The 144,179-nt window shown below is 42.5% G+C and overlaps 2 protein-coding genes and 1 long non-coding RNA gene across 5 annotated transcripts; 1 reads left to right on the top strand and 2 right to left on the bottom strand.

Annotated features, from left to right (window-relative positions):
* Nucleotides 1-12,334: 12,334 nt before the first annotated feature.
* SNCA (synuclein alpha) lies at nt 12,335-114,674 on the bottom strand. The gene is made up of 6 exons (XM_048847457.2): nt 114,416-114,674; nt 111,388-111,533; nt 104,327-104,368; nt 95,989-96,134; nt 17,980-18,069; nt 12,335-12,962 (listed from the first exon to the last, which is right to left on the bottom strand). The coding sequence occupies exons 2-6, from the start codon at nt 111,506-111,508 to the stop codon at nt 12,930-12,932; spliced, it is 432 nt and encodes a 143-aa protein (XP_048703414.1). The 5' UTR covers nt 111,509-111,533; nt 114,416-114,674; the 3' UTR covers nt 12,335-12,929.
* LOC125635595 (uncharacterized) lies at nt 58,286-97,822 on the top strand. 3 transcript variants are annotated; one of them, XR_012668034.1, is made up of 5 exons: nt 58,286-58,454; nt 63,096-63,224; nt 63,348-63,480; nt 95,109-95,199; nt 97,583-97,822. It is a non-coding gene; the product is annotated as an uncharacterized LOC125635595 (long non-coding RNA). The 3 variants fall into 3 exon arrangements; XR_007356312.2 differs by lacking the exon at nt 95,109-95,199; XR_012668035.1 differs by lacking the exons at nt 95,109-95,199; nt 97,583-97,822 and adding an exon at nt 65,078-65,248.
* On the bottom strand, nt 91,845-95,982 carry LOC125635593 (uncharacterized). Its single transcript, XM_048847456.2, has 2 exons — nt 93,045-95,982; nt 91,845-92,456 (listed from the first exon to the last, which is right to left on the bottom strand). Exons 1-2 carry the CDS (start codon nt 93,628-93,630, stop codon nt 92,305-92,307), a joined length of 738 nt encoding a protein of 245 aa, XP_048703413.2. The 5' UTR covers nt 93,631-95,982; the 3' UTR covers nt 91,845-92,304.
* Nucleotides 114,675-144,179: the final 29,505 nt, after the last annotated feature.

A 144,179-nucleotide genomic window follows, 5' to 3' on the forward strand; every position in this document is an offset into this window, starting at 1 on the left:
AGCTCTATTGATTTTGTCAGCAAGATCTAAAAGGCTGAGGTAAGATGAGGCGATAAGCCTGAAGAGAAAAATGGTATGGTTACTGAACCAGGAGCTCGAAGAGTGAGACTACTTGCCAGTAATGGGAGCCCTTGTTGTATTGTCATTCTAGATCCAATTTGGAAGGCTGTCACCATGAATGTGAGCCATGGAATAATTCAAGGGAGTGGGGGGATACCCACAGTATTCTCTAACATCCAAACATACCCTGACAGTCTCTGGTGCCAGGATGTCTACACTGCAATTCAATACCACAATTGGTCTGTGTCAGTTGACTTGGACTTATGGGGCTCACGCTGCAGGGCTGTTTGTAGATGTTGGGGCTCAGGGTAGTTCCTGGGCTCTGGGACCCTCCAGAGCTTTGTGGAGTCCCAGAGTCAGGCTCCAGCCTGAGCCTGAGCATCTACCCTGCAATTAAACAGACCTGTAACCTGAGCCCCGCGAGCCCAAGCCAGCTGACACAGACCAGCCATAGGTGTCTAATTGCAGTGTAGACAGACCTTAAAAGGCCCAGCCCCTATGCCCAACTTCACTTATTGTTTTTTCCATTTGCAAAAAGGTTGTGTAACCACCACTCTCTCTTAGCTAGCAATAGTAAAAGTTAATATGAGTTGCAGTACGAGTTTTAGTGCAGTTATGTGCCTGGATCCCTGAGAGGATGGTTCAAAGACGTGCATCTCTGCGAACAGGAGTCATTGGTTTCTTTGAGAGTCAGTCAGTCAATCAAGTTGTACATTGGACCAACTGTAACAAAGTGAACCAGCCAAGCCTCTTTATTACAACAGATCAAAATTAAAACAGTAATGCTTGACAATAGAATAGCCAGTCAGCCCTCTTGCGTGAAATTACATTAAAGAATTGAGAGATTAATTTAATGAACAACTTATTCACTGAATTTCACCTTTTGTGTGTTGATGTGGCCATGAACAGTCTGATTTTTCTCATGTGCATTCACTTTTCAAAGCTATTCACCAAATAATTCTTGCCCTGTCGTTGGTTTGCAAGTATTCATTGTGAGTATTCAGTATACAAATGAGCTGATTTGAATGGCTGCACAATGGATGACATGTTTCATTTCCTTAATTGCATGAACATAACTCTTAGAACCATGCTTCCTTGGCGATCACTTGTAATTAAAAAAACCCAAACATTTACCTTCAGCAAATGTTCTGGAATCTGCACTTAAATTCAGTGCTTGGATTAACATTCCTGCCCCAGTAAACTCAAAAGTGAATTAAAAGGGCATGAAAAGAGCCAAATGATTTTGTATTGCACAAATTAACGTTTGTATTTTATAAAAAAAAAAATTCCAGGAAAATATTTTTGCTCTATTTGCACAGCTCAAATTATTAGTCTGTCTCCACCCAGCGTAACTGGGGCCTTGTCCTCTGTTCTATTTGCCTCAAGTAGAATGACAAATGGGGATCTCAGAAACCTTGAGGTTATGATTTTTTTAAAGTCAGCCTTCCATGAGAGGATATAGATAGAACTCCATCAACAAAACACCTACATAACATAGCTCAGCGTGTTGTCTCGCTCTTTAAATTTGGCAGTTGCAAGCTCAGTTGACTTTACTTAGTCCTCTTCTTTCATTCCACATATTTTTTGTGCTTTCCTTAAGGAGTATAGCCATTCAACTTTAGTTTTAAAAAAGTATGAAAAGTGTGAACGGATTTTTAAAAAAAGGCAAACCATGGAAACAGCAAAACATCTGTATCCAGTTCTTTATTGCTCCCTTCCTCCCAAGTGCAAAGAGTCTAGGAATGCGAATAGGCACATCGGCCTAAACACCCACTTAGGTCCTGCTTCAATACCAACAAAAACGATACTTTTATTTGTTGATGTCAGAGCACTTAACGAGTGTTACCATCCCCGTTTTACAGGGGGAAAACAGTCAGAGGTGAGATGACTTGTCCATAGTGACACTGAGTAAATGATAGATTCTGGAATTGTCCAGCTCCAGATTCAGCAAACAAGGTTGTACAAGGCTGTTTGTCATCTAACAAAGCTATGTTGGAGCAGAAGCTGAACTTACCAATTGTTTTAAAATGTCCTATAGCTGCCACCAGTCCCTTGACCTAAAGCCCACTAAGGAGTCAACCTATCCAGGCCAGTCCTGCCTTGGGGGCAATGCATGGGTATACCACTACTGCAGGCACTGAAGGAAACACAATGCCTCCCAGAGCTCTAGAATCCACGGCAGCTCTGCAACCCTTTGTAACAATGCAGCATGTATTCTCCTCTGTCCACCTCATTTTATTGGCCAAAGGAGTCTGTGCAGGCCTCACACAGACTTCGGTTCAGGGCTGTCATTGTTCCAGCCCATGCAGAGGAGTGTGTCTGAGAGAGAGTTCATTGTGCCCTCTTCCCATCTTTGCACACCTGATCAGGGCCGGGAACAACCTTGTGGTATGTCAGCATGTTTTCTGGAGGATGAGCCTCTGCTAGTCAGTAGAGGAAAGCTGCCTCTGGAAATGCAGCAATGAAAGGGAGGCATTTCAGGTAACTTGCCTTCAGTGATGCTAAACGTTTCTGCAATTAAGTAAATTTACATCTTATGTAGGGTTGCAACACCTGCTTTTTGTTTACAGACACAGTAATTAGGAGCCTGGAGGCACATGAGACAAATAACAGTTTAAGAATTGCTTACCCGCACTGCAGGAGCTGGAGAGAGAGTTCTGGTCCCCTACAAAACTCCATCCACAACATCCTCCAGCAGGGTATCTAGTGACAATACACTTACCTGGTGAAACTCCACCTGAGAACCACCATGTATCATTCTCATTATTTATCATTTATATTCCAGCCATGCCTAAACGCCCCATAGTGCTAAGTATTACATAGTCACAGAATTGAAGATAGTTCCTGCCTAGCACTTACAATCTAAAAGATAAGACAACCAGCTAACGACAGACCACAAACAAAGCAAGTTGCCAAAAGTGAGGTACACTTTCTCCCTGCTTTCCACACATCACAACCCCCTCACCCTTCCTCCTCTCTGTTCAGCCAACCCCAAGTTCCCTTCTTCAGCTTTACCCATCTCCCATAGGGGAGCAATCCGCCTCACTCTGGTTTCATCAGCACTAACTTGCACTGGCTGGTTGATTAGGGTACAATGCTGTATCAAACGACTTCAAAGAGCTGTCTTTCGCAAGTTAATCCTTTCATGGCTGTCACAAATAGGAACTTCAGGAGCAGCTATAATATGAAAAAGCGTGTGAATATTTTGCAAAAGGGACTCAGGCTATAGTTGCACTGCAATCAGGGGCTGTAATTGCAGCACGTGGAGACATAGCTGAGGTAGCTTATTCTAGCTAGCCCAGATACTAATATAGCAGTGAAGTCACAGCAGCACATACTTCAGCATGGGCTAGCTGCCCAGGTAATTACCCAAGATTCTAGGCAGACTTCTACAGCCCACGCCCAAGCCCATGCTGCCACGGGTGCACTGCGATCCATACCCAAGCTAGCTATACTAAATCTAGGTTGAGTGTGTCTACATGTACTGCAATCACCTGATTGCAGTGTAGACATACCCTAAACGCTAACTGTGCTAGCCCAACATTTCCACACGAAAGATAGCAGTGCAGATGCCATGGCATGGGCTTCAGCGTGAACTAGCCATGCATGACCATACCTGGGATCCTTGCTGTGCTTATACAGGCCGTGCTGCTGTGTCTATGTTTCTATTTTAGCTGTGCTGCAATCACACCTCAACCTGAAGGGTAAACATACACCTAGAGATTTGGTACCTTCAGTCCCATTGAAAGTCATGCTCAAAAAGTCAAAGCCTCATGAAAGTCAAAGGCTACTCTGTGCACAAAGCCATATCTACACTGCAAACTTTTGCTGTCATCACTGTCAGTCAGGGATGGGAAGAGAGGTGATCTCTGACCATCATAGCCATGCACCGACTGTCGGTGCAGTTATATTGGCAAAACACTCCCAGTATAAACCTAGCCTAAATGGTTTTTGAGACTAGGACTGAGGCTCCTAAGTCCCTTTTGAATATGTCATGCTACATGTACATTGAATGCCCTTAAAATGCATTTATTGCGTTAAATATTTGTGACAATTCCACATTCTAAGAAATACCACAATTACTATCATTACTGCAAACATCATACATAATGGTAGTTGATGTCCACTGGGTTGAACGTATCTGTAAACACACACACAAGTATGTCACTACAGAAATGTTTAGGACCTGACCTACCTGTAAAAATAGAGTGCTCTGAAAAGCATGCAACAATCTCATGGGAAAAGATAAAAGAAGGACAATTAGGAAGACAGACAACTTTTCCAGAGGGTTTGTCCTCATGAAGATATTTAAAACTGTGTGTGTTACTGGACACATACACACTAACATATAGAACATTTCTGAAAATCAGAGAAGTAATACTTCCAGACTTCATGAACTCTGCACAACTATGTTTTCAAAAAGTTCCTGCAACTCTCCAGCTGGTGCACCCAACAATAAACCAAAATTATAAACATGTAGACACTAAAGAACTCAAATATAATGGGAGTCGGGTGGGGGAGGAAACCAGGTGTCTGCAGTGAAGAAACCCATCTGTCCAAGAAATGCATTAATATATTGGAAAAGGAACTCTTTCCATTTTCTGCACTGCAAGATCATCACCTATCTCACACACATAACAGCCTGAGATTTTGCTGGGTTTTCATAAGACTGAGAATGAAAAAGAAAATTAAAGGTTGTTGAATTTATCTTCATTTCATTCACACCTAAGAACATCCAGTTATTCAGATGAAATGTGTTGCTTTTTGTGCAATACTTGATCAGGGTGTTTTTAGGTGATAAATGAAAAGTTGAGCTTTTTTTTATTTCGGTTTTGTTACATAGCCCCAGTGCAAACTGAGTAGCGGGTCTTCAAGATGCAAAAGTGCCTCGAAGAAATTGCCACATCTCCCCTGCCAGTTAAAATTGCCACTTAGTTAGGGAAGTGAGATAAGATTTTATTTTGACCTCATTACATAGCATTTATAAATGACTGTTCTTTACACTTGCACCATAAACAAACAAAATTTATCCCCAGCAGTTCAACATAAAGATTTTGTCTTTTGAGTTAGGGTTGCTACTTGCAAGTATTTGTCTAACACTGATCATCAGGATGACTTAAGGGTGGCTTCACTGGATGGTAGATTAAATCTTACCAAATGCTAACATTTGCTGACCATCCATTTTGGTTTTTAAATATTTTAGGTGGTTTATCATTTCATTGTGTATGAATAAAAACAAGTTGGACAATACAGCATTGTATTCATATTTGCATTATACAGTCCTCTTCAGTGCTACTGATATAGAGTGTGTATATGTAACCTGTCATATTCTCTCAAATATACTTTTGCGGTCTGTTCATGTTGTGCAGAGAGCTGGTGGGGAGAGGGAAAATAGAGAAAGAAACGGAAAATAATAGAGCAAATACTCTGGTATACAAAGGCTACTTTGCAGTGCTCTGGTTGAGCAAACATCCCTACATTGAGTTTAAGTGGCTGCTTGGGGATTACATGTGTCTAGAGGAATTGCTAAGTGGTATAGAGCCATGTGCCTCCCCCAGGTAATGGACACAGGGAGTTAGTGCAGTGTAAGGAGGGGGGCACCTATCCTTTTTTCCCTGCCCTGACAGAGATCTTGCCCAGGCTCTTATCTCCAATCTTGGACACTCTAACCTCCTCCTTTGCCTTCCTAATACCCATATTGACCCCACTCAAATCCTTGTAAAATACAGCTTCTGCGATGCAATTGTGCTGTGTAGTTCTCAGATCCTACCACCCCACGTATAGCATTTGAGCAGCCATGGGATCCTCTGTGGTTTTGGAGGAGGGCATGAGCTGTGGTCTTTGCTTTGCTCTGCTCAGAGAGATAGCTGTCTCCTTGCCTGTTCCCTCATGGGCTCTCTAGACCCTGCTACAGCCTCCTCACAATATTTTAGAGCACTTCACCTGGAACAATGCATTCCAGTGAAAAGGAAACTGGGCAGTGAGGAGAGGGAAAAGAATGGAAGAGAAATTGAGGGCAGAAGTGTCAGAATATTCCAACATTATTAATGAGGTCAGTACTGCCAATCGACAACATATCCTTTAGCAAAGATCTTACGCAAATAATGGAAATGAGTAGATGCCATGCTCTTTTTCAAATAAATCTCCTATGGATAAGACAGACCAAACAAACCAGGCATCATTCTCACTCCCTTTCCAGAGAAATATACTGCACAGATACTGGCTGTTTCTAGAGTCTGGCATATAGATAGATTTTAACGTTAATGGAAAGGACAAAGTCCACCTTTGTGTTTCCTCTGAAGAATACGTTTCTAAAGAACCTCCCTTAACACGATAGGAAACTGGGTCTGCTGATACCTATCTCGTTAATTACCTTCTGGCAATCTCTTCTGTGGCTCCACCTGCTGCTTCTCCATCTGCTAGATTTTTTTTAGATCAAAGAAGCCCTTTTGTATGATACAACGAATGTCAGGCTTGTTGCAAAAAGGCTTATGGCTGATTTTAAGCAGTTTAAAAATGCTCATTATGAGTGTGTGATGGTTGCACCCCTTCTTTATATTGAAGTAACTAAATTTTAAAAAAAGTGAACCATCAAATACAGATTAAGAATATGACAAACACTGCGAAGAAACAAACATGGAGCTATTAAAGGCTAAATCTTCTCTATTGCACTGGTAATTCAGGAGTGACTGTTGAAATTAATGTACTTAGGCCTGATTCACAGCAGTATAAATGAGAGCAGCATTCAATCTTTTCACATGTGACTCACATCTTGGGCATATATTTATTTTTTATTTGTATGACAGTAGCATAGAGAGCTCCATTTGAGATCAGAGCTCTATCGAGCTAGACATTTGACAAACCGACACAGAGTGAAATTGTCCTTGCCCTGGAGAACTTAGACTCTAATTAGACAAGATACACAAAGGAAGTATTAACTCCATATTATAGATGGAAACTGAGGGCCAGAGGACTTGCCCAAGGTCACACAGCAGTCTGGCAGAGCCGGCAATCAAACCCAGATTTCCTGAGTCCCAGTTCAGTGCTTTAACCAAAAGATGACCCTTCATCTTACATTATATTTTAGAGTGGAAGAAAAAGAAAAGGAGTGGATTATTGAAAATTCACCCAATGATATCCATTTTCTTAAGCAGCCACTTAGGGCTGCCTTCTTTGGGGATGAAGCTGTTCTCTTCAGGCACATAAAGCAGTATAGGGCAAAAAGTTCCTTGCTGTGCTTTCCAGCTCTCCATCTGAATTATGGTACATCTGGGAATGACATTTACAGTGCTGAAAGGATTGATCCTCCCACGTTCTAGCAGCAACAGGTTCCATGCAGATGGAAGAGGTTTTGTCATGCTAAACGTAGCTCACACTGAGCCTTAGCTGGTGTAAATGGGTGCAGGTCAACTGAAGTCCATGATGTTGTGCCAATGTGCATCAGCTGAAGAGCTGGCCCCACCATCAGGGCTGGCTCTCTTTAAGGAGCCTGATGTACTGAACTTCTACCATCCACACTTTCCCTCTGCATTCTAAAGGGGGAAGAATTTGGGTCTGATCCAAAGCCCACTGAATTCAATGGAAAACCTCCCATTGACTTTGAATCAGGTCCCTGGCATATTCCCTCAGCAGTGGGCCAACTGGTCAATATAAAAGAGGCTGGAACGATGACTCATCCCACACATTTTGACTTAAAATTCCCTAAAGTCATAGGCTTCAGTCTCAGCCCTGCCAAAACATTCCACGATTGATGAAGATACGACCTAGACAAATGGTATCTAAAAAACAAAACAAAAAAAATCCCCCCCAACAGTTCCTGCCTTACCAGAATGGAGAGAAGACCAGGAAAACTCTTTGAAATCCACTGGGACCTCACCATGTTGATTTGCTTTGCCTGAGAAGAGCTTAGGTATCATGTTATGGGTGCTATAGAAGTCACTCAGATGAGGCCCATTTCAAAGGCCGTTGAAGTCCACGGGAGTTTTGACTGTAACTGGGCTTTGGATCAGGTCCCAGAGTACCCAGATAACATTGTGTGATGCATAAATATTTTATGGATACCTGTCGGCAAGACCAAGATACTGTCCACAACTGCACTTCAAGATGGGCTCCAGCAACTCAGCAAGTAGCACTTAGCAAAGCCTTTGGCGGCAGTAGCCTCCATTCTTGATGCTCTGTATTTGAGAATTACACTTTGATATCCAAGTCATTGGGCTCCATTCATCGCTGTGGTTAAGCCAGGGATGAACATAACCCAAAGTGTTTCCCTGCTTGTCAGGAAACTTCTGGGTTTGCTATCAGGTTTGCCAGAGCGAAAGAGTGAAAGATAGGAAAATGCAATGTGGAGGTGAGTCAAGGAGCAAAGAACCCCAGGAAAGCACATGCATGTCCCAGTGAGGAAAACAAGTTGTCATAAATATAAAGGGAAGGGTAAACCCCTTTGAAATCCCTCCTGGCCAGGGGAAAGCTCCTCTCACCTGTAAAGGGTTAAGAAGCTAAAGGTAACCTCGCTGGCACCTGACCAAAATGACCAATGAGGAGACAAGATACTTTCAAAAGCTGGGAGGAGGGAGAGAAACAAAGGTCTGTGTGTCTGTCTATATGCTGGTTTCTGCCGGAGATAGACCAGGAATGGAGTCTTAGAACTTTTAGTAAGTAATCTAGCTAGGTATATGTTAGATTATGATTTCTTTAAATGGCTGAGAAAAGAATTGTGCTGAATAGAATAACTATTTCTGTCTGTGTGTCTTTTTTGTAACTTAAGGTTTTGCCTAGAGGGGTTCTCTATGTTTTTGAATCTAATTACCCTGTAAGATATCTACCATCCTGATTTTACAGGGGGGATTTCTTTATTTCTATTTACTTCTATTTTTATTAAAAGTCTTCTTGTAAGAAACTGAATGCTTTTTCATTGTTCTCAGATCCAAGGGTTTGGGTCTGTGGTCACCTATGCAAATTGGTGAGGCTTTTTATCCAACATTTCCCAGGAAAGGGGGGGTGCAAGTGTTGGGAGGATTGTTCATTGTTCTTAAGATCCAAGGGTCTGGGTCTGTAGTCACCTAGGCAAATTGGTGAGGCTTTTTACCAAACCTTGTCCAGGAAGTGGGGTGCAAGGTTTTGGGAAGTATTTTGGGGGGAAAGACGCGTCCAAACAGCTCTTCCCCAGTAACCAGTATTAGTTTGGTGGTGGTAGCGGCCAATCCAAGGACGACGGGTGGAATATTTTGTACCTTGGGGAAGTTTTGACCTAAGCTGGTAAAGATAAGCTTAGGAGGTTTTTCATGCAGGTCCCCACATCTGTACCCTAGAGTTCAGAGTGGGGGAGGAACCTTGACACAAGTACATCCTGAGGAGTGTTAATCCTATGCAAGTTATTTTTCCAGATAGCGTACAATTTACTCTAACCTCATATTAATGTCTAGAGGGAATGTTCTGGCTGAAGTCTCAGTTGGTTATTTTGCGATGGTCATTTCTTGCATTTTTCCCTTTGGCAAATACAGTTTTCTCAAAACCATTGCATCAAAAGCATGTAGAGCAAATCTTAATGACGCCATGATTTACAGATATAAAAGCAATTAATGAGTCTATTTTGGAGTCATTAAAACAGCAATTAAGGCGGTCAAAATAGGGAAAAAGCATCACACTGTTTTCCCTAGAAAAATGGAATATGGAGAGATTAGTTATTGATTATTTAATCGGAGGATAGAGTATTGCTTTCAGTTCCCTTGATAACCTGGAAACCAGACTCCTAAGTCAAGGAAAAGAGCTTTTACTTTCTACTCATTTTAAACTGTACACTGTTCGCCAGCAGACATCGCTTAAGCAAACAGTATCACAATTGTACTGCCTTTTTTTAAAATATACGGGGCAGACTGTTTTTAAGATGATGTTACAGTAATATTTGTTTAGATCTCGCTTTACCAGGGTCTAACTCAGTTCTGACATTTGCAGCCCACACATTTGTTTTCATTGCACTGCAGGAAATAAGACAAATTGGCATTTAGCGTACCTGAAAAAGACGGTAAGGCAGCCCGAGAGGAAGCTAATTAAAATGCAGCACAGTGCTATATGACTGGATCACACTGTGTTGCCATCGCAACAGTGAGAACTTATGGGCCTTTCAGGCCATCTGAGAGCATGTTTTCAAGAGGTACATGAACCAAAGATATCCCCTGTAGTACATTAAAAATGTTGTTATACCATGAATGATTTGCTGACGTTACCCTAGAAAGAAAAGAATTAACTCTGAGAGGCACCGAGGTCTGGCCCATCTCAGGGATGAATTTATATAGTTCGTATTTTTCACGATCCTGTCCCGTGGCTCCCAACAGCTGGGCATATCTTCCCTCAATAATTCACTTTGATTTCCTGACTCAGAAAAACTAAGACTACCCCATATCTGAGGTGCAGGGAAGAGAAGACACTCAGAAATGTATGACATTTTCAAAGCTTTCTACGGAATTAGGCATCAGATTCCCCAAGGTAGCTTTGTCAATCTCAGCCCAAGTGCAACCGTTCTCAAACTGTTGCCCATTGGTGGGCCATGGAGTATGTGTTTGTCGGCATGGCTCCATGGTGCTGGATCTTCTCATTCGCTTCCATCTGCCAAACCACAATTAAAGGAGCTTAAATCGACATTCATAATTATAAAATTTACATTAAACATTCTTCTGATATCAATTTTCCATTGACGCAATTGCTGTAGTTGCCCTACCGATGTTATGCAATGGCTAATGGGAAGGAAAAAGGACTTTCAATGGGAATGTAGGTGTCTAGTCTAAGATACTCTATTGTGTTGCAGTTCATACTATGAATATGTCTGGGAATCCCTGATCCAGTGGATAAATAAGAGATTTTATTAAACATTTTGAGTATGATTTAGGTCCTGAGCCAAAGCCCAGTGAAGACAGTTGAGTAAACCCCATCCCACAAATTGACATTCGTGAGCTGCAGACCAGGAGCTAAATTATTACTTTTTCTGACTTTTAAATTCTGAGGTTTCAGTAAAGAATATTACTGTAGATGAAAAATGATTGAGAAAAAATTTTAATGCCATTTTAAAAAAAGTTCTCTATTCCAGCGCTCTCTCTCATTTCAAACATTTATTTAGCAATGCAGCACTGGTAAAAGAGATCTAGGAGTGATAGCAGAGAGGAAATTAAATGTGAGGTTGCAATGCAAAATGAAACCAAAATGCCTGTGTTGTTTTTTTTTTTGTTGGGGTTTTGTTGTTTTTTTTTTGACTGCAGAGACCTCACATCAAGTCTCCCTGCACACAATTCTAGTGAGACCATGCCGGGAATTTTACGTTCAATTCTGGGCATGCCAATGCCAGAGAAATGATTAGTGTTGCCTGGCAGATAGGACACTGGATCAGGACTCAGGAGACTTGGGTTCTATTTTTAACTCTGCTACTGACCTACTCTGTGACCTTGAGCAAGTCACATCACCTCTCTGTGCCAGTCTCCTCATCTGCAAAATGGGGATAATGATATTTACCTGCATTAAGATCTACACATGAAAAGCATTATATACGAGCAAGGTTTTATTGAAAAGAGAGGGTCTGAGGAAAGGTAAAAATCCTACTTGTGACAATATGCATCATAAAAATGTAGATTAAAAAAATAATGTCGTGCAGGTTAGAGGTGAAACTTGAATCCAAGGATAAAAGAGTAGCCTGAATAACAAGGGAAAGAATTGAAATGTCTCTTTATATCTACATATCCCACTCCAGAGAAATGTATCCAGTCAGCACAGTGAATAGAGAGATACTTAGCTTTAATAAAGAACTAAAATTCAGTGCTGTAAAACAGTAACCACACAATGGGTCTATTTTTGGGAAAACAAATTATAGTCAAATTTTACCTGACACAAATACAGTGCAACCAATCCATCACTCAGCTGGTTTCTCCATATCTTGGTATTTTAACTACCTCGAGATGATGATTCTTCATAGGTTCTTACAATTTCCTGATAAACTGCTGCATTTCATTGTTGACGACCTCTTTTGTTTCTTGATTCTTTATGACTGAATTTATTGTCGCTGTCAAAACATCTATTTTGTAAACTTTTATTGAATAAACCACACCCACAAACATAGAGGGCCATATCTTCAGCTGGTGTATAATTCATCCTCCCATCTTTTATACTGCTCCGAGTGTAATTTTTTTTTCGCCGCAACTCCTTCACAATGAGATACTTATCCTGAATTATTTAACATATACTCTTAGAAAGGAAAGAGTGTGCTGTAAATCACCACCAATATGAAAGTTCATTTTTTAGTGAATTACATTTTATTTGCTGCAGTTGAACACCGTTATTTACAGACATACATTAATAAAACACATCACAAAACAATAAAAATGTTGTTAATATTTATAGGTGCATAGTTCATGCTCAATTACTTTATATATATATAATATGTATAAACAATTCTCACAATAAGTTAACCCCGAGACAGAGCAATAATATGAAACAAAAAAAATCCTTGTATCAGAAACAATACCAAGTTACTGACAATCTAGCAAGAAAACATGTACAGCTTTAGAAATAAGTAATAGACACTTAGGTGGTTTTTTAATGTTTTTTTATACTTTTAAAACTTGAAGCCACAATATCCACAGCACGACAATGCCCCTGCCACCCCGTTGTTTCATTTCAGTGGGAGGGAATCACTGAAATGAAAGCTGGGTGCAGACCCAGACACTCAAATCATTGCTGATAGAAGACTTCAGAATACACTGTTAAAAACTGTAATAAAAATAATAATAAAAAAAAATTTACAACTGGGCACATTGGAACTCAGCACTTGTACAGGACAGGACATCTTTGTTAGTAGATTTCAGAAGATAGAAAGAGGGAAGACATTTTCATGCTTCAGGTTCATAATCTTGATACTCTTCCTATTGAGGAGAGCAAAAATCAAAATTGGAAACATTAAGGGAAAAATCTCATTTTAGGCCCAATTCTATTCCCATTGGAGTCCATAGAGAAAAGGCCACTGATTTTATTTAGAACACAATCTGGCTATTTATCTTTATTTGGTTGGCATTACTTTAACATGTTTTCCAAATACTTAATTTACAAGAGAAAGGTATTTACAGATTAATTAGACTTCCCGTGAGATTAATTTGCCATTCACCTTCCATATCAATGGCTAAGATTACTTACGGCTTTTGATATCTAGAGAATTCCCAAGAGAACTAATGGGCAAAGAGAAAAATCACATTTCTGTGTATAACATGCGCATAAGCCATCCTTATGTATTCCTGTAATTTATTGAAGGAAAAGCTTCATTGAAGCTCATTTCAGTGGCAACATATCATCAATCTTAATCCTTGATCTAGGAAAGCATTTAGGTATGCACTTTACTTTAAATTAATGGAGTAGTCTCACTGAAATCAATGGAATAATTCATATGCTTACAAATTACGTACATGAGTTTGTATTGGAAGGATCAGTACCTAGGACAGAAAACTGCTTTAAAAAAGTTTACTGTGAAAAGCTATACGCCTGAAATGTCATGGCAGCTAAACAGACTGTACGCTTAAAATATTTTCACAATCAATAGTGAATTAACTGTTTTCAGCCATATCTTTTGTATTCATTTGGGACCTGATCCAATTTGTACTGAGCTAAATGGGAGACTTTCCACTGACTTCAGTGGGAATTGGATCAGGCTCTTAGTGGCAATTACTACATTTGTGGACTTAAAATTATTATTCCTTTACCAAGATATATCCAGTTACAGTAATTGGGCATGACACAGGATGTTCAGGATCCTGACACAGAGAAGAAAGGAGAGCAGCAGAATACAGACCCTGGACTTCAGAAAAGCAGACTTTGACTCCCTCAGGGAACTGATGGGCAGGATCCCCTGGGAGAATAACATGAGGGGGGAAAAGAAAAGGAGTACTTGTGGCACAGAAGTACTCCTTTTCTTTTTGCGAATATAGACTAACACGGCTGTTACTATGAGGGAGAAAGGAGTCCAAGAGAGTTGGCTGTATTTTAAAGAATCCTTTTTGAGGTTACAGGGACAAACCATCCTGATGTGTAGAAAAAATAGTAAATATGGCAGGCGACCAGCTTGGCTTAACAGTGAAATCCTTGCTGATCTTAAACACAAAAAAAAAGCTTACAAGAAGTGGAAGATTGGACAAATGACCAGGGATGAGTATAAAAATATTGCTTGGGCATGCAGGAGTGAAATCAGGAAGGCCAAATCACATCTGGAGTTGCAGCTAGCAAGAGATGTTAAGAGTAACAAGAAGTGTTAGCAACAAGAAGAAAGTCAAGGAAAGTGTGAGCCTCTTACTGAATTAGGGAGGCAACCTAGTGACAGAGGATGTGGAAAAAGCTAATGTACTCAATGCTTTTTTTGCCTCTGGCTTCACGAACAAGGTCAGCTCCCAGACTACTGCACTGGGCAGCACAGCATGGGGACGAGGTGACCAGCCCTCTGTGGAGAAAGAAGTGGTTCGGGACTATTTAGAAAAGCTGGACGAGCACAAATCTATGGGGCTGGATGTGCTGCATCCGAGAGTGCTAAAGGAGTTGGCGGATGTGATTGCAGAGCCATTGGCCATTATCTTTGAAAACTCATGGCGATCGGGGGAAGTCCCGGACGACTGGAAAAAGGCTAACGTAGTGCCCATCTTTAAAAAAAGGAAGGAGGAGGATCCTGGGAACTACAGGCCTGCCAGAATCAATTCTGAAGCACTTAGAGGAGAGGAAAGTGATCAGGAACAGTCAGCATGGATTCACCAAGGGCAAGTCATGCCTGACTAATCTAATTGCCTTCTATGATGAGATAACTGGCTCTGTGGATGAGGGGAAAGCAGTGGACGTGTTGTTCCTTGACTTTAGCAAAGCTTTTGACACAGTCTCCCACAGTATTCTTGCCAGCAAGTTAAAGAAGTATGGGCTGGATGAATGGACTATAAGGTGGATAGAAAGCTGGCTAGATTGTCAGGATCAATGGGTAGTGATCAATGGCTCCATGTCTAGTTGACAGCCGGTATCAAGTGGAGTGCGCCAAGGGTCAGTCCTCGGGCCGGTTTTGTTCAATATCTTCATAAATGATCTGGAGAATGGTGTGGATTGCACCCTCAGCAAGTTTGCAGATGACATTAAACTGGGAGGAGAGGTAGATATGCTGGAGGGTAGGGATAGGATACAGTGGGCCCTCGACAAATTAGAGGATTGGGACAAAAGAAATCTGATGAGGTTCAACAAGGACAAGTGCAGAGTCCTGCACTTAGGACGGAAGAACCCAATGCACCGCTACAGACTAGGGACCGAATGGCTCGGCAGCAGTTCTTCAGAAAAAGACCTAGGGGTGACAGTGGATGAGAAGCTGGATATGAGTCAACAGTTTGCCCTTGTTGCCAAGAAGGCCAATGGCATTTTGGGATGTGTAAGTAGGGGCATTGCCAGCAGATCGAGGGACGTGATCGTTCCCCTCTATTTGACATTGGTGAGTCCTCATCTGGAGTACTGTGTCCAGTTTTGGGCCCCACACCACAAGAAGGATGTGGAAAAATTGGAAAGAGTCCAGCGGAGGGCAACAAAAATGATGAGGGGACTGGAACACATGACTTATGAGGAGAGGCTGAGGGAACTGGGATTGTTTAGTCTGCGGAAGAAAAGAATGAGGGGGGATTTGATAGCTGCTTTCAACTACCTGAAAGGGGGTTCCAAAGAGGATCGATCTAGACTGTTCTCAGTGGTAGCAGATGACAGAACGAGGAGTAATGGTCTCAAGTTGCAGTGGGGGAGGTTTAGGTTGGATATTAGGAAAAACTTTTTCACTAGGAGGGTGGTGAAACACTGGAATTCGTTACCTAGGGAGGTGGTGGAATCTCCTTCCTTAGAAGTTTTTAAGGTTAGGCTTGACAAAGCCCTGGCTGGGATGATTTAGTTGGGGATTGGTCCTGCTTTGAGGTCCCTTCCAACCCTGATATTCTATGACCTTTCGAGGTCCTGGGCACCTGAAATTCCTATTGCACTCTGCAATGCAGTGGGAGTTGCAGATACTCACAGTGACTCAATAAATCACTTAAGCATATGCTTAATTATAAGCATACGAGTAGCCCCATTGATTCCAATTACTCAAGTGCTTAAAGTTAATTTATATGTCTAAGTACTTTGCTGGATCAGACCCTAGATGCTCCAGGCCTTTCATGATCAAGCCCATGCATGGAAATTCTGTGAAACAACCAGTCTGATTACTCATGGTGGTACCCCATGCATGGCAGTAATATTGTATATAGTAGAACCAAAGTAATTCAGCATTAGTGGAAGGAAACGATGAGAACAAAGATTTTACTTTCTTGATTGCACTTTCTTGAGCAAAAGTGAGCAACAGTGATTTGCTGCATATTATAAAATGTTATTCACAAAACTAGGAAACTGTTGAAAGAAGACACTGAACATACATGTGGTTTTTTTTTCTTGAACTCGTACATTGACAAAGGTATAATTTCCTCCCATCTCTTATCAAATACAAGAAAAAGGGAATTTATTGTGGATTATTCTAGAATGCGTGTGTGTGTGTGTACGTGCACGCACATGCATGTGTAAGTATAATTGTTCTCTCAAATATCATTACTGCAAGAAAAATATTTAATAATGTAACACTGTGTTTTGAGAGGTTTCAGAGTAACAGTCATGTTAGTCTGTATTCGCAAAAAGAAAAGGAGGACTTGTGGCACCTTAGAGACTAGCCAATTTATTTGAGCATAAGCTTTCGTGATGCAGTGAGCTGTAGCTCACGAAAGCTTATGCTCAAATAAATTGGCTAGTCTCTACGGTGCCACAAGTCCTCTTTTTCTTTTTGTGTTTTGAGAGAAGCTGGGTGAGGGAAATCAGAAATGCAAGAGGTGGTGCTACATATGCACTGGGTTAGGGAGGTACTATTGTGGGGGAAGGAAGGGGTTCTGGCTGCATTAAAAGGGTTTGGTTAGACTGCGTGGGCTTCCCTCTTTCTTTCAGGTACCCCGCTGCCACAATACTAAAAGCCACCCTTTACCTTCCAATGAATGAGCAATTCCGGTTAATTTCATTAGGCGCTGTTTGCATGTTTCCAAGGACAACATTTGGCCCTAAAGATTTATTTATTATTTTCCAGGCATGACAGTTTCCTGCTGAAGACAGCTGGCTACACAAAACAATGGGTTGGCATTCATTCTAATGACAGGCTTTATGACACAGAAAGGGTACTGGTTTCAGAGTAGCAGCTGTGTTAGTCTGTATCCACAAAAAGAAAAGGAGGACTTGTGGCACCTTAGAGACTAACAAATTTATTTGAGCATAAGCTTTCATGATGCATCCGATGAAGTGAGCTGTAGCTCACAAAAGCTTATGCTCAGATAAATTTGTTAGTCTCTAAGGTGCCACGAGTACTCCTTTTCTTTTTGAGAAAGAGTACTGATTCACTATTACTTATTAATTACATAACAGAGCACTTATGCACAGAGTCCTACAGCCAAGCGTGAATCTGATGCAAATCTCCTCTCCTGGGGCTTGATTGTGCCATTTGGGCTCAAATCAATGGGTGGTGTGAAGCCCCAGGTGGGTGTGCTGCCTTAGGGATGCATTCAGACTTCTTGAGATCCTAGTCACAGAGGCTGCATGTCTGCTACTATACTGCAGCTTCATATACCCCTGAATGGCTGGCCAGCTCCACAGCCTGGGGTGAAGGGGGTTAGAGTCATGGATCTGCCTCATCTTTGCAACCTCTCAACCACTGGGCACCCATAGAGGGGAAGCAACCCTCTGTGCATTCATGTAAGTGTCATCATCATCATGATCATCACATTTCTGCACCTGGATCACTTTGGCATAAAGTCCCTGTGCTAAATGCTCAGATGTCCATTAGCCACATACATTCAGAGAGCACAGCAAAGGAAGAGTTACCTCAGGAGGCATTTCATAAGCCTCATTATCTGGGTCCACTGGCATATCTGTATTATCCATCATTCCTTCCTGCGAGATTCCTTCTTCATTCTAATGTTTAAAACAGGAGAGAAAAGCAACAGGCGGTCATGGGTTCCTTTACGATTCACCTTGAAAAATATGTCTATATCAGTATTATTTTTTCGAGTAGTTGGTTAGTGAAGGCAAAGGGCCATATCATCCCCTCTGCTGCTTGACAACAGGAGAACAAAAACTATGGAAATACCAAAACAGTGGATCCCAGACTGTCAGAGACTGGGGAAGAGGAGCCAGTGCAGCATCACCCTTCCATGTTAGCATCCAGCTGTCCCTTTATGAATACTGTTCAGCCTGTGGGGATATTTTGGCTAGGGTGGTGGAGCTCTAGGTGGCATCATCTCCAGGCAGCCCCATGGAGTGACCTTAGAAAATGCCCATGGGAATTAATGTTGTCCTTGTAATTCATGTCTACAAATTCTGTGCCCTCTATCCAGGTTTGGTCGTAAGTACAGAGCAGTCCAGGACCCAATGGCAGCACATCTTATTAAAGAGTCATGATGCCAAGTTAAAGGCGGCATTGACTCTCCAAACATATGACCATGGCACGCATAGGCACTGACTCTGTGGGTGCTTCGGGGCTCAAGCACCCATCGAAAAAAATATAGGGGGTACTCAGCCCCTGCAGCTCTGGATTACTTCTTTGTGGACCCTGGAGCCCGGGCCGTGCCCCCAGTCCACCTGCGCTCTGCCCCAAGGCCCCAACCCCGCTCAACCTCTTCTCCACGAGGCTCTGCCCACGCTCTGCTTCTTCCCTGAGGCCCCGCCCATGCCCTAGCCCCACTTGGCATCTTCCCCCCAAAGCCCCTAGCATCAGTGGGAGCGGGTGGAGAGACGCACCCACCAGCAAAGACAAAAGTCAGCACCTGTGATGGCAGATACCACAAGAACTGCTGAATTCCCCTGTATTGCTGGAGGGTTGCGACTTCACCCCTGCCTTCCCCAATACTCCTCCACCCGCAGGAATGTGTCCAGAAACCCCTCACCTCATGGGAATGACATCAGTGTCAGCTTCTGGAGTTACCCTGAGAAACTTTCCAGTACCATGGGGACTTACCTAGCTCAAAATTAGCAAGTAAATTAGGCTGTTTTGAGGATTACACTGGAAGGGCCCAATCCTGGAAACACTTTTGCCTATGAATAACTTTAGTCAATCGAGTAGTCCCATTGACTTCCGTGTAACTATTTGTGGGAGTAAAACTATTCATGTGCTTCAACATTTGCAGGATTGGGCCACGAGAGTAGGGGAGGCTTTAGGATAAAAATAAGGCAAATGGCTATTCCAATAAGATTATCGCCATATTTGGGGTCAGTAAGGAATTTTCCTCCAGGACAGATTGGAAGAGGCCCTGGGGTTTTTTTGCCTTCCTCTGCAGTGTGGGGCACGGGTCAGTTGCTGGAGGATTCTCTGCACCTTGAAGTCTTTAAACCACAATTTGAGGACGTCAATTGCTCAGACATAGGTGAGAGGTTTATTGCAGGAGTGGGTGGGTTAGATTCTGTGGTCTGCATTGTGCAGGAGGTCAGACTAGATGATCATAATGGTCCCTTCTGACCTTAATGTCTATGAGTCTATTATAGTGTAGACTGATGAACCAGTCCTATTTACATGAGCATCACTTAACAACAGTTCTAACATGTTCACAGTACGTGCAAACATAGAAACAATCTGGTCAGAAGGAAGACATATATCAAAGTACACAGCACTGTGGGTTTTTTTCAATTTTAGAACATGGAACAAAATTAAGGATACTATGGACCAGATTCTAATATTCTTACGCATATTAAATAGAATCTTACTCCATGAGTAGTTCCATTAGAATTAGTAGAACATAAGAATGTCCATACTGGGTCAGACCAAACGTCTATCTAGCCCAGTATCCTGTCTTCTGACAGCGACCAATGCCAGGTGCTTCAGAGGGAATGAACAGAACAGGTAATCATCAAGTGATCCATCCCCTATGGTCCATTCCCAACTTCTGGCAAACAGAGGTTAGGGACACCATCCGTGCCCATCCTGGCTAATACCCATTGATGGACCTATCCTCCATGAATGTATCTAGTTCATTTTTGAACCCTGTTAGTCTTGGCCTTCACAACATCCTCTGGCAGAGAGTTCCACAGGTTGACTTTGTGTTGTCTGAAGAAATACTTCCTTTTGCTTGTTTTAAATCTACTGCCTATTAATTTGGTGACCCCTAGTTCTTGTATTATGAGAAGGGGTAAATAACATTTCCTTATTTATTTTCTCGACCTCTGTCACATCCCCCTTTAATCATCTCTTCTCCAAGCTGAAAAGTCCCAGTCTTATTAATCTCTCCTTTTATGGATGCAACTCAATCTCAAAGACGTTGGATTCTAACCCTATAATTGAAAATATTATTATTTAGTATCTACAATAAATTAAAAGAGAGTGAATATTCCCATATTCCATATGGGCCAAATCCCATAGTTCTTGTTCAGGCAAAACTCCAAATGAAGACCAATAAGAGTTTTGCCTGAGCAAGGACTGTAGAAATTGGTCCCGATTTGAAAATACATAACAATGAGGTTGATATGAAGAGCCAGATCTTAGCTGGTGTAAAAATGACATAGTTCTTGTTAAATCAATGCAGCTATGCTGATTTACACTTGTTGATAAACCTGAAATAGATATCAAATCAGTTCACATAGACTTTAGAGGAAATTGACTTAAAAGTATTTTCAGTCAATAATTTCTAGACTTGCAGCATGGAGTTTAATGTAAAAATAAAACCCCATGGACCAATCTAAAGGGACAATTACTGATAGCCTAGGATTTATATGACAGCCATGCTAAAGCCAATACATGCTAGAGATAAAATGTGGAAAACCAATTATATTTAAAACCAAAACACAGATCTTCCCAGGCTCATACAGATTAGAGACTAACGGGCCCTGAAATGCTGCCTCTGGAACTGATGTATTAAATGGGTGGCACTATATCCCAGTATCCTATTGTCATGATTCATCTCTCTCTCTCAATGTCTTTTGATAGAGATCTTAACTCTAAATTAGCATTGGGTACCAGGAGGGTGGCACGAATACGCCGAGATCTGGATTCTGAGATTTCCCCTTCTCCCCATACCCATGTTTGTCACAGCTGCTTGGAACAGATGCATAAAGGGAACTGAAACTAGGCTTAGGACTTTAAACTTCATTGTCAGCAAAGATGAGTCTAACTGGGCACAGTAACCCAAACACCAGGAGTGAACCCAATGGGGGCATGTTACCTGGGAATTCTTTAAAGTGTAACATGAAAAATGTAAAATTCTGGTGCACTTAAGAATCCAACACACTAATTTCAAATAATCTATTATTCAATTCATAATTAATTTTCTTCCTATAATTATCTGAAATAAAGGAACACAGTATCAAAGTGCTGCGGTGCTGCATGGGGTTTAGAGAGTCACGTATCTAAAACTCTACACAACACTTCACGTATCTAAAACTCTACACAACACTTCCAAATGACACACGTTTTACAATAGAATTCTTAACGCATTTCATTGTCATACAAACTTTAGCAGCATGTATCCTTAAAATGAAACTCTGTGGGTCTTCTTTGTTCTCTCAACTTTAATTTCTCTTCCTCTTTGCACCATATTCTCACATCACTGGCTACAAGCTCAAGGGAACAGATCTCCTGTGCTCAGCATGGAGCCCTGTGTTGCAAGAACAGCATGACCAAGGCCCCCACTTTCATACCCTCTGTGTGTAAGTTATTTTCATTATTATTAATCCTGTTTACTACCCTAGTGCCTAAGGACCAACCAAGAATGGGGCAATGTACAAACAGATTAGCAGACAGTCCCTGTTTCAAAGGCCTTATGCTCGAAGGCTTTGTCTAAGCTCTCCTGCCGACAAAAATCTTCCACCCCACCACGAGCAGCAGCAGCTTTGTTGGTAGGAGAGCGCTTTTCATTGGTAAAACTTTTGTCATTCGGGGGGGCGGGGTGTGTGTGTGTGGTTTTTTTTTCATAGCCCTGAACGACAAAGGTTTTGCTAATGAAGTTCCTGTGTAGACAAAGTCTAAATAGACAAGACAGACACAGGATGGAGAAAGAGAGAAAACACAGAGAGTGAACTCTGTCATGGCAGCAAATGCACATCAGTTCCATGATATATATATTTATTTGGTGAGGGGTTTAGCTAAGAGGGGATAAGCTAAACGGAAAGAAAAGTGAAGGGAGAAAGAACACTGAAGGGAAAGGGGGTGGGCAGGACAGGGGAGAAGAGGGTAAGAGGAGCAAATATTATGGGAAGCTGAGGTGAAGAGACTATGAGGGCAGCACAGGACAGAAAAAGACCAGTCAAAACTGTAGACAGTTCTCTGAACGTCCGAAGTTCCCTGCGTTGGTTGCTTCTGATCCTACCAGCTGGAGTTTCTGGCTAGTTTCTCCCCCAAGGCCAAATGGCACAGCTGACAGAAGGCACCACCCTCATCCCAGCTTCCCCAGACTGTGAGTGTGGCGAGGGGGTCTCCCTGCACAGTTCACTGTCCTCTCCTTCCAGTTACTAAGCAGCCATCTCCATCAAATATGCCAGTTAGAAAAATCGTGCCAGGGACAAATTGCCCACCCCAGATATAAAATATTCGGTCTGAAAGTGTATGCCCCCTTCAGGACTTTTGTGATCAACCCCCCTGCTCCTACCAGCTGTTTGCAGCACAACAGATGTAGATTAATCCTGGGCACTTCTCAATGTTCCATGCAGGTCTCTAGCTGTGCCTGCCTAAACTGAAGAGAGAGTTTCTAGTGCTTCGTCTGTGTTGCCCTCCGCAACAGCACTGTATAGAGACTCCAACTGATGTGTACAACCTGGTGTATTAGAGCCACTGCACCACAATCCTAGAAACTGTTACTGGACATTTTACGAACCATATTATTGGTATCTTTATTTAGCCTGGCATTTTCAAAAGTGACTAATGATTTTGGGTTCCCAACTGACACTGATTTTCAAAGCATTGTTCTGAAAAATTGGGCCCCTTTCAGGTGTCAGTCAGGGCACCCAAAGACGGAGGCCCCCAAAATCACGCATCACTTTGAAAATTTAGACTCTAACTTTTAAACCTTTTTCAAGGTCTTTTAATTATTGTTGCTTTTCTGAGCAGGGCAATGCCCCAGCCCACAGCTACCCTGAAGGCAGAGCTGCCACTGACTGCTCCCCAGCAAGTGGCCTACGTTGAATTTGATTGAAGCAGCTCAAAGGGTGTTCTTGCAATGAATAATTTAAAAGGTGTTATTTAACGCCTCATCCAGCACTTTAGTATTTCGGGCCTATATTTCCCAACTACCGCACTCTTTTATTCAGAGTCAGAAAATTCATTTCTGCCTTCCCTATCATTAAAGGGTAGTAAAGCTCGTAATCCATCTGCCAAGTAAAATTGTGGCTGTAATTGTTCTTGAGGCTGCAGAAGAAAGGCAGCGTGCAGGCTAAAGTTATCTGTAACAGGACAACAGAAGGCAACTTAAATTGCCAACACCATTAATAAAGATGAAGTGAATGGTTTGTCAACAGAGTTTTAAGGAGGGTTTCACAGCTCATGAGCTGCTTGTCTGCTAAGTATCTTTATCACAGACCTGAAATGCCCATCTGGATTATGACAGGTTTCAGAGTAACAGCCGTGTTAGTCTGTATTCGCAAAAAGAAAAGGAGTACTTGTGGAGAGTGAATTTGTGGGGGGGCGGGGGTGGAGGGTGAGAAAACCTGGATTTGTGCTGGAAATGGCCCAACCTGATGATCACTTTAGATAAGCTATTACCAGCAGGACAGTGGGGTGGGAGGAGGTATTGTTTCATATTCTCTGTGTATATATAAAGTCTGCTGCAGTTTCCACGGTATGCATCCGATGAAGTGAGCTGTAGCTCACGAAAGCTCATGCTCAAATAAATTGGTTAGTCTCTAAGGTGCCACAAGTACTCCTTTTCTTTTTTCCATCTGGATTATGATAGACAGAATGTTTAAAAAGAGACCAAATTTCCCGCTAGCCCAGTGGGAAATTCTTTCAGAGGAAGGAAAATTCCTTTATAGCTCCCAGCCCAGGAAACCAACAGAGCTGGTGAAACCGAGCACAAAGCGGCATTCAGAACAACATTAATGCCTCATAGACTCAGACTTTAAGGCCAGACGAGACCATCTAATCCACACATCGCAGGCCACAGAACCTCTCCCACCCAATTCTCTAATTGACACACAACCTCTGGCTGGGTTACTGAAGTCCTCAAATCATGATTTAAAGACTCCAAGTTACTCTACTTTAAACCTCACACTCTCTTTAATTTACTTTTACAGAAGCAAAAACATAGCCACGATACCACACAAATGAAAGCGCTGGCTGCCTGGGAAAGGGTTATCAGTGTTGTCCGTTTGTAACCATCATCTCAAAATGCCACACGTATCCATTTTGAGGTCAAGTTGAACAGAACTGGCATTTAGTTAAAACGCTAATGGTGCTCCCCAAGGTCACATTTCTAATTGGTTACACTGAAACACTGCTCTACATGTTACCACACCTATCTTTTAATGACAGCCTTGCTGCCCAAGCCATCTCTTCCCTCTGCAATTAAGATTTTAGAAGAGAAAACAATGGCCCTGAAAACATTACAATAATTAGAGGCATGTCCAGGATCATTATTTATTTTAGTGTAATAATATAAATAAATGCACCAGCTTTACTTGGAGCGTAAAATCATTTCCCTACTATCTGCATGATGAAGCTAATACTTTAATATCCCCATTCATTTATCAAAGGGAATCGCTTCTGGTATTTCAGTTCTCTTATCAGCAACTTCCTCACAGAACATTTTCCAATAAAAATCAACATTCTTCTGTTTTGAAAACACACAGAAAGTTGAATCCTTAGGGAAACCTTTGCATCACAAGCCTTAAAAAGCTCACATACGTGGATTCTTGAGGACAATCTATTTTTAATACAAAAGCTTGCTCTTTTGCACAGAAACAATTTTTTAAAATTAGGGTATTTTACAGAAAAGTAAAGCTGTGATAAGCATGCTGTTAAAGGCAGAGCACGAGGACTCAGTCTTGCCCTGTAGCACCAGCTCTAAGTAACCAGAAATGTGAGCTAACCTTGGCATTTCTACAAGGCTAAAATGTTAACAACTTGGGTGAAACGGGCATTGCCGCCTTCAAGTCTCTGTGGTCTAAAACATGAGGGGGAGGCCCAGAGTCCTAACCTAGGCATGAGGCAGAATGTAAAGTACCCACACAGACTGTCCATGGCTACTGCTAAAGCTTCCAGGTTGTAATAGTGGCTGTAGTAAGATGAGGCCCTGACAGAGGCCTGGTATGAGACCTAAGGCCTGAGCTAAAGTAATGGTCAAGACTTTGCTGACATAAAGCAAAGTTAAGCTGTGAGCCAGAGGCAGGCCCTGCTCACAGAAGCTGGCAAGGAAAGGGCTGATGTTGCATAAAGATATGCTGTTGCACAAAGGTATATCTGAAGTGTATTAGATACCAGAGCCATACACAAATGGTACAAGAACATTCTTATACCGTCCACATAGATAACAAGGACAGGGGCAAAAGGCTAGTATGATGGGTAGAGTTGTTTTGTTTGAACCATCATGTACAAGGTGAGAGGTGGCACCTAGCTGTGTAGAAGGGTGGTGCATTGTTATATAGAGGGGTTGCACCTCAGTACGTCAGGAGTGTTATGTAACTTGTTTGTTCCTGTGTATAAGAATGCATCCCTGGGGTGGTGTCTTTGTCCGGCTTAGGGGCCAGTGGAAAGTCCCACCACTGACTGAGCTGAGTCCACTGTCAGGGAGCACATAGAGACTAGCAACAAACCGTATATAAGTTATATGAATCAGGGAGTTAGAGATGGTGTTTCTCTTCGACAATAAACCTGGCTGATTTGCCTTCGTACCTTACTAGAGTCTGTGGTCATTGGGGGTTCTCTTGGGGTCTGCTGTGTTAGCAATCTGCGCAGAGCTGGGGCAGCACGCAGAGGGAACACGCACGCAGCCGATTGTTATCATCATCGAACAAGAGCAGAGCACCACACCGTGGCATCTGACAACAGTGGCCATGATGGGATATTGCCACCCCTTCCTCCTGCCTTGAGGGAATCTGTGGCTAGTGGATCTGCTCAGTTAAAAGACTCACAGGTCTTGCTCCAACCAGCCTACCTACATGCCCAGTTACACACCTCTGTGTATGGGGTTGCTACTGTGCATGGTTCTGCAGTGCAAAGGAAGCTGCATAATATTCCTTTTTAGGGTTCTCTGCTTTCTGGCCCCCTCACACAGCAGAATGGTGGCTGTTCCATTTAATTTTATCACTTCGACAATCATGCAGGTGAGTGGGCAGGGAGTCATAATTTCACCCTGTAACAGTGTAATACAGTGTATTTACATATCACTGATTCCAACTACATTCTACATCCAGTAATAGTTACAATTGTATTTGACTACAGCTGAGAAAATCTGGGTAAAGGTTTCCCAAAGTCCCCAATAGCATTATCACTATGAAGTCCACCTTGTTTTCTTGGGATGGGCAAAATGCCTGGTACCCCCTACATAACATTGTGGGGGGAGAAATCTGGCAAACTGGAAATTCTCAGTGACCACCATTTTCACAAAGTATTGGTCAACCTGGTAAAGTTAATCTAATCTTGTTAAAAATCTAATAACTATAGGAATGAAGTTCTCACTCACCTCCTATCACCATGAAGAAGCAAATGAAAGTGCTTAATGTTTACTTTCTGTTGAAAGATTTTACAGTCTTTACTAGAAAGAAAATTTTGCTTTTACCGTAGCTGTTAATATTATGTTGTTATAATTATTATCATCATCATCATCAATCATCATTGTTCTCGTGTTTTCTTGGTGAAAAGAAAGTGATTTTATTTATACTCGGCTACCAATGGAAAATAGAAGGAGCAATCTGCTTGTCCTGTCATGTTTATGACAGCACCACGTGGGTAGCTGGGTCAGCTTAATAAACGCATTCAGACGTCTCAGTGGAATGCAACTGCACTGAATGCAAGTTATTTCAGTCAGAAATAAGTTACCTCATCTCTACTCATTAACAAAAGCAGCTTACAAAATAAATGAGTTAAATTTGTAATATTAGTAACTACAGCAGCTCCCCCAAAGTTACAATTTACTAACTCTTCCAATCCTGACGCATGTTCCTTCCCATTAAGAATGATGAAAAAGTACTGTAATAGCACATATTCACAATCTGAATATGTGTGATTACAGTACTGGCTTCTATTTACAAGGTAATAGTTGTATTCTGATGCTGAAGTCTTTATTAGCCAGGGTATATTTATTAGTGAGGGAGCAAAGGGCAATGTCAAAGTCATTTTTATACCTGACATATTTAATGCTTATGAGCCATTCATGAAAAATATCTGAGACATTTATGCTGACCTTTTTTTGGAAGATTATTTTATTTTAAAAGTGCCTGTAGTCCCCTGTCAGAGAGGGGGTCCAATTGTACTAGGCACTGTACTTATACATAAGAAAAAAAAGACTGCCCTGCCCTTAAAGGGTTTACAATCTAAATATAAAACAAGGGACAACAGATAAATCACAACAAACAGATGTTATTGTTATTTACATGTTTTGTTTGTTTGTTCTTTTGGTTCAGATTGAATAGAGTATCTGATTAGTATCTCCTATGACCTGCACCCTGCACTGGAAGGGTGTAGCTTTGATAATTGAATAGTCTTTCCCAGGCTAGATTCTGATCTCAGTTACAATAGCAGAAAGTGATGCATAATTCTGCTGAGCTCAATGAACTGATTCTGGATTTATGCAAGTGTGGTCTTTGTATGAGAGGCTTTTTACACCTTTTCTGTTGTTCCCCCCCTCCAGTTTGGAGTAGGCCAAATGGCAGGTATTTTAAAAATATAAACGAGTCTTTCGTCTGAGGATAACCCAGTGCCCATGCCCTACTTCAAATTAAACAAGGCAAACACTGTGATAAGTCAGCCAGTAATAGTATTGAAAGTATCAACTACTCTGCAGTACTTAGGGATAGAAAAACGGTTTTCATCATAAACCCATTTTAGTCAATTGAGTTTTCAGAAATAAAGTAAAAGTATTCTCAAGAAGTTTACAGTATTATAGGTTTGTTTGCAAGTGCTGCTCCCTCATTCCTTGGTTATGAACAAGTATCTAGGTTTAAATGTCAGAATAAGTGATTAGATTCCCTCATCTCTGCTCTTTTGAGCACACATGGCCCCAGGTACATAATGAGCCATCACATGGAAAATTCCAGTATTTCCAGATTCATTTTTGTCCCAAATCAGGATGAAGAGTTATAATAGCCAAATTTTTCACAGAAAGTTCCTAAAAATTCCAATTCAGATAATTTTGTGCCAACATTCCTTAAATCAAAATGTTTAATTTTATCTTGGTTCAGCGTTAATCTGGGTTCCCCCAAAATGCAGTGGTGCCTCATGGAAGGTGTAGTCCGGGTGCCCTCATGCCTCCATTCTGCTTTACGGATCGTGCTCCCCAGGTGGACTATATCTCCCACGATGTACTGTGGTAATGTGACTCCTATGATGCACTGTGTCAATTCAGCCAGAGGGGAGACTATAGTGCATCATGGGATATGTACTCGAATCAGGGTTCTGTTCCATAGAAAAGGGGGCACAAGACAGCCAAACGACAACTATCATGGGTTCCCTCAGCAACTCAAGCAGACAGAGATTAATATTGAATTGACCCAGAATGAAACAAAACATTTTAACAAACTAAAGTGTTATAATTTGGGTCAACCCAACCCAAAATGGAAAATTTCTACAAAATTGAAATTTTCTCAAAGAATATTTTGATTTTGCAGAAGCTGCATTTTCCATTAAAATTTTTTTTCAATGGACAATTCCCAACCAGCTATAACCTATAATCTAATATAAGATTTATCACAGGGTCAGGGAAATATTTGTGAGAGCTCTTTGTTAAAATACAGGCAGCCCATCAATAGTTAATTACTCCCGCCAGGCTCCCCTTTATTCTAATTGTGACAGCTAATTATAAAAAGTTCTTCCTGCCCCTCCACTTGTAGGTGCCTGATGCGGTCAGAGTCAAAGAGATCAACAAAGACTTTCCATATCAAACTGTCAGAGTAAAAGGAGAGCAAGACCCAGAGGTACCGAAGCTGGGATAACAGCATAATCAACACAGTGAGAAGATCAATTTAGCCACTGAAAGGTCTTCCAAGGGAATTGTTACAGCTTGACCTTCACCAGCAAGAGCCTTCTGTTTTAAGCCCATTTAAGATTAGCATTTAGATCTGCCTCTACAGAGTCTAAGAGGAACAAATGATGGCTCATAATTAGATTAGCTAGAACAATCCTTCTCCCATCTGTTATTAACCACAACAGTATACCCAAATGGGACCATGAGGGCCAGATTCTACACCTTGCACACAAAACAGCCTTTCAGGCAGTGCAGTCATGATGCTGCAGGGAGAACGGTGCAAGAAGAATGGTGCTGCCTCAGGACATCCCACCCCTCCTTCCACAGCTCCCAGGAGCATAAAGGGTTGTACGCATGCCGTCTCCTTAGGATAATGCTGTATGTGTGCTCTCCTCTGTGTTTCTCTACGTGGAGGAAAGGAAGGGGCCATAGCCCAGCATGTACCCTACCTGCAGGTATCATGTTGACAAGGATGGTATAAGATATGCACCCCCCATATGCACTAGGAGGATGCAATCCTTGTACTCTCCTGGGTGCCAGATTGTGATTGGGCCTAGTCTTGATCAAGTAGCTCAAAAGGGAAGACTCCTTGCACCCTTGCTCAGAAAATATAAATTAGACTAAGCATTCATACCCGTTCAATCATTTAAAACACAGGACAGATATATGGGTAAGGCCAGATATTTTCTGATTAAAGGGAAAGTACTGGCCTAGGAGGTGTGCTTATCGCCTACCACATCTGAGAGACAAAAGATTTTTTTTTGTCCGATTTCATGGCATGAACCTCAATTAAAGCTAATCTACAGCAGTTGAACTGAAATTGAGCAAGAGTAACTTTCCCCATTACCATTACCACGCAATACAAGAAATTATCACAGGGTTCTATCTAGAGAGTTTATAATATGCAGTTGAAAAGTAGAGTGGAAGAGAGTATGTAGTTCATACACACAGTACTAGAAAATTGAGGCTAATAACCACACGTCTTTTTCCTACAAGTCACATTTACAGTTGACCTGATCAGACCTGACAAGCTGTCTAGAGCAATATAGTAGCTTCAGTTTTGAAGCTTTCACTGTTGCTGCTGCAGAGCCCTTTTGTAGTTTACATGTTTACACTGATATTCAGGGCTGGGGCTGGGGGACAAGAGTACCAGGATCAGGTTACCCACCATTAGAATCCAAAAGATTTCCTGTTGCAATTGACATGAGTACATCTACTTTGAAATAATACATAAAACTCTGCTTGCTTTCATTTCTTGCAACTTTAACGATCACCCTCTGCATTCGTGCTAACTGCTGATCCTTCAGATAAGAGCACAAGATCCAAATCTTCAAAATCGTGCATTCAGAAAGGAACACGCACAATTTACTTGCACGTTTGCCACAACTGGTTGCCCAAGAGGAGTAAACGCACAAGCAAAATGATGGGTTAAAGGCTCAGCTGGTTAAGTTATGTACATACGCAGGTCCGAAGATTTGGGTCTGCCTAGGCATAGATCAAGGCAGGAAGACAAGGTTACCTGGAACCTGAAGCCAAGAATAAATGTGGTGAGTGCGCATCACACAGAGTGTGCACACACAGAGAGAAATCCACTCCTAAAACGTGCTTAATCTCCTGTAAATAATCTGGCTTTAAAACAGCTCATCTTCTTTTCAGTTCAGTTGTGAAGTAACACGTCTACACCTGTTTTCTTCATGGACTACTACAACGGGTCCCACTATAATGTAATACTTTTTTGTGTTACATTTACCATGATTGCTCACAGACCAAAAATGTCTACCAAGCAACCCATTTTAGCTCATTTAAGCTCTGGTCCATCAAAGCACTTAAGTGCACACTTCACTTGAAGCAAGGAATCAGTCCCATTTAATTCAATGTATTTCCATAGGCATAATACTCAAGTAACAGAGTGGTGAATCAAGCACTATAACATTATATAGATGAAATGTTCTCTTTCGATTGTTTTGTTTGCTTGCTTGCTTGCTGCTTTAGGAAATTGCCAATGATTACTTTATAAGTCACCAATTGGTAAAAGTAAATAAAAGCAAAACCTTCACTTAATATGAGTTAAATATATGCCCATCGAAATACAAAGCAAACCCCCTTTCCACTGAAATACACAGGCTCAGCATTATCTATGTGCATTTATACATGTTAAATTACCAACAAAAGGGCTGATCTATTGTCCTTTCTATGAAATAGCAACACTGAAAATTACAAGAATAAATTAAAAATCATATATAAAGAGATGACATTCAAAGTATATTCCCTAGTTCATAACAAGACCTATGCAGATGCAAGAACTTATGCAAATCAGAGACAATCTGGTTTGATTTTTTTAATTAAAATGTGAGAAGAGAATGATTTTTTCTACATTCTAGCTGTATATTTCTCCATAAATAGGACACCTATGGAATTAACGTGATTTTTCTATGTGATGTCAATGATTAGCTCTGTGGAAAAGAAGGGGGGGGAAACAGTAATATTCCTGAGCTTTGTACTGTCAGGGAGATACCTTCATTGGTCATCTGGAATAAGTCCTTCGTAGACAGTAATGGTAGTTAACTTGTCATAAATTAATCTGTGTCACGACAATGACCCTCAGCTCATTTAAAAAGTGGGAGGACTTTAGTCTGTGACATTACATCTTATACTGCAAATGTTAGAGATTGTAAACCCATTGTATCTTGCTGCTTTAAAATCATAAAAGACTTTGATCATTAAACAGTTAGCTTAAATATTTAAAAGAAAGTCCTTTTTCTGATTGCTTAACCATTTTTAAATCCCGGACACTAGTTCTGATGAATGAACTTGAGTATTAACATAAATAACTTATAGATTTCCCCAACTAAAATGACATTAGGGTTGAGAACTGACATTATTCATCACCTTTTCTGGAAAAAAATAGAACTAAATTTAAATACAAAAGAGTTAGGGGTTATCTTGTAGCTTGTGAAGATCTCATGAGGCAGTGACTATGCCTCACAACAAACTTGTGTATCACCGTGAGTGCTAATATAATACAAGGAAGCCCTGCCCCATTATTCCTGCCCAACATCTTGCAAGTAATGGCTGGAGAGCTACTCAACTCTCATTCATCACCACAATATCCACTTTTTAATGAATGGCCTCGATTCTGTAGGGAATGCTGAACACCCTGCCCCCTCCCTCTCCAGCAAAGCACTTGAGTAACTGCTTAACTTTAACTATATGCTAAGTGCATTGAGTTGAATGTCACTGGGCTTGAGCTGAAAATTAAGCACATGCTTACGTGGTTTGCTGTGTTGGGGCCAGAACGCTCAGCACGTAGCAGGATTGAGCTCTACGGGTCTCATCCAAAGTCCAACAAAGGCAGTGGAAAGACCCCTATTGACTTCATGGGGCCCCAGATCAGGCCCTCTATACATTCTGAGAACAGGGCCTTTTCTTATAAGATGATTCACATACAGCCTCTCTATCAAAATAGTGGAGGGAGTTCTCAGGTGCTTAGCAGAGATTTGAATCTTTCCTGGCATCAACTCACAAAAGTGACATTATTAAGGGTTTGGAGCCCTGATCTCAAAGCATAGCGAGCGTGGGCCGTTCTCGTAGACTCTAACAAGAGCTACAGGTACTCGACAGCTCTCAGGACCATAATAATTTAGTTCTGCAAAAACGAACATGGATTTAATGGCCACCATTGCAGGGCTTAGAGTGGAATGAAAAACCTCATAATATCAGGCTTATACTAATATGGGGAAATGTCTTTCTATCTTAATCTTTTTTTGAGCCAAATAGTGGACAGCGCTTGGAGGCTCAGAAAAGGCCGTTTTACTTCAAAATTTTACTTTAAAAAACACTCACTTATGCATGAATAAATCCTTATGTAGCCATCTTTGTAGTGTATGTCAGTCAGTTATCCCCCATAACATGAAACAAACAAACATCTTCCTGCATTTTAGCCTCACTGAAGTTTCCTGTGGAAAAGAGTAAATAATGAATGCAGTGTTTTAAAAATGACTTTATTCTTCAGGAAAATAGCAAAAGTGTGAACTTAATCTCTCAGCACATTCTAAAACAAGGCACTATATGACTCACCAGTTTGAGAAAGGCACTGGGAAAATTCTGTTTAGATGTTTGAAGTCACCCATTCCACTTTTCTCCCACACAAAGTGGATTCTGTCTGTCTGTCCATCTATCTGGCTGGCTGGCCTCCCCACCCTCCAACCATCTTACAACAGTTGGGAATAAATTTACTGCAATAGAAGGATTTCCTTCTCTCTCTTATGAATAGGAGGAGTTGTGCGAACATGTAGAGCACCCTTAAAATAATGCTAATTCCTTTAAAAAGAAAAAGTGGCTTGCAACTGTATTTGAGATAAGACTCCAAGGTTTAAATTAAAGAACAGGGGTCCTCTTCCATCTAGCACGTGGGTACAGAAGGCTGCCATAATTTAATTGCAAATGCTCTGGCAGAAATAGGGAGGAGGCCAACCAGCAATTAACAGCACCACTCTGGCTCCCTGAAGAAATGTGTTGGGCTGGCACAGGAGTGTGGCCACGACTGACAGAGCAGCTTTGGGTACATGCTACCGGTTTAGTAACAGCCTCTCCTAAGCATGGCCTTCCCAGTACATGGGCCGCATTTGGCCGGCTCCTCCACTGTTTTAGAAAAGCTCCTCTCCATTCTGTTCCACCATGGCTGTGGCTCAGAGAGACCTTCGCCAGATGCTGGGAACCTGATAATGGTCCATGCAAGCAAAGTATTAATCACATTACTGAAATTATTAAGAGGACTCATTTTCATTTAACATAACCTACCCTCACAACAGGGTTCCGTCTTTAAATGCTGGAGCTCAGGCCTTGCAGTTTAATTCCCATGCTGATTAACCCTTTCCCATTTATTTCTGCACTTGATTGTTTCCAAGCAGAGAAATTACTTCCTTAAATTAATGAGAACCATAACTTGGTTTGGCCTCATACTCCAGATTATAATAGGTTTCTCTCACTCTGTCTCTCTCTCTCACACACACACACAGACATGAGAGCTCGATCCTCAGCTGGTATATTTTGACAAAGCCTCACTGATGTCTATGAAGTGACACCAGTTTACACCGGTTGGTCTGTGAAGTCATTTTCTGCCAAAAATTCAGAACCACTGTCAGTCATGACTGAGACCCAAGCATATCTACCACTGGGACTATGGATTAACTTTCCCTTTTAGTGTTTTTGGCAATTTATTGTTTGAGATAAGATATTAGAGAAAGGAGCTCTGGCACATGCCAGCTTGCAGGAATTAGACAGCTACGGAATTGAAACATCAGAGATTAACATCTTTTTGGCATAAGTCACTTTTCTTGTTAAAGATATTTGTTTTATTGGCATACAGGGCCAGTTCCTCAGCTGGTATAAATCTGTTTAGCTCCATCTACATCAGGGTCCAGCAAGTATTGCATATTAACTAAGGTTTTAATTTTCCCGAAACCATTATGTCCCTAATGCCTAACTTATTAACCCAGCCAATTTCTTTTGAAAAGTAAATTGTACATTGTTATAGAATTCTAATTAAACACACAGGTGTTACATTAACTAACTTGAAAGTAAGATAGTGATAAGAAAAGGAGTACTTGTGGCACCTTAGAGACTAACCAATTTATTTGAGCATGAGCTTTCGTGAGCTACAGCTCACAAGCTCATGCTCAAATAAATTGGTTAGTCTCTAAGGTGCCACAAGTACTCCTTTTCTTTTTGCGAATACAGACTAACACGGCTGTTACTCTGAAACCTAAGATAGTGATGTGGCTTTGGGGAAAGATTGGCCAACCATTCAATTGTTGGACACATTCGTTTCCCAAGCAGTTCCATTTTTACTACGCACACGATACCCGTAGTGCTGAGACTGTTCTGATTAGGCATATGAAGTTCCCCATGTCATCACATTAGGTAAGAGCAGATCTTCTAGGCCCTGATTCTCCAGGATTTCACTTGCATCAGTGGAAATAGGAGTAGCTCCACTGAAGTCAATGGAGGTATGCTGACGTAGAAGTGAGAACGGAATCTGGCCCACATGTTTAGTCATCCATTGGCTAGTTAGTAAAAGACAAAGTCAAAGTAATAAAGGAAAGGATATAAAAAAACTCAGGAAAAGTGACAAAAACAAACAAAGCAAATGAAAAATATGGTATAGACAGGAAGCCATGAAAACAACTATTAAATATTTCCTAAATACAATTACTCTGATTAACCACTGTACTACTCTAGTATTATCTAGGGGAACAACTGCATAAAGCAATAAAGTACTATACTGGTGAGACAGATCCTAGGAGAGGAACTAAACTCACTCCTTTAACCTCTCCAATATGTTAATTGCCAGACTGTCGTAGTTAATCGCTGGCCAGGATTTGCTCTGTGAAGAATTGGGGAAATATCTATTTTCTCCCTTCCGAGCATCATAGCTAATACACAAGTTATTTGGATGCCAGCTTTTTGGCATGTAAGGAATATTAGCCATTGCTTATTTTTAATGTCTTTATTGTTCCAGTATAACTGCATTTCATTGGCACAAAGCTTATAAAACATTAAAAACAATGTGTATATTAACATTTAAATAGTACTTTCGCAAGGTGTAGCCCTATTGCAAAACCTCTCTCTATGGAATGGCTACAGAGTTTATACATGATCAGACCAGATGCTCAGCTGGTGAAAACAGCATCTGGCCCAAAGCACTGAAGTGTTTTTCTTGTGCCCACAAAACTTCATTCAGCAGAGGTTTCTGACCTCCACTGCCTCACCCGACTGTGTTTTTTGTTTCCTGGAAAGAGGGAGGAGAGTTGAAATGAGAAACAAAAAATGAAAGTGGTGAAGAGTGGAAGAGAAAAGTGACTGATTTGGTTTGTAGGAAAGTGCTTCTCTCTCTCTGATCTAAGAACTGAGATTATACTCAAAAAGAAAAGGAGTCCTTGTGGCACCTTAGAGACGCACAAATTTATTTGAGCATAAGCTGTAGCTCATGAAAGCTTATGCTCAAATAAATTTGTTAGTCTCTAAGGTGTCACAAGGACTCCTTTTCTTTTTGTGGATACAGACTAACACGGCTACTACTCTGAAACCTGAGATTATACTGGCAGCACAAAATCCAAAGCAATGGGTTGATGAAATTAAAGCAAGATTGGGGGAAAGGTAATAATTCCATGGATAAACAAAACACATGAGATTAAGAGATCACTTCAAAAGAATATGACAAATCATGCATGAGTGACGTCAGGGGGTGGAAGTATTAGAGAGAGGAACACTGAGATCAGCAACTGAATTCAGCATTAAATTGCCCACTCCCTAACATGTTTGAAAAGTAAGATCCTCCACGTAGAAAGATAATGAATTTTTATGGTATAAAACTGGCATAAAGAGGTGGAGAATCAGGTCCTTCACAAATAAAACAATCTTTCTGGAATAGACCTGGGTGCTACAACATACATGGTCTCCCAGCTAATACAGAGCATGGGGAGCTGTGATGTTTTTTGACAGTTGTTTTTTCAATGCAATTATTGAAGTGCTTCCCTGTTTCTCCTGATGATTCCCTCATTTCTGCTCTTCTTACAGAATTATATTTTTCCCCAGCTACATAGGCCTATGAGTACTTCCTCCCTAACACATACACGGCACCAAAATATCTTCTAATTTGAAGGGAAGTACTGATTTCTGACTGTAATAGACACTGTTGGTGATGCAGGTTTCCTATGAGTCAGACGTTAGGCATACGGACTGCTTTTGCACTTCTTAAGATACTGGCAACAATTTATTGCAGAGGGAATCAATTGATTTCATATGGCACCACTGACTGAAATTTTGTCAAAGATATGAAAATCTTCATTTTGGAGTGATAAAGATGTTATAACTTGGTGACAAGGGACTTGCTCCCAGGCTGAGGGTCAGATTGTGGCTGGAATCCTTGTTGTTGTACAGCTAGAGGAGGACGCAAGGAGCGCACAGACTCCCACAAGTGCAAGGACTGTTCCGAGCTAACAGAGCTATCACACCTAAAATTGCAAGGTGGAGAGGAAGCAGGGCCCAGGTCAACAACTTGCTGGTTGGTTTTGGTGGAAAGCACTTGTTACATCCACCTAATGTGAGCAGCGCTGGGTGAACTTGCCCTGTGTTCCTAGTAGATGCAGGATGCATGCTGCATATTTGAGACACGTCTTCTGCACTTCCATCAGGGCAGTACAGACGTGTGCCACCCTTAATGAAACTCAGTGCCTGCCAGGCCCAGGTGAGTCATGATGGATGCTGCCCTGTACTGTGCTGTGACAGTAATTGCTATCATGTGACCATGACATAACCTCTGCTTCTAATAATTTGTTCATTTGTTTAAAAAAAAAAAGAAGTGTGAACCTGCTGAGTAGTACCAAATGCTGCAAGTTCGGCAGTTCAGACAAAACTTTCACTCCTGTTAAAGAGATGCTGATGTGGGCCATACTTGGACTAGCAAGAAATAATGTATATGAGCTGCAGGGCTTTGCATTTCACCTTCCCTGTATGGCTGCCAAACACAATGGGCCCAATTCAAACACTCTACACCAAACATAAAAATTGGAGCTTGGGACCACATTTTTACAGTGTTTGGCTTCCACAACTAGGGCCAGGTTTTCAAAAGAGGTTCAGCCCCCCAGCATGCTGAGCTGTTTTCAAAGATCTGGCCCTCTGAGGTTGGTGCCTAAACAGGAGAGGAGTGCTTTTGGAAAATCTGGCCCTTGGTGTGTATCTGTCTCCACAAGAATCAGTACTGCCAATGAAAGCATAATCCCCCAAACAACAAGGGTAGCTTAAAAAACATTTTTTTAACTTCTGGTTTATGAGCCGTTAGGGTCCTTATTTTCAAGCTTCTCTCTGTAATCCTGTGGGTTGAACTTCTTTTTTTTACATGACAATTTCAGTTTTCATTAAGCACATGATTATAGGAACTGGGGTTCTAAGAAAAACACCAAACTTAATGAGGCTTGCAATTTAAAAATGACAAGAGCTGGCCACACTGATGGAGTTAAAGTTGCATGTGAAACCATGTGGCCCTTCTGGGCTTTTGAATGCTTCTCTTACCTGGTGATCCTTACTGTAGTCTTTTAAAAATTGAATTAGTTAAAAGAAAGGGGGGGGGGGTAAAAAAATTAATAGCAAGCACTGCACACTTCAGGGCTTCTGGCTTAAAAGAAAGAATGTATGCATGCTGGTGCCAATCTTCTGGAACTATTTGGGTTGTCATCACTGGAATGCGTAGTTTCTCGCATATTTTAGGAGGCCTACAGGAAGCAGCTTGTCTCCTGAGACCCTAAGAAGCTATGCATCTGGAGAAGGCACTTGGGTCCAGATCCACTGTGATGCTAAGCATTACAACAGCTAATTTTTAAGTGCCTAGAAAATCACTGGAATAACACTGGAATCCACAAAGCCTGAGTTTGGTGCCTAGGCTTCCGAATGACAATGAATTGGGGAGAGATAGGTGCTTATGAATCAGTTCCACAAAAGCCAGCATGCTAGGCAAGGAGCTGCCTAAGCTAGCCAATGAGAGATGTCAAGGGGGTGGGTGTGTTCTAAACTCGGCCCCCTCATAGAGCTTGGCACCTAAATCCAGGCAACTGGTAGGCACCTATCTCTGCTTGCAATCCACAGCTGGGAACCCTCTCCTGGAGTGAGGTGGCTTAGGCACTTAAGTTGCTTCTTGTGAAAATGAGTTTTGCATCGGCCTCATTCCACACAAAATTGAGAGGGGGAAGGGGTAGTACCAGATCTCAAATAGTAGTTGTCAATGGAGAATCATCATTGAATGGGAATGTTTCTAGTAAGTCCCCACAGAGATCAGTTCTCAGCCTGATGCTGTTCAATATTTTGGAAGAAAATGATCTGTAAGAAAATATAATATCACTGCCAATAAAATCTCTAAAGGACACAAAGATTGTCAGAATGGTAAATAACAATGAGGACAGTTATACAGAATGATCTGAGTTGCTTGGTAAGCTGGGCCCATTCAGAATGGGGGACTGTATCCTGGAAAGCAGCCACTCCAAAATGGACTTAGATCATTGTGGCGAAGCAACAGAACATGAGCTGTCCATGCAACGCTGTTATCAAAAGGGATAATGTGATCCTTGGATGTATAATCAGGGGAGCAGTGAGTAAGAGTCGGGAGGTGATTTTACCTCTGTAGACGCTATTGACGAGGCCGATAGTGGAATTCTGGTGTCCACATTTTAAAGAGCGAATTGAAAAATTGGAGTGGGTGCAGAGAAGACACACAAAAGTGAATTAAAGGCAGGCTAAGATGCCATACAGTGAAATACTCAAACTGTTCAGCTTATAAAAAACAAGATAAAGATGTGACTTGATTATAGGATATAAGTACTTTCCTGGGGAGAAAATACTGGGTACTAAACAGCTCTTTAATCTAGCAAAGAAAGGTTTAACAAGAACCAATGGACAGAAATTAGAGACAGATCCATAAGGCATTTTTTTTTTAAACAGTAAGGGTGATTAAGCATTGGAACAATCTACCAAGGGAAATGGTGATTATCCACCTCTTGATGTCTTCAAAGAGAGACTCGATGCCTTTGAAAATACAAATTATTGGGCTCAGTACAGTAGTAATTAGATGAAAATCGACAGCTTGCATTATGCAGCAGGTCAGACAAGACATCTAATGGTCCCATCTGTCCTTAAAAAGAAAGTCTATAAAGTACAGGCTCAGAGAGTACTGTGCAGTGCTTTGAAGGGTGGGAAATTTGAACTTTTCTACACATTATAAAATATGGTGATTTCAGCCAGAAGCCAAAGAACTAGCTGAATTTTGTTCAAATCCCAAACCTGAATCTTAAGGGAAGCAAATCCCATATGAACTGTGTAGGCAGTCGAGCTTACCCCATCCCATCATCCAGACAAACATAGTTCAGTTTCCCATCTGCCCATAGTGAGATTTGACCATCTGGCTAAACGAATAAAAGTTGCCCCTTATTCATAGGGCAATGAAAAGCCAACAAAAAATTCTGTACAATTTATTCTGTACAAATAGCTCCTCAGCCCTTTCCCCAGGCTCAACTCTTTGGAGAGCCTTACTGAAGGGATCCTTCTGTGCTTCTAGCAACTGACCTCCTACACAGAGCCCACCCCTTTCTCTCAGTTGTCTCCACCCCTCTTGAGGGCCTTTGCAATCGATACAAACAGCTATGGGCCTTTCTAGGGAAAATGTGTTAATTCTTTCCCTGTCGGCCCGGGAATGGGGTGTGTGCACCCCATTACATACCTTCTCTTTCAGAGCATGGATGTCAGTACACATGGTGAAAGTTTAGCTCCCTGCAAGCCCAGGGACACCCCATCAGATGCTGGGAAAAGAAAAACAGTTTGCACACCCCCAGCACCCACAAACCAAAACCACCCAGATTCGCTCCCATGCCATCAAATACAGAATTGAATTGTATTGAATCTGGCCTTTAAATAGTGATTGTTAAAGGTCATCAGATTTATATGGCTGGTAAGTTATTGGTTTTTTGTAACCTCCCAAAAGGAAGATAACTGCGACCAACATAAAATGAAAGCCATAAATACAGTAAAATGAGGAAGACTGAAGAAGCAGCAACAAGCTGAGTGAAAAGGTTATTTTTTTTTTATCATGCTGTACTATCTTGCAGCCACTTATTTAAAAAACATCAGTATCCTACAGTCTTATATGAGGGTAACACTTATAAGACTCTGCCTTTTGTTTTATTAGCTTTCCTATCACATTGTACAAATTTGGTGCTTCTTTTTAGGGTTCCAAGAGACACCAAGGTGATTCTGGGAAAAGGACCACATTGGTGTAGCACCTTGCAGTTAGCAATGTTTTAACCAAAGGGTCAGATATTCCTGATTCAAAAATGACTCTGAAATGCAATCTTCACTCCTTAGACTGAAAGGTGAAGTATGTCTGCACTAGATCTGCAAGCTCCTTTCGTAGGGCTGCAATTCAAGAAAGCACTGAGGCATGTGCTTAAGTCCATCCTTCTTAAGCAAAGTATTCGAGTGTGTGCTTAAGTGCCCTCCCTTTGCAGGGATGCTTTTCTGAAACTGGACCTGTAAGGATGAAAAATTCTCATTTGTCCAGAGTTCTAGAGCTTAAAAAAATAAAATGATCAGAAATGGAGGAGCTGGGAGGGAAATCAGTGCAGGAATCATCCAAAAGAAATGTTTATTTCTGGTCTGGGAAAAGTATGGTAACAGATGTGCACTGAGCAGCTTGTATTGTAGCTGAGTCAGACATTAAACAGTATTATATACCATGAAAACATAGATATCATGAAAAATATAATACATTTATAACATAGGTTTAACACTATCTAATAAAAAGGCATGCTGTAGTCTAGACTGAGACAAACTGCTATGGCCTGAGCATTTTCCTGGAGGAAATACACTTATATAAGGCCTCCTCACCAGCCTAAGGGATGATGTAGCACACGTACTCCCCTTGTGTTCTAGGGGAACTCGAAGTCATTGTGTATTAGAGCTCCCTGAGAAACAGTACAGCTGAACATTATCCCTATTTTATGAATTCTGTGCATTGCTGTAATGTGGCTGCAAGCCTGACTTTTTTTTTTTAATGCAGCAACTTGAATTATTTTATTTTATTTTATTTTGCCATTTTCATAAACAATTTCTGTGCATTGAGATTTCCCAAGGTGTCTGGTATAGGGAAACACATTTATCCACAGCAGGAAACAGAGAACTGGAAGTAATTGCAGTATTAAAAATACATTAAAACATTTATTTGAAATGTCAAATAAAAATTAGCTCACCAGCTTCTGAATTTGTTGGTTAAATTATATTGGTGAAAGAAATATGGACCCTAAAAATCTTTTTCTTATTTAACACATGAAAAAAATACACGCCCCCTCACCCCACACAAACTTGGCACTGTAGATTTTTAACCTATAATTCTTCTCCCTCTCTCTGACACCTCAATCACATACATAAAATTATGTTTTGTGATGGAGTTAAGTCTACAGCATGGCAGATTTGCATTGCCTGAGCACTAGGAATTTGATCAAGCCTTTATACTTTATCTACAACATAAAACTCAGGTTCTAAGTTCTAGGCAATTGAATTTATCTGTGAGTAAGAAATACTAGGTGCCAGGATTTTCAAAAGTGAAACTTGTGATTTGGGGTGCCTAATTTTTTGGGCTGTCTAATCTGAGACAGCTTTAAGGGAGCCAGTTTTTCGGAAGGTGGCTGCTTGGCATTTTCTAAAAATCAGGCCCCCTTTAAGGAGTGTCAAGCTGGGCATCCAAAAACTCAACTCTCCAGAATCACCAGTGACTTTTTAAAATCTTGGCCAGTCTTTTAAATCATGCCCAGTTGCTTAATGACTATTTTTAAGAACCCAAGGAAAGATGACAGATCATGAGGGAGCTGTTATCTTTATCTCAGGCCTCTGCAGCAGTAAGATATCAAAGTACAAACTCTACTTGGAAAATAAAGAGACATCTGAGACATGTGATGGTCCACTGCACTGACTCACTCTAAATGAGACCCAACAGCCTGAGCAACAAATCTGGTATCCAGCATGGTAAGTCACAAACACTTTCCAAAACATGTTAAGAAAGCACTTCAAATTAACTGTGAGCCCACAATCTGCAATATCACATAAACACCACCCTATGCCGGAAACCTACTGACCGCTATCCTTACCTACATGCCTCCACTTCCATCCAGGACACACCACACGATCAATTGTCTGCAGCCAAGCTCTAAGATACAACTGCATTAGCTCCAATCCCTCAGACAGAGACAAACAAGATCTCTATCAAGCATTCTTACAACTACAATACGCACCTGCTGAAGTGAAGAAACAGATTGACAGAGCCAGAAGAGTACCCAGAAGTCACCTATTACAGGACAGGCCCAACAAAGAAAATAACAGAACACCACTAGCCGTCACCTTCAGCCCCCAACGAAAACCTCTCCAGCGCATCATCAAAGATCTACAACCTATCCTGAAAAATGATCGCTCACTCTCACAGATCTTGGGAGACAGACCAGTCCTCTCTTACAGACAGCCCCCTAACCTGAAGCAAATACTCTCCAGCAACCACACAACAAAAACACTAACCCAGTAACCTATCCTTGCAACAGAGCCCGATGCCAACTCTGTCCACATATTTATTCAAGTGACACCATCATAGGACCTAATCACATTAGCCATGCCATCAGGGGCTCATTCACCTGCACATCTACCAATGTGATATATGCCATCACGTGCCAGCATTGCCCCTTTGCCATGTACATTGGCCAAATCAGACAGTCTCTATGCAAAAGAATAAATGGACACGAATCTGACATCAGGAATCATAACATTCAAAAACTGGTAGGAGAAGAACACTTCAACCTCTCTGGTCACTCAGTAACAGACTTAAAGGTGGCAATTTTGCAACAGAAAAGCTTCAAAAACAGACTCCAATGAGAAACTGCTGAGCTTGAATTAATATGCAAACTAGATACCATTAACTTGGATTTGAATAGAGACTGGGAGTGGCTGGGTCATTACACATATTGAATCTATTTCCCCATGTTAAGTATCCTCACACCTTCTTGTCAACTGTCTAAATGGGTCATCTTGATAATCACTACAAAAGTTTTTTTCTCCTGCTGATAATAGCTCATCTTAATTAATTAGCCTCTTACAGTTGGTATGGCTACTTCCACCTGTATGTGTGTGTATCTATCTATCTATCTTCCTTCCTTCTTACTATATGTTCCATTCTATGCTTCCGATGAAGTGGGCTGTAGCCCACGAAAGCTTATGCTCCAATACATTTGTTAGTCTCTAAGGTGCCACAAGTACTCCTGTTCTTTTTACTATGAATAAAATAAGTCTCTATTGATTAGAGTTGTAAAGACTCACACTGCATGAGTGCAAAAACATGTAAGGCTAATTGTGATATCCAAAATATAGGATTGGGGCCTATGGGCCTGATATAAGGACTCCCATTGACTTCAGTGGGCTTTTCATTTTTCATGGCGTGGACAGTCTCATCACATCTTATTTGCAACACACAAAAAGCTGGCACTACCAAAATTCACAACTAGCATGCCAGTAAGTACCGGGTGAAAAGCGTTACGTGAAAAGTGTTGGCAGGTAGCTGTGATATTGGAAAGTTCTGCAGTATCAAAAGTGTGAGCAGAGGTTATAGGAGCCAGGAGTTTCAGGGAAAACAGAAGGGGTGCACCATTCACTCCTTAATTGGTGCACAGGCCTTGAGTTATCTCTCTGTACTCGGGTGAATTTCATGCTCAGCGAGAAGCCCAGCAACAGAGGAAGTGCCTCTACTAGCTGAGAGAGCTTGATGAGAGATTTGCGAAGAATAAGAGACCTGTAGAAGTAACCAGGGTCATGGAAAGAGAACAAACAGGCCAACGACAAAGAATGAGTGACTTCTAGGATACAGTCCTGTCTCTGATATTGACTTCCTCTGAGGCCTGGGATTACTTCAAGTCAAAGCTGCAGAAGCTATCAGAAGCCTGCATCCCAAAAAAGGGGAAAAAATTCACAGGCGGGAGTTGTAGACCAAGCTGGATGAGCAAGCATCTCAGAGAGGTGATGAAAAAAAAGCAGAAAGCATACAGGGAGTGGAAGATGGGAGGGATCAGCAAGGAAAGCTACCTTATTGAGGTCAGAACATGTCAGGATAAAGTGAGAATGGCTAAAAGTCAAGTAGAGTTGGACCTTGCAAAGGGAATTAAAACCAATAGTAAAAGGTTCTATAGCCATATAAAGAAGAAGAAAACAAAGAAAGAAGTGGGACCGCTAAACACTGAGGATGGAGTGGAGGGCAAGGATAATCTAGGCATGGTCCAATATCTAAAAAATACTTTGCCTCAGTCTTTAATGAAGCTAAAGAGGATCTTAGGGATAACGGTAGCATGACAAATGGGAATGAGGATATGGAGGTAGATATTACCACATCTGAGGTAGAAAGGAAACTCAAACAGCTTAATGGGACTAAATCAGGGGGCCCAGATAATCTTCATTCAAGAATATTAAAGGAATTGGCACATGAAATTGCAAGGCCATTAGCAAGAATTTTTAATGAATCTGTAACTCAGGGGTTGTACTGTATGACTCGAGAATTGCTAACATAGTTCCTATTTTTAAGAAAGGAAAAAAAAAGTGATCCGGGTAACTACAGGCCTGTTAGTTTGACATCTGTAGTATGCAAGGTCTTGGAAAAAATTTTGAAGGAGAAAGTAGTTAAGGACATTGAGATCAATGGTAAATGGGACAAAATACAACATAGTTTTAAAAAAGGAAGATCATGCCAAACCAACCCTATCTCCTTCTTGGAGAAAGTAACAGATTTTTTTAGACAAAGGAAATGCAGTGGATCTAATTTACCTAGATTTCAGTAAGGCGTTTGATACCGTGCCACATGGGAAATTATTAGTTAAATTGGAAAAGATGGGGATCAATATGAAAATTGAAAGGTGAATAAGGAATTGGTTAAAGGGGAGACTACAGCGGGTCACACTGAATGGTGAACGGTCAGGCTGGAGGGAGGTTACCAGTGGAGTTCCTCAGGGATCGGTTTTGGGACCAATCTTATTTAATATTTTTATTACTGACCTCGGCACAAAAAGTGGGAGTGTGCTAATAAAGTTTGTGGACGATACGAAGCTGGGAGGTATTGCCAATTTAGAGAAGGACCGGGATATCATACAGGAGGATCTGGATGACCTTGTAAACTGGCGTAATAGTAATAGGATGAAATTTAATAGTGAGAAGTGTAAGGTTATGTATTTAGGGATTAATAACAAGAATTTTAGTTATAAGCTGGGGACACATCAATTAGAAGTAACAGAGGAGGAGAAGGACCTCGGAGTATTGGTTGACCACAGGATGACTATGAGCTGCCAATGTGATATGGCCGTGAAAAAAGCTAATGCGGTCTTGGGATGCATCAGGCGAGGTATTTCCAGTAGAGATAAGGAGGTTTTAGTACCGTTATACAAGGCACTGGTGAGACCTCACCTGGAATACTGTGTGCAGTTCTGGTCTCCCATGTTTAAGAAGGATGAATTCAAACTGGAACAGGTACAGAGAAGGGCTACTAGGATGATCAGAGTAATGGAAAACTTGTCTTATGAAAGGAGACTCGAGGAGCTTGGCTTGTTTAGCCTAACCAAAAGAAGGTTGAGGGGAGATATGATTCCCTCTCTGGTATTTATCCGTCTGATATATTTATAGAGAGCAGAGGAATTATTTAAGCTCAGTACCAAAGTGGACACAACAACAAATGGATAGAAACTGGTCATCGGGAAGTTTAGACTTGAAATTAGACGAAGGTTTCTAACCATCAGAGGAGTGAAGTTCTGGAATAGCCTTCCAAGGGAAGCAGTGGGGGAAAAGACCTATCTGGCTTTAAGATGAAACTCGATAAGTTTATGGAGGAGACGGTATGATGGGATAACATGATTTTGGCAATTAATTGATCTTTGACTATTCATGATAAATAGGCCCAATGGCCTGTGATGGGATGTTAGATGGGGTGGGATCTGAGTTACTACAGAGAATTCTTTCCTGGGTATCTGGCTGGTGAATCTTGCCCATATGCTCAGGGTTCAGCTGATTGCCATATTTGGGGTCAGGAAGGAATTTTCCTCCAGGGCAGATTGGAAGAGGCCCTGGGGGGTTTTCACCTTCCTCTGTAGCATGGGGCACGGGTCACTTGCTGGAGGATTCTCTGCACCTTGAAGTCTTTAAACCACAATTTGAGGACTTCAATAGCTCAGACATAGGTGACAGGTTTATTGCAGGAGTGGGTGGATGAGATTCTGTGGCCTGCATTGTGCAGGAGGTCAGACTAGATGGTCATAATGGTCCCTTCTGACCTTAGTATCTATGAGTCTATCTATGACTAAGTCCCCTGCTCTGACGTTTCCCCATCTGTATACCAGGCATAACAAGACTTTATAAAATTTATCAGATCAACACACAAAAGGCCTTATAATTGCCAAATATTAAAACCCCATTTTCCTTCACTGTTTTTGGTAGTTTTCCCTGGCACTTGTGTTTCTGCAGCATTGCACAGGAGTTTTGAATATAGTACTGTGGACTGGATTTTGGCCTTTCCAGAAAAGAAAATGCTGCTAGATATTTTAAATATCCCACTCAGCAGTGGCTGTATTTATCCATGTAAAGCAATTCCTGTGGCATGAGGCAAAGCTAAGCTGGCATCAGTGCTCTCTTTTGCTCTAAGAATCTGATACTGGAAATGGCGGCATTAAAAACAAACATAACAGATGTTAAAAGAAAATGTATAGGTATCAAGAGAACACATCTTTAGGAATCCTGCTGCTTACAATGAACGGGAAAGGAATAAACTGACAAAAGGTATCGTTACTAATCCAACTTCTACACTGTAATGAAAGGAAATGTCTTGCTAATAGCAGGTGTGTCATTGCGTTTGATTGCACAGTTCCTCTTTACTTTCTGCTGGGAAATATTTGTGCAAACTGAATGGGAAAACAAGAGAACTCTGGCTATTTATAAACAAACAAAAGGGAAGGGAAACTGAAAACTAAAATATAGTTAGACACATTCCCAGTATTCTAGACATACTGCCATCACTCGTGTGTGTAGTTCCTGCACTCTACTTTCAGTTATTTTCTAATGTTGCTGTTAAGTGCCAACAATGCTCATGGTGTGCTTCACAGATATACAAATAATGTGTGAAGCAACATATTGGTGCACTGTCTTGAGTGAATCACCTTAAGAGAAAGAGACCACCATGCACAAATCACAGGCTGTCAAGGTTCCTTCCCCACTCTGAACTCTAGGGTACAGATGTGGGGACCTGCATGAATACCTCCTAAGCTTACTTTTACCAGCTTAGGTTAAAATTTCCCCAAGGTACAAACTATTTTACCCTTTGCCCTTGGACTTCCACTGCCACCACCAGACGTTTATCCGGATTTATTTTATTAGGAAAGAGCCCGTTTGGAAACGTCTTTCCCCCCAAAAGCCTCCCAACCCTTGCACCCCACTTCCTGGGGAAGGTTTGATAAAAATCCTCACCAATTTGCATAGGTGACCACAGACCCAAACTCTTGGATCTTAAGAACAATGAAAAAAAGCATTCTTGAAAAGAAGAATTTTAATAGAAGTAACAATGAAAAGAATCACCTCTGTAAAATCAGAATGGTAAATACCTTACAGGGTAATTAGATTCAAAACAGAGAATCCCTCCAGGCAAAACCTTAAGTTACAAAAAGACACACAGACAGGAATATCCATTCTATTCAGCACAGCTTATTTTCTCAGCCATTTAAAGAAATCATAATCTAACGCATATCTAGCTAGATTACTTACTAAATTCTAAGACTCCATTCCTGTTCTGTCCCCGGCAAAAGCATCACACAGACAGACACAGACCCTTTATTTTTCTCCCTCCTCCCAGCTTTTGAAAGTATCTTGTCTCCTCATTGGTCATTTTGGTCAGGTGCCAGCGAGGTTATCCTAGCTTCTTAACCCTTTACAGGTGAAAGGATTTTTCCTCTGGCCAGGAGGGATTTTAAAGGTGTTTACCCTTCCCTTTATATTTATGACACAGGCAGTTTAATCCTTATCCTGCATTTGTTAAAACTCCACAGATTTTAATCACTCCTGGTGCACACTGGTGTAAGTGAGATCCGAATTAAGCCCTGTGTATTGGAAATAAGCCCACTGATGTTCCAGCATTTTATGTCATTTTTATTACTTACTCTGTGTATTATGGTTACACAGAGACGCCCCAACTGATCCCATTATGCACTGCACATACATACAGTGAGACACAGCCTCTGCATCAAAGACCTTAAAATCTATATATGTACAAGACAGAAAGTTAGTATATCGATACTCCTCATTCTACAAATTGTGAACCAAGCCACATAGAGATTAAATGACTTGCTCAGGGCCACACAAGAAGCTTGTGGTAGAGCCAGGAATTGACCCCAGTTCTGCCAAGTCAGTCAACTGCCTTAACCCTAAGGCCATACTTTCTACTATTGGAGGAGTGACTCTCTCTGGCTGTGGCTGCAGCTGCCGTGTTAGACAGGGACAGTCTTTTTGTTCCGTGTTTGTACAGTGCCTAGCACAACAGGGGTCCTTGTCCATGATTGGGTCCATTTGATTGTCTGCAAATTGATCAACAGTAATAAGTCACCAGGACCAAATGGTATTCACCAAAGAGTTTTGAAGGAACTCAAATGTAAAATTGCAGAATTACTACTAACCTTGGCACGTAACCTACCACTTAAATCAGCCTCTGTACCAGATGACTGAAGGGTAGCTAATTGAAACATCTGTTTTTTAAAAAAGGCTTCAGAGGTGATCCTGGCAATTTACAGGCAAATAAGCCTCACCTCAGTACCTGACAAATTGATTGAAACTATAGTAAAGAACAAAATTATCAGACACATAAATGAAGACCATATGTTGGGGAAGAGTGCGCAAGTCTTACGTAAAGAGAAATCATGCCTCACCAGTCTACTAGAATTCTCTGAGGGTGTCAACAAGCATGTGAACAAAGGTGATCCAGTTGATATAGTGTACTTGGACTTTCAGAAAGTCTTTGACAAAGTCCTTCACCGAAGGCTCTTAAGCAAAGTAACCAGTCACGGGGTAAGAGGGAAGGTCCTCTCATGGATCAGTAACTGGTTAAAAGATAGAAACAAAAGGGTAGGAATAAATGGTCAGTTTTCACAGTGGAGCGGGGTTAATAGTGGAGTCTCCCAAGGATCCATACTGGGTCCAATGCTGTTCAGCATATTCATAAATGATCTGGGAAAAGGGGTAAACAATGAGGTGGCAAAGTTTGAAGATGATGCAAAATTACTCAGAATAATTAAATCCAAAGGTGACTGCAAAGGGTTACAGAAGAATCTCACAAAACTGGGTGACCAGGCAACAAAATGGCAGATGAAATTCGGTGTTGATAAATGCAAAGTAATGCACATTGGAAAACATAATCCCAGCTATACATACAAAATGATTGGGTTTAAATTAGCTGTTACCACTCAAGAAAGAGATCTTGGAGTCATTGTGGATAGTTCTCTGAAAATATCCACTCAATGTGCAGCAGCAGTCAAAAAATTTAACAGAATGCTAGGAACCATTAGGAAAGGGCTAGATAAGAAGACAGAAAATATCATAATGTCACTATATACTGTGGTACACGTCCACCTGGAATACTGAATGCAGTTCTGGTTGCCCCATCTCAAGAGACATATTCGAATTGGAAAAGGTACAGAGAAGGGTGACAAAAATGATTCACGGTATGGAACAGCTTCCACATGAGGAGATATTAAAAAGATTGGGTTGTTCAGTTAAGGAAAGAGTTGACGGGGTGGGGGGGGAAGGAGGGGGGATATGATAGAGGTCTAGAAAATCAGGAATGGTGTGGAGAAAGTGAAAGTGCTATTTATCTCTTCACATAACACAAGAACCAGGGAGCACCAATGAAATTAATAGGCAGCAGGTTTAAAACAAATATACGGAAGTACTTCTTGACACACCACACAGTCAACCTGTGAAACTCGTTGCCAGGGGATTTTGTGAAGGCCAAAAGTATAACTGGGTTCAAACAAGAATTAGATACATTCATGTACATAGGTCCTTCAAAGGCTATTAGCCAAGATGGGCAGGGATGCAACCCCATGCTCTGGGTGTCCCTAAACCTCTGACTGCCAGAAGCTGGGACTTGATGACAGGGGATGGACCAGTTGATAAGTGCCCTGTTCTGTTATTCCCTTTGAAGGATCTGGCACTGGCTACTGTCAAAAGACAGGATACTAGCTAGATGGACCATTGTTCTGACCCAATATGGCCATTTTTACATTCTTATATTCTGTGTAATTTAGGAAATGGCCAGTGACACATTTGGCTATATTTGTTACTCAGATATCTAGACGGCTAAGAAGTGCCATGAGTATAGTGTGGCTTTGGGAATCCCAACAGGTGGTTCTGGAAAGCTTTATTTTCACTCTTCTCAAGTCCGAGCAATCTGTGTTAGATGCTCCCTGAAATGTATTTCCTGTACTCCCTTATTCATTATACTCTTATCGAAGAATTTCACTTCCACACTTCTTCCGCAACCAAAATTTTATATTGCTGGTAGAACATATTAGAAACCTTTGACAGATCGCACCACCCTCCCACCTCTTCTTTGCTGTTTGTCTCTCTGAATAGAGTGTACTTGTTTAATTGCCATTTCATTTGTGAGAGTCTCACCAACTCTCATTAAAACCCCAGTTCATTATGTTTTCCTGTGCCGAATATCACTTCAAATTCTTCTTCCCTCTTTCACAGACTCCTTCCATATTCTTTACTTTCTGTTTCAGGAAATCTCAACCTGTAACTTTACTGTATGTCATGTTATTTGGAGTAGGTGAACACAACCCCTCATCCAATTTCCAGACTAGTTTAAAACATGTCCTATACTTCTGCTTAAGAGGAATCTGTTCTGAGAGTCTCATCTCATTATAGAAGGCATTCCTATGATCCATGAATACAAGACCCTCTTCCCTATAACATCAGCTTGTCACTAGTATCGGTCATCCCCTATTTTCACACATTCTTGGTATTGGAAGGATCTAGGAAAATTCATATACATCGAGCCAGCCTTCCCAGCTTCCTGAACTCATCTTTGATTTAACTGAATCGCCCTGTTCTCAGTCTCACAATGGTAACAATTAGTGGAAATTCCTCAGCACTCATTTAAGATATACTACACCCTTCTTCAAAAAGAAAAGGAGTACTTGTGGCACCTTAGAGACTAACAGATTTATTTGAGCCTAAGCTTTCACGAAAGCTTAGGCTCAAATAAATCTGTTAGTCTCTAAGGTGCCACAAGTACTCCTTTTCTTTTTGTGGATACAGACTAACACAGCTGCTACTCTACACCCTTCTTGTCACATCATCACTTTTGGCACCCAGGGTGGAAGCGTACAATCATAGAATATCAGGGTTGGAAGGGACCTCAGGAGGTCATCTAGTCCAACCCCCTGCTCAAAGCAGGGTCAATCCCCAATTTTTGCCCCAGATCCCTAAATGGCCCCTTCAAGGATTGAATTCACAACCCTGGGTTTAGCAGGCCAATGCTCAAACCACTGAGCTATCCCTCCCCTACTGAGTCCTGTTTGTCCTGGTTCTTCACTATGGAGTCACCAATCAGGAATGCTGCTGGCTATGTCTTTGTGGAGGCTCCTTTTTATTACTTGATTCTTGGTCATTAATCAGGCTACTGTTCATTTTTGTCTAGTTCTCAGTTTAGTTATTCCTAAAAGGAAGAATATCCGTTATTGGTGACAAGGTTGCAACGCTTCATTGCCGTCTCCCTTCTTCTCTTTTTGTTATGCTCCCTAGTTGGTAAATTTTTCTAACGTCATTCTGTCACCTCCATAACTATCCCTTGCATGGACTCAGCTTGCAGTGTCTCTGATGGCTCCTTGGTTCAAGAGGCCGTTTGGCTTCCATGGTTTCTCAATGTGACTTCAATCTTCTCTTCCTTGAAGGAAGCCAGATTGTGCTTCTCACACACACACACACACACACACACACACACACACACACACACACACACACACACACACACACACACACACACACACACACACACACACACACACACACACACGCGCGCGCGCGCTCTTTGTTCAGGAAGAGAAACAGAACACCTCTAGGACAGATATTTTCCACCTAATCCATTTTTCATCAGAAAATTAGGTTTTTGACTGATTTTTTTCGCATGAAAAGCATCTGCTTTCCATATAAAATTTTGACTTTTCATTGCAAAGACACACACACCTGAACATCAAAAAGTTTCTGCTCAGAACAGCAACTGCAGTAACTCATGGGAGCTGTAGTTTGGTCACCTCAGGTCCCATTCTCTTCTATGGGCCAGGCTCCCCAGCTGAACTGTATCTCACATGATGCACCACAATGGGTCCGCAAAAGGATCCTGGCACATAGAGGTGAATTTGGGCTGCAAACTACACCTCTGATAAAGCACCATAGCAACATTTCTGACTCAAAGTTTGGGGCTGAAAATTTTCTGGTTTTGATTTTTTTTGCCAAAAGTCTACATTTTTGGCAGGGAGAAAACCAATTTTCCTATCACCTCTACACACATAGAACTTCATTGGATCCTTTGATGACCATTCTGTATCCCACTGACGTTTTTACCTCTAAGAATCTCTTCACCTCTGATGGAACTCGTATACATCCAGGCACTTCTGCATCTCACATCTCCTTCTGAACTCCCCAGTTTGCTTCTCTGCCTGTTTGCTCTTTGCATCGTTTCCTTAGTCACAGGTCTTTATGGCTATCTCCCCCCGCCACCCCATCTAATTATCAAGAGTGGGTAACCATCTCTGCTGTTCACTCAGCACCCACACAGACCTTTCAAACACAGGAACGTGGTCCTTAAAGCACACAGCCCAACAATTACTTATCTTTAGTCACTCACTGCTTTTTAAAATACAGTAGCTGTAGTTATTTTTGCAATCCTTGTGAAAGGCTGCTGTTATCTTACCCCTTCCTGTTTGTTGTTTTTAAAGAGAATCGCAGGAGTATTTCTTGGATTCTGTGCCATTTGGATTTTTAACCTGGATGGTTCTCTGTCTGTTCTACTACCCCCACCCCCAATATATATGAGTGTGACATCCCCCACCCCATGTTAAGGTACTACCATCAAAGTGCTCAGCTCTGAGACAATACTTCAGTAGGGTTGTCTCCAAGGTTTGTTCAGATTACGATAGTATTCTGTTGATGAAATGTCTCTATCCCATATTTTACTAGTTTAACGTATTGCCAATCAATATTCTGCTGGGGGTATATTTCTTTAGGATGCTTACAGATAACTCCATCTCAGCTGCATACTGTAGGTGAATTAATCTCTCCTAAAGAGAGACAGTTCCATTTCTGAATTTGCCTCTGGATCCTTGTGAACGTTACTCAAAAGTCAGCACCCCTTATAGATACCAAACAGTTACAAGATATGACTAAGCAACAAGTCTGATAAAGCTAGATACTTCGTCACTTTAACAGATGTGTATATATAGCCATCAAGATGTTTGTAGTGGAACAGTAGTTAATTAGAAGATGTAAAATTCAGTAACCTCTTAACAAAGTGACAAAAATTAATACACCAACATAGAGTGCAGTATGTGCTGGAGTGCTTCCCAAGTCAAATTTCCCCCTTCTGTTTTTGTACAGGTAGGCATTTTAGAAAACCCTGTTTTGAAGTCTCCTCTTTCCTGGTCTCTGTCGAAAATACTTGAGCATGGTTCTGTTCTGAGACTGGCAGCCACTTGTTTATTTCTAGCAAATGCTCACGGGAATGAAAGCTGCGCTATTATTTAATTTCCTCCCCTAGGAAGAGCAACAATTTAAAGGCTAACGTGGTTCATGGAACAATATGTCCTACAAATGAAATACCAAGGGGCACAGTTTCCAACAACAAACTGCATAATGTAGTATTTAGAGAGATTCAGACACTGTGATTTTGCATGAATCTTTCATTGTACTGTACAATACTATTCAAGCGGTAGAGAATCCCTTGTATTAGAGAGGCTCCTACACACTCTGTGCTAACAAAGGAGCCATTTATGAGAGCTTTATTTCGAGCTTTTTATTCCCTATCTACTTGTATAGAGGTGGGAGTGAATAACGTTGTTTCTCTATGGCATGTGATTCTGTGGAAGTTGGGAGTTTTTACGCTAGCTCTAGGAATTTTTTCTCTCAGACATGTTGAACAAGATTTTCATGAGTAGCTAGTGATTCTGGATTCATCAATTTGTGGGTGTCCATTTGAGACACTTTAAAGGGGCCTGATTTGCAGAGTGCTGTTGGATGAGTGCTCAGTTCTTAGTGAAAATTAAGCCCTTTTAATGTATTTCATATTGTGCCCCCAAATCACAGGTCACTTTTGAAAATCACGGCCATTGCCTTTAATTACTGCTTTACATTCAATACTTTAACTATGTTTTCCCAAAATCTTTTATTTAAGTTGTTGCTGCACATAAAAAGTTATAGCCAATATCAAAGGGTTACCATGTGTTCACTCAGTACAAACTGAAACACAATAGGATAAGCAGTAATCTAAGTAATCCCCTTTCTGAAAAGGTTCAGAACTAATGCCCTTTTAGCTTTAAAAATGCTTTCCTTTAGTGCTAGCCAACCAGGGATCTGTTCCAATGTCCCATACATTACAGTTGTCCTTTATAACTAACACCCACTGATATTCATTTAATCACATGCTAGTTGGTGCTTTTACAATGTTGAATTGAAATCTTATTCCCCTTCTTCAAACAGGGCCTCGTGAGAAAGAAGAAAGCCCCATGAAGACTGGAAACCTTCCCTTCACTGAGCTACAAGAAGGGAATAGCTCACACTGGAAGTCCACATGCCCCCTCAAAAGGCTTAAAGCTGGGGGTAAAGGTAAGAAGACTGAGAAAACTCAGCAATAAGCCACATGGGTTTATAAGAACAAATCTTTTTTTGATCAGACTCCTTTTTTTGGACAGAATTAGTGGATTAAGGGCAGTAGTTAATGTATTTGGATGTTAATGAAGCATCAGTGCTGTGCCTCACAAAATTTTAACTGAAAAGATAATTCAAATTGGCTTACATAAAAACAAGGTCATGTGGATTAAAAATTTGCTAAAAGACTGCAAAGAAAGGGTAATAATAAATGACAGTGTTTCAAGCTAAGGGGAGGTGCCTAGTGGCTCACTGCAGGGACTGGGTTTATTTAAAGTCTTCATTAATGATCCGTAAAAGGAGTAAGCAGCATGCTAATAAAATTCGCTGATGGTAATAAATTGGGAGAAACTGTGAACACAAGTGAGAATACAGAAACAGAGACCTATAGCCAGAGCCCTTCTGCAATTCCACAGTTGCAGAATTTGTTCCCAAATCCACCCTTTGCTGCAAGCGGTGTGCTCCAGAATCTAATTTTTTTGGTAACATCATTACGGTGGGGGGAGGGGGGAAACCTTTGAAAATGTGAACCAGGTGCAGCTGATGTAGTAATCTCAGCCTAAGTTTGACGATTGCCTGAAATGACAGCTCTGAGAGATGTAAACTCTCCCATTCTCTTCTCTGGGTTAAGTCTGAAATCCAAAAATGACCATTTAAATGTCAGCATAGTTATCTGTTTCACGAGGAATCTCTAATGCCCTTATCCCAAAATCCCAAACTTCCTCCCGCTCCTCTGCAGGTGCCAAAAGCCCCAGCTTCTTCCATCCCAGCTGCCAAAAATCTCCAGGTTCAACTTCCACAATAGTATGCATCTGATGAAGTGAGCTGTAGCTCACGAAAGCTTATGCTCAGATAAATTGGTTAGTCTCTAAGGTGCCACAAGTACTCCTTTTCTTTCCACAATACAGTAACTTGTCATTTATACAAACTTCTTCAGTTCACTGATAATATGGGATAGCATAAAATTAACTATTAAACACATAACACAGCAGCTATACTCCTAAGTGTATTGCACATTTCAATATTTAATTATTTGAAACCTGCATATTAAATGAAGCTTTTGCAGAATTTCCAGTCTGTTGCCCCAGATTGCCACAGAATCCAGGAAATGACAGCAGAATTTACTTCCACTTTGCCTTAGATTATGTGGGGCCTTTATTTGTAGGGATTAAAAACAAGGACATAAAATAATTAAAGGAGGTTTATCTTGGGAAAATGCCAGCTTGTGCTAAGTCCAATCTCACAGTCTTGGAGTAAAGGAGAGATACCTGTAGAGCAGGGATGCTGAAAAACACCTATGGTAAGGGCTGAAAAAATACTGCAGAAAATATTAAAGAACATTGATGCAAATAAAATTATGTATTCACTGCAATTGCATTCAGAACTCCTTTTATTTACTTTCTATTACTATTCATATGAAAGTGTGATGCAAATAACCATGCAATCATTTATTTGCCAGAGTATTTGCACAGCCGTTTCACACATGGGTTTGGATGTCCTCCCATCAAGGAGCTGGACTATTCCTATGTGACTTAAGTGACCAATCACACAGCACAAATAGCAAATTACAGATAATGAGAACTGCAAACAATTGTCAGGGTGAACAAGCTGCCATGATATAAATCATTCCCCAAATAATTTTCAACAGTAATCAAATTCTTAGAAAACCAAGCCATTCAGAGGGATTGCGCAGCCACCAAAAGGCAGCTAAATTTCTCTCCCTTTTGCCCGAGTCTTTAAAAATGAGGCGGAGCAATACACTAGAAAATGTACCGTCGGGGAAAGTCCTTGCTGCGGGTGTGGCTGCACCGCAGCTAGGAGGCGTTATGTCCAGTGTGGGTAGACGTACCCACGCTAGCTCTGATCAAGCTAGTATGCTAAAATAGGAGGGTGGCTGCACCTACATGAGCAGTGGAACAGGCTAGCCACCCAGGTACATTCCCAAGGCGTCAAGTGGAATTGTACTCAAAATAGCGAGTTTGTATCACCACTCGTGTAGCCAAGGCTTTGCAACTCTTTGTAGCATGCTAGCTCTCTTGCAGCTAGCACGGGTATGTCGACCCGAGCTGGAAATTATATCCCCAGCTGCAGGGCAGACATTGCCTAAAATGGAGAAGGACAGAATGATCCTTTCCCCCTTTTCCAACTTCTGGGATTCCTATTCAGGGTCTGGTCCAATAATGGCAATGGGAATAAAAATAATTATTGTCCATGTTAATTTATTATTATATACAAAGGTTTCTTCCAGGTTTGCGCTGTTGCGAAAGATCCCCTTTGAACAATGCAAAGCAGTGAACCATATAAAGCTTTGGAAAATGCAAAGAATAAAAGTGATTGAAAGAGACTTAGATTTGGTTATTTTGATCACGCTTGCCTCGTTTCTTGTGTCAGATGTACATTTGTAAGCAGAGAAATACCCCCTCAAAATATCGTTTTCTGAACTGGGTGGAGTTTTTGGTTGTCATAGCAACTACTGCTGTTGCTGAACATCAACAGTACACAGTAAAGGAATGAAAAGATCAGATCTAAGCTCACAGACACCAGAAAAAAGGGCGAGAGTAGAAGAGTTCAAAGTCCTTCTTCATACAAAGCAAGTTGTTATAAACAGCCTACAGTTATGGGATAGAGAAAAAAGCAAACATTGGATGCATTTCCTCTGTAAAATGAATTGATGCCTAGATCTCCAGTGTGAGTATAGATATGTTTGTGTGTAGTCAGAGGATACACTCTAGAACTGGACAAATAATCTAATGTTAATAATATGTTACATTATTTCAATAATACTATTTTTTCAACTCATATTGTATGTAACTTTTTTCCTCATAAGGAAGAGGTAGGGCTGTGGCCTATATCAGCCCACAGCATGGGCTGTGCTCACCTAAGGCAGCAACAACTGAGAGAATAAGCAGCTGCCTGAGCTGGGATTTTAAAGAGCCACAAGTTCAGCTGCGGGTTGTCTGCCCTGCAAGGCAAATTCCATTGAATAACACTGAGTTCCTGTAAAAGGGGCATTCCCTTGTTGCAGGTCAAAGGCAGTTATTTCCTAGCAGTGGTTAATTCAGTCTGTGGCCTAAAATATTTGTGTGTTTCCATTGTAATTTCTTTCTCCTCCTTCTGTGTTTGCACTGGCATTCACCTCTCTGGATCCTTTGAGTGAGAGAAGCAAGGATTCCCTGCTCTTCATGCCTAATCTGTGCCCCAGTCCTTCCAGGGAGAGGTGGAAATGGAAGCAAAGTTTTTTCTGGCCTGTCATCCCACCCCAACCCCAAATATGATCACAAGTATGCTCCACAGCACCCTGGCCAAAAACCACCAACAATAGGTATACTGAGATCTATTTGGCCAAACTGAGACTACTGATGGTTTATTTATGTATGCCTTTATAGATGTTTTGGGATAGTAATGGGAAATTAATGAAGCAATGCCAATTTATACCAACTGAAAATCTAGTTCTCTAAAGTCCAGCAAAGCTGATGTTGAAGTCAGAGGAAAGACTTCAACAGGAGACAGACACGGCCCAAAATGTAGAAGAAAGGTTCTCAAAAAAATGTAGAAATATTAACATGGTGGATTCTCTGTATCTTGAAGTCTTTAAATCCTGATTTAAGGACTTCAGTAACTCAGCCAGAGATCAGGGGTCTATTACAGGAGTGGATGGGTGAGGTTCTGTGGCCTGCTATGTGCAGGTCTGACTAGATGGTTCTGATGGTCTCTTCTGACCTTAAAGTCTATCAGTTTATGAGAGCAATAGTTTAGCAGTCATAAAATAATTGAAAGTCATGATGAGTAATTTTCAGCTAATGTTGTAACTCGAGGCTAACTTTACATTTTAAAGAAGCCGTACTAATTAGACTCCTTTTCCAGACGATGTAAATCAATTGCACATATATTTTTGAAAGGGTTGTTAAAGTAGTACATGACCTTATAAGGAAATGAAAAACAACTTAAATAGTATTCCTTTCAAAAAGAAAGGTACAAAAGATTTCCCTTCTTCTGGTATCTAATGAACTTTATCTTTGAAATGCATGCGATAGATAATGACAGCCTAAATATTATTCACCTGAGTTAAAACTGAAGAAGATCAGTCATTTTTGGCTTAACACAGACGGAACTTTTGAATTAAAATCCTGCAAGTTCTCCACAGCTTTATTATAGAAAGGGACAGAGAGCCTTTTCCTGATCTATACACTGGTGAAAATCAGAAATTATGCACTGAGGTCAGTATCTTGGAGGTTCCTTTTTACATCTCAATATCTAAAATAATGCTAAATTAACAGGGCCACTCGCAGAGAGTGAAAGTGACAGAATCATCGTGAGTACTATTCAGCATAAGTAAAGGTAATAGAATTTGACCCTATGTGAATAGTCAGATGGCATAATGGAATCCCCAGTATTCTGAAGCACATTATTAATAGTGTTGTCTTGTACAGTTCTGAATGGCCTGGGTGGTTGCTAGTTTTTCCCTCCACATGGACCTGCCACTAGTTGCCCGCTCTCACTTCCCAGAAATAGCAACGTCTACCTACTGACTCTTTCTTTTTGCTGCACGAGATCAAAGCCCCATGCATTCTGCAGTGCAGTTCCTGGGCTCTCCAGCACTCTAGTGCACCAGACTGAAAATTCTTTGGCAGCCTCATTAAAATTAAAATCTGAAGGTTCTTAAAATAATTGGGAACTCCAATTTGGAAACCTGGGTGTCTGAAACCATCCAAACCCTATCTTTGGATGTTCAGACCAACACTGAGGTGTGTAAGTGACCAATTTGTACACCTCACGTGTATCCAGACATCCAAATATGGGAGGCTCCCACATTTGAAATCAGCATTGTCTACAAAATCTGTAGATTGTATTCCCAGGTCTGTCCAACGGTGACTTGAAACCCAAGCTTTCTGCCCTGCAGTGCAGATGGACTGGAAACACCTGGTGAAAGGTGACATTTGGCTCTTACTCTCTGAAGTAGTGTGCGTGTTTTTCAGAGTCGACAGTAGAGCTGTGATGATGAAAGTCAATTTACCGGTAATTGTTTTAGTCTTACACCTAAATGAAATACACTCAGGCTAGATTTCTGCAATTTGTTGGTATATCCTTTGATTTTATTCTCAATGTCTGAATAACTTTGTATTTTTTCTGTCTTCCCGAGACAACTCTCTGTGGGCTAGAGTGTGTCTTCAGACACAGCCCTGATCATGGGGACATGTGTAAGCTACCCCACCCTGACATCACTGAACAATGGGAGATCCGGAGTGAGACCAACCATTTGTAATGTAGCAGGTCCAGGCATCTTTTTCCATTTTCTTTTTTATTTCAAAATATTTGGGGAGGGGCCCTTTCTGCTCATGAAAAGTTTGACAGCACTCAAGAGCCAGTGTCTTCTTTTTGTCCACCAAAAAGGAACAGCACTGGCAGCTACAAGCTCCCCTACAGTGCCCTGTCAATGTCACCATAATCTGGCAGGTAGGGGGTTAGTCACTCTCTTTAGCCAGTCATGCAAGATGCCAAGCACTTCATCTCCCATGGGGCCTGGCCCTGCTCCCACTGATGCCACTGGTAAAACTCCAGTTGGGAGCAAGACTGAGAGCATTGTCTTGAAATGGAGTTTGAAGGTGCTCAGCGCCTCACAGACGATGTTCAGCCCTTCTAGGGTTGAGCCCTAGCTTTAAAAAAAGCGAGAGTCATGTTCATATCAAAGGTCTATCCATAGGGTATCAGACTGGCCAAATCTGAACATGCTCTGCAGAGCTCAGCGGAGCCAAAGTCAGGTTGGATGAACTTTTTTTTTGTAATGTGTTGGCTATCTTTAAAATGCCTACCTGCATCCTAGGACTATAACAAATGAGGCAGGGAGAACATATTGTCAAGAGACAGTACACGCAGAACAATGCTGCTAATGTATTTCATCTTGCTGGAAATAAGCTCATGTGTGCAATGTTTTAATCAAGTAGAGTCCAGGTATTAAGCCATTACTCAAATCCTGAGGCCTCAAACAGAATTAGTATGCAGTGGAAGGCATGGCAGAAGATATTCTCCTTGTGAAATTTGGAAGGTTTATGACACTGAAGAAAACCTTTATATATTTCTCACTGAAAACTTAAAAGTGACTGAAAGGTAGATGGAGCGTGTGACAGACTGACAATATCCTGTAATATACTGAACAAACCTTACGGAATTAAGCGAAGTGTTATTAAATTAAGGTAAATTTTACTGAATTAGGGTTGACATTTGGGGTACATTGTATTAAAATGCAACTGTGTATGTGTTGCTGTGGCATTGTACATACATTCTTTAATAGGAAGGGGCAATGCTAATGTATTTTCTCCATTATCAACCCTCTGAAGTCCCCCCATCCCCGTCCCCCCCAGAGAGAAATACACACACACACACACACACAATTTCAAACTGGATAAAAACTTGGGATTTAACCTGCCTTAGGGCTTTCTTCCTGCTCCAGCAAATGGACAGGACCTCTGGTCCACAGATGGCCCCCATCTTTAAGGGAGTATTGGAAGGACTTGTCCTACTGGGGCTTCATAAGACTGGGTGCTTGTTCTGAGGTGAAACTCTGATTAACTTGCAACCACAAAGAGGCCGTTAGAGTGGGGTTTTAAAACACTGCATGTGCCAGAGCCCATGAGAGAGTTGGGATGCACTCTGATAAGCTTATTAGCATGTGTGTGGGTTCTTTTATTGTTTTCTCTGTAATGCTTTTACCTTAAAAATAAAATGTGCTTGCTTAGAAAGAGCTGGGTGCTGAGTTATATCTGTAGTAATTACACTATTATCTGTCTCTGAAGAAAAAGTCAGTGTTTTAGGGCAACCTGTCTGTGCTGGGAATTGCACAGTGAAGGCCTGGAACTGTCCAACCTGGAAAATTATCCCAGTCAGAATGGGGGGGGGGGTGTAGGAGGCAGATTCCACCCAAGAGAAGCAACAGCAGGGGATCTGGAAACCTGAGCATGTCTTCCCTTGCTGGACCACTGAAGGGAAATACAGATGCAGTTGCCAGGGATGAAATCCTGCAGCTCCCCTCCTTTGACAGCAATCCCTCCTTAGAATTTGGCCCCATACTTGATAATTACCAATGATAGTCTTGTCTGATTTTCAAAAATGCTGAGCACCTACAGCCCCCATTGACTTCATCTGGAGATTTGGATGCCCAGCAATTGTGAAAGTCAGACCCAATTTATCTTTAAGCCAGGGCTCCCTTCCTCACACCCCATCATCTCTGCTTTGTGCTCTGATGCTGATGTTGTAATATAGGACTCTGACTTCAGAATTATTTCCAAAATAATGGATTTATGTCATAAGCAAACAAGTCCTACCTCACTGCAGGTTCCAACAGGAGGAGGCACTGGCCTGGGAGAAAACACACCCATTACAGAAAGAGACGGTGATGAAGAGAAAGTACAGACTGAAAGGGAATGAGGAAAGAAGGGGAGAGCATTGCCTAAGGAGCGAAAGGTGAGTTTTAAAAGGGGTGGGGGAGGGAGAATGTATTTTTAAAAAATTGGCATGGGGCCCAAATCTCACTCTGTCCCCTTTGATCATCTCCTGGCTCCTTCCCTCCTCCCCGACCCTGTGTAGTGCGTGTTCTTTAAGTGCAATGAGGATCTACCACATTATAAAAGACGAGGGAATCAGATGCTGAAAGATACATAAAGTGATGCAGTGGAGAAAAAGAAAGAGAAGGAGGAGAACCAAAAGCAACACAGATGCAGTAAGTTACCATTTTTATTATTATTTAGTAAGAAGATCAAAAGCCTTCAGGTATGAAACAAGCTGGTCTTCCAGCAAGGAAGATACAGTTCAGTCATATTAATGATGTGCAAGACCTTGAACACCTTTACGACCATATGACATACAATGTAAGTGGATATTACACAAAAAACAATGTTTCAAGGATGCACATGTCAAGACTACAGAATATCTGAGGAATCAGACTACTGGAACTTAGGCTGTGGAAACTGTGAAGCACTGCTGTGCAGTACTAACCTGAATGTTGTTTCATGTATTCAGAGCCAAAGAAACTAACAGTTCTTCACTGATAAGAACATCCTATTCTCTACTTCATATTTCTCAGCCCCTAGTGTCACAATTACACCAGCACTGCCAATCAGGAAGTGGAATGGAATGCCAAATTAGGTTTCTGGCCAGGCACCAAATGATCTCAGATGCTTATTTTCCTCCCAATCTTGAAAAACAAAATTATCTTAATCTGTTTTATATTTAAGTATTCTTAAAGGGAAGAGTGATAGCCCTAAGTAGAAACAGCCCTCATCAAAGACAGGTAAGTGGGATTCTCTGCTCAGCATTTCCAGCCCTGATCTACAACACGCTTTCCATTCCTTAGCTCTCATTAAAATATTTTGGCATGTGCTGCAACAATTGGCAAATTAGAAGAAAAACATCTACTTTAGAGAAAGCTGAGAACATTAAATTCACAGCACCTGTCACCTAAAATGGGTTCTGTCCCAGTTCCAGAGTTAACTGCCCCCCTGCCACCTCCTGGGTCTGCTTAAGGGCATCTCTTAGGTCTCAGGCCTCCAGATGTTACCTCTGTATGGATGAGGACCCACATCCCTGTCCATCCAGATTGGGGATTTAGGTCTGTAAATCCACTGTGACTATCCCCACAGGTCTGACCATAATCTAACACCTGTGGTTCACGCTCTCTCAGGAACAATGACTGTGTTTACCAGTGACCAACCTGCTTTTGCAAAGCACAGTATGTGTATTTTAGGATCAAAAGCATTAGAGAGAGAACAAAGAATAAAACAAGAAAGAGTCTACATGCATGCCATACATACCAGGTGCCTCCCATCTTCCCCATGGAGACCCTGGCAGATTTTCAGTCCTTCAAACACTTCTAGCCATGTTTTGCCCTCTGAGTTAGTTTCCTATTAATTTGCAGATCCAATAAGGTTCCTGAGTCAGTTCAGGCTGACTCTTTATACCAAAAGGTTCTTTATCTCCTGAGCCTCTTGAAGCCAGTATCTGCAGTAATTACCCACTCATCTGATTTGAGCTCCTGGAAAAGCTCAGACATCCTCCCCTACCATGGAGCTCAAATCAATTCCTACCTCCCAAAGGCAGATATAACACGTATATATATGAAAGTTTATGAATATTCCTTGGGCCCATAGTGTCTGGCAAATCTCAGTGTAGTAGTCTTTTGAAGTTTCTACACTTCCAAGGTCTCACATCTGTCACAGGTTACTGAACTGAAATGCCAGTGACAGCCAACTAATAGCACCCTCTAACATTCACTGACTTGTGCTATGCTCCCTGACACAAACATGCCATCGCTTCCTCAGGAGCTTCACCATCACCAAGAGATGCAGGACGGAGCAAAGAAACAAGAGTGCCTGGCAGGAAGAGCAGTATTCATGCATGCTCAGAATAGTTAGCCCTTGTGCAGCCACGCAATGCATCCCAACACCACAGGAAGCAGCTGTTGAGTTTCACCTACAATAAGATCATTAATTTTAACATCTGTCTGGCAAGTACAATTCTTGACTATAATAAAGCATTTGCTGTTTACAAGACTAAGATGTAAGGAGTAATGGAAAATTAAGTGTTAACTTTTCCCCTCCCACTCAGCTGAGATAATCTATGGTAGTATAAATCAGCTGATATAACTTGTTTTTTTACACTGGATTATTCCAGTTTTTTTTATTGGGATATATGTACATCATCTTGTTATAGCTTTCAATCTTTTGGGGTATTTGGATTTTCAGGCTGAAGCTCATGACCCTACCAAAAAAAATCTAACCCGGATACTGTAAGTCATTGACATGTTAATTGGAAAGCTGCTTTCATATGCCTGTTAGAGCTCATTTAATCTCTCCAGAAACAAAGGCCACCACGAGCTATACCATGACACTAGAACAACATGCCACTGCACCTACCCATCACAGGACAAGTCATCTGATAGGTTCCTTGATGTATTCAACACAATTGCCACATATCAACAGTGAGAAGCATCTGGGGAAGCTCTGACATGCATTAAGGTGGGCCATATTCTCACAGGGTGCTCTCTCGGAATCTCTGATGGGATTTTTTCATCCATGAAGCTACACTGATACAGCTATACGCTGAAGGCATGCATTGTTATATGTGCTATGCTGGTGCGACTTATTCCAGTCTGAAAACGGGAGTTTGAACCAGTGTAACAAAAATCCCTAATGTAGACAAGCTCTTAGGGCCAAATTTTCAAAGGTATTTAGGCACCTGGAGTCACAGATAGGCGCTTCGTGGAATTTTCCCAAGTACCCTTCAAATTAATGGGAGACAGGAACCTAACTTGCCACGGCACTTTTCAGAAGTCTCACTAGCCTCCAATTTGCATACTTAAGGCTTGTCTATACTTGAAATGCTAGAGCGGCACAAATGCTAGAGCGGCTGCATCAGTGTAGACACTACCTATGCCTGTTGGAGGGGTTCTCGCACCGGTGTAGGTAAGTCACCTCCCTGAGAGGCGGTAGCTTCTGTTGACCTAACGTTATCTACACTGGGAGTTAGGTCAACCTAAGTACGCCACCTGGGGGGTAGATTTTGCACACCCTGGAGCGACATAGTTAAACTGACTTAATTTTCCAGTGTTGACCAGGCTGAAGGTACCTATATATTTTTTAAAAGCTGGCCGTTAGCATTGGCATGGTTGACAAGAGTAGTTAGTCTGTGGTGCTAGATAGCAGCAAAGAGTGGTACGCTGCCCATATGATGAATACCTTATATCATGTCCTACAATATATGAAAAGCGACAAAAAGGCAATCAGGATCCCAGGACACAACAGCATACAAAACGTTTGTACAGGTTTATGCCACACTATCACGCCGTAATGAGGGACAAAACACATTTGCCAGTTGTTTCCAGTTTCAAGATACTTATTTCTAACCATTATTCAACAGTGATCAGTGGTAAAACTTACCTTTATCCTATTTATTCTCAAAGGCTTAATTGCGGTGTTTTTTTTTTTCTTTCTTGTTGCACAACTTTATTAGTTGATTGTCTGTATAGAAATCATTTTGGGAACTAGTGAATCGCAGCTCTCTCTGGGGTAAAATACAGCAACTCTTAAAGTCACACAGCTATAGCACAACAGTTCTAGCAGCAGTTCAGCTCACCCCTATCTTCAGTATGATGGATATGAAGATAATTCACGAGTCACTAATTATCACTTTTCATAACACATTAACCAGATATTATTGAGTCTATCCTCATTTCTATCTATAGGTATATAGGAGATTTAGGGCTGATTTTCAAAAATGACCTCCTAGTTGTGGGTTCTTCAGGGAAAGATATCTAATCCCAAAACAATTCAGTCACGGTAGCCAGCTGGTCTAAACAATCTATTTAAAGATTTTGACAGAAGAAATACAGCTGGGGCGGACTATTAGAATTACATTCTGGTTTGTGATTACCAAATATGATGCTTTCACTGCATCAGTCTATAATATACCACCATATTCTTCTGCCTCTACCAGTCTCCCCTCCAAAAGATATTTAGGGCCAAATTCTTCATTACTTTGAGTAGCACCTTACTCCATGGGTAATCCCTTTGAACTCAGTGAGACCGCTTATGGAGTAATGTACTATTAAATGCAAATAGTGGGAGATTCTGGCACCTAATATTATGAACATAATAAACAGTTAACCATATCTGATGCTACTGGATAAAGCTGATTGCTAGTTGCATATAATTGGGTAGGCATGTTTTTACTAAACACTGTGTTCCCAAGCATTCTGGTTTCTAGACTCATTTAGCTTTGGTTCTTGCTAACATAAGTTCCAAATTTCAACTGTTAGTTATGTGGAAGTATAACATTGTATAAGTATAGCGTTGTATAAGGGGACATGCTGGATACATTGTATATGAGAGGGCATGCCAAAACATGTTACAAAGTATCTGAGGGAGCACACGTAGGGACAGTTAGAGCCAGCACGTCTAAGAAGCAGGCATCAGAATGGAAGGTGTGAAGGGCAATTAGTTAAGTTAACTGGAAGCTGTTAAAGGAGATTGTTAAGGGTGGCAGGTAATTGAAGATAGGTGACTGGTCTCAGGGATCTCGAAGGGTGGTGACTAAAATCTTTTTTCTTCTTTTGTCTGTAACTTCTCTGTAACTTGTTCTCCAAAAACTGTATAAATTAAGAGAGACAAGCCCCACTCGGGGGGCTCACTTCTAAATGTATTAGCAGAGCAGCTTTGCTAATAAAACAGAGTGGTCTGATAAATTGTGAGTCTGAGTCAAACTTTGACAGTTATTGATCCCGAAAGTGAGAGAAAAGACCATCTGAAAAGCTCCCATGCAGTGTCTGACCGTGACAGAAAGAACTCCCATGCAGATATAAAATGTCTTTCTGGGGCTGATTGTCTCAGTTTCTTAAGTCTGTCTTCAAAAGCTGTGGCACACAAAGAATGACATTCTGGCAGGGTTCCCCTCTTGCTTTTAACAAAAGGAAGCACAACATCCAGTGATCGCACACAAACAACAAATAGAGCTCATAGGAGGTTTTATGCTGCATTTCAAAGTGTCCAAAGATCAAAACATCACCAATTTCTCCCTTCCCCCCCAAAACACTCCCTAAGCTATGTAATTAAATCAATCTCAACCATCCTGCTTTGAATTATATTTGACGGCTTCACAGCAAGAAGGAAGAGATAGCAGATGAGAAACTGTAATTCAGCAACTGCTGATGTGTTATATAGAGAAACGCTAAAATCATGGCTGAATTTCGAATCAGTGTCAAAAATGACTCATCTAGGCAGGAAACAGTTCACAACAGAACACAAGTTGTAAATTATGGAAAACTTAGTTCTGTTGAAAGGGAGACTGTAAAAATGCTGTTGTGATGCTCTGTGTTTATTGTCTCTCAATGGCTGTCGGATCAAATATGCTCAGTTTACAGGTAAAACAATGGGTTTTGATAACTGCCAGCCCTGAAAACTCAACCTGGGCTCTGAGATCTTTTCTTCCCACAGATCACTATTAATAAAAGACGCTACAGGCCAAACTATGCCTTAAATTACTACTATGCAGCTACATCATCTTCAGACAATGCAATCACACCTTCGCAAAGCCCATTAGTCTTCAATGGATTTGCACATATGAAACTGAAAGTATCACCTGAAGTTTCAATGTAATCAAGGGTCCAATTTGGCTTGCAGTTAATAGTTCTGATTCATGAGAAGGGAAGAATCCAGCTCAGATTCAGTTTGCAGCACTGACAGTTGATTGACAGACAATCAATCATTTTATTTGTAAACTGGTCAAATCTCATATGGAATCCGTGAGACAATGAACATAGAACCCCGCAATGCTATTGTTCAGAGTGTATCCTGATCAGTGCAACCAGAGTTAGAGGGCTCATGTGCCCTCTAAATGAACTATTGTTGACAGGACACCAGTGGAAACAGGGAACAACAGGGAGTTAGGCTGGAAGCAATGCAGCTCCTGTCAGAGATGTCTGCAGGGTTTAATACAGTTCTGCTTGTTCGACTTAGCTTAAATTCACCATCACTTTTTGTGAATTAACATCAGAGCCAGGAGTTCTCTGAAGTGCACCAGCTGGCATTGTGAGCTATGGAGCATAGTGTGAAATCCCCTGGATTTTGCAGACATAAGCCTATCCCAGCAATGGACCGGACCCCTGGAAGGAGGAGTCTGAGCTGTACACCGACCTGGCCATGCAGGAGGATGACAACAGTCACATTACCTTCTTTGGGAACAAGGCACAGAGGTCTGCAGCACTCTGAAGCTCACCACTGCCTCAAACCTCACCTCAGTCCTAGGAGTCCTGCAGACTAGTGCTCCCCAAAGTAGAATGAAAGTGGAGTAGCACAGGTTTTTCGATAGTGCCCATTTACTGAGATGCATTTACCATGGGAGGCAGCATGAGCAGGCTGGAACGCAAGGAATGTGGCAAGTTGAACCACTTTAGCAGTTTGTGCAAGAGCAGAGGATGATCTCAGAAAGATTCAGTCGACTTGTATAAGAGGGGGATGGCACAAATGACTCTCTCCTTGAGTCCAAGAGCATATCAGGTTCAGGAAAGCAGTAATGGGCAATACCAACTTGGATGCATAGCTGTGCACAATTCTGGTCACTCGTGCAAGAAAGATTAATTTCAACTGAAACAGGTGCTGAGAAGAGCCGCTCGGATGATCAGAGAAATGAAGATCCTGTCTTAGGAGGAGAAACTGGAAGAGCCTGGCTAGTTTAGTCTCACAAAAAGAAGGCGGAGAGGGGATATGATTGCACTCTGTAAATACATTAGCGGGGTAAATATCAGGAAGACTGAAGAGCTATTTAAGCTAAAGAACAATGTTGGCACAACAACAAATGGTTATAAACTGGCCATGAACAAATTCAGTCTAGAAATTAGATGGTTTCTAACCATAAGAGGAGTGAGGTTCTGGAACAGCCTCTCAACAGGAGTTGTGGGGGGAAAGCAACTTAATTAGTTGAGAGAGAGCTGGTCAAGTTTGAGTGTGATTGTATGACAGAGTTGCTGTATGACAGCGACTGTAGGACAGGGTGATAGTAGGGGGCTCAAGGGACCTAGGTCTCATTTATGGTTTGTCTTATGTTCCTAAAAGCTCATGCTTCAGAGTTCAGCTGGCCATTGGCTGGGGTCAGGAAGCGATTCCTCCCTGCTCCCCACCATGTATTAATGTATTCTGGACCAGTTTGGTTTTTTTATCTCTTTCCTGTGAAGCATCAGGAGTGGTTATGGCTGGAGACGGGACACCGGATGGGGAGAGCCCAGGCTCTGAGGTGGCACTGTGTGTTGTCTCTCCCAGGTGCTTGGCTGGCTGGCTCTTGTTCACATGCTCAGGGTCTAAATGGTTGCTATATGTGGGATTAGGAAGGAACTTTTCCCACAGATGCTGACTTTCCAATGTGCCAGGGGGAGGGTGCTAGACCCCTGGCTCTGCCCCAGGCCCCGTCCTGACTCCACCTCTTCCCCCAAGCATACCCTGTCCTCGCTCCTCCCCCCAAGAGCCTCCTGCACACTGCGAAACAGCTGATTGTGGCTGGGCGGCACGGGGAAGGATGGGGAAGCACTGATCGGCGGGGCCTGCTGGATGGCAGGACATATTGGGGGGAGAGGGAGGTTCTGATAGGGGGGTTGCTGATGGGTGCTCAGCGTCCACCATTTTTTCCCCATGGGTGCTCCAGCCCCCAAGCACCCACAGAGTCAGCATCTATGATTTTCCCCCCAGGTCAGATTGGCAGTGACCTTGGATTTGTTTCTGTGTGCCTTCCTCCACAACAAGTGTGTGGGGGTCACTTGCGGAATTATCTGGTATATCTCACTTAATCATTTCCCTGCCACTGTGGGGCTCCAGCCACTAGTGCACCTCAGTCCCTCCTATTCACTGCCTGTGGCACATAATAATTTAGTCTCCTGTGGGCTGTCTGACTTGAATCTAATTTTGGTTGTCAGATTTAGTGTGTAGGTGCTGGGTGGTGACGGTGGCCTGTGATGTACAGGAGGTCAGACCAGATGATCTGGTGAACCCTTCTGGCCTCAAACTCTATGACAGTTATTGATGGGACACCAATGGAAATGGGATGCTGGAGAGTTAGGCTAGAAGCAACTCGGCCAAATGGACAGAGCAGTGCACAGGGTTTAATAAAATTCTGCTTGTTCAACTTAAGCTGCATGCAGCATCACTCTTTGTGAATGAAACAGAGAAGAACTGCAATTAAAAACAATGCACTTAAAAAGTGTCTTTCTTGGAAAATGTCAAATTCTTTCAAAATTATGTTTGTAAAAAAAGGAGAGGAACAAAATAAAGAGATGCAAATCGAAAAGATACTTCAGAGTGTCATTTGGTTTTGTATCAAATTGGGGTTTCCTTGGGGATGGCGTTTGGGCCAGAGAGGTCTCCTTCACACTGTACTTTAGCTTACTGGTAGTACTTCATTTGGAATCCAGCATGATCCCCTGTGACTGGTGGCCAACACTTACTCTTCTCATATTAAGAGGCAGATTATGTTCTGCTTGCCTGGCCAAGCAAAATGTCTTAGGGCCTTGTGGGTGTTTTAGGTCCCTTTATTACCTCATGCTGGCTAGCCCAGTCATGAGTAGCTGCACAGTGTGGGGAGCAGCCGCTGCAGGGAGCACAGGCCCAACGGGGTGGCATATCTGTACTACTATGTAAACAATGTGTGCTGCACCGAATAGAGACTCGGTGGCGTTGACTCCCTTCCCAGACCCTGGGAAGAAGACTGTGGCTCTCATGCATGATCAGGGCAGACTGTTAACTCAGGATCAAGTGCTAGTTAGAGAAAATATTATAGTTTGAAAATAACCTAAATGTTGAATATTTAAATAAACATATTTGCAACAAGTAGTTCCCAACCTTCCTCGACACCTAAAATGGCTTGTCCCTTCAACACCCATGTTAGAATCATAGAATCATAGAATATAAGGGTTGGAAGGGACCCCAGAAGGTCATCTAGTCCAACCCCCTGCTCGAAGCAGGACCAATTCCCAGTTAAATCATCCCAGCCAGGGCTTTGTCAAGCCTGACCTTAAAAACCTCTAAGGAAGGAGATTCTACCACCTCCCTAGGTAACGCATTCCAGTGTTTCACCACCCTCTTAGTGAAAAAGTTTTTCCTAATATCCAATCTAAACCTCCCCCACTGCAGCTTGAGACCATTACTCCTCGTTCTGTCATCTGCTACCATTGAGAACAGTCTAGAGCCATCCTCTTTGGAACCCCCTTTCAGGTAGTTGAAAGCAGCTATCAAATCCCCCCTCATTCTTCTCTTCTGCAGGCTAAACAATCCCAGCTCCCTCAGCCTCTCCTCATAACTCATGTGTTCCAGACCCCTAATCATTTTTGTTGCCCTTCGCTGGACTCTCTCCAATTTATCCACATCCTTCTTGAAGTGTGGGGCCCAAAACTGGACACAGTACTCCAGATGAGGCCTCACCAATGTCGAATAGAGGGGAACGATCACATCCCTCGATCTGCTCGCTATGCCCCTACCTATACATCCCAAAATGCCATTGGCCTTCTTGGCAACAAGGGCACACTGCTGACTCATATCCAGCTTCTCGTCCACTGTCACCCCTAGGTCCTTTTCCGCAGAACTGCTGCCTAGCCATTCGGTCCCTAGTCTGTAGCTGTGCATTGGGTTCTTCCGTCCTAAGTGCAGGACCCTGCACTTATCCTTATTGAACCTCATCAGATTTCTTTTGGCCCAATCCTCCAATTTGTCTAGGTCCTTCTGTATCCTATCCCTCCCCTCCAGCATATCTACCACTCCTCCCAGTTTAGTATCATCCGCAAATTTGCTGAGAGTGCAATCCACACCATCCTCCAGATCATTTATGAAGATATTGAACAAAACCGGCCCCAGGACTGACCCTTGGGGCACTCCACTTGATACCGGCTGCCAACTAGACATGGAGCCATTGATCACTACCCGTTGAGCCCGACAATCTAGCCAGCTTTCTACCCACCTTGTAGTGCATTCATCCAGCCCATACTTCCTTAACTTGCTGACAAGAATACTGTGGGAGACCGTGTCAAAAGCTTTGCTAAAATCAAGAAACAATACATCCACTGCTTTCCCTTCATCTACAGAACCAGTAATCTCATCATAGAAGGCGATTAGATTAGTCAGGCATGACCTTCCCTTGGTGAATCCATGCTGACTGTTCCTGATCACTTTCCTCTCATGCAAGTGCTTCAGGATTGATTCTTTGTGGACCTGCTCCATGATTTTTCCAGGGACTGAAGTGAGGCTGACTGGCCTGTAGTTCCCAGGATCCTCCTTCTTCCCTTTTTTAAAGATTGGCACTACATTAGCCTTTTTCCATGTTACTCCATTCAAATGATGTTTACTCATGCACCCTAGCTCTCCAGGGATATAACCATTCCCAACTATTTTTTCCGAATCAGTAGATACCAAATAAGACACTTTCCTATGAGTTGGCAGTACAAATCAGGATAGGTAGGGACATGCCAGTCTTGTGTAAACTCACAACTCCTTGTGCTGACATAATTGTTTACACACAGCTCCAGGTCTGTCCAAGACAAGCCCCTTCAGACAAACCCAAGTCTCATTTGAATCTGAGTCCCTAAAACAGCCACTCAAAGCCTTTCTGTGCTGGATACAACTTCCTAAAAATAGTGCGTATAAAATGCTGATGTCCATTTCTAAACCATTAGGAGTGGGGTTTTCAAAAGTAATCAAATTCTACTCCCACTGAAGTAAAAATCCCATGTGAAATTCCTCACCATGGCATTAATGGCTGTTCCCTGATAGGACCAGAGACATCAGGATGAAACACACGTATTGGGGGAGCTGCTAGCCTTCCAGTATCTACCCACAGCCCTCCCTCCACCATTCCATGGAATGGATATGGAAATGGGGACCAGGGGAGATGCCAGGACTAAGGACAGAGAAAAAGGATAGGAGCCCTGTAATCAAAGCTTTCTACAGCAGCATCACACATTTGTATTTTCCAAAAATTCCCTTTCCCTGCCCCAATTGTGAATGGAGATTTTGGCAGCACTTCATCCCACTGACCAGACTACAAAAAATATGGGTGGCAGAGGTGATAAGCCATTCTCTGCCAAGCCAGGTCTCGACAGCAATCCTGAGCACAGCTGGACAGACCATGCAAGTTTAATATAATTCATCAACATTATAAAAAACAAAAACTAAAGCCCCTCCCCCAAAAAACTGTTAAGAGAAAAGCTAGCCAAGGAATTCAGCATTAACACAGCACAAACAACTTTACCTGCAGTTATCCTTGCTCACTCTCCACATGTAGATCCCCTACTGCCCTCGTTCACATTCTAGATGCTAACCTGCAAATCGCCAAACACTGGACACAAACCTGACCCTCCTTGAAAAGCCCACTGAAGTCTTTGGTTCCTCCAGTTACCTTGCCTGTGCACGGATCACTCATCAGTCTTGGGAACCATAGTTAACCTAGGTTCAAAGAACACAGCAAATGGTAATCTGCAAACCTATTTATGTTTTCTAATCTGAGGTATCATCAAGGAGTTTACCATTCAAGATGGATGCCTAACCAACAAAAACAGATCTATTTTCATTTTCACTCTCTTTCCATTTTATTCCCATTACTGCTCTAGAAACATTTTTTGCCTCATATTTCTGAGTCTATGTGGCAGCAGAAATTTATAAGTTCCACCTGACCTTAATATAAAGCATGCATCTGAAATGAAGCCCTGAGAAAAATCTGCCAAGGGAACTCCAGAAATTTAAAAACCTGGTCTCATAGATGTATGCTGTGTAGGAGGGGGAAAGAAACATTGCTAAAAATGTCTCCTTTCTTGCCAATGCTCAGCCCATACCAGTCTAAAAAATAGACTGGTGAGTAAATGCTACGTAAATCAATAGGAAGAGCAATACCTCACTGTACCAGTTTAGATACAGAGTCATTACTTGATCTGTTTCAATACATTTCCTCTCATTCCCCCTGCCATCAAAAAAGCCCCTTTATGTGCTTGTAATAAACCAGTTAATATACTAACTTCAGAAGGCACCTTGAACGATCAATTGTTACATTTATATTCAAAAATGAACCCATGTGACTTATTTGCAATATAGTGAAGTTGCATAAATGCTGTGTAATCACCATTTGAAGACATCAGCTTTGATGTGACTGGCTAGCAAGATGAAACAAATGGCCAGGACTAGAAACTAAACTCCTTTTAGCAGTCTTCCCCCAGTTTCCATTGGTCTGATGTCCCTGTCACAGACACCAGCATAACAATTGGCAGTTGGTTGTCAGATTTAACAGAAAGACCAAAAAGCATTATGTGCACAGAATATAAACTACCTTCTCACACTGTAAATTGGTCTTCCCAATCAGGTTTGAGAGGCTTATTGATGGGGTGATGTGGGGTTACTAGACAGACACTGGCCATGCTGTAGCTAAATATAGAGCACTCTGATCTCCAGAGTTGTCAATCCAGCCCCTTTCACATGCACTAAACTCACTTAAGATACACTTTTTAACATGTGGGAAAAAAATCCTCTTTCCTCAGTATAAGGAGCAGAGTGGAAGCCACTCATATTTACATCCCCTCTCTAGTGACTTCCCCCTTGACCTGTTAGAGTAACTCTCTCAAGGGATGGAAATTAATTCAGTCTCCATGCTTGTTAATCTCTGACCCTTCTTTACAATACACTTGTATACATTGTATGCCCATCTGAGCTCTTCTAATTATGTCTCGAGGATCTTGTAAAATGAAATACTGTCAACAGGGAAATCAGAAGTGACCAAACCCCACTAAACCTGACACTACTAGGAGGGTAATGCTGTTTTAAAAAGAGAGAGATTTATTCTGCATCAATTCTAGAAATCACAATTTCAATCAGACTTGGGTTAAACAAGTATATAACAAAAGAATGTAATGCTTAAATGATTTACACATGCATTAAATCCTGTAATGAATTACAGGATTAAATCCTACTGTATAATCAGTATCATTTTAAATTATCTTAATGTATGTTGAATTAGGACACTAAATTGGTATTTATGCATAAACCTTACGTACACACACTCTCTAGTATCTACACGGTATAGATGAACTACAGCGACAGCAAATTAATTTGCTATCTGTAAAACCATGCTATGTTATTTCTGTACCTAAGAAGTTTGGAATGCAGTCAGTGAATGTGCTACAATTTAAGGGAAATGCTTAAGTGCCTAGCTGAACTGCAGCCTGAATTGTTAACAATTTATAGTGTTTCAGCAGTTTCATGATAAATACTTCATTATAGGAGTGATCAGAATGCTAGCAGCATCCACTCTTGCTACACCCACTTATACTTTACATGGGTTCCAGTCCTCTGCTCCAAGGTACACATGAAATTAAGAAAACCTCTCATTTTTTAGACTTCTCCCTAATGGCCATGTCTTAACCTAGCTCTATCATTTTTTCCCTGGGTGTATTTTCCACTTTAAGTTGTAAAAGCACAGATTCCTTTAGCAACGGCAAATTACCACTTGGATTGTTGATGATTCTCCCTTTGACTATTTCCCCCTTCCCTCCAAGGGCGGACAATCCTTGCACTGCTAAAATACTCATCTAATCTACTCATAAGGAAGGATTTATTTTTTCACAAATTATACTTACTTTGCCATGGGGAATGATTTCTACCTCATTTTATAACTATATAATCACACTGGACAAGATTGTCACCCATCTCATACACCTGGGGAATTAGTGGGCATATAGTGTCCCCTTACTCACCGGCATGGGCTACCTCTATTACAGATCACAGCTCAGAGAAGAAAGCATCTTCTGCAGGTCCTGTTGTCCCCATCATAGACAGGTGTGGAGGGAGTGAGCAAGGAATGGGTGGAACCTTGGTCTCTGCCCTGCCCTACCCTACCCTATCAGCACAGTGGCCAACACAGCTGTGCTGCTGTAGAGGAGCCCTTGAGCTAATGAAGATTACTTCCCTCCTGAAGCAAAGGAAGGGGAGGATTAGACACCAAATTCACACTGAGTCAATCCCTGATCTGCTTCTGGTGGCAGCCCAACTTTGGGCTGCTTCTTAGGGCTGGGGTTAATCCACCATTTTAGCACACTGCTATTAAAATATCTAATGCTGTAGAAGGGGTTCTGCATTAACTGTGTCTGCTATATCAGCTCATTTTGGGCTTAATCCTGACTATTTCAGCCCTGATCCAGCCAAGCACTTGAGCAGTTCTCTTTAAGTTAAGCACATCCTTACGCATTTGGATCAGAGTCGGAGTGCTCCGTCACTTTCACGATCAAGGCCTAAAGAAAACAGCATTGCTGGCTGGGTTTCATTTGGAGTTTCTTACAGATATCCATTTTCAGTGAACTAATGACCCATTTTGAAAATTGCATCCAACTGCTCAAAAGGTAACATTTTAGATTAGAGAGCCAAAAACATAAAAAGGTTTCAGATGTCTGTTCTCAGATGGTAAAATTTGATGTGTTTGTGATGTAGTCCACTTAGTTTTCCTCAATAATGAATTGTGACTCCCTGGACATATTCTGGGAGCTTTTGACATTCACATTTTGTAAGAAATATTGGAGGGAGGGAAACCCCAACCTACCAGGTACCCTGTCACAAACCAGTTTACTCTCTTTTGTTTAGGTGTCAATTAAAGGCCCAGATAGAATACAGCTGCAAGCACTGCAGGCAGTTTGCACAGATAGTTCAGTGGTAGCCTTTTATACAGATGACAGGGCACCAGAATTGCTTTGCTCTTCACCTGGATGCCGCTGGCTTTTTATAACACTTTGTTGTAATCATGAGAAACGTGTGCTTTTTATTTATGAATACAAAGATTTATTTCGAGCTCTCATGAGATCTCCGATTGAAACAGGCGTGTTTTATAACATTAACTATGTTTGAAGAGTCGTTATACAAATCCCTAAATAAACTTCATTGTCAAATCTATCCTAATGAATCAACTGTTAAAATTCTTATTTTTCCCCTGTTTAAATTTGTAGTGAATTTAATTCTCAGGAATGATGTTTGACTGATATATCTGAAAGCATGAATAATTCTATTCATCCACACAACAACTACTTCCTCTTGGTTCAGTCATGAACTAGAGAAGCCATCTGTATGAGTGAAAAAATAATGTATTCTCAATACTCTCTCTTTGTCCACTCAATCCAAGGTCTCTGCCTAGACGGTCTCTAACGTTATATTGCCATCATCACAGGGGAGCTGGAACAATTTGTATTGTGGGGGTGCTGAGAGCCATTGAACCAAACTGTAAACCCTCGATATGATGGAAATCACTTCAAGCCGGGGGGTGCCACAGCACCCCCTGCACTCCTAGTTCCAACACCTACCACCATGGTATCTAGGACCCCGATTCTCCATTGCATATCTATTCAGCAGACCACATCCCATTGAAGTGCTTTGCTGAATGGGGATGGATGGAATCAAGCATGTTTCACCGCTTCTCTGAAATGGTACCTCAGTGCCCAGCAAAATTTTCATCACTTTCAACAAAAAGTACCAGCTATGACACTCATTTTTATTATGTGGAGACCTATCTACTAGGATCTGGACAATAAGCAGCAACTAACTTCACATATCTTCAGAGGGTAACAACTTTCAGTCATTACCAACCTGCGTCCCATGTAAACTGCTGTCCTAGTAAGTGGCGTGTGAATCAGGGTTAAATGTCAGATCTTAAGGGCACTTACTTTAATACACATTTTTGGTCATATGAGGTCAGCAAGATGGGCAAAGAGGCTCTGACACAATACGTAAGAGGCAGGAGAAACTAAGGACGGTGCTATTGTAACTGATGAGGTTTGCAGGCTTGTAAACCTACCCCCAGCACTCAGGACAGACAATAATACAAGTAAGTTTGCACAACCCCTGTAGGTTATAAACAATTATTTCCCATGGGAGGCAGTTGTTCAAGAATCCATTTGTGCAACAGTGGGAAGGGATAGGAATAGCTGGCATGAATATGAATCATCCCTGAATGAACTTGAACACATTCACCCTCTTAGCAAGCAGCATCCCCCTGCATATTTAATATAGGTTTTGCGACTGTATTTAGATCAAGAAAAATACATGCCCACACACGGTCACAGACAGATACACAGGAAAGAGTGGGACACTGAAAAAGAACTGGTGCCACATTAACTGAAAAGATTTATATAACACACCCTAAGTATGACTAGAATTAGAGGAGACAAATGTATCAGCCTCTAATGTGCTGGGGGAAAATTAAGTTAACTGGAAAGGGTATTAAAGATTAAATGTACAGGAGTGAGGAGAGGAAGCCAGAGGAAAGAATGGGTGAGTGAGAAAAAGCACAGGATGCTAAATAAAGAGTATGGAAACTAAAAAATTAAAATAAATCAATGGATCAAATGATAGTCAAACTCCAGAGAGGCAGGAGAGTACCTGGGGAAGGGGATGACGTAAGAAGCTAGAAAGTGAGAGAATTAGACCAGAAGAAAAATAGCGACAGCCACCTATTCAATCTGAGGTGTTTATATGGCCTCCTGTTACCAGGGCATCTGAGCACCTCACAATCTTCAATGTGTTTATCCTTACAACATCCCTTTGAGATAGGGCAGTGCTTATATCCCCATTTTACAGATGGGGAACCAAAGCACAGAGAGACTAAGTGACTTGCCCAAGGCCACACTGAAATAATGTGGCTGAGCCAGGACTTCAACCCAGGACTCTCAAGTCCCAGGCTACCTCCTTGGACCAACCTTCCTTTCTGTTCTTTACTTAAATTGTAAGCTCTTTAAGGAAGGGCTGACTTTTTGTTACATGTTTGTGCAGCACCTAAAACAATGCAGCTGGGACTCCTAGAATAGAGAAAATAGAATGAAGCCACTCAAAAGCCACTCCACCGACTTTTATAGTTTATGGCCGGTGGTATCCAAAGCCGTAAATAGATCTAAAAACTTCAGCATGTTATCCAGTATCTTCAATCAGCAGGAGATGAACCAGTGTAATCTGTGTCATCGCCGTGCCAGACTCAGGTCCATTCAAAAATTAACAAAGTCCAAGTGAATTCCAAGGCATATGGTTACTGTGAGAGTTATCTTGCCAAACCTTAATAATAATTATAAACTGCTATGGAAGATTACATTGGGGTCAATAATCGAAGAGAATGTCCACATCAAATCATGGCTTTCTGGACAGAGGCTAATCATGAGCTTTAAAACTATTCATAGAATCATAGAATATCAGGGTTGGAAGGGACCTCAGGAGGTCATCTAGTCCAACCCCCTGCTCAAAGCAGGACCAATCCCCAATTAAATCATCCCAGCCAGCGCTTTGTCAAGCCTGACCTTAAAAACTTCTAAGGAAGGAGATTCTACCACCTCCCTAGGTAATGCATTCCAGTGTTTCACCACCCTCCGAGTGAAAAAGTTTTTCCTAATATCCAACCTAAACCTCCCCCACTGCAACTTGAGACCATTACTCCTTGTCCTGTCCTCTTCTACCACTGAGAATAGTCTAGAACCATCCTCTCTGGAACCACCTCTCAGGTAGTTGAAAGCAGCTATCAAATCCCCCCTCATTCTTCTCTTCTGCAGACTAAACAATCCCAGTTCCCTCAGCCTCTCCTCATAACTCATGTGTTCCAGACCCCTAATCATTTTTGTTGCCCTTCGCTGGACTCTCTCCAATTTATCCACATCCTTCTTGTAGTGTGGGGCCCAAAACTGGACACAGTACTCTAGATGAGGCCTCACCAATGTCGAATAGAGGGGAACGATCACATCCCTCGATCTGCTCGCTATGCCCCTACGTATACATCCCAAAATGCCATTGGCCTTCTTGGCAACAAGGGCACACTGCTGACTCATATCCAGCTTCTCATCCACTGTCACCCCTAGGTCCTTTTCCGCAGAACTGCTGCCTAGCCATTCGGTCCCTAGTCTGTAGCTGTGCATTGGGTTCTTCCGTCCTAAGTGCAGGACCCTGCACTTATCCTTATTGAACCTCATCAGATTTCTTTTGGCCCAATCCTCCAATTTGTCTAGGTCCCTCTGTATCCTATCCCTGCCCTCCAGCGTATCTACCACTCCTCCTAGTTTAGTATCATCCGCAAATTTGCTGAGAGTGCAATCCACACCATCCTCCAGATCATTTATGAAGATATTGAACAAAACCGGCCCCCGGGACCGACCCCTGGGGCACTCCACTTGACACCGGCTGCTAGACATGGAACTAGACATGGAGCCATTGATCACTACCCGTTGAGCCCCACAATCTAGCCAACTTTCTACCCACCTTATAGTGCATTCATCCAGCCCATACTTCTTTAACTTGCTGACAAGAATACTGTGGGAGACCATGTCAAAAGCTTTGCTAAAGTCAAGAAACAATACATCCACTGCTTTCCCTTCATCCACAGAACCAGTAATCTCATCATAGAAGGCGATTAGATTAGTCAGGCATGACCTTCCCTTGGTGAATCCATGCTGACTGTTCCTGATCACTTTCCTCTCATGTAAGTGCTTCAGGATTGATTCTTTGAGGACCTGCTCCATGATTTTTCCGGGGACTGAGGTGAGGCTGACTGGCCTGTAGTTCCCAGGATCCTCCTTCTTCCCTTTTTTAAAGATTGGCACTACATTAGCCTTTTTCCAGTCATCTGGGACTTCCCCCGTACGCCACGAGTTTTCAAAGATAATGGCCAATGGCTCTGCAATCACAGCCGCCAATTCCTTTAGCACTCTCGGATGCAACTCATCCGGCCCCATGGACTTGTGCACGTCCAGCTTTTCTAAATAGTCCCTAACCACCTCTTTCTCCACAGAGGGCTGGCCATCTACTCCCCATGTTGTGATGCCCAGCGCAGCAGTCTGGGAGCTGACCTTGTTAGTGAAGACAGAGGCAAAAAAAGCATTGAGTACATTAGCTTTTTCCACATCCTCTGTCACTAGGTTGCCTCCCACATTCAGTAAGGGGCCCACACTTTCCTTGGCTTTCTTCTTGTTGCCAACATACCTGAAGAAACCCTTCTTGTTACTCTTGACATCTCTTGCTAGCTGCAGCTCCAGGTGTGATTTGGCCCTCCTGATTTCATTCCTACATGCCCGAGCAATATTTTTATACTCTTCCCTGGTCATATGTCCAACCTTCCACTTCTTGTAAGCTTCTTTTTTATGTTTAAGATCCGCTAGGATTTCACCGTTAAGCCAAGCTGGTCGCCTGCCATATTTACTATTCTTTCGACACATCGGGATGGTTTGTCCTTGTAATCTCAACAGGGATTCCTTGAAATACAGCCAGCTCTCCTGGACTCCTTTCCCCTTCATGTTAGTCCCCCAGGGGATCCTACCCATCCATTCCCTGAGGGAGTCAAAGTCTGCTTTCCTGAAGTCCAGGGTCCGTATCCTGCTGCTTACCTTTCTTCCCTGTGTCAGGATCCTGAACTCAACCAACTCATGGTCACTGCCCTCCTTAAGGAAAGCACTGACAATCTCCTCCATGAAGGGACCAATCCTTTCCCACTGTCCATCATCATATGGACAGACTGTTCCACAAAACCCTCCTACCACTTCCTGAGCAACACCGGCTGAAACCCAAGCAGAGAAGACCTAGCATTTGCCCTATCCAGATGCTGTCCTGCCTCCCTGGGTGGAGACGCTTTTACAGGTACCTCGGTAAAACATCGTTGCCAGCAATATAGTATGTAGGGTGGGGACAGCCATCTAAAAGCAAAGAACTTCATTTGCATTTTAACCAATCTATCAAGTCACTTCTCAAAAGAAACTTGAATGGTATTTCTCATGTTTTCCTTCTCATGGGATTCGAAGTCGGGAGGTTTCTCCTGCTATCTCTTTTACCAGGAGACAGTAAATTACATTTTGTCTTTTAAAACAATTCTAACTACCAACAAGATACCAGGTGTGGGGTTTGGTAATTGAACAGAATTCTGACATGCTCCTGGCTTCCTCCTTTCTTGAAGACTATGGACCACACCACCATCCTACCTGTCACTCAGGACAGTAACCTGGGCATCATCTTCAACTTGGACCTCTCTCTAGGCCCTCACATCTCAGCTGTAAGTGAATCTTGCTGATTTTTTCTGCATAACCTTTCAGGATATGATCTTTCTTATTCATCCGAACAGCTAAAACTTGTGTCCAGACTCTCATCATCTCACATCTCGATTACCGCTACATCCTTCTCTCTGGCCTTGACAAATGCCATCTTGCCCCACCCATATCCGTTCAGAGTATAACTGCAAAGATCACCTCAGCACCTGGTTTTCTGACCACATCACACCTCTCTTGTCATCTCTTGACTGGCTCCCCCTTCTCTATTGCATCCAACATAAGCTGCTTGGTTTTGCTTTTAAAGGCCCTTGACAGTCTATTCCCCCCATGCCTATTATTCCTCATTCAGTACTGAAAGGTTGATTCCTGCCTTTTACTGGCCCACAATGCTAGCCTTCATTGCTCACTTGTTAAACAAGTGCCATTCTGCTTTCTCCCATGCTGCTCCGTAAAGCCACTTCACTGTTCTCCTTCAAACTCTCTTTGCCATGACTCCTACAAAAATCTTGAAAATCCTACCAAGCTGACCAATATTGTTCCCTTGCACTCCAGCAACTGTTTGTATTCATCTGTTGTTGCTTAGATTGTAAGTAACAACAGGCAAATAATGTCTTTTGTTCTGTGTTTGGTCAGTGCTTACCACAATGGGTTCGTTCCTGGTCCATGACAAGAACTCCTAAGCCAAGTGATGATACTTGGGCTTAACTCTTCTACGCCTGGCTCCTTGTGTCAGTTGTGCATGTCCTCACCAGGAGCACTTTTATTGACCATACTGTCAGTGGGGGGCATGGTGGGACAGCCCCTGAAAGCCAGTGACAGTCGATATAAGCAATGCAGAGTCTACCCTGACATTGTGTCGACCTAACTACATCGACCTTGACTCTATACCACTCGTGGAGGTGGAGTTACTAAGTTGGCACAGCAGAGCAGTTACATCAGATGGAGTGAAATTTAAGTGTAGACTCTTCCGGGGAGGGAGGGATAGCTCAGTGGTTTGAGCATTGGCCTGCTAAACCCAGGGTTGTGAGTTCAATCCTTGAGGGGGCCATTTAGGGATCTGGGGCAAAAATTGGGGATTGGTCCTGCTTTGAGCAGTGGGTTGGACTAGATGACCTCCTGAGGTCCCTTCCAACCCTGATATTCTATGATCATAGTTAGGTCAATGTAAGCAGCCTTGCATAGACTTAACTATGTAGTGTAGACCAGACCTAACTGCTCCCATTTTACTCAGTGGGTGTTTCATCACTCGCTTCATTACAAGCAGAGTTAGGCCAATTCTGAGCACTGGAGAAATTCCCACCTCATATTTTCTACTTATATTTAGGAGACATCGAATTACCACTGAAATCAATGGGCATCACTCCACTGATCTCAATGGGCTTCTGAACAGGGCATAAATGAGTAATTTCTATTCCATGTAGTGTTGAGGAGAACTACAGTAGAACCTCAGAGTTATGAAAACCTCGGGAATGGAGGTTGTTCGTAACTCGGAAATGTTTGTTACACTGAACAAAATGTTATTGTGGTTCTTTCAAAAGTTTACAGCTGAACATTAACTTAATACAGCTTTGAAAGTTTACTATGCAGAAGAAAAATGTTGCTTTCCCTTGGTTTTTACTAGTTTACATTTAACACTGACTGTACTTGCTTTTGGGGTGGGGGCTGTCTCTGCCACTGCCTGATTGTGTACTTCCGGTTCCAAATGAGGTGTGTGGTTGACTAGTGAGTTCATAACCCTGTGTTTGTAACTCTGGGGTTCTACTGTAGTGCTAATATATACACAGGGATTTTGTTTTGTTTTTTAAAAATTAGACATTTCAAATTTTGAGGCAGTTTCCCCAAGATAATAACTTTACTGTAGGTCAAATTTTGAGCCTAAACTACTTGACATTGTCAGCAGAAGTGAATGTGTGGAAGACTTTGCTGATCGGGTTTTGGCATTTTCTATCCATTTTAAATGAGATTAAAATCATCCTGTGTACCCTTAGTTATCGTTTCTTCCAGCTACAGGAGTGCTAGTTAGTGCATTTGAAGGAATACCCCAAAGCCCTAGTCCACATTACGGGGTGATGAAATCTTTAAAGATGATGCATCACCCAGTTTTTTAAAGTGTGTGTTTAACAGAAAGGAGAAAGAAAAAGAAAAACAAACATTTAATCAATGAAAAATTAAGCCTGAGCCATTTAAGCGATGCTGATGCCTAATGCCCATTCAAATTGGAATTCAGCCCAAGTGTACAAATAGTAAGTGCATGGACCTCACTCTGGCGCCGGTTGGCTGAATTCGAATTAGAGGTGTTCCGGTCTCACCAACCTTAAAAGGAACATTCCACACATAAGAGTCTCTTGTGGTACTTGAGCCACGACCTCTTATTGGGCACAATGCCTCCCAGAGCTCCTCTACACACCAAGGGATCAAAGATCCATGTGGAGAGTCATTTGATCAAGGTGACCCCAAGAAGAGAGGTAGGGACTGGTAAAAGTCAGCAGGTGTATGGGAAAAGCTGGTTGACCGTGAGAAGTAGCAAAAAGAGGCAGCTGAATTACAGTCGCTTTTATGTTGTGTTCTTCAGCTGGCCTAACTGGCCCCCTTTCACTGAACAGCCATTGTGGAACAATGATTAAACTCTTCTGAAGAATCTAGCGAATGACCAGGACCGGCTCCAGGCACCAGCGAAGCAAGCACATGCTTGAGGCTGCACATTTCCAGGGGCGGCCTTCCGGCCATCCTTTTTTCTCGGGGCAGTTGCGCTCTCGGAGGTGTGCCACTTAGACGGGGCAAGGGGAAGGGGAAGGGGAAGCCCCAGCCCCGGGATGCTGAGTTGCCAGGGCCCAGCTGCTACCTGGGGAGGAGAGGGCGAGTCCTGCCGGGAAGCAGGGGCTGCACCACCTCCTCTGCACACTGGCTGCTGCACTGCCTTGTGCCACCCCTTACTTCGGGGCTTCTCTGTGCGGCCGGGCGGGAGAGAAGGGAAAGCCCCTGCAGGCGCCGTGAGAAGGTGACATCACTCCCTCCACTTCCCGCGCCGCCTGCGAGCCCCAGCCCCACCTGAGCTTGGGGCGGCAAAAAACCAAGAGCCGGCCCTGAGAATGATGGCCATATTATATCAAGAGGGAAAAAGGAAAGGGAACTTGCAAAATTCCTACTGTTTTTATGCTTTTGTATTCATTTTCATGTGCAAAATACACTAATAAGGGTTTTTAGTTGAATGAGGTTTCCTGTAGAAAAGAATTATTTAACATCATAGTCAACAAAATCCTCACATAACAGGTTTTTTCCCCAGTGAAAGCATGGTAATTACACTGATGAACTATATCACCCAGCCTCACATACTGTATTTATATACTCACAAGCACAATTCAGCCTGCCACTTTAGAGTCCCTGTGGAAACTGGAAAGCCTTTTTTGTTCCACTGTAGGATTTACAAGAGATCAGATATATAAAACTAAAGACCTTAAGGAGAAGGCGTGCAAGTCTATTTCATTACACAATAAGCTCTTCAAGGCAGGGACCAGGTCTAAACATATGTTTACACTGCGCCTAGCACGAGTCTTGATCTTGAATAGGGCCTTTGGATGCGATCACAACATAAAGAATCATCACTATCTTTACTAGAATTAAAATGCACCCAGAGATTTGTTTATGAGCTGTAACAAAAGCTAAATCCAGGTGAGTTAAAAACCACAACTTTAGTGTGTCCTTTCCATGGTACTCCTTCTTTAACTCTCCTTGATGCTAATGGAAGCTACATGTGGTGTGACTGAAGCAAACAGACACCCAAGGGATTTAGTGGCTGGCTCTCTATACACGGGGAAAGCATATTCTCTTACTGTAAATATAATTATCTTATTTTCTCCATTTTTCTCCTTGATCATTACGAGATTAAGAGTTATTACCAAACATGACTCATACAGTACACAGATGGGGGAACCAAACAAAAGTTGAAGCCAAACATAGAACCTAGTAACTCAGCATCTCGATTTCTCATTCTCATTTTACACGAGTAATATGTGTTATAGATGATATACACGTGGATGGTAATAGGCAATGATTATAAGCAACTACTGACTTTTTTGGCTGTATAACTATAGGAATTGATTAACCATTTATTAAAACATTTTCCAAAAATTTTCTAACCCTTTAAAATTATTTATGAACTTAATATAAAGTGTGACACTTCTTCCTTTGCTATTCACAAGTAAATTCCTCCAAAATCATAAAACCAATAGGCAGCACTGAAACTGCCAATGAACAAATCAGCCCTGTGAACCAATTTAATTTGTCACTAAACCACTTCTCAGTCAAGGTCTGCCTGCGTCTATAGTGTTGTTAGAATTTGGGCTGACAGTTCATGGTAACAGAAGCCTTCCAGTCCGGTCTCCAGTTAGATCACTAACAGTATTTCTCATGTTTCCAGGCCATGTAGAATGATACACAGCCAATATTTAACTTCTTAGAGGAAGTATTAAAGATTAATATTAGGCACCTTCAGATGGATGTAGCCCACACAGAAAGCATTTCTCCAAGCAGCTGATCAGAGTTTCTATACCACAAGTAGTTTTGCAGCTACCTATGAACAATACATTCTGCTACACCTGTGATTCCTCTCCCTAACAAGGAATTTGAAAGGCACAACTAAGCTGCTATTTGCTCTTGAGAATAATGCCAGCGATCACTTAGCTAGTGAAACGGTTAATCCGTGATATAATCCTTCACAAGTGCTAGTGTAAATCTTGAGGGAATCAAGTCCAAACAGTTCAGGTAAGAGGGACCTGGTAATGCAGAGATATTTCATTTCTATCCTGCTTTATACTTCAAGATCATCAAATGAAAACCCCTTCCTAACCTCAAAAAGCAGTCACATGAAACGGATATTAGTGTCTAGCGGTTTTGACAGTCCTGCAGCCAAGTATTTATAGAGAGCTGATCGCAACCATCTCAGACGCCCTGATCCTGCAATTGAAAGTGCGTGGGCAGAGTGCCATGCCCACATGGGGTCCCTCCAAACCTATATCAGTTTGCTCACATGCGGTCATCTGCAGAATCCGGGCCTAATCGCTTAGGCAACATGAACTGGGAGACACAATTTATCAAAAAGTTGGAAGCAAACTCAGAAGGTGACACCACACTAGCAAACATCCTGGATTTGTGTGCAAAGGAAACCCCAGCTCATTACCCTCTTTCTGTCCAATTCCATTTAATATGGTTTAATTTCTAGCTTTACAAAATGAGAAATGTTGTGAGAGCAGTATGCAAGCTCAAACCTTGCACACAGGGATATTAGATCATTTGTTTTGTAACATCCCCGATTATTAGTCATCCATGAGGGGGGAAGCTTGGGACACAAAGGCACAGACTTCTAACAATTGAGCTAAAGGAGTTAGTTTACTAGTAAGAGTAGAAGGTTCTTACTCGCTATGGACCGGGCACCAAACACAGGTTATGAACTATTTAACTGACACAGGACATTTTATATATATACACACACACACACACGCTACTTAAAGTTACATCCAAATGTCCATTGTACACTCCAATTTCATATGCTCAGACACGTGCTATTTGAAAAATACTCAGTTTTAGCCGAAATGTTCCATTCTTGGCCTCAACCCAAATGTGAACTTAACTGGCAAATTTGAGCAAAATCCATTCACTCATTTTTGTATTATACAGAAGAGAAGCCCCCACCCCACCTTGCTATAAAAAGAATTTAAACGGTTGTAACTCTGTAACAATAAGGCAGAAATTCTCAAAGCTACCTAAGGGTATGTCTACACTACGAAATTAGGTCAAATTTATAGAAGTCGTTTTTTTAGAAATCGGTTTTATATATTCGAGTGTGTGTGTCCCCACAGAAAATGCTCTAAGTGCATTAAGTGAATTAACTCGGCGGAGCACTTCCACAGTACCGAGGCTAGAATCAACTTCCGGAGTGTTGCACTGTGGGTAGCTATCCCACAGTTCCCGCAGTCTCCGCTGCCCATTGGAATTCTGGGTTGAGATCCCAATGCCTGATGGGGCTAAAACATTGCTGTGGGTGGTTCTGGGTACATATCGTCAGGCCCCCGTTCCCTCGGTCCCTCCGTGAAAGCAAGGGCAGACAATGGTTTCGCGCCTTTTTTCCTGAGTTACCTGTGCAGACGCCATACCACGGCAAGCATGGAGCCTGCTCAGCTCACTGTCACCATATGTCTCCTGGGTGCTGGCAGACGCGGTACTGCATTGCTACACAGTAGCAGCAACCCATTGCCTTATGGCAGCAGACGGTGCAATAGGACTGGTAGCCGTCATCATCATGTCCGAGGTGCTCCTGGCCGTGTCGGCCGGGAGCGCCTGGGCAGACACAGGCGCAGGGACTAAATTTGGAGTGACTTGATCAAGTCATTCTCTTTAGTCCTGCAGTCAGTCCTATTGAACCATCTTATGGTGAGCAGGCTGGTGATACGGATTGCTAGCAGTCCTATTGCACCATCTTCTGCCGGGCAGGCAGGCGATATGGATTGCTAGCAGTCGTATTGTACCATCTTCTGCCAGGCAGGCAAGAGATGAGGATGGCTAGCAGTTGTATTGTACCATCTTCTGCCGAGCAGCCCTGAGATGTGAATGGCATGCAGTCCTTCTGCACTGTCTGCTGCCAGCCAAAGATGTAAAAGATAGATGGAGTGTATCAAAACAAGAAATAGACCAGATTTGTTTTGTACTCATTTGCTTCCCCCTCTCCCCCGTCTAGGGGACTCATTCCTCTAGGTCACACTGCAGTCACTCACAGGGAAGGTGCAGCGAGGTAAATCTAGCCATGTATCAATCAGAGGCCAGACTAACCTCCTTGTTCCAATAAGAACAATAACTTAGGTGCACCATTTCTTATTGGAACCCTCCGTGAAGTCCTGCCTGAAATACTCCTTGAGTAAAGCCACCCCCTTTGTTGATTTTAGCTCCCTGAAGCCAACCCTGTAAGCCGTGTCGTCAGTCGCCCCTCCCTCCGTCAGAGCAACGGCAGACAATCGTTCCAAGCCTTTTTTCTGTGCGGACGCCATACCAAGGCAAGCATGGAGGCCGCTCAGCTCACTTTGGCATTTAGGAGCACATTAAACACCACACGCATTATCCAGCAGTATATGCAGCACCAGAACCTGGCAGAGCGATACCGGGCGAGGAGGCGACGTCAGCGCGGTCACGTGAGTGATCAGGACATGGACATAGATTTCTCTGAAAGCATGGGCCCTGCCAATGCATGCATCATGGTGCTAATGGGGCAGGTTCATGCTGTGGAACGCCAATTCTGGGCTCGGGAAACAAGCACAGACTGGTGGGACTGCATAGTGTTGCAGGTCTGGGACAATTCCCAGTGGCTGCGAAACTTTTGCATGTGTAAGGGCACTTTCATGGAACTTTGTGACTTGCTTTCCCCTGCCCTGAAGTGCATGAATACCAAGATGAGAGCAGCCCTCACAGTTGAGAAGCGAGTGGCGATAGCCCTGTGGAAGCTTGCAACGCCAGACAGCTACCGGTCAGTTGGGAATCAATTTGGAGTGGGCAAATCTACTGTGGGGGTTGCTGTGATGCAAGTAGCCCACGCAATCAAAGATCTGCTGATATCAAGGGTAGTGATCCTGGGAAATGTGCAGGTCATAGTGGATGGCTTTGCTGCAATGGGATTCCCTAACTGTGGTGGGGCCATAGACAGAACCCATATCCCTATCTTGGCACCAGAGCACCAAGCCGCCGAGTACATAAACCGCAAGGGGTACTTTTCAATAGTGCTGCAAGCTCTGGTGGATCACAAGGGACGTTTCACCAACATCAACGTGGAATGGCCAGGAAAGGTACATGACGCTCGCATCTTCAGGAACTCTGGTCTGTTTCAAAAGCTGCAGGAAGGGACTTTATTCCCAGACCAGAAAATAACCGTTGGGGATGTTGAAATGCCTATAGTTATCCTTGGGGACCCAGCCTACCCCTTAATGCCATGGCTCATGAAGCCGTACAGAGGCAGCCTGGACAGTAGTCAGGAGCTGTTCAACTACAGGTTGAGCAAGTGCAGAATGGTGGTAGAATGTGCATTTGGATGTTTAAAGGCGCGCTGGCGCAGTTTACTGACTCACTTAGACCTCAGCGAAACCAATATTCCCACTGTTATTACTGCTTGCTGTATGCTCCACCATATCTGTGAGAGTAAGGGGGAGACGTTTATGGGGGTGGGAGGGATGTGGGAGGGGGTGGGAGGTTGAGGCAAATCGCCTGGCTGCTGGTTACATGCAGCCAGACACCAGGGCGGTTAGAAGAGCACAGGAGGGCACGGTACGCATCAGAGAAGCTTTGAAAACCAGTTTCATGACTGGCCAGGCTACAGTGTGAAAGTTCTCTTTGTTTCTCCTTGATGAAACCCCCCGCCCCTTGGTTCACTCTACTTTCCTGTAAGCTAACCATCCTCCCTTCCTCCCTTCGATCACCGCTTGCAGAGGCAATAAAGTCATTGTTGCTTCACATTCATGCATTCTTTATTCATTCATCACACAAATAGGGGGACAACTACCAAGGTAGCCCAGGAGGGGTGGTGAAGGAGGGAAGGAAAATGCCACACAGCACTTTAAGCACAGCACTTTAAAAGTTTACAACTTTAAAATTTATTGAATGCCAGCCTTCTTTTTTTGGGGCAATCCTCTGTGGTGGAGTGGCTGGTTGGCCGGTGGCCCCCCCACCGCGTTCTTGGGCGTCTGGGTGTGGAGGCTGTGGAAATTGGGGAGGAGGGCGGTTGGTTACACAGGGGCTGTAGTGGCAGTCTGTGCTCCAGCTGCCTTTGCTGCAGCTCAACCATACACTGGAGCATACTGGTTTGGTCTGCCAGCAGCCTCAGCATTGAATCCTGCCTCCTCTCATCACGCTGCCGCCACATTTGAGCTTCAACCCTGTCTTCAGCCCGCCACTTACTCTCTTCAGCCCGCCACCTCTCCTCCCGGTCATTTTGCGCTTTCCTGCACTCTGACATTATTTGCCTCCACACATTCGTCTGTGCTCTGTCAGTGTGGGAGGACAGCATGAGCTCAGAGAACATTTCATCACGAGTGCGTTTTTTTTTCTTCTAATGTTCACTTGCCTCTGGGAAGGAGAAGATCCTGTGATCATTGAAACACATGCAGCTGGTTGGGAAAAAAAAAGGGACAGCGGTATTTAAAAAGACACATTTTATAAAACAGTGGCTACAGTCTTTCAGGGTAAACCTTGCTGTTAACATTACATACATAGCACATGTGCTTTCGTTACAAGGTCGCATTTTGCCTCCCCCCACCGTGTGGCTACCCCCTCAACACTCCCCTCTCCCCGTGGCTAACAGCAGGGAACATTTCTGTTTAGCCACAGGCAAACAGCCCAGCAGGAACGGGCTCCTCTGACTGTCCCCTGAAGAAAAGCACCCTATTTCAACCAGGTGACCATGAATGATATCTCACTCTCCTGAGGATAACACAGAGAGATAAAGAACGGATGTTGTTTGAACGCCAGCAAACATACACTGCAATGCTTTGTTCTACAATGATTCCCGAGTACGTGTTACTGGCCTGGAGTGGTAAAGTGTCCTGCCATGAAGGACGCAATAAGGCTGCCCTCCCCAGAAACCTTTTGCAAAGGTTTTGGGAGTACATCCAGGAGAGCTGCGAATGCCAGGGCAAATTAATCCTTTCACATGCTTGCTTTTAAACCATGTATAGTATTTTAAAAGGTACACTCACCAGAGGTCCCTTCTCCGCCTGCCGGGTCCAGGAGGCAGCCTTGGGTCGGTTCGGGGGGTACTGGCTCCAGGTCCAGGGTGAGAAACAGTTCCTGGCTGTCGGGAAAACCGGTTTCTCCGCTTGCTTGCTGTGAGCTATCTACAACCTCCTCCTCCTCATCATCATCTTCTTCGTCCCCAAAACCTGCTTCTGTGTTGCCTCCATCTCCATTGAAGGAGTCAAACAACACGGCTGGGGTAGTGGTGGCTGAACCCCCTAAAATGGCATGCAGCTCATCATAGAAGTGGCATGTTTGGGGCTCTGACCCGGAGCGGCCGTTCGCCCCTCTGGTTTTCTGGTAGGCTTGCCTCAGCTCCTTAAGTTTCACGCGGCACTGCTTCAGATCCCTGTTATGGCCTCTGTCCTTCATGCCCTGGGAGATTTTGACAAAGGTTTTGGCATTTCGAAAACTGGAACGGAGTTCTGATAGCACGGATTCCTCTCCCCATACAGCGATCAGATCCTGTACCTCCCATTCAGTCCATGCTGGAGCTCTTTTGCGATTCTGGAACTCCATCATGGTCACCTGTGCTGATGAGCTCTGCATGGTCACCTGCAGCTTGCCACGCTGGCCAAACAGGAAATGAGATTCAAAAGTTCGCAGTTCTTTTCCTGTCTACCTGGCCAGTGCATCTGAATTGAGAGTGCTGTCCAGAGCGGTCACAATGGAGCACTCTGGGATAGCTCCCGGAGGCCAATACCATCGAATTGTGTCCACAGTACCCCAAATTCAACCCGGCAAGGCCGATTTAAGCGCTAATCCACTTGTCAGGGGTGGAGTCCGGAAATCGATTTTAAGAGCCCTTTAAGTCGAAATAAAGGGCTTCATCGTGTGGACCGGTGTAGGTTTACATCGATTTAACGCTGCTAAATTCAACCTAAAGTCCTAGTGTAGACCAGGGCTAAGAGTTTTGAATGCTAATGGGGTGGTTGGCCAAAGAAGCCCAGAGGGCTTTGACAACCTCAACCTAAATAAATAGGAATGAATAACTAATGACAGTGTAAGAAATAGAAAAATTGGTTCTCACATCCAAAAGTACAAAATCTCAACTATGCTTAGACTGTATTATGCTATTTATAGGATTGTGGAATAATACAAATATACACTACAGATGTTCTTTGGTTCTATGGATGGGATTTTATTCTGTTATTGCTCATGAGTTTCATAGCTATATACGTTTTTCACTATGCAAAGTGGGATTAAACAGTAAAATCAGTACAGAGTAGTGCTTTTCTTAAAAAAATACAAGGAAATATAAATGTAGATTAATGTAATGTTAAGGTTATAATTTTAAAAGTCAGGAATCACAAACATTAGGAGTTGCTAAGAGTGAAATGGTAATCATATACAGTAGTAAAATTGATGCCTATGACACTGCATAGAATGCTTTCAAGTTCCAAGAGCTACTCAACAGCAAAGAATGCAATTCTCTCTGTAAAGCCACTGAAGAGATACAACAAAACTTAGCAGAAAATAAGGGTGTGGGCTCTATAACTTTTCACTCATCTCATCTCCTGACAGTTCATTACATATTTAATTTTCTAAATGCTACAAAACAGCTTGTAGAAAGCACCTGGGACACATTAAGGCAGCATTTTCTTTACATTTGAATTTAAAAGGATTAAAACATGAAAATTGCTTGAAAAAAATAACAAAACCACGAATGTGATGTTTTGAGACTAACCTACTCCTCCTATGCAACAACTGCCCACTAACAGGGTAATTCTTCTTTTTCTAAAACAATAAAGAGACTCTTTAAAGTGCATTTCTGTCTAGTAAGGATATAGAAGAGTTACTGGAGAGAATTCAATTTTAACAGCTTATCTTGCTATTAAATGGGAAAAAATTACACAGAGCAATTTATTCAGTCTAAGTGCAGCATAACACCCTACATTTAAAATCCATTCTTTTGCAAATGTTTTTTTCTTTTCATTCTCCTATTTTCCTCTCACTTTAAAAATATTTGTGCATAATACATAACATGAGTTGTTTTACTTCTGTCTTTTGGTTGTTTTTGTCCCAAGAGATCAACATACACCATGATTGTCATTAAGAAGTCATCATTTACCAACAGTTACCACACTTTTATATCTGAGACCATACTTTTTCTATGACGTAAGTATAGAAATATCATGACAGTGTATCAAATACCAAAATGTAGGAACTGATGGTATAGAACAACTGATAATGGCAGCCTCTGGGCTGAAACAAAAATAATGGCAATTATTTTTATACAACACGCTAGAAAGGAATCTGACCTGCAGAGGTCGGAGAAGTTCAGAGGAAGCTTTGAGTTCATCTTATTAGAGGTACGGAGGTAGCAGTCTGCTGCAAAGTTTAGATTTGGATCAAAACTTTCTTAATGTTTGAGCATGCCAATGTAATTAACTGGTGAGGATATGTTACACCGCTCCTTCTGTGCCCAATCCACAGAGGATATGAGTTGGCCCTTGAACTCAAGTTGTAGCAGCTTATGCTTTTAGCTCTGGAGGTCACTTGTTCAATCCCCAAAATGGCAGCCATCCCATACAGTTCCAGCATTCTAGTTTGACCCATTAGAAGGCATTCAGGACCATCCTTAATGTACATGTTTCTGTTTTGTAGGCTGAGATTTTCAAAGGAACCAGAAAGGAGCTACAAGCTTAACTGTTGGGGTTAACAAGCTGGGGTACTGTTGAAGCTCCCAACTTCCTCAAGCCCTTTGCTTTTTCATTTCTCACTCATGTAGCAACGTAAACCTCACCACATAAATACCCTCCACAAGATCAAAAGACAGACATATACGCTTGCAGCCAGCTACCAACATCACCCAGGTCCTTTACATCGGTGGACTCACAGAGGCCCCATTGATTTGGTCACTTCCTCACCTTCAAAAAAAAAAAAAATCTGGTAACTAAAACAAACCTGTTTGGCCAGCTGATCCTTCTTGACTAAGCCAGTGGCTGCAGCAATCGTGCCTGCTCCTTCCACTGTCTTCTGCGCTACTGCCGTCACTCCTGTCACCACAGCTCCCCCGACATTAGACACTTGTTCTTTGGTTTTCTCAGCCACTGTAGGAAAGCAAGAGATTAACAATACATTACAGTACTGGGAGATGAAGGTTAGTCATGGAATGAGAGGATAAAGTGGCTTATTAATACAGAAGCCAACAGTGCAGCATCAATGGACAGACAGTGAGACCATTACAATTTCTGTACGTCCCAAGTGAATCATAAGCAATGAAACATCATCATTTGATCATACAAATAGTGGTAGCACAACTAGAATTAAGGATCTATTTGTGGCTCAACTGTTGTTGCTTGGTAGGGCTTTACTGACCACATCCATTCATTTAGTTATCAGGTTGTACTGTGTGGGACAGTTTTTTAGCAGAAGGCCCTTTATTATGCCCATCTACATTTCATAACATTTACATTCAATGCAACGCAAAAACCACATTTTGATTAGTTCACAGAACACACTGACTGCATGCTACTGCTAATCAGAAACAATTCAGTGAACTAGTCAAATTCCAGTTATTAATTTCTCAGGATTTTTAAAAAACATTTTACTAACAAACAGGAGCCATTGTTTCTCAGCCTGTGAGTAACATTCTGAAGACCTCGTTCTCAGAAAAAGGTTTACTCCAGTGTGGGGTTTTAAGCCCATGTCACACAAAAAATAAATACAAACCAAACCAAAGCTATCAGAGCAAACTGAGCTAGTGGCCAGATCTATGGCTCTAGGGAGACGACAATACATTTACCCTCCATACACATCAATAGTTCTCCATTCTGCCTTGTGGAATCTTACAGTGATCTTTCTGGTCATTCACTCCCAAAGGCTCTCCCCCACCAGCAGCTTGCACTGTTGTGAAATCAATCTAGAAAGCAGGATTAGGACCATATCACTCCGAGCTTTAAAGATACAGGTCCAGATTTTCAAAAGAGCTCAACTCCCAATTAGTCACCAACACCAAGGGTCAGACTGTCAAAAGTGATCAGCATCTAATGTGGTGCTTCTCTTGAAAAAAATCTATCTGATCATTTATTTTGGTGTCCAAATGGTCGATAAACTCTTCTGAAACTCTGGCCCACAAGATGTATCCACACCCACAATTTTACTAGTAAAATAACAGAAATCAGATCAAGCTGTACCCTGTAAGTGGTGCACAAACACATTGCTCTTCTTCTGGCAATTTTCATTTCTTTCCAGCAATTAGATTCCTTCCATTTCTTATGGAAATAATTTCAGCTTCCTATATCAAATGGCTCATTCTACAGATTACTATAAGCGATTATACAACATCAACAGAAAATAGCTGGGGGGAAAACAAACAAACAAGTGTCCCCATTAGAAAATTTTATTAACAAGTTAGGTAATAAAGGACAGCTTGCAGGAAGTCTATGCAAATGACTTAACTCTTTGTCATACCCACTGCCAATGGAAGTAAAATAGAAGTGGGAAGTTTGAACTTCAGACTGTAACTGTTTTCTTATGGTTATTATTTGTATTGCAGTAGCAGCTAGAAGCCGCAGCCATGAATCAAGACCACAATGTTGTACGTGTTGCCTTAGGGAAAAAAACTGCAGAGAAGAGCCTGCCAGAGACTCCAACCAAAGCAGGGACCTGTGGATGCCCAGAGAACTTTTGACAGTTCTGAGTGAACTTTCTCTGCCCTGAACTGATTAGCTGTTTTCTCTCCAGTTTATTTAGAGTGGGTTAAAGAATTGTCAAAAGCAGAGCTGGTTAAAAATGGTGAGTATGTTTGGAAAATATGTCTGAAAAATGTTGCATTTTAAAAAAATCATAAAAATGTTGACGTTTTCCATTTTTGAATAAAGAAATTAAAAACTGAACAAATTGTAAAGGCTTTTGTTATTTGTCCCCCTCCTCCTCCAGCTTTTTCCTCCTTCCAGTGGCAAAATGCGGGACGGGGAGAGGCAGGAAAGGTGAAAAAAGTGGGTGAGGACCACAACCCAAAAACAACTAAAAAAAACCTCAATAAACAGATTGTTGTGTTGATTTTTATCCAGAAGTCTAATGTTTTTCACTAACATTTTTTATAAAAACAAGCACTTTTTGAGAAAAAAAATTAAAAACTTCGACCACCTCTAGTCAAAAACAGGAGCACTGATGAAGACAAGAGGCGAAATTCTCAGCTGCTGTTGACTAACATTAGTTCCATTGTTTTCAACAGAACTATTAGCATAGCTGTATTGACTTCAATCAAATCATGCAGATTTATACTATTTAAAGATCTGCCCTATTAACTCTGTATCACTGACAAAACAAGGAAAAATATACTGAAGTTTGGGGCCCCACAGATGTATTAATGCAGTTGTGATATACAATGGCTCGTACACAATGCCATTATTAAAACCACATTTCTTAGATTACATTAAGGTGACAACAGTTGACATATAGCAAGGGTGATTGTCTATTGACTACAGTTGCTAATACACTACAGTGTATAGAGAAAGCCTTCTCCCTGGGCGTATGTTTTCTTTTCCTGAAAAGGGATGTATTTCTCCTCAGGAAAGTTTTAGTACATGGATGCAAACAAGGAAAAGGGACAAGGAATCTGACTGCTGTCACTGGTTTTAGTAATATAATCGTAATAAAAATTCAAAAGATGGGAACCAGAAGAGTAGCTATAGAGTTCACCTCCCAGTACTGTAGGTTAACCTGTCAGAAGAGACACAATAGGTTCCATTAAAGAGATTTACTGTTTACTGTGGAACAATATAAACAGCTTGTTGTTACAGTCTACAGAAGAAATTGTTGCGTTAGGTCCATATTTAATAGCACCCAGTGTATGTAAAGAAACAGGAAGACAAACCAACAGAAATGCAAAGTGTAACTGCATCCTGCTGGCTTAGAGGGAAAAGAATAAAACACATTGCAAAAGAAAATAACAACGCTGAGCATTGAACCCGATGTGCGCCTGCCTCTGTGCACACAAGTGAAGGCTTGAGAATACCCCATCTGCCAGTTTCTCTCTTACTACCTCAGACACCATTGCCAAATCATTAGTCTGGGCTGGGATACAGATCTCAACAATCATGAGAGGCTGCTGAATAGCTTTCCTGGGAAAAGCTGCTTTCTCCAGAGACAAAATATTCATTTGAAGTGCTTCCATCTCGAAACAATAAGCAGAGATGATTTCTGCAGAACGTGAGTAAAGCATGCCACCCAAAGCGTGTTCTCTCCCAGAAATACAATGTTAGTATTATACTGGGTTTGCCAAGAATAGATTTTAGCTAATATTCTTGTATAAAAATTTCAAAAGCACGAACGTGAGCTTTAAGTTCAATTTTTAAAAGTCACTTAGTGTGGATTTACAAATGTGCCTGAAGATGCTGCTAGGTACCAAGGGGGATTTTCAAAAGCACCTAAGCAGGTTAGGTGTCTCCCACTGAGTCACAGAGGCCCATACTTTGGCGTAAGATTAGGGCTAGAGGTGCTGAGGCAATGATCTCTCAGATCCTTTCATATAAGTGCAACAAACTGCAGTTGTGGAGAAGATGTCAAAGTGCATGCCCCCTCCTCTGCTAAAAGCAGAGAGAGACTGGGAGAGTGTTTCCTCTTATCTGCTTGAAAGGAGTATTGATACGATTACAGGGAACTGGTCAGCCTTTAAGTTGATCGGCTCATATTGTCTATCTCAAGCCCTCACGGTTTCTGGAGCCCATGTTGCTTATTGAAAGAAATGGGCAATACAGAAGTCAATTTTCCCTCAAAAACCAAGATACCTGCTCAGGTACCAGTTATAAGGGGATTACAAGGCAGTTCTATGTACCACCACTAGGTGCATCAAAGAGTTGTCTCTTATTTACTCTGGAACTCCTCGGGAATCCTAACTCTAAGGAAGAGCCATCCAAACCACACAAGCTTCCATTTGATATAATTTTACTGTCTATACTAAATAACAAAACAAAAGCACACGTTTATTTGATTTGTTTATAAACATAATCAAATTAGAATGAAATGGATTAATATCAAATCATCAAATTAATCTAATCAGGTTGATCAAACCATATCCCATACAAAACTCTATGTAGTAATTTGGGAATGCAGCAGTTTATCAGCCCCCACAGTAATACAGCAACAGCATGCTGAGGCAGCAAGGGTCCATAGTGCCAAATATCCATGGCCACTTTGTATAGCTTTATTCTATGTGTCTAAAAGCCCCACGGGGTTATTGCAGATCTGGGTGCAGCCAGATTAACCATGGACAATCACATGGCTGCTGCCAGTCCATGGCTGAGAAAAGTCCCCTCAAGGTGATCTTCAGGGCTCGAAGAGTGGGGGGGACTAGCTCCAAGGCAGGCAATCTGACTAACAAGTGCCAACCAGCAGTGACTGATTATGACGTCAGTCCTCTCCAGGCCATTTCTCAATAATACATCCCTATTCCTGATAAAATCAAACCATCTTATGCCCAGTAAAAGCGGCAAAGGGTCCTGTGGCACCTTATAGACTAACAGACAGATTGGAGCATAAGCTTTTCGTCGGATACACGAAAGCTTCTGCTCCAATATGTCTGTTAGTCTATAAGGTGCCACAGGACTCTTTGCCGCTTTTACAGATCCAGACTAACACGGCTACCCCTCTGATACTTGATTATGCCCACTAGTTGCTGCTGACAATGTATATGAAATGCCTCAAGCCTTCTGGTGCTAATCAAGATATTCGCTGTATCAGTTATTTGGCTGGAACCGGAAAGTCAGAATTACTCCATGGTGAAGCTAATGTTGAGAGTACAGCTCTGAAGCCACTTATGGCAGCCTGCCTGAATTACTGGCTAAATAATCGTCAATCTCGTCCCCTCTGGTTCCAACACAAGGTTATATGAAACATTCCAATCCCATTCAAGATGACACAACTCATTACATTTCATATTTCAATCACACATTTAGACGAAAATAGCATGATTTATCAGGATTAATTTCCATGGACTGGTCTACAGGACACTTTATTAGCATATATGACACAATCATTAGCTATAATGAAATACAAATCTGAATCCACCCACTATCTTTCCTTTCCAGACCAATTGTTCAGATCCAAAGATTCATTTCTTAAACCCAATTTCCCCGGTTTGTACTGGAGGGAGCAAGTTCTCTAGTCACTTACTCCATATGAAACCATACTGCTTCACTTTAGAACCTGCGTTCTCCAGCTTTTGAAGCAAGTTTGCTCTATTCACTGTAATTGTACAAAGGTATGACCCATTTCATATTTTTAATTTACATTCAACAATCCAAGTCCATTACTGGAGCTCAACTGCACAGAATTAAATAAAAATATTATGGAATTACTATCAGTAAACCTAAGCCTTGTCTATTCAGCTTGGTGTCAGCCTTTTCCTGAGCTGGATGAGACCTATCATCAGTCAGTTATGTTATTCTATTCTGGTTTGCCTAAAATTCATAATGATCCTTTTGTGGTCAATTTTTTTCACTGAAGCAGCATTTAGCGGAACTGATGCCCTTATGTTCTTTGTCTTACAAACAAAATTTTACATCTTCCCTCCCCCTCCCAACCCTCTCATACGCGTAATGCATCCAGCTGGAATCCCCCTTCTCATGAATATCAGACATAGACTGGTATTCACAGGATTCACAATAAATCATTTCTACTTTCTTCATGATAGGCAGCTTTCATCCCTGCTAGGCTGCTGCACAAAAATATTCGAATATTTCTGCAAATTCAACAGGTTCACAAAGTGTCCTCGGACTTTTCAAGTTCAAGTCCAGTTGGTCATTATCACCACCACTTAATTATCTGGATGTCCATGCTGGTTGTCTAGATACACCACACATCGGACATACCAATCACCACAGATCCTCTGCTAGTTCAAGTGGAAACTCCTTTTCTTCCTCCTTCTACCCCTTAACTGAGCTCTGGCCAGCTTAGATTGATGTCAGGCTGCAAACCTTATAGCCGGGATTTGTAACAACTTAGAATGCCTCAGCGTGTGTCCTAAGGCTAAATTTTGCAGCACTGTCACAGTTGGTTGCTTAGCTGCTAAAACATCCTCCTTATTCCTCAACCATTCATTTGGCATATGATGTGAGACAGGGCTAAATAAGCCTCCCAAGAAGTTTTTCTTCAAAAAATGTAGGGTTTGTACAGCTGAGCAATCAATCAACTGCTATTTATCTCCTCTGGGCTTCTCGGTGGGGCAGTAGACAATAGAAAAAGTCTTTGTCTTACCCCAGACTTCTTTCTTTTCTAATTCCTTATCTGAGCTATTAACTTTCATAGTGGTCTTCAGAATCGCTGAACTTCTTGCTCAGGTATTTTCGCAAGCCTTTAAGTAAATGTTTATGCTGCAGCCGGAAGCGTGCCTACGAGCATGCTTAGACAGACATGAGCTAGATCTGTTCGAGATAGCATGCTAAGAAGAGTAGAGTTGATTTCATGGCACAGGCTAGCCCTCTGTACCCCTGGGTCCATTGTCAGGTGGATAGCTCATGACACCATCCATGCCACATCATCCTCACTGCTATTTTTAGAGCTAGTGTGTGTCTATCTGCAAGGGTTGGGAGGCAGTACCCAGATGAAGTGTAAATATGCCCTGCATTGATCATTCCAAAGAAGATAAATTGCGTGGAATTCAGTGTACTATGCAGATTTTTCAAACAGCTTAAAAGCTTAAGTCCTAACTGCTCTGTGTGGATATCAAAGAGTTTCACTGACTTTGCATCTTACTGATTATTGCACCATATTGCTTACTGATTTTTGCCTGACCACACCTGTTATTGTCCAAATCAATTCAATGCACAGATTCACTGACTTTTAAACTGTACAGCTAATAAGGCCATGTGCTTGCCCCATGAAGCCTATTTTTCAAATTGTAAAGTGCTAATGTTGTTGAAATAGACTGTACTTTGCAAGGACAATTTTAAAATCTTCATAATTGTGACAAATTCAAACCAAATTTCTTGACAATTCTGAAAGGCACTTCTCCCAAAAGGGCAATTTCCCTGCCAGCTTTTAGCCTCCTATTCCTGCCTACTTCAGTGCCAGACCTTAATTAAAATCACAATCATTTTAACAATGGGAGAAATGTTATTTTGCCCTCTCCTTATTCTCAAAAATGGCTGAATTGTTTTTGTTCAAACTTTCTAGGGGGAAAAAATCGTCCTCAGGAAGAGGCCAATTTTGGTAAATTTCAGGCCAAAAAGTGAGTTTTGGAAAGTTCTGAGCAGTTGAAAACAGAGCAATAGAATGTAAATGCTTAGACACTGCTTGCTAGAGCTCCAGTTTCAGATAGATTAAATGGATTAGACAAACACAAGATCACCTGCTGTGTACAAATTCAGACAGGTATAGCTCTACAGATAGATGAAGAAAATTGGGAAAATATCACTTCCACTCTTCATTATGGACCCAATCCAAAGCCCCATGAAGTCTGTGGGACTCTTTCCATTGATTTTCATAGGCTTTGGATCAGGCCCTATGAGTTCAATTCTACTCTTCATATATTGAAATGGTGCAAAGAGAACCATCCGCCAGTTCCATACTCTCTAGTGCCATGGAAGAGTTTCAAACCCTGTGACTCATTCAGGTTTGAGAACAGTTCAAGAAAAAGAGGGCATGGCTCAGATCAAAAAGCAGAGGTGCCACCTGTGATACAGACCCCAGATGTATTCTCCTCGGGGGGGCCTTGGAATATCTGCACAAGATGAAAGCTTACATCACAGCAGCTCCAGCATTGCCTAAAACGCTCCACCACTTATTGACTACTGACACTGGTCTCTACTGTGTGCTTCAAATGCTCCCTACTTTCCTACAGCCTTTCCTTCCCATGTGCTTTGCACAATCCCTGGTATGAGTGACCTCCTGACCACTAGCTTCTGCATACTCTGCTCCCTGTCACTGGTTGTGTTGGTCCCAGTTCCTAATCCCCAAGTAGCATCAGCACTCTCCACCTCCAGGCCAACTGTCACCCACTTTACAACACCCTCATCCCCCAAATCAGCTGGCAGCATGGGTCTCAGTCCTCCTGACAGATACACAAGCATCCTACTCCACCTCATATCCCCCAAATACATTCCCTTTCACCCTCTCCCACATTCAACACCTGGTGCCCTTCTTGCCCACGCAAGGAGAAAGAGACTTGCCCAAACAGGGCTGTCAATCTCTATGGTGGAGGCTGTGCAAAGACGAAGAACCCATTTAACAGATAGATGGCTGATTTGTCATAGATTTAGATAAAAAGACAGTTAAAATAATGTACTTGTGTGCTTACCTGTTGTGACACCATGAACAACTCCATCCCTGGTCCTGGAACCTAAACAAAGCAAAAATCATTTTACAATGAAGTTATGAGCATTCGAAATACCAGTTAGCAAATACTGGTACAAGTGAGTGGATGATGGGAAAGCAGTAAATATAGCACAGCTGATTTTAATAAACCGTGATAGTGTCTCATAAGATGTTTAAAATTAATTCAAATTGGGCTTGATATAAGTAATGGCTTAAGGACTGAAGATCACCTGGAGAACCACCAATAAAGGGTGAAGATAAGTGGCCACGTTTTGAGTTGTGGAGTGGGGGAAGCATCCATGTTAGGTGTTCTAGTAAACAGCTTGTGAAGTAAGCACCCAATCCTGCAAAAACTTTTGCACATGAATAACCTCACTCATGTGAGCAGTTCAACTAATGTCGCATATGCATAAAATTACTCATGTGTGTAAGGCTGTATAGCTTCAGGACCCAGGTTAGCATATGTGATTTACAACTCAATCCTGCAGTCTTTACTCTGGTCATAATCTGGGGGGAACTGCAAAGAGTCAGGGCAGGAAAATGATATAATAGGGCACTGCAGTAATAGAAACATGGTCATGAAATTCATTTTGGAAAAGTGCAAGCTAATATTTCTGTGGGAAGTAATCTGAAACAAATGGTTTAATGAGAGTGGAATCTGGAAAGCAGCTATGCTGAGAGATGCCTAGAGGTAACAGATATAATACTGGACATGAGTGTACAGTGTGATGTGGCAGCCACAGATACCAAACAAATTTTGGGATGCATATGCAAATGCATCCTGGCTCTTTAGGGAAAAATCCTGCATTGGAAAGGAAATGGGCTCTTTCCACTGGAGTCAGTGGTAAAACTCCCATTCACATCAGTGGGAGCAGAAATAAACCTACAGGGAGTACTTTTGAAAATCCCACCCTTAATGTCTTTTTCCATCCTGGACTTCTAGTTCTCTGATTCTATAACTTAGCTACATGTGAAGGGGATGAGCTCATCTCTGGCCTACCATGCTTAGCAATTTACAGTGCAGAGAATGGGTATGTGATACATACCATGGAAGGCAAAGTAATAGCTTTATAATACCATTGGGCTAGGTCTTCAAGGGACGGTATTGAGATCTAAATTTTAAAAAGCATTTCGTTTCTTTATTATGCACATTATTATATAAGAAAACATTTTTCCAAGGAGTTAGTATTTAGAGACTTCTAGCTATATTATTTTTTTAATTTGGATAATTTTTATGTATCATATTCAGTATACACACATTGTTTTGCATACAGGGTTTTTCAACAGTGTGCATGTGCACTGTTTCTTTAAATCTGTAGTAGGAAGCCAAACAAGAGGCTCTAGGGAAAATTCTAGGCAGAAGCTCTACAGTGAAGCAGGGAGAAAGTAGCATGAGGTTTAACATTGTTTTCCTTATTCTAATGAAGTTTTTTGTTTAGCATTAGAAGAAAGAGACAGTCAGTGATTCTTTAGCGTTGTCACATTAGGGTACCACACTAATATAAATGTAAATATTGTAGAACAGCACATACTCTCCATCAGCATTGTGTTTCGTACTTTACTGGTGCCAGTTTGTTAAACTAAAACCCTGGGGTTTATTATCTGTACTATCAGATTTATGAACTTTTACATAATTGAAAATGTCTTGTTACTAAAGAGTAAGAGCAGAATAAGAATAAGGAGAGAGAGAGAATGAATGATTTCTTTGTATCATGTGAAATGACTTCATGCTCTAGCCTGGAAAATGAAGATGCCAGGCTTGCCCTGGGTACTTTGGAGAAGATTGGCTATTTACCTAATTTTCAGACAGAGACAATGATCAGAACAAAGGGTAAAGAAATGGTGTCCTTTCCTCTTTATATTCATTGTTCAATTTGTGCAAGGAAAAACAGAAGATGTTCTTCTCCATTCCAAATGGTATCATTGCAAGGTTTCTGAGCTATCTGATTAAAAACAAAGCAGAAGAAGTCCTTTCAATGTGTAAGGATTCCTCTTAAATCACCAGGGCTCAATCCCACATGTCGTATGTGCTCTGGCCTCAATCCAGCAAAGCATGTTTCACTTTAAACACACGAGCAATTCCATTGACTTGTAGAAATGGCCTACAAAGCACTTCATTGGCTTCAGTAGAACAATTCATGTGCTTACAATTGAGCATGTGCTTAAGTGCTTTGCTGGATTGGAGCCAGAGCACTCAGCCCCTTGCTGGATTGACTCCCTTGCTATTATGGGCTAAATCCTTCAAGTGACATAAGAGCATGGTTATGATGTTTAACTGTACAGCTGGGGTAGGGAGAAATGGGGTAAAGCAGCAAAAAATCCTCACAGAGGAATTCTCCACAGCAGATATCTCCAGAAAGGAATATATATCTTGATTCTTACCTCACTTACACTAGAGTTACACAGGTATAATTCCACTGAATTCAGTGTAGTTAGTCCCGATTTACATTACTATAACTGAGATAAAGAATCAGGTCTGCGGAGAGTGGGCCTGTTGCCCACATGAGAGTTTGGCCAGTGGATCCATCCAAAGCACAGATTTTCATAAGCAAATTCATACTTGGCAGAAGGTAGTAGCCAGCTAGCTGTGCAGTTTTCCTGGCTTCACACTTCATGGTGATACCTTACTTGTGCTATGTTGTAGCACAGCTTCCCTTTTACTTAGGCTTTGCTCAGCGTCAGAATACAGTCCTGTAAGGACAGTGGCTGAATTCTGTGGGACTAATTCTGGCTGGAGAGGCCCAGGGGCTCACCGAAGTAAAGTTGCAGCCAGTAGTGGGAGCATATGATGGGAAGTGGCTGTCTTTATTCTGGCCACTCCAAAACATCATAGAAAGGGTGCTCCTCATGCCCTGCATGACAAGGGCTGTGGAAGGGGAAAGAGCATGAACTCGCAGGCAAGAAACATGGGCTGCACGTACACTCTGATTCAGCAATGGCCTCTCTGCACAGATTGCACAATTCAGGCAGAATAGTGGCACATGTGCACACTACTTTTCATGTATACATGGTTCATGTGATTGCACAGGAGGAGGAGGGTGGACATTACTCCTGTTTTCAGGCAGAATTTGGACCATTGGGTGAAAAGTCAAGAAATAATAGATACCACTCTTCCTTCCCATTTCAACAGTACCTGTCAGCACTATTAAACTTAAGTAGCTATTTTGTGTGTTGGCAACGAGACCCAATCCTACAAGGGGCTCATTTCTGAGCACTTCTTTAGAGGTGCCGAGTATTTTCAGCACTTCACTGAATTGGGACATAGGGCTGGTTAAAGCCCTTTCTGCAGTGGTGTAGGCACCACTTTAAGCAACAGCTGGTTGGGGACAGGGAAGCATGACCCCACTTGGGAAGAGGAGAGATTATTGCTTCTGCTTCTCAGTGTTCCTATAGGGAACTGTTTCCACAAGGACTTTAGCAGGGATTAGGCTGCTCATTCTTCCAGCAGACAGAATTGGAATATCTTTGCTATCTCACTAGCCTTTCTGCTGCCAAAGAAAAACAACATATGCCTTGAGAGAAGGCTGCAGCAGAGGCATTTCTATGATCTAAACAATATGGGGAAGGTACAGTTTTGTAGCCGTGCACCTGCTGTGGGTCAGAGAAAATCTACACAAATATGAACACCAGAGGTTGAGTGCAGTGGAGAGGGGGAGCTGACTGGGAGAGTATCCCAGCCACCTGATACTGAGCTATCCAATGTAAGTTAAAGCTGCAAAGGGGGGCACTTTGTCCTACACCAAGATCACACAGCAGCAGAGAAACTGGAGTAACAAAGCTTCACTCTGCCACACGCCATCTCCTGACAAGCCTCATCCCTTTTCCCTGAGATAGTGAGAGTTTGAGGCCAAGATTAGAAGACTGCAGTCCCTGATTCAGAGCATCAAAGCTATACTCGGAGTCAGATTAAAATACTCTTTCTTGCATTGAGTAGTACCACACTCCTCACACAGTCTCACTGAAATCAGAATCTAGTCCTTACTCACTTAAATGAAATTGGCATAAAGATAAACATGGTTAAGTAATCCTTATTTAGCTTCATAAACTCATACGTGTAAAGCACCCATAATTTCTAATGAAGACAGTGGGACTCAAGTTTAAACAATCTGACCTGAGTGACTTGCACAGGCCACCCAGCACGTCAGTGGCAGAACAGAAACCAGAACCCAGGCTTAGTTGCTGAATGCCCAGTCCCCTTCTCTTAGTAACAACTAATCAGCATGGTTCCTTTGTAAGTTATACCTTCACTATGAAGGATCTGATGCTCAGCGGATGTGAATCAATGTAGCTCCATTGATTTCACTGGACCTATGCTGGCACACACAAGCTAAGACTCTGAACACAGAGTGTAAGAAAGAAGCTAACTCAGGGCCTAATCCAAAATCCATCCAGGAGGGGCTTTCCAGTGACTGCAACGGACATTGGATCAGGTGCTAAGAAAGGAGGAAAGAAACAATGAGAGAGGAGAACAGCATTCAGGATGAAGATAAGTAGAATAAAATCCAAACTTTGTCAAGTCTTCCACAGCCCCCTTACCCACAGATAGAAATGTTCCTTTGTGCCCTAGAAGATTAAACCATTACAATGATTCCATTGCTTCCTAGACAGTGGATATTTTTCCTTACCACCTTTTTTTGCACTAGATATCTTTTTTACTATGCTCTGAATAATAGGTAGCAGTAATTTGGACAGGAAGAATTCAGCTTCTCATTAATCTGTCCCCAAGAACTTATGACAAAGAGTCATTGACTAGTTGACAACTGAAATTTAAAAATTACTATCAAGACGCTCTCAATTCTGGTCTCAATAGGCTCTTTTTGGGAAGGTGTCAACCCGTAGCATGACAGAACCCACTTGTAATGCACCCAGTTATAGCTGCAACTCTACATACAGCCATGTGGAGTAAAAATCCTCAACTGCTTCCATGCATTTCACTACATTATAAATGAGTTCCACTGTACTTTAGGAATTTAGCCATTCTCCTCCTCCTCCTCTGATCTGTCTGAGCAGGAGAAAAGAGAAGTTACCACTGCCCTGTGCTGGGGAGGTAAAAAGAGGAGTACCTGGCTTCCTTTTTTACATCAGGGCATGAAGGAGAATCAGGCCAACCTAGATCAGTTGACATTTTTAACTACAATTCCAGCTGGGGAAGAAGAACTTCCAGAGGCAAGACACACTAGCTGTCATCACTCCTGGGATGAAGGAGAGTGGATCTTTTGCCAGTAGCTCCTTTCCTGTTATCGTGAAACTACATATATGTTTATGTTTCCTTTATGAAAGAAATCAGTTCAGTGTGGGTTCACTCCTGCACTATTATTAATTATTAGTATACAGACCCTACCCCTAAACAATTCACAATCTAAGCATATTGAAGACCATGGGAATTTTGCCATTGATTTCACTGGAAGCAGGACTGGGTTTTAGCATTCCTAGTATCACAGCAAATGGAAAAGGCATGGAGATTAACTCAGCATACACTTTATGAGCATACCTAATAAAAAGAAATCACAGAAGAGCTATCCTGATCTACAAGGAAATAAAACACACACCACTGAAAACTAATAATAGACAATGAAATACTGAAAGATATTCTGATAATTGTGCAAAAATGCCTACATACATTGAAAGATATATTCATTTCAAATTTAGTTTGCAAAATCACTGCTTTCTGTGTTAAATGGAATTTGCTATGGCTTAACTGGAAAAGAATGTTCAAGATGGGCTAAAATGTGTAGTCTAATGTATCTGGAGCAGATATAATTTGTTAAAAACTAATGCTAACCTGGAAGGGTATTGGGATTCAGGAAAACAAAAATAGGAGTGTGTGGCAAACCAAATACTTCATAGCAAGGAAATTATTCCAGTTTTCAACCATCCTCTGAAATCTGTGCACATCTCCCTAAGTACACATAGCATACCAGTATTTACCTATAAAACCTTGAAAAAACAGAAAGGATATACTGAAAGGAATATATTATTTCATTCACATTTTTCCATGACCTAATTTAACTTTGCCTCCATTTTTTCCTTTGTTTCTTTTAACTAACCAACCATTTAATCATCATGTGTTTTACAGGTTCTTTCCTATGAATTTTTCATCACAGCCTTTGGAAGAGACAGTTCTCCAGAGCTTGGAACCTGCTAAGCAACGAAGATGATCCTGTGGTTAAAGCATTGGACAGGAATTTGAAATGTGAGTTATATTCCTAGCTCTGCACAGGCTCCCTGTGTGACATGGGCAAGTCACTTAACCTCTCCTTGTCTCAGTTTTTCCATTTATAAGATGGGTATAATAATTCCTCTATGTCAAAGGGTTTCAGTGCTCATTCTTTCATGACCCATGGAAGGAAGGTGCTATGGGCCTATAATGTAACAAGTAACCATTAGAGAAAACTCAGTCAAGGGAGGTAAGGAAATGAGATGCTTGTACACAGAATACTGAATATCAGGAATCTTTATTTAAAATCTTGAAAAACAACTGATTATATTCCCTTCCAACTACTGAATCATCTTTGCTTTATACAGTGAGGAAGGATAGGGTTGGATAAATTGCCAAATTAACTGACTTTTTCTTTAAAATAAAAGTCCTTAAAATCCATATATTCAGTAACATTCTGGTTATAAAGCCACCTGTCATTCTGTCTTTGTATATTGTTAATTACTGTACCAGCCTGTGTGCCCTTAAACTTTTAGGGCTCTTGGACAGTTATTTTTGGCACATGTCTCCTACAGTACAGTGTAATGTAAGGCACAGAGCTCCTACGGTATGGTATCTATGGTTTTAGCACCATGCTAAAATAACGGGTGGCTATCAACAATGCAATGACACCCCAATGGACTTTAGGTCATTGTCCATCTTTATAAAGGTTTTACTTCCGACTTAGGACTCAACTCTGATCACATTTCCATAGCTGTAGCTTTATTATTGAGTTACTCTATACTTATAGCAAGGTAACTCTGGATCCTCATCTTTTCACTGATCATTCAGTTCAGCAAACAGAAGCAAACAGGTTAATAGCAATTGGTTTTCTATTGCCCACCTACCTACATAGAGAACGCCCTCTTTCGTCTTTCCTGCTGCTTCTGCCACACCCTGTTTGGTTTTTTCTGCTGCTGCCACAACTCCCTCTTTAGCCTTGGAAAGCCCTTTCATGAATACATCCATGGCTAAAGATTTTCTTTACACAGCTCTAGGGGAAAAAATCAGAAACGTTTTGAATAAGAAAATATTTTTCAGACAGGAAGACTGATCAAACTCTGACTGGAATGTTATTTATAAAAAGATTCTGTCTGTCTGTCAGTCATCTATATCCACATATTATACATCTTCAGACACATCTATCTGTATCTGGCCATAGCGGCATTCAATATTTCATGCAGAATAAAAGTGGTTCAACAAGTGCATACAACAATAAGCGCAATTCTACAAACAGCCTTCATGGCTTCTCACTTTCTACGACACAAACAAGTTTGACAGTGTTACAGACACACATCAGGTTTATGCAGTACTCTCACAAACCAAGTAGGACAAGCGTAGCCTTTTTTTAAAAAAAAGGCCATATCAATGAAGAGGTTTCAATTCACTGTAGAAAATAATCCATTTCGGACAGGGAGGTGCACTGGTTGGCTTGACCGGTTTTTTCTAGATCCCTTGATTCTTGACTGAGACACAATGCCCACTGAAGTGAATGGGAGTTTTGTTCGAAGGACTGCAGGATTTAGCTCTTTGGTTAGATGATATCCCTCCACATCTCCTCACTCAGAGCCACCAGTGTGGTTAAAAACACACCATCAACTTAAAAATTAAAAACAAAAATCACACCTCTCTCTGAAAATCGTTTACCTACGATTAGTACAAGTAACCCCTATTATAATTATATTATATCCCTATATTCACAGTGGTCCCTTCTAGCCTTAGAATCTATGAACTGAAAGAGGTTAGGAAAAAAAATCTATTTTCCCTGTGTGCTTGCTTAGTGCATCTGATAGCATTTAGCCATAGTCAGTTTCTCTTTCCCCCCTGCCATAGTCCGTTCCCCCTGTTATTTGTGTGGGTCTTTTGGGTGGCAGAGGGGGTGAAAAAGCCATTTATAATAATCTGTTAAAGGAAAATGTGATTGTAAAGCCACAAACATTGGCAGGTGGTTTCAGCGCCAGGTGTGGGACCAGGACCTTCATTTAAGTCCTCAAAAACAAACAAACAAAAACCCTAGCAATGTCCCTTTAACAAATTAACTCTGGATCCTTTATTTCTCCACCCACACACAGAATAAGAGTCTATTGATGCCTGTACCTCCCTTTTTCTTGCGTTGCTGAGTAGGAGGACGGGGTGTCTAAAGAAACATCTGTAGCCACCACTACCAACTTGTGATCATTTAAATGCGAGAATAAAAAATACGAGCGAGGGTTGTGGCTCATGAACACACACTGCAAAATCCTTCCCACAGAAAGAGAACAGCTTTCACATTGCTGAAAATAGGAACGTCTGTTTAAATGCATGAGACCTCTCTCTCTCTCTCTGCCTGTCACACAATCTCTCTGGGAGCTACTAGGGTGAGGCAAGATCTAACCAGACTTGACACCTACCCTCATCCACAGGGGAAATCTCCAATTCCCTTTTACAAAACCCGCCCTCCCCCAGAAGGATGCAGCTACCTGGACACTGTCCTAACGGAAATTACCCCGAGCAGAGAGAGGAGGGATGAGGCATCTCTGTGCACGTGTGCAATGACAGTTCAGACGACTTCAGTCCCTTATCCCCCCTGTCCCCCGAGATTTGCACTATTGGACCATAATTGCCTCCTTGGTGAAGATTCCTGAGGCGGAGGAGGGACTAAGCGGAAGGATAAAACTAAGTTTGTGCAGCACATGCTGGGTGTGGGAAAGGAGGGAGGCTCCTGCTGGAATCCACTGCAAAGCCCCGCCTTGGGGCAGCGCCACCCCCGAGCGAACCCACAAGCAAATGGGGAGGAGGGCACCTGACTCCCGCCCAGCACTGCCCCCCAGGCCGAGGGAGCGGCCTCTCCACCCTGCAACACACGTACCCTTCCTGGGGACAGGCACATACGGACCCAGCCGCCCAGAGAGACAGGGCAGGGGGCCAGGATCACACCGGCACATGCAGCCCGGGTCACACAGAGACCGGGCTGGGGGCCAGGATCACACCGGCACATGTAGCCCGGGTCACACAGAGACAGGGCAGGGGGCCAGGATCACACCGGCACATGCAGCCCGGGTCACACAGAGACCGGGCTGGGGGGCAGGATCACACCGGCACATGCAGCCCGGGTCACACAGAGACCGGGCTGGGGGGCAGGATCACACCGGCACATGTAGCCCTGGTCACACAGAGACAGGGCTGGGGGGCAGGATCACACCGGCACATGCAGCCCGGGTCACACAGAGACAGGGCTGGGGGGCAGGATCACACCGGCACATGCAGCCCGGGTCACACAGAGACAGGGCAGGGGGCCAGGATCACACCGGCACAGGTAGCCCGGGTCACACAGAGACAGGGCTGGGGGCCAGGATCACACCGGCACATACAGCCCGGGTCACACAGAGACCGGGCTGGGGGGCAGGATCACACCGGCACATACAGCCCGGGTCACACAGAGACAGGGCTGGGGGGCAGGATCACACCGGCACAGGTAGCCCGGGTCACACAGAGACAGGGCTGGGGGGCAGGATCACACCGGCACAGGTAGCCCGGGTCACACAGAGACAGGGCTGGGGGGCAGGATCACACCGGCACAGGTAGCCCCACCATCCTGTCTCTCTGGCAGACTGGGTCTATATGGGTCCCCCCCCGCCCGAGAAAATCACACTCTGCAGGGATAAGCACGTACAGATCCACCCAACACACAAGCAGCCCCGCATCCAGGCTTCAATGAGAAGCTTTTTCCACTTCGCCCAAACTACATCCCCCCTCCCCCCAAAAAAAACCCGCGTCGGGAAGGCTCCCCCAGCCCCGTTCACCCCGGGAGACAAACCCTGGAGCACCCGAGCGCTCCCGCCCCGCGCGCTCCATCCCCGGGTGGGGAAGCAGCGCAGCCAGGGCCAGGTCACTCACCGCCGGCCGGGCTCCTCAATCTGCAAATGCGTTAAAACCGGCACCAAGGGGAGGCGAGGGGTGCACAGCGGAGAGTCCCCGGGGCAGCGGCCCCCCTGTTCAGTACATCCCCGACAAAGCAGGCGGAGGAGAGGCGGAGAGGGAGTCCGGCATCTAACGCACCCAGGTCCCAGCTCCACAGGCGGAGAGCGAGGAAGAGAAGGGGAGGAGGAGAGCGGGGGAGGGATGTTCATCCACTTTCAGCGTGCAAAGCAAGCCCCTCTCCCTCCTTCCCCACCCTCTCGGGCTGATTTGCCAGAGGGAGGAGAGAGCCGGCCCCACCCTCCCATCCTTGGGGGCAGGAAATCTTCTCCAGATCCAGTCCCGCCCACCAACCCCTCCTTAGCCTGAAATGGGGCGAGAAGAGAGGGACAGCGCTATGGCTTCAGCACCCGCAGGCCTTGTGACTGCTAATGGGATTGGCAGTGGAGAGTTTCCTCCACACAGCTATTTTTAGCCCCAGTTTGCCTACTCCCGGGAGCTGCTGGCTCCTTGCTGCCATGTAGACATACCCCCAGAGACTGGAGGTGGGTGGGGGGAATAATATTTCATCGTGCCCTCACTGCTGCGGAGGGCAGGGGCCTAGCATGGTGCAGGCAATCATTAGCTTCTCCAGCCCCCTTTGATTCATTAACAACATTAAAGCTGGGTACATAACAAACCCATGGTGGCAGATGCATGTTTATTTAAATTCACACACATTAAGACCCTGCAAGATACCCAAGGGATAAAAGGGAAAGGTGGATCCTACTGATCTTCATCTTTAAGCCCCCAAATTGACTATGAAAAGAGAATAGCAGTAAAATTTTCCAAAGTGCCCAAGGACCAGACTTTCAAAGGCATCTTATCATCTACAGTTGCAGCTAGGCCACTGACAGGGTTTACAAAGGTTCCTAGCGTTGGGAGTTAGGCAGTTTTCAAAATCTCACTAGTCACCTATCTGTATTTTTAAGCACTTAAATGCCTTTGGAAAATGGTCCCTAAGTCACTTTGGAGCCTAAGTCCCATTGACTTTCTATAGGAGTTAAACTTCCAAGTGCCTAATTCACTTTTGAAAATAGGCAGGTTTAAAACAAACAAAAGGAAGTATTTCTTCACACAATGCACAGTCAACCTGTGGAACTCTTTGCCAGAGGATGTTGTGAAGGCCAAGACTGTAACAGGGTTCAAAAAACAAACTATATAAATTCATGGAGGATAGGGTACTGGATTAGATGGACCTTTGGTCTGACCCAGTATGGCTGTTCTCATGTAAACTTTTTTTAAGTTGAAGTTTACTTGTTCTTACTGAACTCACTCTCCCCCACCCCCACCCCCGCAAAAAAATCTACACCCCAAAACATGAATGTTGCAAAAACCTATATCTAGAACCTTGGTCCTGCCAGAGTCTTTCAATTTTTGGCCATCATGGTATCCCCCACCATCCCCCCTAATTATACAGCATGAATAGAAAATAAGACAACTCTCCTTCCTCACTAAAATAATCCAGGGCCTGATGCACTAGACATTTTTGCAGTGAAGTTGGAATAATCAGACTTGTTCTCTAATTTGAAAATGCAATTTGATCTCACAGGAGGCCAAAAGTCAGCAGGATCCCCCAAGCACCAGCTTTTCTCTTATTTTTATTGCATCACCTAGCCTGGAGCAAGGGGGAGGGAGACAATTGGGTGAAGGAGGAGAAGAGGCAGAGAGCTAGACTTCAGGGAGTGTCACACTTCCCCTTCCGTCCAGCACAGGATCCAAATGCTCAGCACAGAGATGTCTTCCATCCCTGAAACAACAACAGGGTTTCTTCCCCACACAATTATGCTAGCAGAAGGCTGGCACTTCCTAGATCATGAGTGAACTTCTAATGCCTCTCTACAGTCTGATAAACTTTCATTTGGTTCATCCTCCTACTGACTTCAAATTTGCCAGTTGTTCAGAAACCCGGTTTATTGCTCCCTCTAAGAGGAGGCTGATTGAGAATACAAATCTCTTCCCTTAGGTAACCCTGCCCTCAAGACAAGGTTTTTCCTCCCTTCTTCCTCCTAACAATAATTGCATTACATAAAGGTGTTTCGTCTCACTTGTCAGTGCTGTACAATTATACTCGAAAGGGAGCGTGTCTTGTGGGGGATAGTAGGCCTTCCCTCCTGCTGCTGGGGAGAGAGGATCATAGCTGTAATTTATTTGTCACATGTTGGAGGGGATGTGTCAACACGTAATGATTTGTGTTGTTTTATTGCAAGAGTGGGATAGCAGGATGCCGGGTGATCAGATTCTAGCTTCTTTTATGTAATTTAAGCCTAGAGAAAAGCCTAAAGAATTAAGAGAAGCAGTTTTATTTCCTTTTCATTGCTGAATACAAGAGAAAGTATATCCAGTGGAATGAAAAGATAATCTTATAGGGTTGTGTTGCTTATATGTCCCAGTTTTTTCTGGACAATTTGAAGAGTGGCACCAGTGACATACTGAATTTAAAAAAAAAAAGCCCACTCTCAATAAACCTTTGAGATCAATAGGATTTAGGCACCTATTGGCATATTTATATGCCTAAATGAAAGTGAATGGTATTTAGGTTCCTAAATCCCTTTTGAAAAGATTCCACCAATAGGCATAAGCATTGTAATAGATGAATGTCCCAGCACGCAGGATTTATTTGCCCAGTGAAATCCTTAAAGTGGTTTCAAGAAATATTAACATGTTATTCAATTGTGTCACATAACTCTGTTGTACTACAGCAATGACAGGCTGCTGTCAGCATTATATAAACCTTTATGTCCACACACGAACACACACACACACACACACTACACCAAGGTACTTTTATACATATAAACCACACAAAAGGTTACTTTTTACATAGAAGAAATCAGGACTATGAAGGGTTTTGTTATATTTTAGATTAGGCCTTCACCTCTGTAGCTGTGAGAGCAGCTTCTCTTACTGTGAAAGAGAATTAATCAAAATCTAGCGAGAACCTGCTAGGTTCCAGATCAATGGAGAATGGACGGGTTACAGAAACTGCACAGAAAGCCAGGTTAACTGTCCTAGGAAACAGACAGACAATTATAGAGAATTGAAAGACAAATAAGAGTCTGCTTGTGTTATTCCTATTAAACAAGATATGGTGGGATTAGCAGCTGATTTTGATGCCTGTTTTAACTCTCGCTTGAATTTCAAGTATTCAGACACCAGAGATTTAAGAGCTGTTTTTTGTACTTGTTCCATAGAAATTCTTTTTTACCAGCATCACACAATTAACTCTATGTAAGCCTAGACTTGTTCCCATGCCGAAACCCAGAGACTTTAGGCTCACAGAGGGGCCTGTCCATACACAGCACATTATTGGGGCAGGCCTCAATGGAGGATCTGACCAAATGAATTATTTCTAACATTCTAAAAAGAGATGCACGTTTGTTGTAAAAAGTATTTGCCATCCCATGCGCTCTCTTGTGGAGAGGTATGGCACAGTAGGTGCATCATGACAATTTTCTCAGTTGGCTCACCAGTAAATTCACCAAACAGTATCTCCCTTCCCAGGGGCTGATTTATTAACAGAAAGTTCAAAAGAAACCCAAGAAAGGCTTTCACCTAGGCTTCTCAGTAGGGAAGCAGACTCCATTTAAGTCTATCAATCCCATATCCAGACCCTTTACCTAGAAGGTATTCTTGATCTTAATTTCCTTCAACAGAGCCAGAGGATTTCTGCCAACTTCAGCTCTTCTCCCCACAACACACAACTCCTCAGACCCTTACAAGTACCTGAAAGATCCCACCCAATTCCTTTCCCTAGAAGCACTGTTTTTCAGCTGAGTTCTGGTAGCCTTTATCAGGTTCAGGTGCTTGTTAATCATTAGCTGCCTACCAGCCACCTGGGCAGTTAGTTACTTACAGGTGGGCTTGTCCTCCTTAACAAACCCTGTCACAGGTAGACTGGCTCCAACTTCCCTTAAGTCAGCCACTCTGACAAGTGTATTAATTTTCAAGAACAATTCTAATCATGTAACTTAAGGTATGTTTTTTCTTCAGGGACCATATCTTTCAGTATAATAATCAAACAGACACTGAACAGTAGCTAACAGACACTTGCCTATATTTTCTGAGAAAGAACAGCTGATGAACAGGTTGGAACGTCTGGTGCCCCTGACTGGATGCTGTTACTGCCTCTGCAAGGGGTCCCCACTCCCCAGACACCACTCTTCAGTTTTGACCCTCAAAAGATGACCTTAACAGCAATTCTTCACCCCTGCAATCTCCCTTTCTCAGTGCAGAAGATCCTAAATACAAGCAAGTTTTATTGATAAACTTTTGAAAAACAGACAAAATAAGACATAATGGGATATAATCGCATCCAGCAGGACACTACAAGCACCAATAGGATGCATACCTTCACTCTTGACCCTGTTACTCATTAGTTGTCCCCCAAATTCAGTTGGTTCCCGGGTCCAGTGGTCCCTCCCGCAAGGCTGGGGGAGGGGCCTTTAGATGTGGGTGGGCTTGTGCCCGCTCACCTCCCAAGATTTCTAATAAGACTAATAGGATGCATAAGACTTGCTTTATGGAGTATGGAAATATTACCTACAGCAAGCCGTGACCCAAACAGCACAGCAATGCAAGAGGCTTGCTGGTATCTGGTTTCAGCTGGCTTGACCAGTTCATTGTATTCCAATTCATTAATGTCATAAACTGTATCTGATAAGTGTCATGTAAAGTATCACTGGAAAACTAATAACATACTCATCATTCATATTCTTCCATGGTGTATGTATGGTAAATGCTCAAGGGACCATGTGGCTATGACGGAAACATGGAATTAAAATGTATTTACCAGATAAGTCTGGAGAGTGGGTAGACAGGTTTCTCCAACACAAAGGACTAGTCAATGCCTCCAGGTATCATCAGAGCTGATTAACAATAACATGTCAAGTGGCCATCAATTTGCATTTTAGCAAATGGCAGTGGTGGAAGAAACTGCCATAGAACTTCCTTCCCTACCAGACTTCATGTCTTTTTTCCTCACAGCTTAATGAACTTCATTTTGGACAGTAGCCTGCAGAAGAATCTATTTCAAAGGTTCACTGGGCTATGAAAGAGAGGAGAAAAGAATCTGAGTTATCTTTTGCCCAAGAAGACACAGAAACTGAGCATTTTGTCTTTGGGTAGATAGAGCTCCTGACCAGAGAGGCAGTCAGCCATAGTGTTAGAAGAAAGTGTAGCAAGAATCTTATCTGATACAGAGATAACAGCTTGTTAAAGTTTTAGCATTAGAAAGCATATTTTAACTTCTGCTTGTTTGTAATCCTTTCTAACTTTATTTCTTCTACTTCATAGCAAATCCTTTTGTTAACAAACTTGTTTTACTTTTAATCTAAACCAGCCCTCTGCTGTGTTTGAATTGAAATGGTTAACTGCAGTTAAAGTGATAAGCTATGCATTCTGTTTCTTCAGAGGAACAAAGGAACTGTATTATTTCTCTGACTAATCCAGTGTTAAGGGCTGGATATTGCAAAACACACAGTTTTAGGAAAATTCAGGAAGGCGGTTTGTTTGTGTCATCTTTCTACGTGTAACCCAAGCTGCTGGATACCAGAGTGTGTCTGGGGTGTAACAAGCAGACGGCTGGAATCAAATTTGCTGCATTAGAGCTGCTTAACATACAGGGATTCAGTGTGTCTGTTTCTGCTGGCTGTTGGTGTCCAGGCTGTAAGCCACAATAGCAGAGCATTTAAGGCCCCACGGTTACAGAGCAGGTAGTGACAACTCGTCGCTGGTCTGGATTGTACCCCAGAACGTGACACATGGCTAAGACTAAAAAGATGTCTCTTGCTGCCAAATCAGTCTGTATCCCAATAAGCAAGTCTACCCCTTTCCCACTGTTGGTCAGTACTTTAAAACATTTTCATTGTCTTTTCTGAACTCCCATCCCTTAATAACCAAGACAATAGGCCATCCGTTATCACCTTCCCCAAAGCAGCTCAATCTGCCTCATTTTATCACAATTTGTATAAACCCTGGGCGGTCTTCTGTGTAACCACCTTCTTCCAAAACTGTACATATAAGGCCAAATTATTGTAGTGAGTAAAGCTACCCTAATCTACTCCAGCAGAGAACTTGGGCCATAGTCATTAGGGTTAATCATTCTCAAACACTTTAGCACTGAGCCTTTGGTTGTCTGAAGACTCCGGAGTTGTATTAGAGTCTAGGCATATCAGGGAGGAAGACCTTGTGAGGTATTTGGTTAGGATCAACGGCTCGTTCCTCATATGCTGCACCAGATGCTTTGTGACTCTGATGACACGAAACAGCTGGAAAGAACGGGGGTGCCTATATGCTATAGAGCTGTCGTAGTAACTGTCAGAAGGAACACCAAAGAAATGCCTTTTTTTGCGGGGGGGGGGGACTATAGGGGGGCAGGAAGGGGCAGGAGCCCCTCTCCCCCAAGTTTCATACAGGAGGTGTGCAAGCTCCTAGGTGGAGCTCTTAACTACAGCACAGCTGTAACGATGCTGGTTCTGGTGGGACCCAACTGAGAGTGCCAATTTAGGACACATTGCTTAAAGCAGAGCAGTTACAGCCCAAGGCTGGGGTTTTTCCACCTCTAAGGCAAACCAAACCAGCCAGACAGAGAGGACTTTGGTTTTACCCCACTGGCTAACCACAAGTCACACAAGCAATTCCCTTAGACACTCCAGTTTCCCAGAATCACCACCAGTGATATAGATGAGAGCTAGAATTGGTTAAATCAGGGGTGGGCAAACTTTTTGGCCCGAGGGCCACATCGGGATTGCAAAATGGTATGGAGGGCTTGGTACGGAAGGCTGTGCCTCTGCAAACAGCCTGGCCCCCACCCGCTATCTACCCCCTCCTACTTCCTGCCACCTGACTGCTCCCCTCAGAACCCCCGACCCATCCAACCCCCCCTCCCCCGCTTCTTGTCCCCTGACTGCCCAGACCCTATCCACACCCCCGCCCCCTGACAGGCCCCCCAACCCATTGAGCCCCCCGCCCCACTCCTTGTCCCCTGACAGCCCCCTCCCGGGACCCCCGTCTGTAACTGCCCCCCCCAGAACCCCACCCCCTATCCAACCCCCCCTGCTTCCTGTCTCCAGCATCAGTGTGAAATGTGAGCTCTGCAGAGGAAATCCGTATTTTGTTTACAAACAGAGGCAGGGTGATTAAGATAAGAAAGGTCTGGTGATTAAATTAAGGCTATGGAAGCTTAGCCTGTAAAAGAGGACTCCCTCTGTGGAGGTGGGAGAGAGAGGAGGGGTTGTTTTAGAGAGAACACAGGGAACTCAGAAAAAACACAGCAAAGCACTGAGCCAAGGTTACATTCAGGAAAGGGGGAGATTGGGGGCATAGGTGAAAAGAAGGGGTCAAACCCAGGGAAGGGCTAGCAGTGTACAGAGAAGGTCCCACTCTACCTGTGGTACTTATGTGGCCCCATCACCATGGTATCTGAGGCTGCACCTTGCAATGTCTAACCTATTTCTCCTCCTAGTCCCTCAGTGAGGTAGAGCCGTGCTGTTATCCCCATTGTACAGGTGGGGCACTGAGGCACACACAGACTAAAGGCCAGATTTTCAAAGGTATTTAGGCACCTAGTGAGATTTTCAAATGCACTTAGAAGGTTTGGTGCTCTGTAAACCCCACTAGATATCTAGCTGCATCTTTGGATGCCTAAAAACCTTTGAAATTCTGGCCTTAAAGCACTGGCCTGGGGTCAGACAGGAAGTCCATTGGGGTGGGGGCGGAGTAGAACCCAGGTCTTTCTGGGCTAACGCCTTATCCAGCAGACCAGCCTGCACGCTGCAAAAAAAGAAAAGGCGTACTTGTGGCACCTTAGAGACTAACCAATTTATTTCACTCGCTTCACTTATTTATTTATTTAGCTCACTTCTTCAGATGCATACTGTAAGCTCACGAAAGCTTATGCTCAAATAAATTGGTAAGTCTCTAAGGTGCCACAAGTACTCCTTTTCTTTTTGCGAATACAGACTAACACGGCTGTTACTCTGAAAGCTGCAAAAAAAGAGGACTCTGATAGATGGGAGCAAAACCAAGGCGGCCAGATCTCTGAGACTCCAGCAAATGGTCCCAGGATGGATGTCATGGTTGACAGCATGAAAAGCAGCACAGAGGTTAGGAAGGCTAGAAAATGAGAGTCAGAGGAGAGGCGATCACTTAACTCCCAAGAAGTGGCAGGTTCTGCCCCATGCTTGGTTGTACAGCAATGCCTGCTGTGCAATTTTACATTTTAACTGAAAACCTGCTGTGCAATTTTACATTTGAAGTGAAAACCATTTTGTTCAGTCATTTTTTGTTCTGAGTTTGAGAAAAGGAAGGAATGAGAAAGTGTTGTATGAGTATCAGATGTGTTTATGCCTCAGATTCTTAGGGTCTCAGCTGTATCCAGGCCAATTCCAGAACAAAGAACAGAAACTGCATCCACAGAGTCCATACAAAGTCAACGATTATTGTCACGATTTGCATTATTCACTGGGCACCATCTGTGTGCTCAGCACTGTTCAGAATATGCCAGAAAATCCAGGCCCTGAGCCAATGCATATAAGACGTGTAACTCTGGACAAGATGGCTCAGATATGTAGTATGAAGTGTATAGTTATTGACCACACGTTATCACATGTTCACTGTGATGTTTAATCTATGAGTGGAAACACTGATGGCAATAGAAGTTTTACTTGATTAAGAACTACAAGATTTGACCCTCCAACTTACTTTCTAGAGGAAGAGCTGCCGAGAGCTCCTGTGCTTGTTTTTTTCCCTTTCCTGCCTGCAGTGGCCCTGATATACCTCAGAAGTCTACATTTTTTCTCAGCTTTAAAATATAGAATTTTCTTGGTGTTTCGTTTTAAATATTCTCCTGTGAGAACTGCAACTCAATCACTGTAGTGTTATGTTTAAGAGCCTTCTGGAAAGTAACTAGCCTTTAAACAGAAGTAAAAGCAGTATTGCCAACTCTCATGATTTTGTCATGAGTCTCATGATAATTGTTTTCCTTAAAGCCCCAGCTCCTGGAGTCAGGTGGATATGTGACCATTTCAGCCTTCATTCTTAAAGAAAAATGAAGTTTCTAGTCCTCATGGCTGTAGAGAAAGCTTCAAAATGTGACCCCAGTCCACCCAAAAGGCTCAAAAAGCAGACAGCAAATAAAAAGAACCCCAAATCTGTTATTTTTACATAATCTCATTATTTTAAAGCCAATCTCCTGATTTTTGGTGAGCCTGATTCATGATTTTTGAGCATTTGGGATTGGCAATACTGTGAAAGTGACTTTAAAGTGTCACGTTAGAGACTAACCAATTTATTTGAGCATAAGCTTTCGTGAGCTACAGATCACTTCAGAGTATGTATCCGATGAAGTGAGCTGTAGCTCACGAAAGCAAATGCTCAAATAAATTGGTTAGTCTCTAAGGTGCCACAAGTACTCCTTTTCTTTTTGCCAATACAGACTAACAGGGCTGTTACTCTGAAACTTGAAAGTGTCAGTTTCACTCCTGTTTAAGGTTAAAAGAAAAGGAGTACTTATGGCACCTTAGTCTCCCTTAGTACTCCTTTTCTTTTTGCAAATACAGACTAACACGGCTGGTACTCTGAAACCTGTTTAAGGTTAGTTTCTAGTCTATTATTTGTAGTGAGGTAACACCCCTAGAGCCCCAGGCAGGTGCAGTATAAACTCACGGGGCCTTGCCCTAGTAGGAGGTTTCCAAAGTTAAATGATCTATTCCAAGCTCGATGAACTGCAAAAAAGTGATAGAAAGTAATCTAGATTTTTCTACAATTGTTTCAATTGTTGTAATCAAGAATTAGTAACAAAGAATATACATTAAAATTTTAAACCTAACCAGTGTCCCTTAAGTGACTTGACACAAGATGTGAGAACATATCAGTATAGAGCTGAGTGGGTCTAATATTTATTAAATCCTCTTTTTTTACATAGGAATTAGATACAGTGCCCTATCAACTAATTTCTAAGTTACTATCTGCAAAAAAACCCTAGCTATGATTCTGCTGCATTCAACTGATCCCTTGCTGCCACAACAGGCTCTTGGATCTGTGGGCAGCTGGCATAAGTTCAAACAGTCCTGAGGGTATTCTGATTTATACTCGAAACCAGCCTGGTCCCCAGCGGGCCCAAGGATTTGTAAAGAACAAAACTCGTTTAACCCCATTTTACCCTCCTCCAGTTTTATATGAAGTCAGGCCCAGCAAATGTAGCCCTGAAGGTATAGTTTATTCATACTGAGCAGTTACTGAATTCCCCATTCAGGCATAATTTGTATTGGCTTCAGGGGGTCATTTGACTAAAGACTGATTTAGAGCCAGATTTTGCTCTTGATTGTATTGGAGTAAACGTGGATTAATTCCATGCAAGTGAATGGATTTATTACAGACTTACAGTGGTGTGCTTGCGAGCAGAATTTGGCAGTAAGTAAGGACATGGGGTGGGATCCACAAAAGTACTTAGGTGCTAAAATCCCAGTTTTAACTCCACTGCAATCCACAAAACTCCATCTGAATGCTGAGGTGCCTAAACTCACTCAGAGTCTACTTTTTAAGGTTAAAATTCGTGGGGGCAGGGCTCAGCACTCCCACCCCCCGGTTTGCATCTCCCAGTAGCGGGCATAGGGAGCGCTGCACCTAGCATGCTAGCTTTTGTAGGTGCTTATCTCTCCCTAGTCAAACAACAGGGAGCCTAACCACTTCATGGACCAGTGATATTCCTGGATTTTCTAGGTGCTGTGACACTCAGTGCTGCAATGCCTAAATCCTTTCATGGATCCCACCCTTGCTGTCATGTATGCAGATGTACTTGTTCCTTAAATTCTGTTAGGAAGGGGCAGAGGTTTACAGCTACAACTCAGAATAGTTGGGTCTCTTTTCCTTCCTGTGTTTACCAAGAGACTGCATGGTATCCTGGCATTAAACAGTACAATATAGTAGGATAATAAAAGCAGGCATCTAGCGTTAGAAGGGCAGGGATGAGAGAGAGCAACTAACACAGTGAAAATAAAAATTAAAAAAGTCCAGGATCGATGGAAAAAGGCCATTTTTAAACAATGACAGAACAGAGGAAAATAGATGTAGTAGGAAAAAGCTATTACATATAGCAACCCAAATTCAGACATGTAAGTGGATGGAGCTTCAATGAAATGTATGGAATTACACTAGTGCTAGACTTGGCCCCACATCTCTAATGATTAGTCATGTTAAGCAACATTTTCTACAACAGCTGGTTTTAGGTTGTCCCCATAGTACTATTAATGTAACAATAAATAGGTTCTCGCCTGCAGCTTCTCTTGACTGGAGAAAGGATAACAGCAAACAGATTGCCCTCTGCTCACATTTTAAACAAATCTTTATTTAATGGTGCTGTTTACTTTGCATGAGCATCTATTGTAAGAATCAATCAGTTAAACCATAATGAAAACTCCTCAGTCAGTCTTGTGCTGTAGGATAATTTATGGGTTGAGTTGCTAGTGATCAACTAAATCTGCCTTAATCACTCCGGAAAAGAACAATTACCAGGGAAAAATGTTGCACGATAAAACAGTGAATTGAATTCATTGTGTTTCCTGAAGTTTTTTTTTAAAAAAAACATCTCCGGTACATACAGAGACACTGAAAACACATTTACTTTGACACCATTTCTAAAGTTAAAAGCTTTCCACTGTAGATTCAAGGAGTGCCTTAAGCTTTCAATTTTATCGTACGGCTGCTGTGATGCATTACACAGAGATACAGTACCTTCGCAAACCTGAAAAGCTGCTTCATGAAAGGAAGCCATCTTAGGCTGCAGTGATGATGAAAAAAAAAAAAAAAAAGACTAGAAATGGGCAAGCTAGCTATTACCAATTAGTAATCTACTGGAGGCTTTTTCACTATTTACAAATTATCTACAATCAGATCATGATTTTCATTACCTTGTTAATTGTGTGAAATTTGGCAAGGGTTTTATGCAACATAATTCAGCCTTTGGATTCCTTATGACCCACCCGATGGTCACTGTGATGATTGTTTTAAACACTCGTGTTCACAATTCAAAGTTCGCATAGTTTTAGTTGGACAAGATATGCTTCTATTCCATTCTCACCCTTGCATGCATATGGAGCTCTGTCTTCACTGGGACTCCATGCAGACATAAGTGTCTGTTCAGGCAGACAATTAGAGGGATCAGGGACTCAGACAGAGTCTTAACTTTAAGCAGGGTCTGGTGAAGTTAATGAAACTATTCATGTGCTTACAGTTAAGCAGTTCACAAATGGCTTGCTTGATTGGGGACTAATGTGCCAACCCTAATGATGTGTGCACATTTGTAACTTCATAGTCTGTAAGGGTATGTCTACCCTGGCAGAGTTTCTCCAAGAGCTTCGTTACTGATAAAAAAGCGCTTGAAGAAAATGGCTGTTGTGTGTCCACATTGTCTTCAGCTGGTGGCATACCATGTTCACACTTGCATCGCCAATAAGAGCAGTGCAGTTTGGGTAGCTATCCCACAATGCAGCTCTCCCCCTTCTGCAATTAGGTCTTGTGGAAAGGCGGAGGGATTGCAGTGCATAACGGGTCCCAGCTCAATGCCCTGTGATGCACGGCTTTCCATCCCAGCATTCCATGTGCTTCCGTTTTCAGTTTGCGGCATTTTTCAACGTCCTTTGTTTTCTGCTTTCCTCACTACATCTATCGGCAGGAATGGATCCCACAGTAATCTCCAAGCTCTCAGTAGCACGTCGCGAGTGGCAGTGGAGTTATTTTTGAAGTTACAAAGGTAATGGCAATCACAGTTGCCTGACGTGGAAAGCAGTAACATTAGATTGCTTTTGGCATTCATGGAGGAGCTGAGCAGAGCAGAGTGGAACATCACTTTTGGGCTTGGGAAACCAGCCCAGAGTGGTAGGATTGCATCATTATACAAGTCTGGAATGACAAGCAGTGGCTGCAGAACTTTCAGATGTGGGAAACCACTTTCCTATAAGGTGTGTTGAGCTCACCCCAGCCCTGCAGCGTAGGGTTACCCGCATGAGATCTACCCTCTTGGTGGAAAAGTGTGTGGTGATTGCAGTGTGGAAGCTGGTGACTTCTGACTGCTACTGGTTGGTCACGAACCAGTTTGGAGTGGGGAAGTTGACCACTGGGGCTGCATTAATGCAAGAGTGCACGACCATTAGTTGCATTCTGCTGTGAAAGACAGACTCTTGGCAAGGTGCATGAAATTGTGGATGGCTTTGCAGACACAGGTTTCCCTAATTGCGGAGGGGTGATAGATGGCATGCATATTCCAATTCTGGCACTGGACCACCTTGTGACCAAGCAGAATGACCGCTGAATGTGTGTTTGGGTGATTAAAGGTATGCTGGCGATGCCTAAATTGCAGTTTACACATGAATGAGGAAAATATACCCATGGTTATACCCGTGTGTTCTACGTTGCATACTATTAGTGAAGGGAAGGGTGAATGGTTTACTCAGGAGTGGACTGCTGAGGCACAATGTCTGGTTGCTGATTTTAAGGAGCCAGATACCCGGGCTATGAGCAGTGTGGGGCAATAAGAATTAGGGATGCCTTGAGGCAATGCTTTCAAGCTGAAAACCAGTAATGTTTGTTGCTGTGATTGGGACTGCAAAGGTTAATTACATTTGGTAGGCTAGGAAGTAGTTGTGATTGAATCCTAAGCCTTAATAATGTAAGGAACTAATGAAAGTGCCTGTTGATTTTCAAGTGCCATGAGGTATCTATCATACCTTGTCTGGAAACAAACAAAGGGTGCTTATAGTTTTAAAACAGCTTTGCTTTCACTGCCAAATAAACCACTCCACCACATGGACACATACAGTGTTGGTGGGGAGAGAAGGTACAGAGGGCAGGGGGCAGGCTGATTTTTGTTACTGAGTATAGGTCCAGCTTTCATTTGAAAAGCTGTCTGTGAGGGTGGAGTGTAGAGGAAAGTGCAAAATGCCTGAGGGTAGAAAGGAATGCACAGGGGGAGGTTGGGGAGTGCATGGGAAAGAGTTCACAGTGTTGTGAAGGGGAGGGCGGGCACGCATCTGCTCAGTCTGCAGTGTTACGAGAGTCTGGAGCATGTTGGTTTGATGCTCCAGAACTTTAATCCACCTCTCTGTGGCATCCCTGTTGTAAGAATCCTTCTCTTGTCTTTCCTGCTTGTCACTTTCCCTCCACTTCTTGCGTTCAGTGTTTTCTTCCTCTGACTGCTGCACTACCATCCTGAACATACACCACCCTGGTCCATCTCAGCCATTTTCTTATCTTGCACAGATGCTCAGCTGCGGTTGGAGGGTTGGTTCTCAATGTGAAGTGTGGAGCGGCATACTTCACAACAAACAGAAGCGCTATTGTCAACTACCCACACAGCATTGAAACAGTAAGATTAATACACTGCTGGTAACAAAGCTATCACTGTCTCGGTGACCCTAGGCAAGCACACATGAGGCAGAAGACCAAGAATGGTGAGTGAACTCCAGGGTAGGGGCCTTGTGTATTGCAGAAAAGCAATCTGGAAAGGTCACAGGGCACTTATGCAGGGGGCAACACTCTAAACTTTCCCACTGTTTTTAACATGCAGTGGTCACTATGGGAGATCTCACTCCTGAAGGTAAGCAAGGGTACATCTGCTACACACTTGCTGCTTCTGCCCTGGTCCCTACATTGCTCGCCTATGTGCGGCTTTGGTCCCTGCCCAAGTAATTGCAGAATGGCATGGGAAAGAGTCTTTCAGTGGGGGAAGGAACAAAGCAGCTCTGCTAAGGAACCTCTGGCAGAGGATTACTGAGTACCTCCAGGAAAGTTTGCTAGTAATCTCTCTGGAGGATTCCCATGAAATCTCCAAGCGCATCAACTCCCTGTTCCACCTAGCTGTGTGGGGAAATGCCCAGCACACAGAAACAAAGCCAGCCTTCTACATTTCCCTTTCCTCAACCTGCTTCAGAACTTCACAAAGCAAAAATCACTTACCAGGGGTCTCCTCTCCTGCTTCTGGCTTGCCAGAGAGCAACTGCAGAGACTGGCGAGATACCTCTGGAGTGGCGAGCAGCTCCTGACTGGACGCACCACCAGGCAACTCTGCCGTGTGCTCCACATCTTCTTCAGCCTCCACCTCTTCAACAATGACTCTCTCTTCTGGGTGAGGTCCACTTTCCACAGGCTCCAGACCCACCAAAAGTATCTTCGGAGCTCTTTGTGGTGGAGGTGGGGCCGCCACCTAGGATAGTGTCCAACACTTTATAAAAACAGCAGGTCTTGGATGCAGCACCAGAGTGACAATTTGCCTCCATGCCATGTGGTACGTGTGCTTCAGCTCCTTCACCTAGGCTCTGCACTGCAGCATATCCCAGTCAAATCCCTTTTCATGCAAGCTGCGTCAATCTTGCCATAGGTATTGAAATTCCTATAGCTGGAGCACAGCTGGGACTGGATGGCCTCCTCTCCCCAAACACTTGTCAGATCCAGTAGCTCTGCTGTGGTCCAAGCAGAAGATTGCTGTGTGGAGCCGCCATGTTCAGCTGGGAAGATGCTATGTGAGCTCTGCACACTGAGCAAACAGGAAGGGGAATTTCAAATCTGATGCCAGGTAAACAATTTTCTGCCCTCCCCCTTTTAAAGCCCTTGGAATTTTGAAACTGCTGACCAGAGTGGTCAGGATGGGCATTGTGGGGCAGCGTCCGGAGGCCAACAAGAGTGCTAAAAAATCAAGCACGGTGTCTACACTGGCACTATGGCTCTAAAACCTTGGCGCAAAAAACCTTAAGACTCACGTTGGGGTGGTTTTATTGCAGCACTGCAACTGAGAAGTTTTGGCGCAAAAGAGTGGCTTTGCCATGTGCACGCTCATGCGGTTTTGTCGCCAAAAGCTGCCTTGGCAGTATCAAAGCCTTAGGCCAAGTCTACACTATCAACTTACATCAGTATAACTACATAGACTCATAGGACTGGAAGGGACCCCAAGAGGTCATTTAGTACAGTTTCCTGCACTCATGACAGGACTAAGTATTATCTAGACCATTCCTGACAGGTGTTTGTCTAACCTGCTCTTAATCTCCAATAATTGAGATTCCACAACCTCCCTAGGCAGTTTATTCCAGTGCTTAACTACCCTGATAGTAAGGAAGTTTTTCCTAATGTCTAGCCTAAACCTCCCTTGCTGCAGTTTAAGTTGATTGCTTCTTGTCCTATCCTCAGAGGTTAAGAACAACAATTTTTCTCCCTCCTCCTTGTAACAACCTTTTATGTACTTGAAAACAGTTAGTTCCCCTCTCAATCTTCTCTTTTCCAGACTAAACAAACCCATTTTTTTCCAAACTTCCCTCATATGTCATGTTTTCTAGACCTTTAATCATTTTTGTTGCTCTTCTCTGGACTTTCTCCAATTTGTCCGCATCTTTCCTGAAATGTGGCACCCAGAACTGGACACATTACTCCAGTTGAGGCCAAATCAGCATGGAATAGAGCGGAAGAATTCCTTCTTGTGTCTTGCTTACAACACTCCTGCTAATACATCCCAGAACTTTTTCTTCAACAGTGTTACAGTACTTCTTCCTAGGCAGTCATTTCCTAGTTTGTATGTGTGCAACTGATTGTTCCTTCCTAAGTGGAGTACTTTGCATTTGTCCTTATTGAATTTCATCCTATTTACTTCAGACCATTTCTGCAGATCATTTTGAATTTTAATCCTATCCTCCAAAGCACTTGCAACCCTTCCCAGCTTGGTATTGTCCGCAACCTTTACAAGTGTACTCTCTATACCATTATCTAAATCATTGATGAAGATACTGAACAGAACCAGATCTAGAACTGATCCCTGCAGGACCCCACTTGTTATGCCCTTCCAGCATGGCTGTGAACCACTGATAACTACTCTCTGGGAACAGTTTTCCCACCAGTTTTGCACCCACCTTATAGTAGCTCTATCTAGGTTGGACTTCCTTAGTTTGTTTATGAGAAGGTCATGCGAGATAGTATCAAAAGCTTTACTGAAGTCAAGCTACACCATGTCGACTACTTCCCCCCCATCCACAAGACTGGTTACCCTGTCAAAAAAAGCTATCAGGTTGGTTTGACATGATTTGTTCTTGACAAATCCATGCTGACTATTACTTGTCACCTTATCTTCTCGATGTTTGCAAATTGATTGCTTTAATTATTTGCTCCATTATCTTTCCACGTACAGAAGTTAAGTTGACTGGTCTGTAATTCCCCAGGTTGTCCTTATTTCCCTTTTTATAGATGGACACTGTATTTGCCCCTTTCCAGTCATCCTGAATCTCTCCCATCTTCCAGGACTTTTGAAAGATACAATCACACAAAGGTGAGAAAAATCCGCAGTTATACTGACCTAACCCCCAGTATAGACAGTGCTATGTTGACAGGAGAGCTTCTACCATCGAGATAGCTACCGCCTCTCACAGAGGCGCATTACCCACATCCCAGGCAAGTGTCTGTCCACTGGACCAACAGTTATAGGGTAGGCACTGGTGGGGGCACTGCCTCCTCCTCCAACAGCATCCATTTTGTGCAGCATGAGGCATGCCCTTCACTCAGTCCTGCAAGAAGTGCCTTTTGTGCGTAAGCCACCTGACTCCAGGCAGAAGATTCTCATTTGTGGATCACAAGCAGAGATATGTTCCTCTCCCTGTGAGATGGTGTGACAGGGTGTTCCACTCACTGCTGTGCTGGCACCTCCTGTTTCAGGCTAGACGAACCTAAGCACCTCTAGCAAGCCGAGTGCCAAGGCCGTATTTCCTTTGATCACCTCTCCAACTACATAGCCCATAAATATCATAGAAGGAAACAAAAAGGGAGGAGAGACACACACACAGAGCAAGAGCTTCCTTTAGGTCATACCACACCTGCATGCTTGTGTTAACGGGCAGCAGTTAGTTAAATACTTGGAACACAGGAATTGCCATTCTGGATCAGACCCACGGGCCATCTGGTCCAGCATCCTGTCTCCGAGGTCAGTGGCAGATGCTTCAGAGAAAGGTGTTAAGAGATCTGGGTTGCCTGCTGCAAATCTGGGTTTTCTGAGCCAGTGCAGATAGTGTACATTACCTGGATGTCGGCACTCCACCAGAGATTGTCTACTTTAAAACAGCTGCCTTCCTACTTAATTAGGTTAGTCACGATTACACCCACTGCATTATCGTAACTGCCAGAGAGGATGACTACACTTACTTTTATCTAACTACTCCTCTTTCCCTGCCTGCACTTCCCACACCAACTCCTCCACAGAATGGGTCAGGTTTACAAACACTAGTTGCCTTTTTTTGCTCCTGAGAATTGCAGGCATTAACAACTTAGGACTCAAGGAAGCATTTTACTGCACCCTTGCAAGGAGAACCCTGTTTTTAGGCTGGAATGCAGCACCTGTGCAGGTGAAACAGGAGTGCTGATGTGTCAGTATGGACTACACTTGTGCCAGAAGTTTCATTATCACCTCAGGTACCTTTAAGCATATATGCTATTTTAATACGTGCAAGTTTTTTAAGTTTAATACATGCAAGTAAAACATGTGAAAACTTGTATGTTTTGGGGGCTCCTGCCACATATCTTTAGAGGACTTGACACTTTCCTTTTGTTTAATCTTAAAAGATTTTCTTCCACTCTTTGCTGTCACACACCCATTTGAAGGGACCTTCAGTCTACTGCCTTTCCTACATCTATTCAGTTAAAGGTCTTGCATGTTATATATTCAGCTGATTTCCTGTATGGCACTATGAGTGTGTAGGCTGATGTTTCCCCTGCTATATAACACAGCACACACTTGAAGAGTTGATAGCAAATCTCTAACAGTTGGTCTTGTCCTTTTAGCAGATGCTAAACCACTGGAAGAAAAGGAAACGATGGGTTGTCAGTACCAATAATGACGAACAGTACAGTTTTCCTATCATATGACCAAATACCAATTGATACAAAAACAGATCGAGACGTCCCTTAACGAAAATGAGAAAGAAGAGCTACAAAGAGCCTGATCCATCATGTCCATGCCTGTACCTTGGGCAGTCACTCACACCAGTGCAAAGTGATTGTAAATACCTACCAAATATAAATGGCAGAGTTTTACCCCATCCATTCTGGACTGACTTTAAAAGGTGCAGGAAAATGTTGCATCAGGCCCCTATGTGTATTATTTTGGGGGAGTTCTTACCTAATATTATAGGACTGGAATTAAGTGTTGAAGACATCATAAATTCGATACGGGCAGTGACAAGAATATTGCATAATAAAGTTAGTTATCAACAAGGATGTAAAGAGAAATTACTCAGGTTTTTCACTGTGACATGTAAATATAAAATTCCACAATGAAAGATACAGGAAATCTAAAGTGAGGCATTTATTACTCATGTGTATAGAGATGGGCCTGGATCTGAATACACACTAACAATGGGCACTTTGAATCGGAACTTCATGGATAACCTCCGCTTTTAAATTGGTCTTAGCCTCTAGTTTACACCAAGGGCCAAGCAGACCCAGATTATGGGAAGAGCTAAGGTGGCTTTTAACCACTTTTGCCCACCCGCACCTATTCCTGTTCCAAGTAGAGGAACAGAATAACAGATTCAGATTCAATGGTTACGTAATTCCCATTTTGATAGTAATCGGAACTGCCTGAGTGTGTAGTAAAGGGAGGCTAGTCCTCCAGATCCTAACACAAGAGAGAAAATTACATGTAACCCTAATGGGGCAGAAAGGATGCCTCGTTTTATTCCACCTGCCTTATCTGTGCAGCGTAACCTTTCTGGGCATCGATCATCTCATTTACAGAGACAATCCAAACCTTATGTTTCACGACCCCATTTGGTGAGGGGAAAGAACACAAATGGCCACAAAATCAGCATTGCAGATCTCTTATGTCAGGAATCCACCCCCCTAATGTTCTTCTCCGAGTCACTCTGGTGTCAATCCAGAGAGTTTTCTTCTGAAGACTGTTTACACTGGCATTGCTGAGAGGAGGATCTACATCACTTCGTTCTGAGACCAAAAAAAACTTTGGTAGGGTTGAAAGTAACATAACAGCAAATTAGAGTAAAAATCTCTATAAGGACATTTTAGTAGCTGCCTTGATGTCCCCAGTTCCCTTTTTCACTACCCACTGATCCCAAAGGCAGACTTCTGTCCTCCAATCTTTGCGCTCTACACAGCTCACCATTCAGCACCTCCTACCTAGGGCTCCAGGTCAGCAAAGCATTTAAGTGTAAGCTTAAGGCTGTCCCTATCCAGGGAATCTCTTAAGCACATGCGTAACTTTAAGGACTTAAAGGCACAAAAATTAAGAATGTGCTTAAATGCTTTGCAGGAGAGGGACAGATTGCTCAATTGTGGCCACAGTGAGCACTTCAGAAGGACAAACCTATATTCACAAAGGCATTTGAGAGGGGCAACAGAAGAGGGATGAATTTTACTTCACCTTCCTAAACAAAATAAATGGATCCATTAAACTTGAATTGAATTACATCCCATTGTCCATTCTCAAGCTTGGGTATGGCATAAAATAAAGTGTAAGAAGAATTTATTATTGTGATGACCACCAAATAGGTCTTAATTTATAACAGCTTGTCTGACTAATTTAAGTTTGACAGAAACGTTATTGGTGAGCAAGCGTGTAGCATCCCCACTCATGGGCTAGGATCCCATTATGCTTCATCTGTAGAACACAGAAGTCACACCCTGCCCCAGAGAGTTTACAATCGAAAATGACAAGACAAGAGACACCAGGTGGGAAAGCATAAGGAAACAATACAACAGTACTGATCAGCATGAGAGACAGTGGCCTCAGAACTGCAGCTGCCTGACCACAGTCAAATTTTTGTGGACATCACAAACAAATGTTTTGAAGCATGATCTGAAGGAGGACAATGCAGTGCTGCTCCCATACTGCTCCTCTCCAGGCATGAGAGGAACGCCACATAAACATGCAAGTGCACTCCTGGAGAGCAACTGTGTAAGCACTGAAGCAGATGGGATTCAGATTTCTTACCTCCACCCTGGGTGCACCATTGTAGGCAGCTCCTGTATTACTTACACTGGTATAGATGCAGTGAGCTGTAGCTCACGAAAGCTTATGCTCAAATAAATTGGTTAGTCTCTGAGGTGCCACAAGTACTCCTTTTCTTTTTGCGAATACAGACTAACACGGCTGCTACTCTGAAACCTGTCTTAATTAAATGGTTCCTGGTTACGCCATTGCAAAAAAAAAAATGCCTATGTCATAATGTACTGAACTTTATCCTTCCTTTATCCAGCATACATCAACCAAATATCTTCATCTCTCTCGAGTTGGGCTCAGTGCTGCTCTCATTAAGAGCAGTAGACTTTCTATGCACCCTTGGTCTCAGTCATCATATGTGAAACGTTGATAATAAAGAGTGACTGAACTATGTTAAAAGGTTTCATTTACAATGAGTTCATAAAAGGTTAATAAATTATTAACAGACGTTTTAATAAATTGTTAGTGTCCAAGAGGTCAACAGGTTGCTTACAACCACGCATAACACTTCCCATTGAGGTGATCATAACTATCTATAACATGCTTATAACATCTAGTAATCATTTATTAAACCTTTTGTTGACTAAAGGAATGGAGATAATCTGAAAAAGACAGGAGAGTTTGGGAGCCAAACTCTCGCTACAACCTGAAATTCAGGGCCTGAGACTGGAATGCTGAACTGCAGGATGGTTTAGAGGTTTACCCTCAGCACTGAAGGGCTGTTTAGGAGGCTGCCCTGTGTCTTTCACAAAGACCTGAGCCCAGATATCAGCCACTAAGAAGGCAGCTCTGACTTTTCTACAATGTATGTTGTTCATTTAAAAACTCAGTAGAAAAAGGGAAGTATGTTACAAGTCACTGGAAGTTGATAGTTCGTGGCAGTTTAAGGTTCCAAAATTTGTCTTTGTTCTGCATTGAAACAAAAAGGAAAACGTTCTGAGGGTTTTCACAAGTAGGAACTGTGCTGAAATGGCCACTTTCAGATCAACATGGTGTCTCTTTTACTTTCAAAAGTCCATGCTGGACTGGAGAAACCATCCACTCAAAACCTTAGTTGAAATCAATGTGAATATAATGGTAAACTAAAAGTTGTTTCTATATGGTTAAGGTCTAAAGCAATATGCAGAACTATGTTAAAAGAACACAAGGTTGCTAAATCAGGCACTCAAAAATTAGGAAATGCCACCATTAAGGTTGCCTGTACAACCATATCTCATCCCCCTTATGTGTATATATTACAATGCAGTCTTATTACATGATCACATACTACTTTTCTCCTTGGACCCCTCTGTCATTCAATGCACAGGAAGGACCATCCTTCAGGATGGAATCAAGGTTTGTTAATGAAAGAGACTGTTGTCCCTGCCTGATTTGTTGCACTGGTTGAAAGGTGTGTAGTGAATGGGGTAGGGCACTGCAGGAAGAGAAGAGAGGGTGGTTTAATGCCACTGTGGAGAATTGGATTCTATTCCTGCCTCTGCCATGAGTTTGAGTGATGCTGAGCAACTCACTTAAACCAGCCTTTTCACAAGCAGCCGCTAATTGTGCCTTCCTTATTTCCTGGGTGTCCAACCTGAGATACCTGAAGGCCAACATTTGTAGAAGTGCTGAACTCTCTCATTTGCTACTGAAATCAACTGGAGCATTGCTTTGAATGTACAAAGTGCTAAGTGGTCTGGAAAAAAAGTCAAGCCCTAAGTATTTCACTTTAGGCACCCAAAGTTAGTGGACCCTTCTGACAATTGTGGCCTACTCTTTCCTTGCCTCAGTTTCCTCACCTGTAAAATGTAGATAATACCACAGGGATGTTGTGTAGTTAAGTTCATTTTTGTGATGCATAGATACAGTGGGCTGAGCACAATAAACACCCATGAGAAAATATGTAATTTCATATTCACTAAAGGGTTTAAATGGTGTGCATTAAATAAATGAAGATAAATGTTAAATCACTATTCATTCACTGAGGTAAGGCTCCTGTGTGAAAAATAGTACTTAATTAAAGTACAGTAATTAAAGACTGTACCATAATACACAAGAATGTTGAATTAAGGTTACACAAGCAACCTTAAATCTGGCATTTCCTAATTTCTGAGTGCTTGACTTCACAATCTTTATAATGTTTTTAGCGTACTTTTTAATGTAATTCCTATATACTCTTTGAAGTGGCTAGAATCAATACAAGTAAAAATTTTAACCACAAGCTGGAGTTCATTCAAATCAAGAGCAAATCTGTATTTGAGCAAGGAGTTTATTGTGATTGGTTCTGCTTTCCTGTTCAAAGGCAGATCTGAATTAGCACATTTAATATTAAATTACAAATAAAACTAAAAGTCATCTCTTAATTTAAGTGGACCATTTTAATTGTGGGGTTTTGTTTTTTTTTAAAGTTTCCATGTCTGATATTACTTTGGCAATTTAGGCTTTTATGTATGAATGATACTGAATAACAATGCATGCATGGAAGTCTCATTAGTTTGCGAAGGAAGTAGGAGCAGTATTTTGAATAAGTGATGTAATTTTGTTGTTTCTCACATAAAATAATTGTCTTTTAAAAGAGTAATAACTCCTTTGCTCCGAGTCAATCTACCTTCCTCTTGTAAAAGCAATGAATGGTGGCTTAACATTCTGATCATTTCTTGTTTTGAGCTCATTCATTAAGTGTGCTGGTAAAACAAGTAAAGACACAATCCCTCTGCCAGTGTAGGGCAAAAATGGCTGGTTCTTTGCAGATGTGTAGAGAATTGCAAAGAGCCTTCCTCCTCTGCCTCATGTGCCCCTGTGCAGGTGCTGGGGCCATTCCTTGCTGGCAACAAAGGCCCTACTCCTGGCCAGTCCTGCCAGCTGTGCTCGCCTCCCATAGGGGTGTGAGGAACCACAGCTCGAGAAACTGGCAGTACACAGGGGAAACATATGTTGCACCTTTTCAAGGGTGATGGAATAACTGCTGTAGCACATAGAAAAGGAGTACTCCTCTAGTACTCCAGGAGGGATGCTGGGTATTAGTTAGCATAACCCTCAGTTCTTCTTTCTGTATCTGTGTGCAGGAAATTGCTTGTCCACGTAACTGACATTTACTTACCTGGGGGAGAAGTTTCTGAACTTCCTTTAAAATTCATAACATTTATTACAAGAATGTATATATCAAGTGTACATAAAATAAACACCAAGCATTGCATATGTTTACTAGATCTCCTACATCCCACCCTTTGTGTGTTGCTTGTCTTCTACAATTGAAAGCACTCAGGGGTGGGAATTGGTGCAAGCATGGTGTGATATTGTACTGGAGCAGGATATACAGGTACAACTGTGTTAAGGTCACTTAATCATCATAAGCTGCCTAGAGCTGATGGTACAATCAGTTTTTATCTAGCATACTCACAGTATGTGACGTCTGTTATAACTTTAGGTGAGGATTTCCTACGACACCATAACATTTAAGCGTCTGCCAAATAAAATTGGGTTTGCACATTTCCAAGAAGAATAATTCATTTTGCTGCTAAAAACAAAAAGGAATTAACTCTTTTTGAAGCAATGGAACAGTATTTCTCTTTCTATATAATCCTTGATGAGAGATTTAGAATATATTATACACCCATCATTCTATAATCTGATGGAGTACTTGAAGCATAATTTAAAGATTTGCCTCACTGCAGGATTAAGTACTTTGTTGAATTGGGGCCTTCACAGAAAGCTGTAATAATTTTGTTTAAAGTATTTATTTATGGGTTATTTGTTTGTTAGAAAAGGATTTTTTTTTATAATATCGAAGAAAAAAAACAGTGGTGACATGAGAAGATCACATCTGGGGCACATAAACTATGGTGGGTTTTATGTTAATATAGTTCTTATTAAAAGTACCAGATTAAGAGCCCTACAGCTTCTCTCCACAGAAGTACATGGTCAATAACCCCTTCCCTACCAACTCTGACCTGAAGGCTCCAGGAAAGCACTTTATCACATTTAGCTTTGATTAGGTTGGTAGGATTTCAGCATGTGCTTAAATTTAAATTTTTACCTGCTAAAGTGTTTAGTTGAATCAGGACCCGTGAACTACCAGCTCACTACATTAGAGAGACTACAGTGTATTATGAATTATGCTTTTACACAATAATCTGGATTTTGGTTAGCTCTGGAATTTTAGGTTGATGGTTTTCCTGTAGCTATGACTACACTTTGACTTTGGAGGTAGAACTATGTTAATAGATTTTTCAGTTTGCTGGCTGTAAAATAAAATTTAAAGAGAGGAAGAAATTGGTTCAGGTCAAACCAAATTGAAGTTAATAAAATTGAAGTAAATTTTTAAATGGCATTTCAAATAAAAAAAATGAAACATTTTGTTCAGAAAGCATCAAAACAAAATGTTTGGGTTTTTTTTTGGGGGGGGGGGGGGGGAGCCAGCCAAGACAATTGGGTGCATTCAACACATCTGCATTTTTTACAGCAAAGAGTTTCACACACAAAAAAGTTGACTCAGCTCTATGTGGCAGGTTAAAAATAAATATAACTAAGAGAAATCCTTCACTTTTAAAAAAATATGACTAGTGTCTAATAAGCCAAAGTTCTGCAGTGCCTTTTTACAAGATGTCATATGTGGCACCATTACTATAGAAAGGGTGCAGTCTCCAAGCATCTCTCCATGCAGCATGGCATGCTATTGCAGTCCCCTGCAGGTTCCTGGAAATAATCCAATCACACTCAAAATTCTTTAAAAGAATATTCCCCTTCTCTTGGGATCTAATTTAGTCAACATAGTCCAACTTCCAAAAGAGCCCTCTTTTTACCCACCCCTAGGTTCAAGGCCCCATAGCCCTCCTTTATAGGGCTGTGTGGTTCAGATCCTGGCTTTTCCGGCCAGCAAACTCACCCCTTTTGTTCAGAGCTTCTACAACACTTCTTCTGGGAGTAGGTACTAGAACAGTCATCCTCCTCTCAGCAAGTTCTTTCTAACTGGCTTGAAGCCTACTTGTCGAGTCACTGATGTCTGTCAGACCACTCTCCTGACACTTCCACAGTGTGTCTAATTATCTCAGACACCTGTGTGGGCCTGCTAGGAGAGAGAAGAGCCTTGGCCCACCACTCTACAATGTTCCTGGTCCCTGGCCCTTTAAAGGCACAATGGTCTGGGATGGCCCTATATCTTCTCTCTCCCCAACACTAACTGCTCCTCGGGGCCATCTTCCTTTCTCCCAGTGACGGCTTCAGGGTTTTTTGTTTTTGTTTTTTAAATGGACTTCATCCACTTTCTTTGGACACTTGGAACAGAGTAACAGACCTTCCAGATGGTGTCCTCTAGCCATAAAGGGTCGATGCCCCATTACAAATACTGTAATACATTTGTATAAAAGGTGAATCAAGGAGCAGTAATTCATTCTGAGTGTTTACTGGTCCCTACTGAAACACTGTTTCTGGAACACATGCACTTGTGGCCTGATCCAAAGCCCATTGAAAACAATGGAAAGGCTCCCATCGACTTTAGTGGGTCTTGGGTGGCAGCGGTAGAAGCGGAAATCCTTACCTAAGAAAAATTCTTTGTGAAAAAAATCAATGAGTTTTGCCTGGCTAAGGACTTCATGATCTGGGCAAAAGTTTGTGAAATGGAAGCAATTGGGAGGAATCTACCACAGGGCCAAATCCTGATATGTGTTGAACCAATAGTAACTTGGCCCACTCATATAATTCATCGACTTCCATCACAGCAGGTGGCAGCCTGGCAAAAAGCCACAGTTGTGTTCCCTCTGTCCTGTAGTGACTTGCATTCACTTCTCAACTAAAAAAATCCCATTGATAAAATGTAACAGGCAATGGAGGAGATGGAGGCATAGCACGGCAACCAGCAACAGAAACATTGAAAATATGAGCCCTGGACAGCAAACGCACTCGGCTAAGTGGGGAGACAGGCACAGTATGTTACCCGCAGCTGAAGTTTAGTTTGTGCCCACACCCATTCTGAAGAAAGACCTGAGTTAGTTACAAACAGGAAGCAGAGATGACTCAGGCAGAGCCAGAAGAGAGTACTGTTAGCAAAGCAACCACAGTGTGACCCTGACCCAGCCACGTGGGTTCAAGTCTCCCTGACTGCCAATGTCACACAAAACAGCAAAGGAGACTTTACCCTGCAGGGAGTAGTGCACGCAGCAGAACCATATGAACAGGCAGAGGATGGAGACAGTTTAAAATCATTCTTTGTGGGTGTCTAGCATACCCTCCAATCAGTTAATGTGGCTCTAGGACAGAAGCACTCAGTGGGGAAAAGTGGGAAATGCTGGTCTTTATTTTTATAAATTCCATATGCCCCCAAAGGGGATCTGTGAGATATCAAAAGGGGTTGTTAAAAGAAACCAGGCAGAAAAGGTAAAACAGCAGCCTAGGTAAGGAACATTCCCTCAAGCCAACAGCCAGGTTGAGAGTCATGCACCCTGTACTCCCCACTCCCAGGTGAATGGTTAATGTGCACTTATTTCATGCAGTCTTGGCTCAGTCAGCTTCATCTCTCTGAACTGATGTCTTTACAATCGTGTCTGTTATGGGCAATCTGTAACCAGATAATAGAAAGGATGTCTGAGATAAGGGCATAAGCTATAATGCACTCAACCCCATTTGCTGAGGGTGTGGTGCACTGTGCCATAACATGATTCCATTTGTGTGTGCTTATGTAGTTCACCTTCTTACGGTATAGGTTTCTGACTATGTGCACTGAGCCAGAGGCAGAATTCTGTATTAACTTCAGTTTTGTACTGCTGCTTATCTGGAATACAGCTCTTTAAGATCTTCTGGGGATGTACTGCTTAAAGGAACAAATGAGTTCGTGCAATGGCTAATATTATGGGGCCGTGTACATGCTAATGCACCTAATGAAAATGGGAGGATTTATCCTACAGCATTGTTAGCATTGTCTGTACAGATGACCTGTCTCAGTGACCATTTTTACTATGTAGAGTAGATGTGCAACATATATTTTATTTTCCTTTCTCCAGGGACGCTTATTCCCTGGAGCTTCATCTCAATGGCACCTCTTCTCATGGTGAATGTAGGAAGAAAAAGAACATAACCGTAACTGATGACTTACATGACAATAGGAAATGCTTTGCAATATAAGCCAGGGAATTGGACTCTATCTCCTGTTCAGAAATAAATAAATCTGTAATTCCATGATGACTTCATTGGAGCAAGGCTCAGCACATTGAAGTCAACTGGAATTCTGCTGTTAACATAAAAGGAGGACGAATAAGGTCCTAAAGATATTTCACTCAAGTCCTGAATTTACCACTTCTTTCAGGAAAAAAAGAAAGAAGCAGCTCTGTAAAGCGACAGCATTGCTTTTAACTATCTGTAGAGCGGCAAAGGAAGGTAATCGTTTGCATACAGACAGAGTGAGCATTTGTTCACTCCAGATGTACAAACAAACAGAGCCAGAAAAATTAGACGATATGGGCACCTTAATTAGCTGGTACTACTGCTTCTGGTCTGATCCCCATGCCCTTTCCATTATGCATACAGCAGTTTGGACAAGTTAAAAAGGGTAGTGCTAGCTGAAGCAAATGTGAGTATGCCTGAATGGTGGTAGCATATGCCTAACATCAGCCATTGTAATGTATCTTCTAGAAATATATATTCAATATCCATTGCCTTAACATCCTTCCCCTTCATTGCTCCATTCTTTGCCAAAAACTGCCAAAACCCCCAAATTTCCAGTCCTGAATAGTTTTTCCCTTTCCTTAGAGGGGAATGATGGGACAGAGTTTGAGAAACCTTGATAAATACCCTTGAAAAGGGGCAGCGGGAAGTTTGTACTCATGATACTCATTGTAACGGGTTGTGCTCACCACTGTAGCACCTGTTGCTGCTTGCTCCAGGAATTAGCTCCGTCCATCAGCAGGGCACCTGCCTCTTGTGGTGTCTCACTCTCCATCACTGCTTCTCCACCATCTCCAGGGACCCATGTTGCTCCCAGACCATGGTGTCCTCTTCAGGGCATGGCCCTGCAGCTGTGCCCCAACTCCATTGTCTCCCCGCTTCTAAAGGAAGCGGCAGCCTTTCACCCAGCTTCTCACTGCAGTGGTGAACTGCAGCCCCTAGTCCAGCCCCTCGCTCAGGTGTAAACTGCAGTCCCTTGGCAGCCAGTGGGGCAAAGGGGGGTGGGGGCAGCCCAGGGACACTTTAGCTGGCAGTGGCTCACTGCCTCGCCTTCCCCTCTGCAGCGACCTGCTTTCCCTGGGCCACTTCCCCATAGCCCCAGCACCTACCCAGCTCCTGTATCAAGGCCCAGGCCCCATAGCCAGTTCTTCTCACTCAAGGGAGAGACTGATCCTCTCTGCCCTGCAGCCCTTCTTATAGGACCCAGCGTGGCCCTGATTGGCTGCTTCTAAACCTTCCTACGGTTGGCTGGGTTCTGTGCAGCCACTCCAAGGGCTGCTATTAACCCTTTGCCAGCCAGTGAGGGGCAGCTGCCCCATCACACTCATAATACATCTTCACTTTGGATAAAGACATGTCCCATTGACCTTTCATGAATGCAAAATTTACGTTTTATTAAGTGAAAAAAGATCAGTCACTCAAAGACAAAAAGACTAACGAGTTGCTCTTTCACAGGCAGGCATAGCTGCAAGGCAACAGCCACAGCGTGTAGGGCTGTATGCTTGTTTAAACCAGTGGTTCCCAAACTCGTTCTGCTGCTTGTGCAGGGAAAGCCCCTGGCGGGCTGGGCCGGCTTGTTTACCTGCCGCA

This window comes from Caretta caretta, chromosome 4, assembly GCF_965140235.1.
Source record: "Caretta caretta isolate rCarCar2 chromosome 4, rCarCar1.hap1, whole genome shotgun sequence".
Lineage (NCBI taxonomy): Eukaryota > Metazoa > Chordata > Testudines > Cheloniidae > Caretta > Caretta caretta.

Excerpts from the sequence above, each read along its gene's own strand:
- LOC125635593 (XM_048847456.2), bottom strand. The coding sequence starts at position 93,630 with ATGCAGAGCTCATCAGCACAGGTGACCATGATGGAGTTCCAGAATCGC. Across the intron at positions 92,457-93,044 it reads AGGCGGAGAAGGGACCTCTG|CTGCATGTGTTTCAATGATC; the intron begins GTGAGTGTACCT and ends TTTCCCAACCAG.
- SNCA (XM_048847457.2), bottom strand. The coding sequence starts at position 111,508 with ATGGATGTATTCATGAAAGGGCTTTCCAAGGCTAAAGAGGGAGTTGTG. Across the intron at positions 96,135-104,326 it reads TGTTCATGGTGTCACAACAG|TGGCTGAGAAAACCAAAGAA; the intron begins GTAAGCACACAA and ends GCTTTCCTACAG. Across the intron at positions 18,070-95,988 it reads AGGATCAGCTGGCCAAACAG|AATGAAGAAGGAATCTCGCA; the intron begins GTTTGTTTTAGT and ends TTTAAACATTAG.